General features: G+C 36.4%; 5 protein-coding genes and 1 non-coding gene across 7 annotated transcripts; 1 reads left to right on the plus strand and 5 right to left on the minus strand.

Moving 5' to 3' along the window:
- Positions 1–613: 613 nt before the first annotated feature.
- LOC112048851 (cleavage and polyadenylation specificity factor subunit 1) lies at positions 614–26,596 on the minus strand. The gene is made up of 28 exons (XM_052886651.1): positions 26,205–26,596; positions 25,612–25,832; positions 24,941–25,114; positions 24,072–24,235; positions 23,390–23,529; positions 22,466–22,576; positions 21,813–21,994; positions 21,348–21,671; positions 20,264–20,468; positions 19,219–19,334; positions 18,452–18,590; positions 17,478–17,617; positions 16,507–16,626; positions 15,950–16,087; positions 14,291–14,482; positions 13,516–13,701; positions 11,922–12,075; positions 10,885–11,063; positions 9,322–9,536; positions 8,067–8,213; positions 7,201–7,273; positions 6,725–6,877; positions 5,928–6,122; positions 4,650–4,764; positions 3,519–3,638; positions 2,646–2,775; positions 2,118–2,226; positions 614–748 (listed from the first exon to the last, which is right to left on the minus strand). The coding sequence occupies exons 1-28, from the start codon at positions 26,365–26,367 to the stop codon at positions 668–670; spliced, it is 4,386 nt and encodes a 1,461-aa protein (XP_052742611.1). The 5' UTR covers positions 26,368–26,596; the 3' UTR covers positions 614–667.
- Positions 26,597–32,783: 6,187 nt separating this feature from the next.
- On the minus strand, positions 32,784–35,727 carry LOC128198004 (autophagy-related protein 13 homolog). Its single transcript, XM_052886697.1, has one exon. It carries the CDS (start codon positions 35,725–35,727, stop codon positions 34,489–34,491), a length of 1,239 nt encoding a protein of 412 aa, XP_052742657.1. The 3' UTR covers positions 32,784–34,488.
- Positions 35,728–35,742: 15 nt separating this feature from the next.
- On the minus strand, positions 35,743–39,795 carry LOC112048850 (MIP18 family protein galla-1). The gene is made up of 3 exons (XM_024086531.2): positions 39,577–39,795; positions 39,230–39,493; positions 35,743–35,882 (listed from the first exon to the last, which is right to left on the minus strand). The coding sequence occupies exons 1-3, from the start codon at positions 39,716–39,718 to the stop codon at positions 35,785–35,787; spliced, it is 504 nt and encodes a 167-aa protein (XP_023942299.2). The 5' UTR covers positions 39,719–39,795; the 3' UTR covers positions 35,743–35,784.
- A 1,977-nt stretch (positions 39,796–41,772) lies between these two features.
- On the minus strand, positions 41,773–44,460 carry LOC112048857 (40S ribosomal protein S11). Of its 2 annotated transcripts, none has more exons than XM_024086541.2 (4): positions 44,392–44,460; positions 43,539–43,655; positions 42,171–42,376; positions 41,773–41,915 (listed from the first exon to the last, which is right to left on the minus strand). In XM_024086541.2, exons 1-4 carry the CDS (start codon positions 44,401–44,403, stop codon positions 41,792–41,794), a joined length of 459 nt encoding a protein of 152 aa, XP_023942309.1. In that variant the 5' UTR covers positions 44,404–44,460; the 3' UTR covers positions 41,773–41,791. The 2 variants fall into 2 exon arrangements, with proteins under 2 accessions (XP_023942309.1, XP_023942308.1); XM_024086540.2 differs by lacking the exon at positions 43,539–43,655 and adding an exon at positions 43,702–43,830 and having other exon boundaries at positions 44,392–44,418.
- Positions 44,461–45,515: 1,055 nt separating this feature from the next.
- On the plus strand, positions 45,516–109,202 carry LOC112048863 (S phase cyclin A-associated protein in the endoplasmic reticulum). Its single transcript, XM_052885816.1, has 21 exons — positions 45,516–45,840; positions 49,470–49,624; positions 49,881–53,060; positions 53,141–53,315; positions 54,274–54,349; positions 54,893–54,995; positions 55,566–55,655; positions 57,575–57,733; positions 59,388–59,558; positions 61,364–61,525; positions 61,712–61,848; positions 62,114–62,654; positions 63,357–63,469; positions 65,073–65,193; positions 70,916–71,094; positions 93,019–93,136; positions 93,862–94,053; positions 101,405–101,513; positions 102,519–102,619; positions 104,939–105,100; positions 105,682–109,202. The coding sequence occupies exons 1-21, from the start codon at positions 45,756–45,758 to the stop codon at positions 105,778–105,780; spliced, it is 6,228 nt and encodes a 2,075-aa protein (XP_052741776.1). The 5' UTR covers positions 45,516–45,755; the 3' UTR covers positions 105,781–109,202.
- Positions 60,667–60,739, minus strand: Trnak-cuu (transfer RNA lysine (anticodon CUU)). The gene has a single exon. It is a non-coding gene; the product is annotated as a tRNA-Lys (tRNA).
- Positions 109,203–144,179: the final 34,977 nt, after the last annotated feature.

Consider the following 144,179-nt stretch of genomic DNA (forward strand, 5'->3'; position numbering starts at 1 on the left):
TTTATTTTAAACAATTCAAAATAATTTATCATGAGGTGGCTAGACACTTAGCTTCATGGCAACCCTTCGGTAGAGACCGTTAAAGTTTTATCTTTAACGGTGTATTTCAGTCCTGGGTGAGCCTATAAGCTATTTAAGCAACTGCTTAGACTTAGAGCATCCCGTCTAGGAGAACACCAGTGACGTTAAAGAAAAAAAAATAAAATCCTCCGAAAAGTCCAAAAAACGTTAAATCATGTTGAGCCGATCCCCTCTAGCATGGGCTTTCCCATGCTAGATGGGATCGGCTCAACATGGCAGGAGGAACAAAACATTCGTATTCTACGTACGATACATACCTAATGTTATTTTTTTTTATTCAAATTTTAAGGGAGGGGGGTCACAGGGGAAAATTCCTTAGGGAATCAAGTTACCGTAATCCGGCACTGGTATACTCCGAAGTGTTGCCGCGAAACAAACAGGGGGCATAATTTCAAAACCACCATAGTCCAAATTCCATAAATGGCCTATGTACTTAATATACTTAGTCTACTGTCTATGTATATTTAGATGCTTAGGTTAAGTCATGTGTTTGATGGTTTTGGTTGACATATAGTCGAGGTAATAAAAGGCATTATACAGTGGAATACTGTATTTGAAAATATTTACAAAATGATAGTCTTATAATTTAAAAATGCGCCGTCAGTCTGTCTATTTCGTAGAGATCTCCCATTATCTCCTCCACTTTGGTGCCAATCTTCTTTGCGATCTGAAACAAAAGGGGAAAAACGCGTTATTGTTCTACCTACAAGCAAAAAGTACCGCCAAGCGATTTAGCGTTCATGTACGATGTCGTGTAGAAACCGAAAGTGGTGTGGATTTACATCCTCCTCCTAACAAGATTCCATCTTAGATTGCAACATCACTTACCTTGTAAAGAATAAAAAAATATTTAAAACAAAAATAGTTTTTCGGCTATTTACATAATTTTGTTACATATTCATTAATATCATTATCGTATGCATTCTTTTTAATTGATTTTTGACTGTCAATGAAGAAAAATCCCGAAAAACGAGTACAACATTATTATTTTCTGAAAAATAAACTCTTAAAATGATACTTTGAGCAAAATAAGCCATTAAAATGATATTTTGTGCGTTTAAAACACCGTAATTTTAGCGCGCTATGCAAACTTAGATTATGACGTCACAAAAGTAAAAATACGGACCAATAGATTTCTATTATTCAATTTGATTTTACCGGGGATTTTACACACTTTCTGATAACTAAAGTTCGTAATTGAAACTGAGTAAATTAAAAAATATATTAATGTATATTGAATGAATACATACCAACTATGGAATACAAAGAAAATATTTGGCTTTAATTCGAATCACATACATATTCCGTATCGATACATTAACTTCTCCATTACCCTCAGTAACAAGCTCCGCGGGTGAAACCGCGTGGCACAGATAGTTGTCAAAGAACTAAACTACTAAATGATTTTTTTGAATTTTGAATAGATTGAAATGAAAATTTGAATACATAGCCACCTGCAGATAAATCTCGCAGTATTTTTCCTAAACCTAAGGTTGCCTGGTAGATATCGCTACTTAAAGTACTTATTACTAATTCTGTATATTTCTGTTCTGTGCATTTTTCGGCGCGAGTAAGTTATTTGATCAGTCGGCTCATGTCGTCATGAGTCGAGAAAGTAGTAAGCTAGGTGAAAAGTAGTGGGAGACCGAGTGCTGGTGATATAAGAGACCGCTCGGGCGGTCTAGCTCATCCTTGATCCGTCTACACCTTTGTTGGATAATAATCCTGGGTTGTTATGGGATAGGCGGGGAGAGTGACTTAAGTGGAAAAGGGGAGTGTTAGATATTTGTCAAAGGCGCCTTTAACCCTACACACATCGTTCACAAGTGCGTCACTCAAAGTCATTCTTTGCCACTCAGGGTTCATTGGTAACATTCTTAGTGGGAATGGTACACCTGAACTTGACTTTCATTCAATAATTGTGATTTGCAGACCACCGGTTCTGATGTTAAACCCGTTTAACTCCGACATACTATACTATTTATTGTGGTGTACAAATAAGTGTAAATAAATAAAATAAAAATTAATAAACGTACATCCTGTTGCTCAGAGATGGGCATAGACGTGTAGAGAGCCACCAAGTCGCCATCGAGGATGCCTCTCGCCGCGCCGCCCCCCGCCGCCCGCCGCGCTGACTTGTACGTCCTGATACAACAGAGTATACAATAATCATCATCATCATCATATCAGCCGATGGACGTCCACTGCAGGACATAGGCCTTTTGTAGGGACTTCCAAACATCACGATCCTGAGCCACCTGCATCCAGCGAATCCCTGCGACTCACTTAATGTCGTCAGTCCACCTGGTGGGGGGTCTATCAACACTGCGCTTACTAGTGCGGGGTCGCCATTCCAGCATTTTGGGACGCCAACGTCCATCGGCTCTTCGAACTATGTGCCCCGGCCATTGCCACTTCAGCTTCGCAACTCGTTGAGCTATGTCGGTGACTTTGGTTCTTTTGCGTATTATACAATAGTTAAGCTAAGCATTATTGATCGATTTGTCATGCATGTCAAGCCTATTGATTATGAAAAAAAAACAGTTTAATCACGAACACGTTACCTGTAAGCTCTAGGGTTCAACCCGGCGACGTGGCAGCAGTAGTTGTTCATCACGTTCTGAAGCATGAGCAGTCTTCGGTACACCTTCTCCGACACGGGCAGCACGTAGCCCAGCCCGCCGTCCAATGTTGCTGCATAATAAATGTTATTCTTTTTACCCGACTGCAAGAAGGGTAATGTTTTTCGCGCGTATCTTGTATGTATGTAATATTCTTTATTACCTCATATCTCCCACACCGCTGAACGGATTTACGTAATTAAGATATCGTTAGATTCGTCTTTATAACCCCTTAAATGTTCTTAGATAGATGAAGTTAAAAAAAACCAACAAGACGACTGTGAAACGCAATACATATACTCGAGGTGGATTTTTTTTTCTAATACTGCGATATGGGTATCAAAGTCAAGGACTCATCAAGAGAATTTCAAAATAGTATATCATAGTTATATTAAAAAGACCTACAATTAGAAAAACGTTACTTATTAATTGCTATACAAAATACGCGAGGCAATTTTGTCGATTTCTCTTCACGAGGTTATCTCGTTGTTATAAAAATACTATGATTATAATATACTACTTTTCTTTATTTACGATTATACTATTTTTATAATTAAAAATAAATACATTGGTAATTCAATCTACAATAATCTTTAACAAAAATCAGATGTTTAAAATATTAATTACAGTAGGCTACAGCCTCAAAAAACCCGTTTCAAGATTGAAAAAATTGACAATTCCAGATAAAGTGTAGCTTGGTTACCCTATAGATTTTTTCAAAACTAACCAAATGAGTTTTACATACCTAATGAGATGGTGTATATCCCACTTGCATTTTATCCATTAATTACGGAACACCCTGTATATATCACTTACTGAACATAGTGACATGTCTCCGCTGCGGCTGGGGCGAGGATGAGTTGCGCGCCGCTATGCGGAACATGGCGTGTACTTGTTGGCCCAAGTGATAGTCGCATTTGCGGATCAGTCTTTGACCTGTTATATACAAAAATTACATATTTTAACATGTAATTTATTTACATACATTACATATAGAAGAAGAAGAAGAAGAAATATACTTTATTGTACATTAAAAACAAAAATAAACAATAACTTATAATAACACTTAGAAACTAATGTACAAATGGCGGTCTTATCGCTAAAGAGCGATCTCTTCCAGACAACCACTGTGGAAGAGAAAAAAAAAAACGTAAGCACCGATTCGGGTATACGCACACAAAAAATAAGAAAAATTAAGTAATTTAAATACATAAATAATATGCAAAAATACATAATAATAATATATATATTGTTTAACATACATTATTTAGATTTTAATTGATGTACTTTGTTATTATCCCTCAACTATACAACATGGTTTTGAAAACCGTTTAATGCACAAAGAAGAAATTTAGCAGGGGGGAGGGGGGGCGGGTTTAGTTTATAATATATGCTTTATAGCTAATGTCCGGTGGGCCGGGATCGAATGGGCGATGTAACATCAAATTGGCGTAAAAGGTTGTGGTGAACTGTGCTGTTTCAAGGTTATGCCAACTGTTTGTCTTTGTAGTGATGGGACAAAAAATTGTATATTTGGCAATTGTAATTGAATATCTTTGTCCCATTCGGTCCGAAACGCAGTCTCTGAGCGGCCGCACATTAGTGGATGTTTGCTAAGAACGGAATTTGCGACAGGGCCGGAATAAAAAGGTGGAGCGGGCGTCCCCGCTTAGTTGATTAATAATATGTAGATGGCCATGTTATAGTGCATTTTCTATCCACGTATTTGTCAAATATTTGCCGAATATAGGTACGGAAATAAGTTACGGGAGGGAGAGGAGACTTGCGGGTGGGAGGGTGATGCCTTACCGACGCACCCCAACCATACCGCTGATACCTAAAATTTTTGTATTGTACAGCTTAACGCACGATGTTCCGAAACGTCATTTTGCAACTTTAAACGCCTAAACATAGTCAAGTGAAGAGGTGGCATTATATGGTGCCTACCTCCATAGCTCTCCCTCGCTTGTGGTTGGTACATAAACAGCGCGAAGTTGCCGTCCAGATCGCTCACCAGGAAGCCTAGGTTCGCGTTATCCACCATGAACTCCATCTCATATATCTGAAACAATATCATCGTGACAATATCCATACTCTTACCTAACCTAACCTAACCTACCCTAATCTATACTACAGCCTTTCTTGACAAGTACTGTTTACCAACAAAGAAATTAGAAATGAAGGTAGAAAACGCATGTCATTTCATAATTAAGTATGGATTGTTTATAAAATGTAATATAAAATATATTAACCATATCTAATTGTTCTAAGGTATTAGTATTATTCAAATTTATTTTAATTAATTTAATGAACAACTATAATTATTATGAAGTGTGAAATGACTAGTGATTTATACCCTTGTTTTTAATTTGTTTGTTGGTAAACAGTACTCATCAAGAAAGGCTGTAGTATAAACAAAAATAGATTTGTTTAGGAGTTGTCCACATTTCATTCAAAATTAATCCTAATTCTCCCGACCTGAAAAGAGCTGTCAAGTAAAAAGTTGGACGGTAAAAGGAACAGATAGAAGACGAATGCATGGGAACGAAATTCGTAAGTTGAGATGAATGTGTGGTGTGACTATGTGTTGAGTATTGGTATGGCCTACCATTCTACCTACCTACTCTATTAGGTGTTGGGTTGGAGTATGGTAGGGTATGGGTATGGGTAGGGTAGGGTAGGGTAGGGGTAGGAGTAGGGTAGGGGTAGAGTGGGAGTAGAATAGGCTAGGGGTAGGGAATGAGTCAAAGCCAAGCTTGACCGGGTCCGCAAATAATATAATAAAAGCCATGTATGTCATTGGCTACAAAAATTCAGGCTTCTTTATGAAAGATAGATTCTAGAAGACCACGCCGATACAAAATCGAGAAAACCATGCCTAACGCCAATCATTCTTTTCTTTCTTACTTTATATATTCTTTTATTAGTTAATTCTTTTATTTATTTTATCCTGGTCGTAATAAAAACATTGTATGCCACTGCACGTAATTAGCGATTGCAGCACTCGTGCTGTCTATTGCGCAATTCGGTTTATAGTCTGGCAAGGTCATTCCCATGATATGCAGGCGAAGGGGAGAAAGACTGCGCGGGTGTGAAATTGTGTGAAGAAGTGAGGTGCAGTCGTGGGTTTTTCAGTCATCGCTACACGCCCCCCGGCCCGCGCGGCCTATCGGGAGTGTTACGAACGAAGTTGCCAAGCTATACAATTTGTAGAACTTAACTAACCTGTGCAGTCCTCAAGTCTCTGGAAACCAAAGACAAGGTCCTCTGTTGGTCCTGATACCTCAACAGAGATATCGACTTGTACACATCGGCCACCAGTATGAGGTTCTTCACCGCCAACATCCGATGCACGTATATTTGCGTGTCTATGAACGCCACGCCCACTAGATCGTTGTCTTTTAGTTGCCAGATGTAGATCTGTTTAGGAATGAAATAAAATTAAATTTATAAATTTTGAAGCTTTTTTAAACGTCAAGTTTGCCTACAGGGACTCTACAGTAAGCAAAAAGTCAGCAGTTGAAACATACTTTTTGCTTTAAAAATTTCTATGCAAACTTAAACATATTAATTTTACAATGTTATTTCAAAGACATAAAAAATTACAAGGCAATTCTTTTCATTGAACAATTATTATTTTGTCAAGAAATATTTCTTGACTTATTTAAAGAAACTTTAGTTTTAAATAGGCTACTGAAAAATATTATTTTGAGATATTAAGACAGCTCCTAAAGAGAAACATACAAATATTTTTACTTTTTATTTTTACTTAAAATTTATACTACTATTAAATTTATCACTTTTATTATTATATATATCGAAATAATATGTATTACATTACAAAATCAATCAAATTGGTTTATTAAGCAAAATCGTAAAAAAAAATATCAGAAGATATCACAGATTTAAAATGGTTGTAAGCCACATAAAAAATTGATGATTTATGCAATAAAATTCAGTTTTTATGCATAGAGCTTTAGTGATATATACAAAAACAAAACTGTGAAATATAAAATGATCACCTTTTGCCCAACAGCAGATATAAGGAAGCCAAGAACTTGCGTGAGCGCAGTAACTGGACCTTTCTGTTCTTTCGCGTAGATTTCTTTGAACCTATTTTTCGTTAATGGCTGACCCGGCTCGGGTACGACGTCTATGATATCGTAAATTATTATCTGTGAAAAATCAATATCAATGAGATCTGTGTAGTAGACTTTTTCATTACACAATTTACAAACGCTTCAAGTTATTTGATTAACAAGTATAATTTGAAAGTATTGAACTTTTATTTTACGTACGTTTTGATATTATCTGTTTTTGATAATTCTGCTGCGAGAATACTAAAAATCAATTTGTATTTACAGAACGTAACTGTCTGAAAAAATATACATTCTGATATTGTATGTCTAGTATTTTACTGGTACATTTATGATAATAATAAAGTCACTAAAAATCCTAATTTGCATTTGCAAAAAAATGCATAAAAAAAAATATTTACCCTTCCTCTCGAAGTGATGTCTTCGCCATAATTATAATTAGTTCCTATTGCAATGTATCCTCGTAGACCTGATCTGGGAAGAATTTATTTATTTATTTATACACATGAAATATGCCCAGAGAAACATTACAGTTTCCCAATTCGTTTCTCGAGCAATCAGAAATAACAATTACAACAATAAATCTAAAATTACAAAATGAATATTAAACAATCAAAATAATTTAAAAATAATAAATTCAATATTGACATATATTTTTAAGTTATAATTATTAGGGCATTGCAGGACACGATGGTGGAAATGGTGAAATTCTTGGAAGCAAAAATTTCATTTAAATTTAAATTGTAGTCATCATGTCCACAAGTTTTATGCAAATAAATCGTTGATTGACTGATCAAACAAATGTGATGTAGCTAAATCCAGGCAGGAAAGGCCGTGATAGCCCAGTGGATATAACCTCTGCCTCCAATTCCGGAGGGTGTGGGTTCGAATCCGATCCGGGGCATGCAATTCCAACTTTTCAGTTGTGTGCATTTTAAGAAATTAAATATCACGTGTCTCAATTGGTGAAGGAAAACATCGTGAGGAAACCTGCATACCAGAGAATTTTCTTAATTCTCTGCGTGTGTGAAGTCTGCCAATCCGTATTGGGCCAGCGTGGTGGACTATTGGCCTAACCCCTCTCATTCTGAGAGGAGACTCGAGCTCAGCAGTGAGCCAAATATGGGTTGATAACGACGAATCCAGGCTGTAGGGCGAGCCAAAGAAATGGACGTACAGACACACATACGTCATGCATAGATACGCTATTTTATGTGGATTATTTGTGTGGATTTTAAGTAATTTCTCGCATGTTATTAACACTCACCGAGTTCCCTCGTACGACAGAGAGACGTTTTTCAAACAAGTGACGTGCTCCCATTCCTCAAACTCTATCCGCGTGTTGGGGATGATCTCCCACGACACGGGCGAGAACAGCATGACGGAGAAACGGTCTTGCAAGGGGTACGGAAATCTGCAAATAACAGTAGAATTTTAAACAGTACCCAAATTCACCAACAGAATTGTCTGTTTGTTTTTTGAGACACACGATCGACACTCACACATCGGAAATATTTAACATCATTAAATATATTGTGTTCTTACACTGCAGACAACTATAACTTAAATTCGCAATATACACACGCATAATTTTTGCACAGAGTAGCAAATACATCGCTTATACTATCCACAGAATATATACACAAAATATTCGATTACTTGATCAATTGGTTTGCTAATCCATCAAAAGAATCGATTCTTTTTAGATATTTGTTTTTATTACAAATTTGATATAATTAAGGTAAAAATAATTACGAATTAAATGTAACTTCATCTTTATTTTCATCTTTTAGCTTACAAGTTGTTACCGTATTTTTTATGTCGTGCAATTAAACGAACCGCCATATTTTAGAAAGCTCTTTACACTAACGATTACAACATTTAAACATCGATTCAATAGAAAGAGTTTGTATAAACACGTTAGATCGTGATCATATACCTTTGACAGAGGAGTAACGTCTAGCGAGGCAGGTCCTAAGGTAATTGGTCTGAGAGTGGAAAGCATTGTCCCGTGACTTGTTGTACTTTTTTCTATATTTTTTTATTTGTTTTTCTAATGTTGTGGTGTACAAATAAAGTATAAATAAATAAATAATAAACTGGTTACTACCGGCAAACCGGCAAAGTGATACCGCCAAGATATTTAGCGTTCCGGTACAGTTCTCCGTAGAATTCGTCAGGAATATTTGTAGAATTGTATATTGTACCTTTTTCAAGTAAGCCCGCATTCATCTTGGATTTCATTGTCCAGGGCTAACTTGTGAATGTGAAAATAATGTAAAATTAAGTCGTATATATGTATTAACTGTGGCAAAATAGTTATTTATGCCACTGTCATGTATAATTGTCAAGTCAAGGGTTATTGTAGCACGAGGGATTTTTGCAATAGACAGCGCGAATGGTACAATGGCTAATTACGTGCAGTGGCATACAATACTTTTTCTACGATCATGATAATAGACATAACTTGGTAAAAATATATAAAATTGGCGAAACACTCCCGAGCACCCTGTAAATATTACCTGTCTCCTTTATTCTCATTGGACTTTTCTTTGTCTTCCCCATTGAATTTGTAGTACGACTGAGTGGGCGTTGAAGTGGAGCACACTAGGCAGTAGGTCTTCGACTCCACGTGGAATGTCACCGAGTGCGGCGTCTCTCGCAATGGAACTTTGCGTACAGCCCACGCGGCTTCGTATGACAAATGGGTGGGTAGTACTGAGATTCTGAGCGATACCTAGATGAAAGATTGAAGGTATTAGTATGTAGCAGAAAAAAATTAACCATATGCATATGCAGGTATAGAAAAATCCTACGAATGGTATACGTCCATAGATATTCATCGTACGTATCGCATCAAACGGATTTTTAAATTTACGGTAGATATAAAGCGTTCAATGTAATCCGTACGATGCGGATCGCGGGCGCACTTGTAAAACTTTCCATACAAAGAATATTAAAATCCGTTTGATGCGATGCATCCTCAGACCAATTATTGTATAGGACCTGCCACGCTTGATGTTACTTTTCTGTCAAAGTATATCATCAACGATCTAATGCGATTATAAAAACTGTCTCTATATTATCGATGTTAAATAGTTGTAATCGTGTTCGTCGGTTAAAGAGCTCCGTAAAATACCTTTTTGTGTGATTGAATTGTGTAAAAAACGGGCAAAAACTTCTAGTTTAGCATAAGATATATACCAAATCTAAGCTCGTTTTCCTCAGAAAATGACAGACAATTTTGTTCGTGACTATGAGTGCGATACAGGTCCTTCTATAACTGGTCTGAGGATGCATCCGATACGTACGCTGCGCATCAGAAGACGCCTATTATATAATGTGTATATGTGTAGGAGTTTTCTATACAATTTGAATTAATTATCTTAATTTAAGCGGCCTAAGGTTATGTTTGTCGCCGATAGCTTATTAGTTGCTTGCGTAAAAGTATAGTCAATAGGGAAGAAATAAGTGCACTCATGACAAAACAAAGCTTGAACGGGTCCGCTAGTATATAAAAGACTGGATTACCGAATGATCGGTGGACTTTGAATATTATTCTGGCACATAAATGCTACTAGGGACCTACAGGCTACTAGGGAGTTTTGATTGTGGTACAGTGCTTAGTCACATCATTCATTCATCATTATCAACCCATATTCGCCGATGAACAATTTTCCATAAATGTTACTTTGTTCAGTACCTGTCGAACATTTGTTGTCCATTCTGTCAAATACTTTAATGATTGACATTTATACATGCGTTCAGAAATACTGACAATTAATTAACATTTTCGCGTGCGTTCATGAATTTATTTTGTGTAAATTAAAGTTTCTATTTCCGAAATTCCAATTTCTAAGATTTATTCTATATGTTAAGTTCAGAAGTAGGGTAGGGGTATGGTAGGGTTAGGGTATGGGTAGGATAGGGTAGGGTAGGAGCAGGGAAGTGTAGGGTAGGGGTAGGGAAGAAGTGCTGATAAATAAATAAATAAATAAGTCAAAGCGAAGCTTGACCGGGTCCGCTAGTTATATTTATAAACCAAGTTTAGTTTATGTATTTATTTGTAAAATAATCCAACATACCTTAGCATTAAAATACAAGAAGCCCTGCGGACAGTTGGTGTTGTTGAAGGAGGCGAAGGAAGACACGGGCCCCTCGTCGGGGCACAGCGGGTGCAGGCGCAGCTCGCCGCGTGCGCCCAGCAGGAGTATGTATGGTGTGTAGCCACATATGAACACGCCGTTATAACCGCCCACGTTACCTGACCACCAAACACTATTAAAGTCCGGCCGCTCAGTAATTGCGTTTCCAACAGGTCGTGCGAATGATACAAACATATTCAATAGGGTCGTCATCAACCCATATTCGGCTCATTCCTGAGCTCGAATCTCCTCTCAGAATGAGAGGGGTTAGGCCAATAGTCCAGCGTGGTGGACTACTGGCCTAACCCCTCTCATTCTGAGATGCCCAATGCGGATTGGCAGACCTCACACACGCAGAGAATTAAGATAATTCTCTGGTATGCAGGTTTCTTGTAAAGAATAAAAAAACCCTATTAATACGTTTAGAAAACCACCAGCCTATACTAATATTATAAAGAGGAAAACTTTGTTTGTATGTTTGTTTGTTTGTTTGATTGTAATGAATAGGCTCAAAAACTACTGGATCGATTTTAAAAACTCTTTCACCATTCGAAAGCTACATTATCCACAAGTAACATAGGCTAAATTTTATTTTGGAAAAAAAATAGGGTTCCGTAAGATATTTGGGGTTTTCGGACACAAGGTGTAAAAAATCAACCAGAATAGTTACTTATTTTGCTTACGCTGGCTAAACTATAAAAGATAGAGCCATAAAATGTTCTAATGAATTGTAGATCTTATAAATATCTACAAAAAATCCGTGATACACTATACCAATCTGTGTCGAGTGAGGCACAACAACCATTTTCTTATTTAAACATCTTGAATTTTTTGTACTACATTTAAACGCATTTATTTTACTCACGCTATTAATCCTTATCAAAGGGTAGGGGTAGGATAGGGTAGTTGAAAGTTTACATCGAGTTTCACGGGGACGAAGTCGCGGGCGTCGGCTAGTCTTATATAAAAGTAGTTACCGAAATATCTCATCTGCCGCACACTGTCCCTCAGCGCGGACGCCTCGTAACCATCGTCTGGACACGTCACGATACCGCTCCGGTAGCCGAACGGGAACGACACGTGCATGCGGGAAAACCGCATCTTCAGGTTCCCGCGAGGGTATCTGTACGCCTGGACCATGGTTACAGTATTTTTAGCGACAAAAGCGGGCAATGCCTTGAAGCAACTGGGGTTCATTTTAATGTGAGCCTGCCTCGTGTAAACAACGTTGTCTCTGGCTTCCTTCGCCCGAGGCGGTGGCAAAGAGTATAAATTGATACAGACATTCACAGTAGGTAAATAGTTAAATACCTAATTAAATAAAATAGAACTTACTCTACTACAAAAATAAGAAAACCGTATGTCGATTAGATAAAGACCTGCCTCGCAAGACATTATTTTTCTGTCAAAGTATATGATCAACTATCTTATGCGATTATAAACACTGTCTCTATATTATCGATGTTTTATAGTTTACAATCTTGTCCGTCTGTTAAAAACCTCCTTAAAAATACCTTTTTGTGTAGTTAAATGGTGTAAAAGACGAACAAAAACTGCTAGTCTAGTATAAGATATGTACGAAATCTAAGCTCGTTTTCCTTAGAAAATAGCAGAAAATTTTGTTCGTGAATTTGGGTGCGATACTAGTCCTTATGTATTTAGTCTGAGGCCGTTATAGATATGACCTCTGCCTCCGATTCCGGAGAGCGTAGGTTCGAATCCGGTCCGGGGCATGCACCTCCAACTTTTCAGTTGTGTGCATTTTACGAAATTAAATATCACGTGTCTCAAACGGTGAATTAAAATTATGACATAAACTAAGGGTAATTAAATTTTGAATTTTTTTTTTCATTGAATATAGATCGTGTCAGTGTAGTATATAGACATCCTAAATACTAAAAAAAAATTAAAAAAAAAAAAGAAAAAACAATGCGTGCGTACAAAGTACACATGTCAGAAGTGAAACTTCTTTGGCGAACTAATTTATAAATCTTGTTTATATTTACACAAATCTAAAACTTTAGATTTCCGAGACTAAGAGGAATGGAAAAAGGAAGATAGGTTAGGAATTTAATTGTTATTAAAATACAATAATATTGTAAATAGATGAAAAATCTGCGTTTACTGCAAATGACGCTATGTGACAGAAATGCCATCTAAAGTTCTAATAATTAACTAGTAAACGAATACACAACCAATATGGCGTGTATTATTTCTCGATATCTCGTATTCTCTCTCTCTCTCTCTCTCGTTCAATCTTTCTCACTATAGCTCTCTCCCACCTCTCACTCCCTAGCACAGTGCGTGATACGACGTTCGCTCTGTCTCACTTTTTCTCACTTGCTTGCTCTACTCTCACTCCACGGCTAGTTGCTTCATGCTACGTTCGCCCTGTCTTACTCTCTCTCAGTCGGTCTCGATCGCTCTCTCTCTCTTTTTCGACACTTCCGTTGCATACCGGATAAAATTTTACCCTCGTGCGCCTAAAGAAGTTTCACTTCAAAAATATATACGCGTCGAATTGAGAAAATCCTCCATTTTTTGAAGTCGGTTATAAATCCTAACTCTAACCTGGTATATCATCAATTGGTCACCATCGCACCGCAGCAGCATGAGCACTCGCGAGCCCTTGTTCCCCAGGCCGACGACCAATATTTCCTGTAACTTCTCCACGTTGGCGCTGTGCCCTGTGTTCATTTCTTCCTCGTCGCTTGGATTCGTGGGAACTGGAACGGACTCCAGACTGTCTGCTAATATCTGAAGACAACACATTTTTTTTTCTTATACAAGAACATTTTGTATGCAAACGAAATGGGTGCCTCAGGGCAAAAAAGCGCCTTGATGAAAAAGCGCCTCGCGGCTTGTTGAAAATAATGAAATATATCGATATCAATTAATAAAAATTAAGGATTTCTTAAAGAACTGAATTTAAATATCAAGTTTTTCAAATTCAAATGTTTCGAACGTCAAAATCGTGACGTCACTAACACATTTGGTGTACGAAACGTCAATCTAATTGTTAACTAATATTTTTGTCCAACGCTCCGTTTGTAAGAGATTTACTATAGTGACGTCATAAAACAGTTGGAATATAGACTGTCATGGCCGACAGGCGTTTTGGCTCGTATTGTCAAAAACATATTTAAAAACTAAAATTTTCATGTAATCGCGCTAGTAGAACAATAATGAACAATTTAAGACCATTTAAAAAAAGTTTCAACTAGCCTGTTCCACGTGGACGAAGTCGACGGCGTGCCGCTAGTTTTTAACCGACTTCCAAAAAGGAGGAGGTTCTACGTTCGGCTATTGTTATATGTTTTTTTTTAAGTAAATGAACAATGCTCACCCTTTCACCAGCGCACACATCGCGTACCAGGAAGCTCAGTCTCATCTCGGGCAGTGAATATATCTCGAGGTTTCCGTTGTCTCTGACCACGAATAGCCAGAAAGATGGCTTCGGGTCCTGGAGATGCCGGCGCCACCAGCGGGACACGCGTCTCGGTACGCCGGGGTTCCTGGATTGTTCCGCTAACATTATCTGTGGATATAAAGTTTACTCTTCCTCAGTGCCTGAAGACAAATGTCTTCGAACAGTGCGTGTTGCCAGTGATGACCTATGGTTCCGAGACTTGGTCGCTAACTATGGGCCTCATAAGAAAACTCAGAGTCACACAGCGGGCGATGGAACGAGCTATGCTAGGACTATCTCTGCGTGATCGAATCAGAAATGAGGAGATCCGCAGAAGAACTAAAGTCACCGACATAGCTCAACTTGTCACGAAGCTGAAGTGGCCAATGCGCGGGGCACATAGTTCGAAGAGCCGATGGCCGTCGGGCTAAGGTGCTGGAATGGCGACCTCGCACCTGAAATATTGACATCAAGCGAGTCGCAGGTATTCGCTGGATGCAGAAGGCTCAGTATCGTGATGTTAGGGAGTCCCTACAAAAGGCCTATGTCCTGCAGTGGACGTCCATCGGCTGACATGATGACGACGATGATGATGATAGTATTCTATAAAAAACACGGGTGTGCTAACTAAGCGACTGAAGTAAAGTTTTTTCAAAAATAAAATAATACATAAAAGAGAAACTTGAAAAATAGTAGCGGTTAGCAGCGCCATCTCTCGTGTCGGACTAGCTTCACTTCACAATTCTACTAATATTATAAACGCGAAAGTTTGTATGGATGTTTGGCTGTTTGTTACTCTTTAACGCCGCAAATACTGAAACGATTTGACTGAAATATAAAACGAAAAGATAAGACCCTGGGTTAACACATAGGCTACTTTATGTCCCGAAAAAGTCCATGGTTTTGCGAAATTTGCGAAAAACTGATTTACCTGTTATGATGGTATGAATGTTTGTTATCCTTTCACGTCCCGACTGCTGAACTTTACGCGGACAAGGTCGCGGGTATCGCTAGTCACACTAATATAAAGGCGAAAGTTTGTGTTTAAGTGTGTGTGTAAATTTGTATGTTTGTTCTTCCTTTGTGCTGCAGCTACTAAAGCGATTTGGCTGAAATTTGGAATGAAAATAGATTTTACTCTGGATTAATACTTTCTGGATTCATTCATCCCGGAAAAATCCCACGGACGAAGTCGCGTGTGCCCGCTAGTAACACATACAAGTGAAACTTAAAAAATAGTAGCGGTTAGCAGCGCCATCTCTCGTGACGGACTTCTTTACTTCACAATTTGCAATATCTGCAGATGGGCGGGCATAGCTGAGACAATTGAGGTTTTCTTAATTGGTCCAGGTCTGGCTGGTGGGAGGCTTCGGCCGTGGCTAGTTACCACCCTACCGACAAAGACGTACCGCCAAGCGATTTAGCGTTCTGGTACAATGTCGTGTAGAAACCGATAGGGGTGTGGATTTTCATCCTCCTCCTAACAAGTTAGCCCACTTCCTTCTTAGATTGCATCATCACTTACCATCAGGTGAGATTGTAATCAAGGGCTAACTTGTAAAAAATAAAAAAAAAAATTTAGGATGTGACACTTACGCTCGCCATTGAAGCGGGTGTTTGGTCGCCGCCGTACAGCAACTCGTCTTCATCGTTGAGCTCGTACACAGCGCCGGGCTTGAAGCCTTCCGCCTTTATGTTCTTGCCCTTCATTTTTCCCGTAAATTCGCCTTTCACCTTTAAATTATTTTCATTGTATCACTTTTTATATCGGTAAGGAAAGGGAATATTGGATTTTGAACTATTATCAATTTATCGTTTACAAGCAGACCTATACTACGGGTATTACGGGTATTCCGTAATTATTTAATGGACACCCTATATATCTCAGATCAGTTACTATAGGACCGTGTCTTTAGACGCTACCCCTCTGTCAAAGTAAATGATCACGATCTATCGTGTCTATACAAACTGTGTCTATAGCATCGATGTTTTATTATGTTAAAATGAAGTGAAACGTGTGTAGAGTGTGAAAATGAGACATTTTTGTTGGTTAATTTGACTGGTATACAAGTCCAAAGGTCTGAACTTTTTTTGATGAAAAGGTTCACTTTACCCACTGTAATATTAAAAAGTAAAATATATTAAATTAGTACCTGCACATTTTCCATAACCTCCGTACTAGTGAAGAGTCCACTCAAGTCCCGGTAAGGCACAGCTTTCAGTAATGGCGGACGGTGAGGCACGGCCTGCCTTGTGGGCGCTAGACGGGCCGACTGAAATTAAAAAGGAAAACATACTAAAAACGGCAATCTAAACAAATGCTATTATCTGTGGAAACTTAACAATATGGTCTTTGGGTCCGGGATCAATAAAATGTATTCCATACTGCTTAAACTGTCCATATGTAATATTCATGGTGAGTGTAGTAGCGAACGATAGTGGTTAGGCGTTTTCCTTACAAGCCATATCCCTTATTGGACAACCTAACTTGGTTTTAAATATCTTTCTTTATCGATTCTGCAAAAATATTTTTTTGATGAATAGGAAAAAAAAGAATTTTTACCTATCCACGTTTTATATTTTATCGTTTCATGACGTCACGTTTGGTGTTTGTCATAATTATTAGTTATTATTTAGTTTGACGTTTATTCCTTTAGTACATCAAGTAATATTGTGACGTCACAAAATGGACGACATCGTTTTGACGTTTGGACAAATTAATAAAACACATGATTTTTAAATTAAGTTTTCTATGAAATATATTATTATCGATATATTCCATGTGCTATGCGAAATTAATATCGTTTATACTAAATTTGATGTGGGTCAACTATCCTGTTAGCCCCTTCACGACCGGACGTGATCGTGGCCGCAAATCTGGCTGGCTTTCTATCCAATCGAAGCTATTGGTCTGGGCCGTGTATTGCCTGAAGTGCTAACGGTCAGTTGCTACCATGCCAACTTAAGACATAGACAAAAGTGTTCCCGTGTTATACGCTGAAAGGTACACGGCTAACAGAGTGGCAGGAGGGATTTTAGCCGGTAAGAGTCTGGCACTACCCTTAAGTGTCCATGAAGATTTCTCCTCCTGAAGGAAAAAAAAGTAGCTACCATATTAACTTACCGCGGCGTCTCTAGCCCGCAGCTCTCTGAGGGCCAACACTAGAGCTCTGCCACACGTGGACACCACGCACAGATAAGGGTCGGCGGTTGATGCACTCTTGGCCGTCCACTCAAGTGTTATCGATTGTACCAGTACACCATCTGGAAACATCACATTTACTCTGTCCAGTAAATCTATTTTGACTCGAATCTATACCAAAACTAGCGGACGCTCGCGACTTAGTTCGCGTGAAATTAAGTTTCTCACAAATCCCGCGGGAACCATGGATTTTTCTGGGATGAAAAGTAGCCTATGTCTTAATCCAGAGTAAAATCTATTTTGATTCCAAATCGCCGCAAAATTGACAGTTTCATACAAACTTTCATCTCCTATGTTATCCTCTTGGAGGTGGAATTGATCAAAATCCTTCCTTAGCGGACGCCTACGTCATAACATCTACCTGCATGCCAAATTTCAGCCCGATCAGTGGTTTGGGCTGTGTGTTGATAGATCACTATGTCAGTCAGTCACCTTTGAGTTTTATATATTTAGATTACAAAGCTGAAGAGTTGCGCGCGCTAATAAAACGCGCTAATCTCAGGAACTACTGGTCCTACTTGAAAAATTCTTTCAGTGTTAGATAGAACATTTATCGAGGAAGGCTATATATTATCCCCGTATTCCTACGGGAACGGGAACCACGCGGGTGATACCGAGCGGCGTCAGCTAGTTGAGCATGAAACTTTTTCCTTTTTTGAAGTTGGTCAAAAATGCTGTGTAAGTGTATTTTTATTAGTAGTTAGTAGTGTAGTATTATGACCACCACACGAAGAGTCGTTTAATTGAGCGATCTGTAACTTGACAGATCCTCTGCTATGAAAAAATCAGTATATAATAATCAAGCGACTGATCACTGATAGAGTAACTGAACACAAAAAAAAATATTTTTTGTGTTTAGTTATTTACTAGAAAGTTAGATAAAGGTATTCGCTCACTTCTCACAAGTCGTATGGCGGTGGTGGTGACCTGCACCATGAACTTGTTGTTGCCGAGGTTGCCCGCGAACACGGTCGGCGCGCTCGTCATGAAGCCGGAGTTGTCCACCTCATTGATCTCCTGGCCCGTTTGTAGGACCTATAGCAATAAAACTGTTTCAACACCTTCAGCCAAGTGACGGATTCGGATGATTTAAGCGTAAGTTTTATCTATTACATATACGAGTATTATAGCTTACTTTATGGCAAGTAACAAAGACTTTGGAAAATAAGCTATTTGACACTTATTAGAAGAAGGTAAAACCGGCCTTAAGACTGTATTAATAAACATAACTCAAAAGCACATACCATTCAGGTATGTGCTCTTGAGTTATGTTTATGCAGTGTGGTTTTCTTCATTACCAATATTTCTTTACATGAGAACTTCAAGTTCGATATTCGTCGACGTCTATTAAGAAGCCTAATATTGTACAGCCATCTCAACTTTAGCTCAATGCAAACTTAACGTTTTGTATCTCGGACGACAAAGTTTGGAAATAACGTTTCATACAATATACACATGGAAGTTTATACGTCAATTGTCACGGGGACAAAGACAGAACGACGTCATGGTGTATACATAAAATAATGATAAGAAGGGAAGAAAAGCAAAAAGAGAAAAAGAAATGGGAAATACCCTAGAGGCAGTTAGCGCGATGTAATGCCATGCAGTTCCGTGTTAACTCTGACGATAAAAAAAAGACATAATGTAGAAAAAGTAGACTCACCATACTGGAGTCTTCCTGTGTCAGTATGAGGTACGCGTGAGTCCCCTCCATGTCGCGATGCGCGTCGCGATTGACTTCAGACGCCTCGCCAATTACCGTCCACATGTCTATGCAACCTGTGACATACCAAAACTAGAGCACAAATTCTTGTAACACAACCTCCTAAAAGATTAGATCATAATGTTCAAACGGAATGTGACCGAATTTTAAATACAGGTTTTCTGACAGGCCTGCAAGGGCCTGGGGGAACCATATTAGAGGCTTTTGCCTCCTGCATGCGATAATCACTCTCGACCAGTGAATAGAGTACAGACATAGGATAAGCACATTTTTGGGGGATTTAGCTGTCACAGACTATGGTGTGACTGACGATTTCGGGTCAACAAATCTCTCTGATTCCTCATCTAGCCCCTTGACTGCAGAATTATAGGCCCAAATGCAACTAACTAAAAATGTCCGCAAATATTTAGTCACTGGCACCAGTTCCAGGCTTCCTCTTTAAATTGTATATCGAATGGAAGAGAACATACGTCGCACCGCACCTCATTCCTGGGACTCAATAGCCACGCACAAAAGCAGCTAAGGATACGACCAGTCGTAACGCAGGTGTGTCATACAACACAGGTGTGTCATACAACGCTGACCATCGATATATATCGTTAGATGGGCCCCTCCTTAATAAAGAACGCACAATTTTATGTCATTACCCAAAGACGTGCACGCACATCTTATCTTAGTACGTAACAAGCGCATGCTGTGAGTAGATGTGGACTTAAAAAATATTTACTGTTTTTTCTCATTTTAATCCCTTAATTATACCTTCGTGTGCATTTTGGAAGTGTAAACACACAAGCCACAACAATGAATGAAGAGAAATGTGTTACGAATGATGACGTACACAATGTGCGAAAGCAATGACAATTCTGCAGCTGCGATGCTTTGAGGCCCATCTAACGATCTACAATCGATGACGCTGACGTGGTATACAACGTTGATTCGTTGCGACGACGCAACGGAACCAAACTCTACGTGGCATCGCCCTTACCCGGCAACTTGAACGCAGTAACCAACTGCGGTCTGACGGAGCGCTGCAGCACGGTGAGCGCGCCGTTCTTGCCGCGCCCGCTGCAGCAGACCAGCTCGAGAGCCAGCCCCTCCGCGCGCTTGGACTCCTCGCTGTCAGTCAGCAGTTGCAGCTCCCCCATCGTCACATCCCCGATTGGACAGATGTTGAGGAGGGAGTCACACACCTATTCAGATTTGAGGAATAAAAATTAAGCTATATACAATGGAAATTCGCATACTAAGTAAGTATGATAAATTCGACGTTAGAGCAGAGACAGAGACGAATATCTTAGCAATCCATGGATTCACCGAGCGGGTGCCGAGTCCATCGCGTGGTAGAGAGAAAAACTCCGAGCAAAGTCTAGGATTTGTGATCTCGATGTAGGGTTAAAGAATTCCTTGACAATCGATTAACACTCCCCTTCTCCGCTCGTGTTGTTCTCCCTGCCTAGCCAAATTTGGTAAGATCCTATTAGAGCAGCTTTGGATACCCATTCTAATATAGAATTAGCTTCTGTTCTATAGAGGCCAAGGTCTTTAAGCAAGTTATAGAGAGATTTTGCTGGTGATTCTCTCGCAACTACTTCTACAGCGTACAGACCAACGACATAGCCATTTTTAGTTAGTTAATTTGTTAGGTCATAATGTTTATTCACTTTTATACTGTGGTCCTTCGGAATGTTAGTCTCCTACAGCACAGTCAATAAGTACAACTCGCTTAGTTTGTCTGGAAAAAAAATTAAATATAGACTACAATTCATCCCGTAAAAATCCATAGTTCCCACGGCATTTAAAAAAGAGGAATTTCACGCGAACGAAGTCGCGGACGTCTTCTATAGGGAATAATAGGGAAACGGCTGAATCTCATGTGATTTTCGTCGGTATATACCAGACTAATTTTGAATCTAACGACTAACGGCAGCGTCGCATAAAGTACTATAACTAGCAGATTTTTATTGAAGTTCCGTACAGTATAAAGAACGAAACTATAACAAAAATCACATACGCATTAACTCTTATCTTATTTAGTAAATAGACATTTTTTTTAATCATTTAAAACGTACCTCAAAAACGTAACTGGTAAGCTGCGTAGACGTCCTTATATCCGATCCATACACCTCCAGTTCGTCCTTATCGCATATCTCGATAACGTTGCTAGCGACACAGTCACTGAGGTTCTCCAATCGTCGTTTTTTAGCAGCCGAATCAGACGTTTCCCTTTCCCTCTCTTTTTCCCTCTCGCCCTCAGGTACTGTGAGGTCTACTGTCGCCTCTAAAGGTTTGTCCACTGAAAACAGCATCCTATTTTCTCGTTCCGTCACTCTCAATAACAAGGAATTTCCGAGACGTGATCCGAGGAACAAGAAATCTTCTTCTATAACGCACATCTGCAAAAACAAACTTATTTATTGAAATTTCATCAGATCTCGACTAGATCGGCCATTACGTACAGTTGTCCACCGCGCAGCGCTAGAGCAAAATGACTCTCGCGTAGAGCAGCCACTAGCGCTATCTAGTGTAATACTTACACAAGATGTGAGCACGGATGCTGCGGCGCGGTCCAGGTGAAAGCTCCGTACACTGCGCACGGAGTCCGAGAGAAGTGTCAACACGTACAGCTGTCCGCCGCGCAGCGCTAGAGCGAGGCGAGTCTCGCCTAGAGCGGCCACTCTAGCGCCATCTAGTGTTATGCACACTCCTTCTTGGATACCTATTACAAACTTAATTATGTATTTTTTTTTATAAAATGTTATTAAAAACATATTAACTATATCTGATTGTTCTGAGCTAATTTATCAAATTTATTTCCATTAGTTGAAGGTGGTGGTAGTGGTGGTTATAATTATTATTGGGTATAAAATGACTAACGATTTATAACCTTATTATTTTTTTAACTTGCTTGTTGGTAAACAGTGCACATCAAGTGAGGCTTAAGTATAAGTCAATAATTTAAGTTAATGAGAAAAAAAAATCTTTGAACAACCAATTATCAATTGCTGACACACTCAAACTGATAAAGTCGGCTTTCTATTATGAAATCCGTATCCAAATTAGTCTATCCATTATGGAAAATACGAGGCCCCAGGCAAACAGACACACAGACACACAAGGCAAGCTTAACACATATTACTTCAGGATATAAAAAGTTTATAAAATTAGTCTTGAAAAACTCATAACTTACGTAAAGGAAAATTGGTGGTATGTGTAGCCACACTGTTCAGTGACACGCCGAACGGTGGCACCGACTGGTTCAGGTATATTAGCGAATTCACCGCCATAATTAGACATCCCCCTAAAACAGAAGGTAACTTTAACCCCTTGACAGCAATATAGGTCCAAACCAAACTAACATTTTACTCCGCAACTATTTAGTCACTGGCACCAGTTCCAGGCTTCTCCTTAAATTGTAAATCGATTGGAAGAACCGAATATAATGAACTCGGTAAAGAGACAAATTGAAACTTGGAGCAGAGGACAAAATCACTTTTTGTCACGAAATTAAATAAAATAAAATTTTATTTATAATTTCGTGACAAAAAGTTTTAAGTCCATGTGTCACCCACACATGGATTGAAATTTTTTTTAAAAAGATATTTTTTTTTTTCAAGTTACAAATATGACAATAAATAAGATAAATCATGAGTTAAATATAAAATAAAACAACACAAGATTTTTAATCCTTTAATAGTTAAAAAGGGTTGAAAATTTTATAAATCAGCCAAAGCAAGAAGGCAACGGTTTTTCTCGCAGGCTTCTCTTCTATTTTATAAATAATTCAAGAATATAAAGAGTTGAGAAACAGTTATAGTCTACTTGATCTTTTATGGCCTCCGTGGCACAGTGGTATGTCTGGTGGATTTACAAGACGGAGGTTCTGAGTTTGATCCCCGGCTGGACCGATAAAGGTTTTCTTAATTGGTCCAGGTCTGTCTGGTGGGTGGCTGGGAGAAACCGAAAGGGGTTTGGATTTTCATCCTCCTCCTAACAAGTTAGCCCGCTTCTATCTTAGATTGCATCATCACTTACCATCAGGTGAGATTGTAGTCCAGGGCTAACTTGTAAAGAATAAAAAAAATGATCATTTAATAGATTAAAGTTATTTTACCTAATGGTTTCTGTAGAGGTATAGCTTGGATGCAGTCAAAGGGCAGGCCCGCAGTGGCCCATATAACCGGATGCACTCTAGCGCTCATGTTGAGACTGACGCCTGCCATCGCACATGTGTCACTTCTTACTGCTGTTCGGCTGACAAAAGAAAAATAAATTTATTAATAAACACTTTGTCACATATAGTTATACCCCACCCTATGTTGGTACTTGGTATATTTCTAATATATAAAATTCTCATGCAATGTTTATTCCCATTACACCTCCCAAACGGCTTGACCAATTCTTATGATTTTTTTTGTAAATAAGCCTGAGAATCGGTTACTATATGTTTTCAAAACCCCTAAGTGATAAGGGATGTCCATGCACTCGCTAGTAGTAAAATTAAGCAAACTGGAAAAATCTGTAATTAATAAGCACTAGCAAGACAATTTTTAGGGTATGCAGTACTTTAATGCATGTATGAAGTGCACGCCAATGTGTCCACCCCAAAAAAATTGTCTTTTTTTTGGATAAAATTCATTTTCTTTTTTTTATGTGGCATTAAAAATACATACAACCCTAAATTTTCACTTGTCTATCACCAACCCCTACTTTTTAACCGTCATTTTAATAATTTTGCAAACAAACAAACTCTTCAGCTTTATAATATTAATATAGATAATTGAATTACAACTTACCCAGCAAATGTTCTTACTGGTTCATATAATAATAACAATGTAGGTTCATAATAGCCATATAAAAACTGTATGTCTAAAACATTGTCAATCTTTTCATCTAATTCTTTTAGTACAATTACATAGGAGGCTAGTGTCGGCGCACGAGTCACGTTTTGTGGCACTTGCTAAAATAAATTAATTAATTAATACATAAACTTCAATTATTAAAATAAATAAAATAAACTATAGCCTGGCAAGTTCCTTGATGCCACTCTCATGATATGCGGGCGACGGGGGGAAAGACTGCGCGGCTGTGAAACAGTGCGTGCGGGTAAGTGAGGTGCATCAGTCGTGGGTTTTTCATTCATCGCTACACGCCCCCCCGGCCGTATTACTTCTTCTTCCTAACTGTATTTTTGATGTCCCAAGGACTCAAGCAAAATACTGAGCGCCTTCTTTTCTCATATGCATCGCTAGTTTGGAATAGTCTTCCCAAGTCTGGCTGAGTGGGTGAGCTTAAGCTATGTATCTTGCTAAAGATTGGAGTATATTTAAGTGTCAGTGAATATTATTGATGGCCTCCGTGGTGCAGTGATAAGCACAGATTTACAAAACAGAGGTCCTGGGTTCAATCCCCAGCTGAGCAGATTGAGATTTTCTTAATTATTCCAGGTTTGGCTGGTGGAAGCGATTTAGGGTTCTGGTACGATTTCATCCTCCTAAAAAGTTAGCCCGCATCCATCTTAGACTGCATCATCACTTACCATCAGGTGAGATTGTAGTCAGGGGCTAACTTGTAAAAAATAAAAAAAAATAAAATAAAATTTTATCAAATTAATATGCAAAAAATTTATTATTAAATTAATATGTAATAATTTAATTACACTTACATTTTTCTTTGTATCAGACAAGGGCTTGGCTTCCAAAGGATCACCCTCCTCGGAAGTAATGTCCTTCCTAAATGGTAGTACTGCCAACTTTCGTCCATATAGTAACATGACAGCACAGCGAAATTCAGGATCCACCCTGATCCATGGGATGTGTGGGTGTGTTGTCCAACCTCCCTAGAAGTTATGTTTTGTTTATAAAAAAAATTAATAAAAATCTTTTATTTTGACTCAGAAAGGTTTTGTTTATTTTATCATTTACACTAAAATGTGTCCAAATCTCAGAGAGACTCTTGCTTTTTTAAAGACCATTTAATATCAAAAAATTCTAATTTGTCCTACTTGGAATTTAGTTATTCAGTACTCACACTTGATGCTCCTATAGTTGAGTTATGTTCAATGGAGACCACCAATAAGGTGAAAATAGTTGTTAACAACCAATAGGGTAGTTGACCCATATCAAATCTTTAATATATAAATGTGAAAGGTCATTCATCACAAAATCTCAAAAACCGGCGATAGGGCCAGATTAAGGTGGTCTGCAGTTTGTCTAAATTGAATGCAAAGTCTACATTGTGGATATAAGTCTAAATTGTGGATATAATGTTACTAAGGGTACTTATTAAAAATGTCAAATTCAATGTATATAATAAGATCTCTCTATAATACAATACCTTCATATCATCCTCCTCAAAGTAATGCATGCTTAATGTAACCAAGTTGTTGATCTGTGGATCATACTGCAGTACTGATAGTTTAGCTTCCTTGAATGATACCAGCAGGAGATCACGCCCTGCGCTAGGACATTTGACTGAGGCTATTGACATCACATTACCCCATAAAGTGTATGTTGCTAGACATTCCAGTTTCATTTTAGGTGGAATTGGTTGTCCAGCTGAAACAATAACAAACCATTGAATTTATTTAAGAAAAAAATTAAGGACAAAGATAAACCATGTCTTTTAAACATACTCAATGTTCTTATTTTCTTCTTCAGTAACAACAAATAGCAATTAAAAAGCTAAATAAAGTTTATCTAAAGACTATTCTATACAGTAAAAGCGCCTTATTTGCACTTCCTTTATTCATGTTTACAGTATTTGGGGATTTGTGGTGGGTCTAAGCCATATTCCCTCTCATTTATGGGCTGACCCAGTAGTAGGCTGTAAATTAGGTTGATGATGATGATAAATAAGGCCTGGTCCTATAGTAGGCAGTTGAAAATAGGATGATAATGATGATCTTTCAATGAATAGCCAGAACTTACCGGCGTTCACCTCTTTGGTGTGTCCCTCGGGTAAAAGTCTAAACACTTTCACTATATTAGCGCCGGCGGTGATAAGGCACACCTCTTCATTGTTGAAGAAACAGCAGCTAATAGCATGCTCAATCCCCGTAGCAGGATGCGTTTGCCGAGATACGGCAAACATTTTCGTTTATTTTAATAACAATGTTTAGAGGTTATGTAGGACGAGGATGCAACTTTAAATTTGTTATTCCTATCAGATACCTGCAGTTATAATTTATTTAGAAGATTATGGAGGTTCATGTTTATGAATAAAATGTTACACGGATACACATTAAATACGTTTTATTGTACCGCAAACGCAAAAATTAGCTTTGTTGACAAACGGTTGACAACACAAACACAGAGCATAAATTCATTTTTTTTTTTTTTTTTTTTTTTTTTTTTTATTTGTCCCCAACTTTGGGACAGGCAAAGATCGTTGACCATACAGCCTGTTCAGACGTCAATGAAGTTCTTTCTTGAGTTTGTATTTTATTAGGCATAGCCTTGTCTATCGTGTGTTATCTTATAGATTTTCTTCTATAAATATTAATCTTTGAAGATTCATCTGATTGTATTAATAAGTATAAACTTTCCGATTTCCGATTGGTCCAATCCAATCTTGTAATGTCATATTTTTATCTTTAGAGTCTTATCTGTGATGTATTGTATCTTTGGGATTGGCCCATTATTTTCTCATATTTGGTAGGTATTTCCGTGATGTCAATGTCAAAGTCTAAATAGTAAATCGTAAATCCGTGATCAAAATTAAATTCAAATTTCTTGAACTGTGTTATTAATAAAGTGATATAAGTATTTATAATTTAGAGGATTTTTTAACAAATCTTGCAATGAGCGCGGCAAGTCTTCTATCTTTTTGTAAATACTGATTAAGTGATCAATCAGCATTAGGCGCTGTATGCCGAATGATGCACAAGAAAAGAATATGTGATCTAGTGTCTGAGATTCATTGCAATTGCAGAAGTTACATGATGATGAGTCAATTAATTTTAATCGATATAAGTGTGAATTAATGCGGCAATGTCCAAATCTTAACCTGCAAATTATTGTATAGTATTTTCTGTTCTTATAAATTGTATCTTTACAAAACCACGACTTTTTATTTATATTATCTTTGAAGTTATACCACAATCCTTTATTTACATGTTCAGGGGAGTTCCTTATCTCTTGCCATTCATTTACAAATCTATTTTTTAAATTGTTATGAATATCTGTATATGGGACGGCAGCGCAACTTTTGTTAGTTTGACAGTTTTGTATGTTGTAATTTGATATGGTTTTTGCTAAGAAATCAGCATTTTCATTGCCTCTCACTCCTGTGTGTCCAGGAACCCAAACCAAAATTATACCAATTCCATTTAAATAAAGCTGATGAATTTTATTCCTAATTTCATATAATATATAATTACTTTTAGCATAAAGCCTGCAGCTGACTAGAGCCTTGAGAACACTCATACTATCGCTTGCAATCGTCCAATATGAAGTGTAGTCTTTATGATTTCCAATGTATTGTAATGCTGACAGAATTGCAAGTGCTTCAGCTGAAAAAATGCTTGTACTGTGATCAATTTGCTCACCAGAGCCAATCTTTGACTTGCTATCATAAATTGCTATTGAAGTATTGTTATCATTCTTTGATGCATCTGTATATATAATTCTGTGATTTGGCCAATTTGAAATCTTATCATAGAATGTCTCTCTTGAAGTAACAGAACTATCTATTTCTATATTAATATTAAAAAATTTGGAATCATAAGTTCCATCAAAGCATGGCCAGTTAGTTTCTGTTCTGTGAATATTAAAGGTTTCGAGGAACTGTAAATACTCAGATAAACCATGGAGCAAGAATGAGGAATTTGTGTTCAATATTATTGATTCGGCCCTTTTAAGATTCTTTAACAAATTATTGGATTTTAATGAGTATATTTTTAACAAAAATTTATTTTTTAAATAATTAAATCTAGCACATAGAGGAGGAATATTGCATTCTATTTGCAAAATATTAATAGGAGTTGTTTTGAAGGCTCCTGTAATAAGGCGTAAACTTGAGTTTTGAATGACTTCAAGCTTTTTTAATAAGTTTTTATTGAAAGCATAACATAAATAACCATATTCAAAGTGACTACGGATTAATGACTTATAAAGTAAAAGTAAAATTTTAGGATCAGCTCCCCAATATGTTTTGGTCAGTGATTTCAAAATGTTCAAAGCTCTAGAAGCCTTGACTACTATGCAATCAACATATTTGTTCCATGACATATTACTAGTTAGTAATATACCCAGGAACTTCACTTCCAATGCTGCCATTATGCAAGTATTATTGTAATAAATGTGTGCTAAAGGGAGGGTTCTTTTTCCAAAAGTAACTACTTTGGATTTTTCTGAATTGATATTTATATCTAAGTAGTTAAAATATTTTTGCAATTTGAGTAAACTCAGATTGATTCTGTTTGTTATTTGGTCTATGGAATTTCCAGTAGAATAAATTACTAAGTCGTCTGCAAACTGTAGATTGTTGATGTAAGGATCTAAATTTACATTTATTCTATGTATGTAAAGTATAAATAACAAAGGACTCAATATTCCTCCTTGACATACGCCTTTAGAAGAATATTGAGGACCATACAAACTGTTATTCCATTTAACAAATACTTTCCTCTCATACAAGAAGCTAAATATCCAATTAATCAATTTTTTAGGTAATCCAATGCTGGAAAGTTCATTACACAGTATTTCCAAATTTACATTATTAAATGCTCCCTCTATATCAAGAAATATAGAGACCATAAGTTTTTTTTGGGCTATTGATTTCTGAATATCAAGTTGTAATAAGCTGATACTTTCTTGAGCAGATTTTCCTTTTCTAAAACCAAATTGGTTTTCAGGCAAGATAGAGTTTGTTTCGATGTAGTATTCAAGACGTTGTTTTAAAAGCTGTTCAAATATTTTACCAACACAAGACGTTAAAGTTATTGGACGGTAAGAGTCTTCATGAAATTCTTTTTTGTGAGGTTTTAATATTGGTATCAAACAGTCAACTTTCCAATCTTCAGGAATGAGATTGTTTGTCCATAAGTTATTAAAAATGTGACACAAGATTCTCAATACATTATCATCCAATTTTTTTAATAAAATATATGGAATACCATCTAAACCAAATGCTGTGTCTCTTCTGTAATGTATTGCTGTTTTTAACTCTGTAACTGTGAATGGGTTTAAGAGAAAGCTGTTGGTAGGATTAATAGAATTGTCAACAAAGTTTAATCTATTTATATTTACATAGTCAGGAGTATATTTATTTAAAAAATTTAAAACCCACTCTCTGTCATTGTTGTTAAATTTTTTTTTATAAGAATATGTTTTATTAAATTTTTTTATAAATGTCCAAATTGTTGTTAAAGGAGTGGTGCGATTAAAAGATTGACATAACTCATGCCAACTAGCTTCTCTTTCCCTCTTTAAAGTTAGTTTTTTTAAAGCTTGTAATTTTTTAAAACTTAAGTAATTTTCTTGTGTTGGATCATGTTTAAATTGTATGTATGCCTGCTTACAGTTTTGAACAGCATTGGTACATTTGTTATTCCACCATGGAAGACACAACTTTTTTTTAAAATTATTTGGGTATTTTTTATGTATTTTTTTTTTGGGGTAGATTTTTGCACAACTTTATGAATTAAGTTAATAAATTTCATATATGTATCCAATGGCGAATTTTCCTCCAAAATAAAACCTGAAATCATGTCTTGCATTTCTTTATTAAAAATATCCCAATTTATAGTTTTATAGTTGGGGAATTTTGGTAAATTGTGACCTCCTCTTATATCTTCAATATCATTCTGTCGTACTAGTACATTTAAAATTACAGGCAAATGATATGATCCAAGAGGGTCATCATGAACAGACCAATTACAATTCAAAGCAAGAGATGGAGAAACAAGAGATATATCTAAAACATTAGGGCGCCAAGATAGCGAGCCAATAGTTGTCAGCTCCCCGTTATTTAATAAGACTAAATTGTTACCATCAATGACCTCAAGAAGATTTCTACCTCTACTGTTAATATCATAACTTCCCCAAACTGTGTGATTAGCATTAAAATCGCCACCAAGTATGAGAGGCTTTGGAATATTTTTAATTAATGAATCTAAAATACTTCTGTTAAAATTAGCACTAGGTGGGCTATAAAAACTAATAATACTTATTTCTTTATCATAAATCTTAATTCCTATGCATATATTTTGATGATCATTGTCACAATAAGTGTTTATATTTGTGTATGATATACTTTTGTGTATAATGATTGCGACACCATTATGTTTGCTGCCTATATCTTTTCTTTCAATATTGTAGCCCCTGATATTCAATTTTTTTTCTGGCTTAAGCCATGTTTCACATATTAAGGCAATGTGAATGTCATGTTCATATAAAAATTGTGTTAAAATATGTTGATTACATAGCAAACTCTGAGCATTCCACTGAACTATGTTAATATAATCCATTATTTTTTGGAAGATGGCTTTTTACTGAATGTTTCAAGGAGAATGTTTTTTATATTATTTGTACTAATTGGATTATTATCTGTTTTTGTTGCTATGATTATATAATAAATTTAAAAAGGTGTCAGACTTGAAAGCATTTTGTAATTGCTTATTTGGATCATTATGTAAGGGTGGAAATGACTTTTCATTGAGTAAATCTGAGTACTTAACAGCTCTCGCCTTTATTTTATTTTCGTTAATTTTATTCTTTTTAATGGGACACTCTGCGGAGACTGCTATGTGGTTGCCTCCACAATTGCTACATTTAGCATTGGTTTTATCGATAGTACAGTCCTTGAAATTGTGATTTTCTGTGCAAATACTGCATTTTACTGCATTTTTACAATACTTTGCAATATGGTCAAATCTTAGACATTTAAGGCATTGCTTAACAGGAGGTATATAAGGACTTACCTCGTGCCTCCAAGAATCCAAATGAACGTAATCTGGTAGCTGGGTGGCCGCAAAAGTGATTGCTACCGTCCCTGTAGGCTGAAATGTATATTGTTCTGATGACTTAACTCTTGACATTAATCTTCTTACTTGAATTATGTTGCATGTACTAGCTAGTAAATTAAATATTTCCTTATTAGAAAGTGTAAGAGGAACTCCCCTTAGTACACCTGTGACCTCGGTAGCAGATGCCGGGATACTAGGATTTAAATTCAGATGTTTGTGGAATTTTTCATTTTGTATAAATACATTGGCATTATTTGCAATATCAAATACTATACCTACTTTAAATTTATTTATTGTTTTTAGATATTTCACACCGTTAACACAATACTGTCTGATTCCAGACGAAATATTTAGTTTTTCTTTTTCTCCTATGGGATTTTCGGAATTATTGCTGGTTAAAAATACAATATATTCATTGTTGCGTGTATTTTCGAAGTATTTACGTATATAATTGCTGGATTTGAAGGGAGTAAATTTTTCCTGCTCCATTTCACAGTTACTTGAACCGCCACTTGGAGAAGGCGAAGCCTCTTTTTTCCTCTTAAACCTGGAGCCCCCCATGATAAGGGGCTCCCGAAACTTAAAATTTGGTCTAATAAATACTTTAAAACAATTTATCAGAAAATTATTTAAAAAGATGCGCCCACTTAGTTCAAACGTTCCCGCGCTTTTTTCGAGCATAAATTCAAAATTGACTTGACGACTGACGTTAGAACTTGGACGTTCAAAAATATTAAATAATTTTAAAGGTGTCCCGTAATTAATACAATACAATCAGATTTTAAAAATCTTAATTACCCAAGCTACAGCATTAAAAAACCTGATTCAAAGTACGTGTGGTCGTTGACAGATTTAGTTCTTGCTCGCTATAATTAGGTACTCGCTGTCGCTCCCCATTCATGGGCGAACGACAGGCGAATCACAAATTAATATGATACAAACACGCCAAAAGACGCCCATTCAATACAATACAGTGTAAAGCAAACTAAAAAATTTACGAGTATCTCAGGTGAATCAGTTTATTATTCCATCTTGTACCGAATCGTAAATCTAACCAATGGCGTTGGCCGGTGAAAGTTAAACGCAGATGGCGCCATTAGCGCTGGTGCTTTTATTACTTTTGTTAGTGACGTTTTATAGCGGGAGATTTAAAAGAAGTAGCGTGATAAAACGAATTAAATCTTTGTTTGATAATAATTTGAAAAAAAAAAGTTGTAAGTATAAATAATGACAAAAAAATATATATTATATAAATAAAATAATTTATTAAAACACAGAAGGTACTATATCTTCTAAAATATAGAAGATAGATATATTAAGAGTAGGTATTAGCGTCGCGAGTGTTTAAAGGTACCTAAAGGGTCCATACAAAACTATCTGTATTAGAAAACTCACTTTGTTTTACCAAAGGAACTCGAGTTTTAACAGTCCCTATTTTCAACCGTTTCAAAACCTGCTTTTAGGTAGGTACCGGTTACCACCAACTTGTTTTTCATTTGTGACCAACAATGGCCCAAGTCTTAAAGAAATACAACAAAGGTTTTCTTTCATAAAAGTTTAATTTCATTCAAGTATAGGTAGGTAGGTCCTTACATTCATAGTTAATATTTGCAAAAGAATCTTAATCCTTTATTTACAAAATAAACTTTAAACAGCAATTCACAAAATACAGAAAAAGACTTGACTAAAACAACAAAGTTCAGTAGGTATTATATTATCGCACAAGGGAAGGTCAAAGCAATGTGGATAACAACCTACAACGAGAATCAGATTCTTGAAATGTCCTATCGGTATTATAAAACAAGGCAATAGAAATGGTGTCTATAAGTACGTTTACGTGATTGATCTAGTCGCGGCACAAATGATGTAGACAGCTTCAAAATTTAAGAGAAATTAAAAATAGAAAAAACGTAATAAAAATAAAATTGACGCGTAATTCCTGTAAACGACTACGAGTATACTAAATCCAAACACGATGTGGAATGTTTATCAAATACATCAACATATAAATTAGAAAAAAATGGGGGTATAAATCACTAGTCCTTTTAGTTTTAAACCTAAATTGATTAAACCAGTTCTTAAATTAATGACAATTCTGATGAGCTTAGAACAATTTGATATGGTTTATCTTTTGAATAACATTGTATAAAAAAATCAATGAGTAGGTATTAAGTAAGTACATAAGTTTGTTTGTTAATAAACATTCCACATCGAGTATGGATTTAGTATATAGGTACTCGTAGGTATAATAACTTTCAACTAGGTCGAGTCGTTTAATCGATAACATCTGAAAAACTCATTACATCTGTTGGTGACACTGGACTATAAAATTAGGAGAACCTAGAACACGCCATTTCAATTGCTTTGTTTTTAAGATTTCCGGTTCCAGCCCTAGTCAGTAAATAACCTGAATTTTCTAGAGACCCCACTTTTAGAATCAGCTGTTTTGTTATGAGAAAGTTAATCATCTATATCTATATACATTATACATATATAAAAGAAAGTCCTTGCTGGACCGATTTTCATGGATTTTGATTCGTTGGATTTGTCTCCGCCCCGAATAGCAGAATACATCTTAAAAACAATGGAAGATGATTTCAGGGGTAGGGTATTGTAGGGGTAGGGAAGGGGTAGGGTAGGAATAGAGAAGAAGTGCACATAAGTCAAAGCGAAGCTTGACGGGGTCCGCTAGTTTAACAATAAATACATTATCAATAGTTTTACCAGTTAGTAGGGAATATTATATTACCTTCAATAATAAAATTTTAAATCAAAGGAATGCGTTTGAACAGCATAAAGAATATTTTGCTTTTGGCGTGTAAGTTGTTAAACATACTAAACTATATTTCTATTTGGACAAACACATTTAAGTATAATTCTACCTCAGGAAGTCAGTTTGGCTTGTACAATTAGCTTTGCTGGATTTAGTAGTAAGCCTGACTTTGTCAACTTGATACAACCTTTTCATTTTAAGTTTAGCTTGTCACAACTCTCCGTTGTCACAAATTTTACAACGAACCAGTCTCCCTTCTCTTATGACACAGATCACAAGTGATTTTTTTAGTTTAATAGTCAGGTACTCCTCATAACGGAAATTATAATATAATTATATACTATAATTATTTCTATTTAAAGTGTAAAAAATCAAGCAATACGCATATTTAATACTAGAACTGAATTAATAAATATTTATTAAAACAAATAACATTTCAGTCTTCCAACACCATACTAATCCCTTGATCCCTTTAGTTTCCACTCCACTCGGCTGATCGACACATATCGGCGAGCAACTCTTCGAATTCAACAAGTGAGCTTTCGTGTATAGCAAGATCTTTGGAAAGGTCGTCATTAGCCGTATCCACGTTTTGATTTTCAGTTTTAGTTTCGGGTATTTCATCTGCCAGCTTCAAATGTGGAGCATTAAAGAAATCTTTATAAAACTCGGCTAATTCACGTATTGGATGATTATCAGCAAACGGAAAGTGTAACAGTTTTAATGGTGGTTCATTTTCGCTGCGAAACCCAGGAAACTTTTTCGGCGGCATCTCCAAAGATGTAGGACTTTTTGACATGACATTCATATCTAAATCCTGGGTACTTTTGCAATCTGTAACTTTTTCTTCAGGCGTTTTTGGTCTTGGGGGTGCTCTGCAAATTGGAATGGGCATATTTTCAAGAAATTCTTTTATGACTTTCTGAACAACGATTTCATCCACAAATGCCGCTAATCGAAGTGGCTTGTTCAAATCTACTGGCGAAACTGGTCGAGGATCTCTTTCCTTTTTCTTTTTGGATTCGAAAATTACATGTTTAGGGCTGAGTTCAAAATGATCACTCTTGAGTAGTAAAGTTTTATATGTTTGAGAACGATTTGGAGATATGGAGAAATTAGTTCTGTAAGAAACTGTGAAACAGAGTCCACCCAATGGAGTTTTCAATATGCCAGCTTGGATTTTCTTTACAGAATCTCCAAGAGCTTTCATTTTAGGTTCTCCATTATATACTCTGTAGAATATAGTAAATGATTCTGTACGCTGCTTTCTGGACAAATGATATGCTGGCGTTATTCTTGTAATTGTTATCAAGGATTTTAGCAGTATACCCATTCTAAAGTACACAGTGTTCATAGCCTTTAGTGACGTATCAAATTGTGAATCGTCAAGTTCTAAGGTCCATAACTCGAGGACCATCTCGTCACCATCGTCTGTCTGTACAGAGATTTCTACGTGAAGTTGTGATCGAATAGTTTCGAGGATTCTATCTGAGGGTAACGCATTTTTTGTGGCTTGGTTAACTTCTGGAGAATCCGGTATTTGAAGATTAAACCAATCCGAATCTGATGAATGTGGCTTACTGTTAGGTTCTATTTTAACTCCCTTTCTCGATTCTACAATAACCTGAACTCCTTTGTATGCAAGGAATTTGGCGAACTTTGTGAATTCATTCTTGTCATTTATATTGGAAAATGCTGCGTCCGGCGCCATGTTTACCAGCTACACATAAATACTACAGCTACTAACAAAACGTTCTGATATTAGTTTCTATCCTTCATCTGCAATGCAGGTTTCCACTAGGTTCTTTAAATTGGGGTTTTCCATTGCGGCTGCAATTCTCTCCTTGTCATTAATTTGTTTATTAACTGTAACAAAAGAAAAACATTTGAATAGATTACTTTATTTTATGGGTTACTTTTAACGATTTTTGTGACGATTTGTAACTATGGTACGTACGAGACATGAGTCCATCAGAAATGTAAACAACAGTATAAGCAGTAGGTATTTGTGAAAAAATAAATTCCACGCGGACCAAGTCGCGGACGTCCGCTAGTATGTATGTAAGTAGGTAAAACATTATTGAAGGCAGAAACTTCCGACATTACTGTAAAAGTCAAGGGTACTGGGTACATAATAATAATCTACATTTCCTAGTTAGCATGTTGTGTTGTTTGTTTAAATCTTTATCATAAAATTACAGATAAACTTGTGGATAATGTGTAATGCAATGCATAATATTATAATACTATAAAGCAAGATTATAATAATATATTGTTTATATTTGAAATGTTATGGTTCATCTTAATCATGTTTTATCATCAAAAATATTATACAATAATAAACAATAATAATCATATAAAATCTACATAATAAATGAATAGCTCTTAGGACATAAGGCTAAAACTGTTAGTAGGTATTTATCACTATCAAGTATCACTACATTGTATAAAACAATCAAACATCGCTTTCTCTGTCCCTATATCCCTATGCATGCTTAAATCTTTAAAACTACACAGTGGATTTTGATATGATTATATGTAACATCAATTAAATAGTGGAGAAATACTGTTACTTTTGAGGGTTCTCATGTGATGTCGTAAATACTTAATATCATTTTTTCCGGTTCCATTGCAGGCTGAACCCTACGAGATTTATCAAAACAATGTGCTAAGTATTGTACCTACACATTGAAAAGGTTTACAGAAAACTATGGTGTAAGTCTATCTCTTAAGGATATCCCACAATACCATTTTTTCGTCATTTACTTTTTATTACAAATAATGGCTAATTTTCGAAGCGATTTTAACCCATGCAGCATTAATCCTTATCTAATGAAATACCTTAAATGCATTGTTCATTTAATATAGATCTATATGGCTCTTTACAGTATATGATTGAAATGAATATTTTCAAAGATATATTTAAAAATTGCGGAATGTACCGGCCAGCCGGGGCGGCAGAAGTTCAGTTTTTCTGTAGTGCATTGCATCCGTGCGACGCCGGGGCGGGTCGCTAGTGTATAAATAAGTATATTAAAAAATACCTTAGGAATGTATTTTTAAACATAAATATATTGTAACATAGTTCTCAATATATTAATTTATATTGAGAAGTATATCTTATCATACAGATTTATAACAAAACAACAAAAGTAATTTTCCTTTAACACAAATATGAAATTTAAAATAAATAATTTATACTCGGCAACAAAGTTCATAGCTGATCTAGGACATGTTACCTTATCAATGACACAAAAATAACATTGCAGATAATTTAGAATTATATAGCTTTACATAAGTGCAATTATACTTTGTTAGAAAGAAAGAAGAAAAGAAAGAAAAGATCTTTATTTTTAAGTAATGCCACATATCACATTAAATCTAAATTATAACATATTATGGCTTAACTGTCCACTCAAACAGTGAAGCACTTAAGAATGCCCTGTAATATGTGGCATAACCTAGAAAAAGAGTTTGTTTTAGACAATTTTTTTGAAACTTGTTGTTCTTTTAACACAAAATATTACTTTTTGATAATTTTATTTAGGTACACATATTAAAAAGAAGATAATTAACATTAACTTTAGTATAATTTCAGCAGAGTAATGATGTATACCAATGTATGGTTCAAAACATGGGCTACTGCATGAAGAGGCAGGAATTTTTCATTTTTACAATGTTTACGAATTAATTGAAATTAGAATTACTCTACAGAACACCTTAAAAATATAAATAAAAAACAAGAACAGAAAAGTTTTTAGATCAGAGTATTGTTACAACTTAGGTATCCTAAAAACTTTATAGATAAGGATAAATTTATTTAATATTTTTTTAAAGTAAAACACAAAGTATTACTCTCTTTTGCTGCAATAATATAAAATACATATTTATGATTCTCTTGCTGTTGTTCTACATTTGTCTCTCTTTTCAAGATAAGTTGTGGTGCACATCTGAGCAAGTACATTTTATTAAGTTACATCAAACATCTATTGTTCAATACAGGACTTTTATATTTTGGTATAGATTTTAATATTTGGTATCTTCAGAATATATTTGGCATAATCTTAAAATAGAGATAGATTATACTTGGATTATAAAGCTTACTTTTTATTGTGAAAAATTTCAAGGTTCCCGTGAGATTTGTAAGAAATGCAAAAAATTAAATGAAAAAAAAAGGTGAAAAATGAAAGTTTCTGTGGAAAGAATACTACTAATATTTATTTTCTTAAGTTATTATACTTCACGTTTACATTTGTCCCATTGTGATAACACTATCACACTATAATAATTGTATGGGTGGTATGGACTGATGTTTGATATTCTTTCAAGTAAAATGGATTTGGCAGAAATTTAAAATGTAGACCTCCTCCTCCTTTTTTGACGGCCTCCGTGGCGCAGTGGTATGCGCGGTGGATTTACAAGACGGAGGTCCTGGGTTCGATCCCCGGCTGGGCAGATTGAGATTTTCTTAATTTGTCCAGGTCTGGCTGGTGGGAGGCTTCGGCCGTGGCTAGTTACCACCCTACCGGCAAAGACGTACCGCCAAGCGATTTAGCGTTCCGGTACGATGCCGTGTAGAAACCGAAAGGGGTGTGGATTTTCATCCTCCTCCTAACAAGTTAGCCCGCTTCCATCTTAGACTGCATCATCACTTACCATCAGGTGAGATTGTAGTCAAGGGCTAACTTGTAAAGAATAAAAAAAAAAAAAAAAAAAAATGTAGACCCTGGACTATGAGACTGGCTACTTAAGATTCCAGAGAAATCATGGTTTACACAGAATTAACAAGAAACTGATTACATGTGAAGTTTGCGGGCATCAGATAGATATATAAATAAAACAAAGACTGTTTACAAAAGCTGTAGAGGCAAATATTATAATTGAATTATATACATAATTATTATACTTTGTTTTTGTAAAGTCAATGACCTTTTACTGTTGAAAAGGAAAAATGACTATCCTGTGTTACTTAATGCTTTATAAAACATTTTCATAATTACATTATGGTTTTTCTAACATGTAGACAATTTTTAAATAATGTGTAGATGTAGATTTTAAATACTTCATGCATGCAATCTAATTATTATTATTTCATATCTACATATTTTTAACTTTGTATTATGACCACATCACTTCCCCTAAATAGTGTCATTTGTGTACAAGCTATTACTTATGTAGATGGAAATTAAATAATAATGTAATTCGTTACTCACTTTCATCTTCAGTAGTGTGTGCTCCTTTTTTTATGTAAATATCCAATTTCACAGGGTGGTGTAAAGAACGTTGTATTTTTATCCGTATACACAGTCCAATAAGTGTAGCCAACGAGCAATGGGGCACTGTTGGGTTGTATTCAACCCTTAAAACTGGGACTTTGTCAGCGGTGGGCTCTTTCACGAATATTCCTTCTTCATACACGACCTTCAAATCTTCCAAAGTATTTGGCTTCTCCGGGTCCCGAATAGTCCGCAAAAAGTCTAGAAACACCACAACACTGATTAAAATCACGAATAGTCCAGCAAAACAGTCCAACCTTCTATAATTATAATTCAAAACAAACCATAGATTGTCTCTCTTAGGTCATTATCGTCTTTGTACCCGAGCTCTTGTAATGTTGCACTTTTATCCATATACGCTGATTGAGCGAGCTCCGGTGGTTTTCCTGTGTTCTTCAATGATAACTTCGAGAAGAAAGATATCATGTCGTTGAATAACAACTGTTGTTACGTGCGAACAAACAAGGCAGACATGTTGAGTTGAGTGTTTACAGTTTTAGTGATACGCATACAACTGTTACTGTAAGGTTATCGATATCGATTATCGAACAACGACAACGATATCTATGCTGTTTTGAAAATTTGACAAAATACTCAGTACTTCACCACTAGTCAGTTTTGGTACGATTTGATTGTCAGCTAAAATAAAGATTTTTCTCAAATAGGAACCTATGTTAACTTTAATTTTGTATTTTGGATGCTAATTTTCCAAAATTGCTTACATATTGTTTGAATTTCATTATTCATGTTATTGAAGTTGATATTTTAACTACTTACCATTTTGAAACTGCTTCTATTCATTTAATTTATATGCTATTGATACGAGTAAATGTCTGAGTTAAACGAGTTGGTCTGCACAAATTAGAAATTACTTACTAATACGATAATAAATAAATAATAAAAAATAAAATAAAAATGCCATTTATTTCTTACGAAAAATAAACTAGTTTAAAAAATTCAAGTTTGGTTTATTTATGTCAGTAAAAAATTATTTATTAGTTATTTTAATAGTTAGTGCTTTTTAGATTTATTAAAATACCTAGTTTTAGTTATCTGTTTTAATATTACAGTACAATAATTATTCTGTGTGAACCCCTATTGTACTATTTGCATCCAGTTTGGACCTGTTGTTCATTTTATTTCTAACTAATACAATAGTCCAAAGGTTAAGTGGTCGGACCATCATCACCACCGAGAGATAAATTCTATTTCGTACCCACTCCTATATATATATATTATAATACAGTTAGACTCTATTAGGAGTGGGTACGATTCACACTCCTATTCCAACTAGTTAGAGTGGAATGGGAATTTCGGTCTTATTAAAAAAACTTATTTTAGAGTTTGGCTACTGAAAGTAGAGACTGAAATCACCTGGTAAATTAAAAAAAAAAAATATCTACTAATTGCAATTATCAAACTTGAGTTATTTAAATATTTGCAATATTGTTTTGGGAACGCCCATCATTTATTTTTAAATTTACCGGTCGATTTCAGTCTACTTTCATTAGCCAAACTGTATATAAAAAGGATAGTGTTTAGTGTTTTCGTCGATAGTCGATAAAGAATAATTAATAATATAGTTAAGCCCTATAGCTATCAATATTCGATTCCTACGTGTTACGTGACAGATAGAAAAAAAGTTAAAAATTCGATTCATGCAGATCTAATTGAATGTACATGAATGCCATAATTTAAATTTTAATTACATAATTATAATTTAGGTAATTAGTAGCAAAATATAATAAAATGGTTTGTTCCTACAAACAACCATCTCATTAATTCAAATATAGCATCAGCGCCATCTACTATGTGTATGAGAAAACGGTAGTTTTTCAATGATTTTCTATTAAAGTCAATACTATCAAAATTGGACTATATTATGTGCGTTGTAGCATGGTGTGGGTGACAGTTGCCCTAAGACGTTCATGACACGTACTATTACCTATCGTGAATTACGACAAACTTTGAAGAGTGAAACGAACTGTCATGTCACCCGTACCATGCGCAAGGACTGTTTACAACTATCGACTCAGTCTGGCAAGTTTGTTGATGACACTCCCATGATATGCGGGCGACGGGAGGAAAGATTGCGCAGGTGTGAAATCGTGCGTGCGGGGAAGTCAGGTGCAACCATAGATTTAAGAGTCAGTACAAGTACGGTGCAGTGCATCAGTCTTGGGTTTCTCATTCATCGCTACACGCCCCCCGGCCCGCGCGGACTATCGGGCGTGTTACGAATGAAGTTGCCAAGCTATACATTATTATTTGCAGTTTCGGTTATAATTGACGCAGTTGATAAAAAATAGATCAACACTACAGAGCCTGCAAGAAACACTCTAAAGTGCTGCCTGTATGTTATCAAATCAATGCTTTGGTTTCAAGCCTCATTTGCCTACAATTTACAATGGCACAATGTCACATTGGTGTTGAAAAATTGGGTAGCAAAGCTAACATGGGTTATAAAAAAACTAAAAACATACTTATAAAGTAATTTTATTAGAATTTTTTGAAAGATTTCTTGGAGCCCTTGCCCTTTGAAACCTTAAGAACATTGAAGCGTACAGTTTTGGAGAGCGGCCTGCATTCACCAATCGTCACGATGTCGCCAAGTTCCACATCTCTGTAAAGAAAAATGGAATTAAGAATGTCATAATTAAATATTTGTTAATTCAAGTATAATTTACTGAAATCAGAAATTGGGTTTGTACACTGTTTATCGTCAATTGGTGATCGGAAGACCGTCGTGTGGGTATCATCATACAAAATATAAAATACATCCCAAAAATTTAATTTTTTAAAATAAAATTTTCAATCCTAGAGGGTTTAAAACTATGTAATCATCCTAATCCTAATTAAAGATTGAAATAAACCAAACCTGAAGCAAGGTGACAGATGGACAGACATATTTCTGTGGCGCTTCTCAAATCTGTTGTACTTGGGCAGGTAGTGAAGGTAATCTCGCCTGATGACAATGGTTCTTTGCATCTTCATCTTCTGCACAACCCCAGTGAGGATACGTCCACGGATGGACACATTACCAGTGAATGGGCATTTCTTGTCTATGTAGGTACCTTCAATTGCCTGTAAAATTTTAAAATGAAGTCTATTATTTAAGTTGGTGATTTGTTTATCACTGGGGTTGTATAAAAATATTGCTATAGGAAATAACAGCTATTTATAATTTTATGTAATAAAATTACTAAGCACAAATGTGTAAATTACCAAAAAGTGTATTGATTTAAGCATCAACTCTATAAAAATAATGAAAACTGATATATCATTAATTTGAATAATATACTTTAGGTGCAATAAAATAATTACTTTAACAGTTGCACTAAGTTATATTAGAAATAGCCATTATTTCAAAATAATAATCAGAATTGGGTTGAAACACTGTCTTCATCATTTAGTGTTCAGAAGACCGTCGTGTGAGTTTCATCATTCAAAAAGTCTTTGTATAAAACTTTGCCCTCAAGTTTTTATAATAAAAATAAATATTAAAGCAAACTGATATGCATGGTTAATAATCCCCATAATACACCTCCACCATGTTTACAAAACAGTAATATTTTACAGAAGTAGGTATAATAGCACTTAGCAGAAACTAATAAATCTTAGCATTACAATGATAAATAATACTTATACTTAGCATAACATGCATATCCAGACATGCAATCTTATTTCCAAAAATAATTACATAGAATACAAAATCATAATGTTTTATTACTGTTTAGTAATATTACATTTGATATTTTTTTTTTGTATTCCATTAAATTATCATATGTGTAATTTACTTTAACTATTATAATAATAATAATAATATAACCCAGATTTTAGCCTTATTTACATGGACCAGCACCTATACACAGAGAGAACATTTAACTATAATAAAATGAAAATAGTTTTAAAATGTATTAAAATTTGTTTAGTGGAATTCAAGATCAAATTATTTTGAGTATTTATTCAATTCACACAAGAGCACACAAATTCAATTTCTGATTGCAAATGGGACAAATAACAAGTCTTCATTGTATACTATCTAAAACAATATTAGTTAATTGATTGGATGAGAGACAAATGTGTACAGTACTTGTATTGTGAACACATTTGTTATGTATTTAATTTAATAATATTAAAACATTAAAAATTGTAACAAGTTAATTGTTCTACTCTGCAAGAACCACTGTTAGCGACGAAGAAGCCACCGTTGCCACCGATGCCAGATAAAATTATAAACTCAGACCTCTCTTGGAGTCTTGAAACCTAGACCAACATTCTTATGGTGTCTCATATCTTTCTTCTTCATTACCCCCTTCCGGTTGAGGAACACCGTCGCCTGTTTCTGAAACGCTTTCTCTGTCTACAGAGAAAAAAACACACAGATTAAATTCACTCCCATGCGTTACCTCTCTTGGCGTCTTGAAACCAAGACCCACGTCTTTGTGGTATCTCAGTGGTTTCCTGCTTCGTTTAACACCAATGCCTTTTTTACGGTTCAAGAAGACAGTTGGTTGCTTTTGAAAAGAACGCTCAGTCTGGAATTTGATTGACAATAAATATTAGTTAGGCAACCTAATTTCTAAAAGATATGTCATTGGTTATTCTTTTTCTTCCAACATTATTTGTTAGTGCCACAAATTCCAGACAATTAATTTGAACAAGAATATATATTATTTTAATATAAATAAACCACATATTGTACGTAATTTCTCCATTTGTTTTTTAGATAAATTGGTACCTACCCATTAAAATTTCGTTTCTATTTTGTTACAGGAGTAAAATATAACCCTACTATGTTTACAACTTTTTACTTTGCGGTCATGTAAAAATAATGGTACTCATTTATACCAGTAATTTTAAAAAGTATTTTAATACTGTGAAATCTAGATTAATGAATTTTATGTAAAATTTACAAAAATAAATCATGACCAAACCCCACGTGGATAGGATACTACTAAATTACGAGTATTTTGGTTGCACTTTCACAAAGTTAATATTTTCACATATAAGGTATGATAGGTTATCACTTATTTTGTCAATTATTAACAGAAATTCTTTGAAAAAACACATTTTACATCAACAAATTCGGCACCTACCTGATCCGCCATTTTGCTTGACAATTAAAAGAAATGAACAAAGTTGCCACTTGCAAACTTGTGCTGACTGCCACAGATTAATAGATGCTGTTGTGTGTCGTAGGGCACAGAACACTAATACTCTCCTAAAGGTGACCACTCATTGACAATTTTTAGTTGGCCGATAGTTGGACGACTATTAAATTGTGCGTGATTTAGTTGGACAGATGTGCGGGCTGCTTAGACCATTAAAAAGTATGGACCTGTTTCGCACCCAAATTCACCAACAACAAAGTGTAACAGAAGGTGGGAGAAGTAAAATAATATTTTCACTGTAAACAAATTTATTCAATAACAATTTCAGCATAGCTTCCGCTATAATGTTAATAATACACGCTGACGGTAGTATATGAATAAATCTGCCAAACAACCCTCTATTTTATAATATTTGCAAAGTTAGTGTCTACTGTAATTGGTAACACGAAAATGTTTACAATACAAGTACGTTTTAATAATAGTTCCGGAATATTATTATACAAACCAAACGTTATAATTCTATCTAAAACACATTAATTAATTAAAGGAGATTTATAACGATCGCAAAATAATATTACTTCTCTTATCTTTTACTTTATTTTTAAGTTTTTTATGCTATTCAATTACACAAACCAGCATTTTTTTTTTTATATTCTTTACTAGTTAGCCCTTGACTACTATCTCACCTGATGGTAAGTGATGATGCAGTCTAAGATGGAAGCGGGCTAACTTGTTAGGAGGAGGATGAAAATCCACACCCCTTTCGGTTTCTACACGGCATCGTACCGGAACGCTAAATCGCTTGGCGGTACGTCTTTGCCGGTAGGGTGGTAACTAGCCACGGCCGAAGCCTCCCACCATCCAAACTTTTAGGGAGCTCTTTACACGACGAAAACGATTACAACAATGAAACATTGATTCTATAGCAACAGTTTTTACAAAAGCGTTAGATCATTGATTTTTGATCTTTGCCAGAGGAGTAACGGCCAGCGAGGCAGGTCCTGTTATTAATGGTCGAAGTTGGCGAGTATCTATATTGCGTACAAATGATAAGGCTCAAAAGACTTAGAACTCAGAGCCGTAAAGTCAGTCTATACAATAAAAATAGATTCTGTCAAAACTATGTCAAATGGCGAATTGTTATGAAAATAATTCAACAAAAAATATTCTAAAATTTTGCTCAGATTGTTCATTTTAAATATTGTATTCTTTTATTTTTTTCATGAATTGGTTCTTTTTATTTTAATTTTATAAATACAAAGTGTTTAGTCCGACCGTTTGTGCTAGAGCAATGTGTTCAGTAAAACCATTTGTTTTTCGTTAGCGAATTATATTTTGGTTGATTTACTATGGAAGAAGTGAGGCAGCTAGTGCAGGAAGAAGGCAGAGAGGCGAGGAATCTTGTAGCTTTCCACGTTGCCGTAGATACTCCAGGTAAATCAATAGACATAATTGATATATATTGGTAATATTCTATACGTATCAATACGTTTTAGAAGGTACTATGACCGCATCAAATAAGTCGTCGTGGGCGTTACTATGTTTTTCATTACAAATAATCCTCATGCGACTCATACAAATCCTTGCTTTTGTATGAACCCTTAAAAACAAATGCATAGTAGGTACTTGATATCCTTTGTTGATACTAACTAACTCTGTCTATGTCTGCACATCTAAAAAATCTTTGTGATTGTTTATATACATCTTAAAACATAAATAAAATTAAATAAAAATAAACATATAAGGTAAGTAGGTATGTAATTTCTAATAAGATTTTTTTTGTTTTTCTTCTCTTCTCTTTTTTTTAATGTTTAATAAAGTACTGAGCGATTTTATCTGGCTATAGTTTAAAAACAAAATTGCTTATCTAGGCTGATATTATAAGGTTTGTGGTATTGTCTATATCTAGTGAACCAATTTTGAATATTTTTGTACCACTAGAAATAGATGTTTATATTTCTTAGCAATTATTTATTCCCATATTCTTGATTCACGAAAACAAGAACTACACAGGTGAAACCGCTAGGCGTCTGCCAGTTTTTATATAAATTCATAATAGCTATCTAACTAAAGAACCTTTTACAATATAAGTATTTTTGTTTATTTTCATAGAATGTTATTTTTTGACTAAAATATCACCATGTTAGATTTAGTTAAAATAGTAAGAACTAACTCTGTAAGGTTACAGTTTATTCAAATTTTGACTTATTTCCATGTGAAGAGTAAAATGACATCTTGTGACATATAGACATTTTGTCTACCAATAGAGATAGTTTAGAAATTGTTGCTGTCTTTTTTGTCCCATAACAATAAAAGAGAGAGCTATAGTATTCATGTATCTTCTATTGGTAAACAATATGACCAGATCATCACCAGATATCTTGTGGTATGCATACTAGGCTTAATGAATAATCATTTGACTGTACTTTATCTCGTCTCAGAGGCATGAAAAAATTAATAAAAAAATCTCTCTATTTCTAATAAGCTTAAAAATAAATATCTTGGTAAATATTTTTATTAGGAATAGACAGATAAACAAACACCACATCTGTTTATCAACTATAGCAGTGGACTTTGTATAATGTATTTGTCTGAATTAACTTGGTATAGCAACAATATTTTATACTATATATGATTATCACGATTCATAAGCGGGGTCCACGAAAATGTATCTGGGTTCATACAAAATGAGGAGTTTTCTAAATAAAATAAGTTTTGTGAATTGATTGCTTGCTTGTGCTGCGAGTGGATATCTAAAATTAAAGTTGCTTGAAATAATGCTTTTTGCCTAGACAATTTCCATAAACCTAATCACATTTTTTGTTGAGTTTTGGATAGAAATTTAGTAGGAGGTCCACCGGAACCAGTTAAATTTGAAGGTGGTCTATGAGAAAAAATGTTTGTGAACCTCTGGGCTATTATATGCAATTCGGTGCAAAAGCGTTCTGGCGCTTCAATCTCCATCCAACAAGATAGAAGTAAAACCGTTAGTTAGTTGGAAGGAGTGCAACATAATTTGCTCTATTCCCCATCTCTTCTTTTTGTTCAAGTCCTTCAACACCTGGCTGTGCATAGATAGGGCTGAAACAAAGTTTTTAGTTATTAGACAATTAAAAAAAAGGTACTTTTCACCATTAGAACAGAACTCACAATAGTCTCAGTAGTCTTACAGTAAAGAGATCAGACTCGTCACTCTGACATTGAGATTCGATACCCCAACCACTGGTCAGACTTAAGTCTTTTCCAACTAGTTGGAAGGGACCAGGAATATTGGTCATATTTAAAAGATATAACAAATATTCTTATAAAAGAAAGAAGAAGAATAATTCCTACAAAGCGTACTCATTATAGTGATCATTACTGTAACTTAAAACATCTCACGATCACTCATTTCCTGTTCTGTTCTGTTCTGTTCTGTTCCTTGTCCTGGGTTAGTTTCCCGGCTGGGCCGATTGAGATTTTCTTAATTGGTCCAGGTCTAGTTGGTTGGTAGCTTCGGCCGTAGCTTACCACCCTACCAGCAAAGACACCGCCAAGCGATTTAGCGTTCTGGTACGATGTGTAGAAACCGAAAACGGGTGTGAATTTTCATCCTCCTCCTAACCAGCCAGCTTTCATGTTAGACTGCATCATCCCTTACCATAAAGTGACAAGAGCTAACTTGTAAAGAAAAATAAAAACACTCATTCTCAACTTGCCAACCTGCAATGGAGCAGCGATTCCTCTGAGGAGGCTTTCAAATAAGCTGATTGTGACTGACTGACATAATGATCTATAAACGCACAGCTCAAACCAATGGACGGACCAGGCTGAAATTTGGCTTGCAGGTAGATTTTATGACATAGGCATCCACTAAGAAAGGATTTTGATCAATTCTACCCCCAAGGGGATAAAATAAGGGTTGAAAGTTTGTATGGAAAGTCCTACATTTTCAGAGTTACAGTTATAGAAATTTGTTCATGAATCATGAAAAAAATAGAAATATAACGTGATTCATTAATTTTTAAATTTTAATCATTAAAGTGGTGAAATAGGGGTTGAAAGTTTACATTGACTTCCACGCGGACAAAGTCGCGGTCGTCCGCTAGTCACTTAATAAACAAGAGAAGATATTTACCTATACAGTATTGAGTAATTCTAAGAAGGTGCCATATAAAATCAATAGGTGTAAATATTTAACGTGGCTTCAGCTCCATATGTCGTAACAAAGTTATCGATTGTCTGTTAGGTTTCTATTTATAAATTGTATGCTTTTAAATCGGTTTGAGAACTTCGTGACTGTGAGCCGTAAAATAGATACTTATATCTAGTCTTGGTGTTCAACTTGAGTAAAATCTATCACTGTATGGGCCATAATATCGCTGTATTGGCCATAATATCGAGGAAAAGCACGCTTATGTAATCTGGAAGTCGTGTTCGTGAATTTTAATTATTAGAGTTGAATATTTATTTTTTTACCAAGTTCAAAAAAAGGAGGAGGTACTCAATTCGACGCGTATGTTTTTTTTTTGACAGTGATGCATTAACTAAAGCTGTGTGATGCATCACCTAAAGTGATGCATTAAATCATATTTTTTTAAGATTTACGGTTCTTTCAGAAACGACTTTAATTAATACGCCACTGCTTGACACCGCCGCGCAAACACACACACACTTTCGCCGTTATAATATTAGTGTGATGTACACTTACATACATACGCCGATCGCAGACGAGATCGCCGACACCAAAAACTCGCGATCGGTTGTGTGCAAAATTTTTATGAAAATAAGAATATAAAAATATTTGCCCAAAGCAAGTTGCTAGAAATCTTCAAAACATGCTAAATCAAATAAAACTTGTAGTGGAAAACATGCCAATGATATCTCTTGTCAAGCAAAAAGCACTTTCTAACTGCTGATGTCCTTATGTTTTCTTAAAACTAAGGTTGCCTTTAAGAAATCACTCCTTAGCGTAAGGCCGCCTTTTGTATCCTGATATATTTATTACATGTTTCTATTATGTTATTATTGTGGTGTACAAGGTATAAATAAATAAATAGTTATCAAAAGTTTCTTTTCCACAGCCCGAGTATCTCGCAAACCGCCTCGTGCCTTGCCCCCCGCACGCCGCGCGCCTCCGCGGGCGACGCGGCTCCGGTCTGCCTCCGCCGGCCGCGACAAACGCTCCGAACTGCGAGCTCGTTATTGGGCTTTGTTGTTTGGAGATTTGCAACGAGCGGTAAGGCCTTTTTAGTTGTTGTAAATTATGGTATAGTGAGCTTATCGTCATAACTTGAAAAAAAAAGAAAAATCGTCAAAATTAAAGAGGACTTTTGGCCGGTGTAAATAATAAATTAATGTGTGTTGTTTTTTAAAAGCAACAGTTTAACTTACCAGCTAGAAAACACAACTAAAGTAATTCTTAATTTGGTTTTCATTACAATTATGATCTGGAATACAAATGTGTTGTTATTCATATCTGTCACATATTTCAGGTTGGTGAAATTTACAACACAGTGGAGACTCATGAAAATCTTAATGAATGCCAAGAAGTTATTCTAGTGCTTGAGAACTATACTCGTGATTTCAAGGCTTTGGGAGAATGGTTTAGATTAAAATGGGAATATGACAATACACCTCCGCCGCACAGACCTCAGAGCTTAGCGTGGGAGATAAGAAAGACTGATTTTGTAAGACCAGAATCGAGACGTACTTTTTCTGTAAAAACTTCACCATCTGTATCGGGAAAGAATAGTCCAAGTTTGTCTGGGTATAACACTCCGAGTGGCAAAAATAGCCCTAATTTAACCGGAAAGGCTAGTCCAGGTAGCGGTAAAATTAGTCCGAGGATATCATCTAACTCAAGTCCAAAGGCAGCTGTTGAGTTTTTCAGTAATAAGATTGTAACTTCTAAAATAACAGCTAAACCTGAGCCAATAATTGCTAAAGAAACTTCTCGGCTATCTGATATTAAAGAAAAAGAGTTCAAGGAACCTCTCGATGAAACTGAAATTGAAAAAAAAGTTCTGAATAACAAAGAGATTCATCATAACAAGCAGGAACTAAAAACTGTAACTATTGAAGTAGGAACAGCAAAAGAACATAAAAATGTTTGCCCAAAGAAAGTAGTTATGAAATCTTCTAAACATGCTAAATCAAATAAAACTTGTAGTGGAAAACCTGCCAACGATATCTCTAGTCAAGCAAAATCAACTACTGCTCAGTTAAATGCAATGGAGAATGAATATTTGAATAAACAGATTAATGAAAACGAATCAAAGAATAACAATACCATTAATAAAGACATCGAGAAAGAAAATTCTATATTTAACAAAAATTCTGATACTGTTAATATAAATGAAAAAATCGAGACAACAAATGGGGAAAAATATAAAATTTTGACTGAATCACCCACAAAATCCGAAGAAAATTTTGCAGACATATCAAATGAAAGCTCACCTAAATTTGATACTGAAAAAGTACAAGTAGACGTTAATAAAGTTAAATCTGAAGTTATTGAAATCTCTGCGCAGGATTATAGCACATCGAATGGTGCAGTAGATACGGTGATTGTTTGTAACACCACTAGAAAAGAAATAAAAAATATTGAAGTTAAACAAGCATCTGACACAAACGAAGCTGTATTAAATGAAAAATTACAACCTGATAATATTGTAACCGTTAATATTCAGCCGAATCAAGTAGATGAAAAACCAAATATTTGTTGTAATAATGAAACTGAAACAAAGAAAACCGTAGCTGAAGAGAAATTAAATTTCAAAAATGATGACGAGAAAGTTGTGTACGACGATCTTAACATTATAAATGATATACTCAAAGAAACACTACTAAATAATAAAACAAAATTTGAACAAAATAAAATGAAGGTTGATGATGACGTAAAAATAGATGACATTCTAAATATAATCTCCGAAATACAGAGCTCAATAAAAGACATTGATATAAACAATTGTGAAATCAATAACCATGCAATGAATGATCCCATAGAGATTCCAAAAGATGCAGTTCTTGAGGCAGGGTATCTAATAACAATTAGTACAGATGGTTCGAATGAAGTATCTATTGTAGATACAATGAAAAGAGATCATGATTTGAAAAAAAATGATATCAAATCTTGTCCAGAAATGAAAACAACTACTAAACCAGCTTATTCGCAAGCAGCTGCTAAACCTAAAATATCTACACAACCAACAAAAGTCGAAATGAAAACTCCAACAAGGTTAGCTCGAAGTTCTACAGTTGTAGAAATCCGTCCTAATATTGTTCCTAAAACACAACGTTCATTCCAAAAAAAGAATCAAGCCAGTAAATGCAGTTATCCATTTAATTTAACAACTGGTCGAAGTAGTCTTTTTGATGGCACACCTAACATACCCAATAAGGGAGCTATTCCGAAACGACCACTCAGTAGAAGTAATCAAATAGCATCGAGTGACATAAAAAGTAAGGATATAACTAAGAAATACCCCCCGAGACCAAATTCATTAAAAGTTACTGAAAAAATAGATAAAAAAGAATCATGTTCAACCCTACTGAAAAATAAGGATACTAAAGATTATAGCAGTTCTGATACAGTTGTACCACGAGGTGACATGTCTAGAATTGAATCGAGTGAGAGTATAAAAACTCTTGTACCTGAAGATCATAATACTTTGCAAGATGTTGCAAATTCCATTGAAGTACTTAATATCGACAATAGTAAGACTGATAATGAAGGTTGGCTTACAGTTAAATCCCGGCGTCTGAGTCGAGAGTCAAAAAAGAATTCTAAATCACATTGGACTAATAGATTTCATCAACCATCTGCAACAACAAGTTTACCTACTTTGAACATGTTGGAATCCCCTAAAGAAGAAACCAAAAGTATCGTTGATTCTAAAGACGTTAAAATTGATCGAGCGAAATCCGAACAACCTCAACTCGTAGAAACACAGCCACAAAAGGTAGATAAGCGTAAGTCAGAAAAACGCTTGCCAAATGAAACGTTGATTAGTAACGACACAGAGGTAAAAGATAAAAACGAGATCTCCAACTGTCAACTAGACACGAGAAATAAAAAGCTGCCTTCAAGTACTAATGTTGGAAATTTACCAAAGACCGAGAAGGTCGCAATAGTTTCTGGCAAGCCGAAATCTGAGAACAAGAGAGACCCATCAATGATTAGACAGAAATCAGATGTAACTGGTTTAAGAACTAAATCATCGAGAAATAAAGTGCTAACTAAAAGAGCAGAAAAAGTAAAAGATTGTCAGAAATGTGATGATACTTCAGAGTTGACAAAAAACCGCTTGCATTCATCTTTGGAAAGTCTAACTACTGCATTAGCCAGATCGCAAGAGAGTACGGAAGATGTTTTCGACTTCGACAAGTGGAAAGCAGAATTTAAAACTACTTTTAAATATTTAGAAGATGATGACCAAATGTCTGATCAGAATGAGATATTAAAAGCGGCAGATCCTTCAGAAATGTCTGAAATAGCAGAGATGACTTCACAAATCGAGGAGAACGAAAGAATAATAAGTTGGGCCTTAGATTTCCAATCAGAAGTTGATCAGAGGAAGTTATGTGAGGAGGAAGATTTGTTGAATAGACAGATTATGGAACTGCAACAGGTTTCTGATATTGACATAGATACAGAAACCGATGAAACAGAAGTAAGTTAATACATTTTTGTAACTAAATAAAAAAATAACAAGATCACATATCACAATTAAATTTTATTCTTTGATTACAGACTGATGCAGAAATTCTTTGTGAAGATCGTCCAGTGCAAGTGTGCCCAACAGAAAATTTAGGAACACTGACAGCGAGCCTAGAAGACCAATACGAAACTGCCCTCGCTGGTATGTCTTGGGCAGAACGAGTTGATACTTTGGTTGTATTAGAAGCATTGGTTGCTAGAGACCCTGGTAAGACATTTTTGAATTACCTTAAAAGCGTATTTATGCATCTAGTTGGTTAAAATCCTTAAACTGTCGATCGATACATTTAATTTGAATTCCTTAATACTAGTTGGCTAAAACCTTTAACTTTAAAACGATACACATGACATAGTACGAGTAATTAGTTTGTAGACTTAGTATAAAAGTTTTTCAGCTGCAAGAGTCACTGTCTGTTCATAAGTACAAAGATGTTTGCAAAAAACCGCATAATTGGAATTCAAGATAGATTTTTTCAATAAAATACATTTATTTTTTATATTTTTAGTCTTTATACTATCCCAAAGATGTTATACACTTTACTAAATAACTAAAAAAATATATACTGTTGTGAGATATATACTGGCTTTAATTTGAATCACATACATTACTGCTCTTAAACTGCCTGTAACCGGCTCTGTCACAAAATCCGTTTTTAGCGGACGTCTACTAACTATAAACTACATCCCTGTCAATTTTCATCTTTGTACATCAAGCGGTTTTCGATATTTCATGATGAGTGAGAGACCTTTCTCTTTTATATATTTAGATTCCTTGTTTGGTCTCTCTGCGTTTAGGTTTTTTTATTGTGTGTTCCTGTGGATTCTTCACTATTATTTGGCCCTTTGTGGACTTGTCCTAATTTTTGCATTGGGGTAACTTTTTAAATTATCTTATACACATATACTTCATCATGATATTATTGTTGTTGAGACGTGATAGCCTAGTGGATATGGTCTCTACCATCTATTCAAAGGGCGTTCGTTCGAATCCGGTCCGGGGTATGCACCTTCAAATTTTCAGTTATATGCATTCTAACCTGCACACCTGAGAATTTTCTTAATTCTCTAAGTGTGTGAAGTCCGCCAATCTGCATTGGCTTGAGAGGAGGCTCGCGCTCTACAGTGAGCTGAATATGGGTTGTTAGTGATGATGTTATTGTTTACAGGAAGAGCCCAACAACTTCATGCCAAGCTGTCACAAGGTATTAAACGCCGGGGTAGTTTACAAGATGCATTGAGAAGGTATATTAGTTTCGAATATTATTTCCTTGCATGCGCGAGAAATATAGATTCTATAATTGAGACTAGTTTTGGTATTCGAGGAAACAATAAGTTTTTGCTCAAATGTTAGGGACTTAACACAATACTGAGTTATGGCTGCTGTTCCCTCCTTTTGAACTATTCGTTCCTATTCTAACACAGTGGTTACGACTGATTATTATAAAGGAAGCGCAATATTGATGATATTTAAAAGGATTTTTTTTCTCATAGTAATTAATGATTTTTTGCAAAGTAAATAAAAGGTCGTGAGGTCGTGGGTCTGGTTCTCAGCTCGGGAGAGGTTCGGATTTTATAGTATTTAAATTGGCTTTGCTCTGGTTTAGTGATAGGCAGATTAGGCTTCAGTAGTGGCTCATTACCACCTTAACATCCTTTACGAAGAGGATGAAGATGATGGTGGTGATGATGGCGATTACAATAATGATGATGATGATGATGATGATGATGATGATGATGATGATGATGATGATGATGATGATGATGATGATGTATTTTTGTTTACAGACTTCAAGCTAAACAAGCTAGAGCAGAACGCCAGAGGCTTGAGTATCAAACAGAGAGAGCGAAAAGGATACATCAGCTTTTAGGACGTGTTGAAGAAGTCAAGGTGATAGCAAACTTTTTGTAAATTTATTGTGGCTAATTAAATAGAGTTCGATACTGTACTATATACTGAGTCACTATCAATACACATCTGAAATATTCCATCTTATTCACTTTATCTGTATATGTCACCGTAAGATTCTAAAATACGTTAGTTTATAATCTCACTCGTGATATTATAATCTGCCGTCTTATTGTGAACTGAAAATACTGATTACAATTTAACGTGTTATTTTTCGGTATATTATAATCTATAGGAAGTGAAACCGTCAAATTGCAATCTTAAAACTTCAACTGTCCGAACTTGCCCCTGATTGGTCGGCCTTACAGCAGCGCGTTCTGTATCCATAGAGTTAGGAATGAAACACATATGTCAGTCAAATAAAATACTTCAAGAATTGTGACATCACATATTTATTTAAAGACTAAAGACTAACCTAAGTGCCACCCGATCTGTCATGTTCTGTCATATCTTCAACTGGATTACTAAGGACTCAAAAAATATTTAAAAGAGAATGCAACCACATGGGTCCCCGTAACATGGTTTTTTAATTATTTAATGTTTTATTTGTAGGTGGCCAAAAATCAATTGATAGATGAAAAGAGAATGAGAATGGAGAGGCGTCTTCAAAAAGCTGCAGAAAATAGAGATCAACATTTAAAGGTAACTTCTGTTATACTTTTAAGGACCATCAATTCTGAAATAGCGATGACTAGAAGAACTCAATAGAATAGACTAAACATATTTATATTATAGTGTCTGTAAAAACATAAAATGTATTTGTAGTCAATATTAGTATTTACTATGTAGCGGACGCCCTGGACTTTGCACTCCCTTAGACCTCTTTAATCCGGCTTTAACGCAAAATCCATTACCTCCCTACCAAATTTCATCTTTGTACGTATTGTTCGTGCTGAATAAAAAAAAACAAATGAAAAAAAGTGTGTGTCAGCTCCGACGCACGAATGGAGTTTACTCTTTCAGATCGACTGTCTAAATAGGCGTATGTTGCCCCGCAATATACACTATGTACGTCTCAATACTACGCCTGAAAAGTGAAAGGCGCGCAACCGAGGAGCAGCAGGTCGCGGCGTGCGCGCCCGCCAACAGCGTGCACATGCGTACATGCTGCTTGCAGTGCGCCCCACGCATGTGTACGCTGTTGGCGGCAGCGCACGGTGAAAGGTGTGCAGAATAGGTTGCGCACAAAAAACGTAACGCTGTCATTTGTTCATCGAATTATACTGCCCATATTTTTTTCATACTGAGGGCTTTATATGAAAAATCGATTCTTAAGGAGTAAACTCCAACAACAAGTTTTTTCCCATAACACTTTTTTTTTATTCTTTACAAGTTAGCCCTTGACTACAATCTCACCTGATGGTAAGTGATGATGCAATCTAAGATGGAAGCGGGCTAACTTGTTAGGAGGAGGATGAAAATCCACACCACATTTCGGTTTCTACACGACATCGTACCGGAACGCTAAATCGTTTTGCGGTACGTCTTTGTCGGTAGGGTGGTAACTAGCCACGGCCAAAGCCTCCCACCAGCCAGATCTGGACCAATTAAGAAAACCTCAATCGGCCCAGCCATACCACTGCGCCACGGAGGTCGACAATCTGTACTACTTTGGTAAGAGAGTTATAGAAAATGTGACTAATATTCATCAGGCGCTTCTGCACTTTCGTGCGTGCAAGCGGCGTTCATCGATTTATAAGACGTTAATAGTACATTACTGTAGCGGCCGGCAAGAGAGGTATTGATGGATGAACATGTGAATGTGGGCCGAGGCGAAGCCGAGGATCGTTACATATTACACGACAAATATGATTTTACATAGTACCTAATTTATTTCAAACACGACAGATATGGATTTTCATACTATTGCCGGCCGCTGCTCGACCAGTACAGCAAGTTCGATTTATCTCGAAGAAGGTTGTAAAATAATTTCCCAAAATGAGCCTTTATTATTTATAATTTATAAGCAGGTCAATAATATTTTTTACGGATAGAAGATACAAATTGCTGTTGCGAAATTAATTTTCAGAACTTTTGGAAACCGCATTAATTAGATAAATATATTTTTTGTTTTGCTCCCGTGTCTACAAATTAAACATAGAAAATACAGTAAAAGTGTTCAAAACAGCCAATTAAAACACCTGGAATTTAATTCATATCCGGTGTAAGCTGTCAATGTCATGTAATATTGTCAAATGTCAATAAGACACAAGTTAAAAAGAAACATTAAATCGTAGACAGGGAATCGTTTAACAAAAAAAATTCTTACATCGCTTTAAAAACGCCAAAAACGAACGCTACTATACGAAGATCACTGACAATCTGTCAGGGTCTGAGTATCATGTTGCCATGATAAAAAATCTTAATTAATAATGAAAAAAATACATTTTATTTAAAAAAATGCGGGTTTCATTTTGAGTTATAAGCCCTATATTTTATGTTCTTTTAAGATAAAAATAATTTGTTCTGCTTAGTTGCCACTCGGAATAAAGGCCCAGCCTCCATACAAAATAAGGACATGTCCTTTCCAAGCGTGTTTGAGAAAAAACAATATTGTTTAGGACATAGTCCGCAAGGCGCACGACGAAGAGGAGAAGCTGCGCGAGATCGCGTTCATCAAGCAGCTGGAGGCGGAGAACAAGCGGCACGAGTTCCTCGAGCAGTGCCGCACGCACAACACGCGGCTGCGCCAGATGAGGAGAGATAGACTACACAAACTGGTGACTAACTCTACTCAATGTATTCTTATAGACTTACAACTGTATGTTACCAGAAGATTTTGAGTTACTTTGCTCACATAGCCCTTTGCCTTCCCGATAACCTGGATAAATATATTTGGCGCCTATTCTACTATGCCTAGGCTATGTAAATTATATAACGCACTTAGTCGGTCTATAGATATCCACATAGACTCACCTCATATTATATATAGTATATTCAAATAGTTGTTGTAAAATGTTTCCTTTTCTTGTTACTGTAAAATGTATTTTTTTTTCTTATGTAAACTGATATGTTTTTTAGATTGTATTTGTGTAAATGCTGCAACAGTCACTAGTGGACCAAATAAATAAATAAACTAATAGTGGTGGGCAAGATGGAGGGGAAACGACCACGCGGCCGATCACCTACCCGCTGGTCTGACCAGGGTGTCTAGTGGCAGTTTTCAATGTGTTCATACTGTGACTATCGCGTAAACGTAAACGCGAATTTCTAAGGAATTGAAACAGTTGTACATTAGTGTCACTAGATGGCGCTGTTTCAATTCCTTAGAAATTCGCGTAAAAAAAATAACACCTGCTACCTTCTGATCACTTTGAAGGCGGTACCAAGCCAGTGACGTATTTATTAAAGCCGTACTGTGGCATTTTCATTTTAACACAAAATTACTGAACCGATTTTCATGAAAATTAAATAGGACCAATCTGGAAGTATACCCTTTCAAACAAAAAAAGATTTTTTTAAGTTGGTTAAGAAATGCCGAAGTTATGCGGTAATAACAAACATAAAAAAACATACGTGTCAAAGTGAGAACTTCCTCCTTTTTTGAAGTCAGTTAATGAAAACCTCCTCTATTTTTTTGAAGTCGGTTAATGAGAACCTCCTCCTTTTTTTGAAGTCGGTTAAAAATTTTTGTTTTCTTAAAGAAACATGTTTTTGTTAAGCCAATTATTTAATCAGATCCTTATCCATTTCCTTATCCATCTCCATATCTCCATAAACTTTTATACGGGGGTAGGTATACATGGGTTCCCTGGGCCGACGTTGTACTGGCCGGTGGGCATTCATCTTTGAGAGTTACATCTTAATAAAAACAATCCCGTATTACTTATCTAATCTCGTGTTAGCTGCCATGCTCCTCCGAAATGGTTTGACCGATTTTGACCAATGTACTCTTATATTTGGTAGGTCTGTGAATAAATTGTTATCTATTTTCGTACAACTAAGTGATAAGAGAGGTCTACCACAAGCAATACAAAATTTTCCGGATCAGCTATTAATTTTCATAAAATTCTACATTGAATATCAATAGATTAGACAAACTTCACACTATTAATTAATTATGAAGCACGACTAAAGGTCGGAGTATGCCCGACTAGTTTCGAACCCATACGGATCAGTTTCGGTCGTGCCGTGTTGCAAGAACCAGCTCATGACTAAAGGCCCCGTAGGGGTTCGAAACTAGTCGGGTAATACTCCAACCTTATATCACGTGAGTTTTAGCCGTGCTTCCTAATCAATTAATAAGAATAACACAGTTCATTTTCATCATAATCATAATCAATTAATAAGATAGTTTACATTCTAAAACTCTAATCAGTTCAAAATAAAACTCTATTATACGAAATTGTAATTTTTCCATTAATGATGTTATAGGAACAGAAGTCGGCCCGCGAGGCGGCGGTTGGCGCCAGGCGGCAAGCTCTCGAGGCGGCACGGAAACAGCACGTGGAGAGCTTGCTGGAAAAGCGCAAGGAACGGGACGCTAGAGTCGAGGAACTCAAGGAACTGAAGAAGCAGGAAAGAGATGACGCTGCCAGGGAAAAAGTGAGTAAAGTACAATAGGGTCCGAAATATATCGATACTAATTAATAAAAGTTAAGAATTTCTTATAGAAATTAATTTTAAAATCATGTATTTTTTAAAATTTTCCAAACGCTGTCGTCCATTTTGTGACGTCACAGTGTTAAACGTTAAAATAATTGTTATCTAATATTTAAGTATCTCGAGTCGAACGCTCCGTTTGTAAGGAATTTGTTATACGTTATTTGTGACGTCATAGAACAGTTGAAATATCATCATGGTCGACAGGCTCAGACCAATTATTGTAATTGGTCTGAGCCTGTCGACTGGTCTATAATTGGTCTGAGTCGACAAGCGTTTTGGCTCATATTGTCAAAAACATATTTTATAACTAAAATTTTCATGTAAACACATCTCAAACAAATATGAAAAAACATTTTTTCAATGAAGTAGAACGATAATGAACTATTTAAAAAATCATTTTCATCATTATCATTATCAACCCATATTTTGAATACTGCTGATCACGAGTCTCCTCTCAGAATGAGAGAGGTTTAGGCCAATAGTCGACCATGCTGGGTCAATGCCGATTGGCAGACTTTACACACGCAGAGAAGTAAGAAAATGTTCAGGTATGCAGGTTTCCTCACGATGTTTTTCCTTGGGCGTTCAGGACACGTGATATTTAATTTCTTAAAGTTGCTTGCCTCGGACCGGATTCGAACCTATGCCCTCCGGAATCGGAGGCAGAGGTCATATCCACTGGACTATCACGGGCTGACCTTAGTTTAGATCCCACCAAATGTTTCTAAACGTCACACGTAATCACACAAATGACCCCATACGGTCGTAAGATTAAAGATCATAGCACACATATCAACTCGTAAAAGGATCATAACCGCATCGCCTCGCCGTCGTCAGATTCGGATACGGAGAGACGTAAGCGCGCTAACGGCGAGGTGATTTGTAAAAAAAACTAAAATTTCACATTTGTAAAATATTTAAGAATGTCCCGAGCGTTCTGTAGTTATTATAAATTAAGCAAGCTTTAGTAATTTTCAACGTATATTAAAAAATATATATATTACAAAAAATTATTTAAAAAAATGAAAAAAATATTTAAAAGAGATTTCGCCCAACGTGGGGCTCGAACCCACGACCCTGAGATTAAGAGTCTCATGCTCTACCGACTGAGCTAGCCGGGCTGTATGAATCTGTTTGAAATAGCTAAGCGTATCCTGATTATTCCCGAATAATATACGGGATTTTAATAATAACCATTTTTATTCCCAAAAGCCCAAAATGGGCCTTTATAATTTATAAGCGGCTTGATGGTATTTTTTACGGATAAAAGACAGGCAAGACAAAAATTGTTGCTTAAAAAACAATTTTCTGAATTTTTGGAACCAGCATTAATTAAATAATTATTTTTTTGTTTCGCACCCTTGTTTACAAATAAAACATAGACAATACAGTAAAAGTGTTCAAAACAGCCATTAAAAAAATTATTAGCATTTAATTCATATCCGATGTAAGCTGTCAATGTCATGTAATATTGTCAAATGTCAATATGACACAAGATAAAAAGAAACATTAAATCGTAGACAGAGAATCTGTCAGGGTGTTACGAGCATTTTACCATGATAAAAATTCTCAAGTAATGTTGTCAGCTAATGAAAAAAATACATTTTATTTAATAATTAAAAGAAAATGGGGTTGTTCTGCTTAGTTGACACTCGGAATAAAGGCCCATCCTCCATACAAAATTCGGTCATGTCCTTTGATGTAAGTCAATTATCTATTAATAAATATAACTCTTATTCCAATAGGCGGAAGGAGTAAAATCCCGTCTGTCAGCGTTAGCAGCGGCCGCGGAGTTGGAAGCAGACGCGCTGCGATCCCGTATACGAGACAAACAGGACGCGAGTCAACAGCGGCTCGAGTCGCATCTGCAGGCCATTAGAGAAAAGGCTACCGGTCCGAGGCAGCCGGTAAGATATGACTTGTATTTTTTTTTTAATTCTTTATATGTTAGCCTTTGACTACAATCTGGTAACTGGCTACGGCATCAGTAAGACCTGGACCAATTAAGATAATAACAATCAGCCCAGGGGACCGAATCCAGGGTTATTAAGGTCGATATTAAGGGTTCATAAAAATAAAAACAATTTCTCTAGACGACATCCGAGAGTCACGACAAAGAAACAGAAGAGACTGAAGAGTCCGTCAAACTAGAGATGGAGAAGAAAGAACGAGAGAAACAGAAGACGATCAAAAAGAAGGCGAGAAAGATGAAACATAAACTGTTGATTAGGTAAGTTAAACATTTATCTACAGTAGATTGTTAGTTAATATTGTATCGAACGACTTTATGTTCAATAATATATTATCTAACAAAAGTTAAAAGGAAGAGATATAAACTCCGTCGGTATTCACGTTAAATACTAATAAGGTTTTTGAGGGTTTTCACAGTAGATAATGCTCAGCTTCGGATGAATATTGATAGACGTCTACTAGTAATGTTATATGAGGTACGAGTATTTTTGGGCAAATTCCTTAGTATAGATTTTCATTTACAGCGGATGCACGAACCCAATATTCGACGACAACATAGCACCACTAGAAACATACTTAAACCAGGCAAGCAGCAAAGTGTACCGAGCTATAAGTTCCATACGACAAATAGTCACTCCGTATCTTCACGAAACCACATTCACCAACGGTCTCGAAGACGAAGGCGAATGTTCCACGAATCCGAATAAAAAGAAGAAAAAAACAAAAGGCGAAGTAAAAAATGAACCGGACAAAGAAAACGAAGCCAAAAACAAAGACATAAATGCTAACACAGATAGAATAGAACCGGGTACGGCGCACGCGGAAGAAGTTAACAAGGATGCGAATGTAGCAGAAGTGGCGAAAGAGTCCAAAAAGAAGAAGAAGAAAAAGAAGAACGCGGAAGACAAACCGACGTCGTGTGTGGCGAGTTCTGTTTGTAGTTCTATGAGTGATATGAGTAGAACCAGTGGCAGAAGTGAGAGGAACGCGAAAGTTGATATAGATCTGCCGTTCTTAGAGAAGCAGGTTAATGAATTGTATCGATTGATGGAGAGATATGAGAAGGTGAGTTCTAGACATTATGTTGAAAAAATGTGATTTGAATTACATGAATATTCCCTATATATTTTTCTTTGTTTTCCTTATTGGCATGTATTAATACTCACAACAATATTTTTATAATTTACTCATTTCAAATTATGAATTTTAGTTATTGAATAGAAGTTACTTCGCAGAAGTCGAAAATGATTTGTAGGTAAACTATACTACAGCCTTTCTTGATGTTTACCAACAAACAAATTAAAAATGAGGGTTTATCGCTAGTCATTTCACACTTAATAGTAATTATAATTAATAATTAATAATTGTTCTTAAATTAATGATAATAAATTTGATTATTAAGCTTAGAATAATTAGATATGGTTCATATGTTTTATATAACATTTTATTAACAAACCATACATAATTTAAAAAGTAAACAAGTCTTTACACTTTTTTTCAAAAACAATAAACAAAAATATAAAAATTAGTAGGAGGATGCATTTGTGACGTCATAGTCTATGTTCAAATGGCGGTGTTTTATACGCCCAAAATATGTCAGATTATTTGCAGAATACAATAATGTAACGGGATTTACGTATATTATAGTAGTGTTATGTCAAAAATAGATTAAAAACAAACACATGCATATTGTATTTATTTATTTTATTATACCTCGCAAGTAATTTATGTGAACAATAAGAATAATAATAATAATTTTCCGTTTAGAATAACATGTTGGATAAGGTCGCAGTCCAGAGGCTCCAAGTGTTGAAGGCGATGGCGCAGATGGTCGCTGTTGCCGCGGAGAAGGAAGATCTCAACCCACCCATGTCGGCCAAGTGAGTTGTGAGGTTTACTGTATCTTTTTTAAACATACACAAATAGTACGAGATCCGGCGTAAGGAATGTATACCCTCATCTGTTATTTATTTGGGATAAGAAATAAATGATAGAGAATATTCACTTTTTAACCGACTTCCAAAAAGGAGGAAGTTCTACGTTCGGCTGTATGTTTTTTTTTTTATACATTGCACATAGGGTTGCCTAGTTAAATTGCGGTGGAACCGTATTAAATTACTATTATTATTTTTTAATTTATTGAATCTATTTTTCTCATTGGTTAATTTAAAAACATTGTTCACTTGTTAATAGAATATACCCAAAAAAATTGAAAAAGTAAAGGTAGCCTGCTTTCACATTGCCAACATTAACAGTTATGTTATTTTATATATAAGTACCTTCATCGGTTATTTAGTCGTATATTATGTCAAGTCTAAGCTTATTTTATGCTTAATTTAACTGTGTTAGGGTGCATTTGATCTAGTTCATGGTTTCCTAGGTTTTGTATAAAAAATGTGTCTGGTCGCAATTTAACAAGGTCATGTCATTATATGTGAATGTGTCAATGTTAATATTTTCTATCGTTTATTATGCCAAATAAATAACAGATGGGGGTATATATTCCTTATGCCATATCTTAGATCATTAAGTTTCTCTTTCATGTATTATTTTCGAACGAAGTTCCTTATCGCGCGTAACGAAAGGAAGCTTGACGGAAAAAATTATGACCAAAACTTGTCCCGACACTTTTTACCCGACTGCGTAAGAAGGAGGGTAATGATTTTGCTATAGTTGTAAGCCGTGACTTGAAGACAGCTGGTGAGCTCCAGCATGATGATAGCTATATCGTTTGCGATAGCGATAGCGATTGCGATATCAATTGCGATTGAAACTGCGATAGCGATTGCAATTGCAATTGCGATAGCGATTTCGATAGCGATTGCGATTTCGATAGCGATTGCGATAGCGATAGCGATTGAGATAGCGATAGCGATTGAGATAGCGATGTCAATTGCAATAGTGACTGCGATAGTGATTGCGATAGCGATAGCGATAGCTACAGCGACAGCGACAGCGACAGCGACAGCGACAGCGACAGCGACAGCGATAGCGACAGCGATAGCGACAGCGATTGCGATTGCGATTGCGATAGCGAACTTCGTTCCATCTGGGTGTCCTTCACTTCACACCTCTCAAGTTTTTTATTATTTAAAGAAGTATTACTTCAGTCGTGCTTGTTGTTTGACGTCCTCCGTGGCGCAGTGGTATTTGCGGTGGATTTACAAAACGGAGGTCCTGGGTTCGATCCCCAGCTGGGCAGATTGAGATTTTCTTAATTGGTCCAGGTCTGGCTGGTGGGAGGCTTCGGCCGTGGCTAGTTACCACCCTACCGGCAAAGACGTACCGCCAAGCGATTTAGTGTTCCGGTACGATGTCGTGTAGAAACCGAAAGGAGTGTGGAGTTTCATCCTCCTCCTAACAAGTTAGCCCGTCCATTCTTTCACTGCATCATCACTTACCATCAGGTGAGATTGTAGTCAAGGGCTAACTTGTAAAGAATAATAAAAATAATCTAAAGCACACTCGTTTTTTTGTCAATAGATGTCTGACAACGGGCGTGATGCTCGTGTCGCGAGTGATAGTATCCTGCACTGCGACGGCGGCGCAGATTCTCTCGTCCAACGCGTGCGTGCATTTGACCACTCTGCTGGCGAGGCAAATGGTAAGTCTTCATCGTGATCACTGACACCGCCACCACCACCGCACCAATCACCACCAATACCACAACCACATACCACCTTTATAATCTCACCTGATGGTAAGTGATGATGCAATCTAAGATGGAAGCGGGCTAACTTGTTAAAAGGCGGATGAGAAACGACATCGTACCGGAACGCTAATTCGCTTGGCGGTACGTCTTTGCCGGCACTGCAGAAGCCTCCCACCTGCCAGACCTGGAGCAATTAAGAAAAACCTCAATCGACCCAGCCAGGGATCGAACCCAGGACCTCCGTCTTAACGATAAAAAACGATAAATTGTATTTGTAAAATAAATATGGTTTTAAATTTCAAAATTAATACAACAAAATAAAAACGATTTTGACCATCATGGTCGACAACGTTTTGGCTCGTATTGTCAAAAAAATAATTATAAATTGAAATTGTCAGTAAGACAATTTCAATTTATAAATATTTTCACGTCTCAAAAAAAAATACGATAATGAACAATTTAAGACCATTTAAAAAAAGTGTCAACTAGCCTATCGTACGAGTATCTACCTATTAAGTTTATACCACATACCAGGTAAGGTACACGACTGCTTCTTCATTATGCAATGCTATATGTGTTCCATCTTGGCATATAATATCGTTTTTATTGTTATTTAAAACATACCTTTTACCTAACTGCAAGAAGGGTTATGTTTTTCGTAATTTTTCAGCAAACTTTGAAAAGTGACGTCATAAATTATGCACGTTCTCCCTGACCATAAACAACAGACTAATCAGAAGTTTTACCAATCTGTTAAAAGGGCGAAAAGGTAAAGAGTAAGGGGTAAAGAACATTTTTACGCGCTGTTGGGTTTGATGTCCTTCAATCAGTTGTAGCGAACCTTTTGGATTTTTCTACTTTGATTAATTTTATGAGTTCGGAAACTTTTTTCGGAAGGGTTTGGGATAGTTTATAATGTCGTGTAAGTATTTTTTACGCTTCGACGATTTTGACTGCGTACAGTATAAAATTATTACTTTTCTTTTTCCGCAACAATAATCCTACCTAAATGTTATTAATATATGCGTGATAGCCTAGTGGATATGACCGATTCGGAGGGCGTAGGTCCGAATCTAGTCCAGAGCATGTAACTATAATATAATAAATATAATATCACGTGTCTCAAACGGTGAAAGAATAACACGGTGAGGAAACCTGCATACCTGAGAATTTATTGGAGTTTACTCCTTAAGAATCGATTTTTTATATATAAGGCGCCCGGTATGAGAAAAATCCGAGGGGTAAAACCAACTGAACTAACGAAAAAGTGTCACGTTTTTGGTGCGCACCTGTAGTGCGCAACTTTCTAATTTAGCTGTGAGTGTATTGAGACGTACATAGGGTATGCTGTATAGGCGACTATACCTATATACTATATGTTATTGGGCTTGTTTGTTTAATGATTATATCATTGTAAGAGTAAAATATATAATGTGAAGTATATTATAAAGTCTATTAGTTATTTTACATTCTATACATTTAGTCTTCTTTAACATAAGTATTACTAAAGCCCCACTCGATGTGCACTGTTTACCAACAAAAAAAAGTGTGTATGTTAAAAAAAACAAAAAGTTAGCTCGAAGCACGTCTCAATACTCGCGCCTTATAAGTGAAAGGTGCGCAACCGAGGTGCAGCAGGCCGCGGCGTGCGCACCCGCCTACAGCGTGCACATGGGTGCGATGTGCAAGTTGTTGGCGGCACAGCGCACGGTGAAAGGTGCGCAGAATAGGTTGCGCACAAAAAACGTAACGCATGTCATTTCATAACTTATTGGAGTTTACTCCTTAACAATCGATTTTTCATTTATACCCCTCGGTACGTTTTTTGTGCGCAACCTATTCTGCGCACCTTTCACCGTACGTAGCCGCCATAGCGTGCACATGCCTAGCGCGTCCGCACGCACGTGCACGCTGTTGGCGGGCGCGCACGCAGCGCTGCACCTCGGTTGCGCACCTTTCACTTTTAAGGCGTTGCTATTGAAAAGAGTAAACTCAATTCGTGCGTCGGAGCTGACACACTTTTTTTTTTAATTCTCTACGTGCGTGAAGTCTGTCAATCCGCATTGGGCTACTGTGGTGGACTATTGGCCTAACCCTTCTCATTCTGATAGGAGTCTTGTGTTTAACAGTGAGCCGAAAATGGGTTGTTGATGAAATGTTTGTATCCTCCCTTTTCGCGCATTACGAAAGCAATCATTATGTCCATACCGGTTGGCAAGAGTAGGTACAGAAAGATACTACTAAATTTTAGTACAGAAATAAATGGGATCTTGGGAAAATATCCCTTTTAGATTTGACTACTTTGTTTATAATCTTTTAGAAATTTTAAGGAATTGTGTATTACGCAAGGTTTAAGCACGGCATGGTGCTCAACTTGTATCAAGTGTAATATATATTTTACCCGCTACTTAGTCTTAGAAACTAAAAATAAAAATAATTATTTTATTGATCATTTGAATTATTCCCAATACATTTAACAATTTCATTGACAGTGCGTGACTAAAAACATATATGTTAATAAATCATGAACGGCCTTCGTGGCGCAGTGGTATGCGCGGTGGATTTACAAGACGGAGGTCCTGGGTTCCACCCCCGGCTGGGCCGATTGAGGTTTTCCTAATTGGTCCAGGACTGGCTAGTGGGAGGCTTCGGCTAGTTACCATCCTACCGACAAAGACCTACCGCCAAGCGATTTAGCGATTTTCCTCTTTTCCTCCTCCAAACAAGTTAGCCCGCTTCCATCTTAGATTGCATCATCGCTTACCAGCCGGTGAGATTGTAGTCAAGGGCTAACTTGTAAAGAATAAAGAAAAAAAAAGAACAATGTTTGTGATAATGTAGTCTTAGGCTCCTGTGTGTATAGTACGTTATATGTGTTTTTTTTTCTATGTGCGGTTACACCGTGTTAGGAGCGCACGAATAGGTGCGTCGTCCATATTATTCGTGCGTCAAATTAAGACTAAAAAATATTCATATTCAACCCTATTCATAGGATCAGGGTTGTCATTTTTAATCCTTCTAATGTAATTTTGATTGTATTATAGGCAAGGCAAAATTTTTCTGTTTTAAATGTTGATCCTAAAGTCGTGTTATGGCGAGATGTCCAATTTTTCATTAAAGGTTTTCTTAGTTTTAGCCCGTTTTAATTTAATGTTAACTATATTTTATTTGTGTCGCGTTAGTCTTATTGTAATATTTGAGTCTAGCGAACGCTTGCGACTTCGTACACAGCTTTTTACAATTTGCGCGGAAACCATATTTGTATTGCGGGATAAAAGTTCCTCATTTGTCCAGTTAAAGTTTCATTTTATTTTGTTCAGCCGTTCCAAAAATTAACTTGGGCATACAGGCATACTTGGATAAAAAGACAATGATATTTTGAGCCAGGCATTTGTCACACAGTTATTTTAAAATCACAAACAGCCACTTCGATCAATTCTAATAAGAAAGAAGTTATTTATAATTGCTTGGCTTTCGGGTTTTATCCGCTTGTTTACATTTTTCTTCGTTTTATTAAATAATTTTTGAGTGACAACCCTGAATGTGCCGGTAGCGGAGAGTGGGCGGGCGCCTTGAAAGCACCGCTAATGCATCCTAGGGGAGCGTTCAAATGTACCACTGTGCTCTCTACATGCTTACCGTTTGCGATCGATATTGAGTCGAGTTGAGTTGAGTTGAGTTGAACTGAGACTCAATCGATCATCACGTGCAAGGTTTTAGGAATCCAGAAAGTAATTAATTTTAGAGAACTAAAGTAAAACGTAAATAGAGCAAGTTGTGGACAATAGCTAGTAATAGTAATGAATTATTAAAAAAAATCTAATATTATTAAAAAAGTTGCGTATATAGTTCTTATGAAAGTAATTTAAGGCATCACTAAACTGGGCCTAATTGCAGATTTTGATCTCGTAAACACTAAAGTGTTAAAAATATTTAAGAAATTCCGTCCAATTATTGATTTTATAAGCAATAAACTAACGCATGTTAAAATCAAAGAAAATCATAAATAAGTAATCCGGTATAAAAATCTTGGCCCAAATTCTAAAATTACCATATCATTAGGCCTAATTAAAATAAGAAAAAAAGCTTATTAACATCGTCCGCGGCTGTGATGTTAATTGTCCTTATCATCAACGCCATCTCTATGTTTTTTATTTAATTTTTTCGTGGTGCGGTAAAACTAGTTGTTTACGAGATCCGAAGCGAAACATCGTAACGATAAAATCTCGGTATCCGCCAAATTTGTTACATTACATGTCTTTTTTATTCTCTTTCTTAGCGTAATGACGGTTATATTTTATTCCAATTTTAAATACCAATCTGTATAAGATTTTTGGAATCAATGCTATGCAAATTTACCTTATTTGGTAGTGGTTTTTAATAGTCATTCATGCATCGCAAGTTTTATATGTCATCAATTTAACCGAGACAGTTCACTTGCATGGTTAGACCATGCTATATACTAAGTCAAAGAATGCAAGAGTACTGGAAACATCAAACACTCCCGATCCTTAATGTCCGTTGACACTACATACTCGTATATCCACAACCCCTATAGTATGCGCATTATCATCTGAGTCGTCCGGTCATAAAAGTCAAAAAAGATAGGAATGTGCAGCGCGCCTACCTGCGCACCCTAATTATCGATAAACGGCTACCTGCGCACGTGCTAATGATGAGTCAATAATGATTTGGACGATTCTGATTGGTCGGTTTCTAATGTAATTGCATTGCGTATTTTTTTTGCTATAAATGTGTTTACTGCAATTAAATAAATACATTCATGTGTTACTCGTTGCGCACTATGGATACTAATATATAATAAATTTGGCAGAAGACGAAGATTCTGATGATGAAGACTCAGATGAAGATTAATTTTATTTAGTTAATAATTATATAATATGAAATATGTATTATATTAAATCAAATATTGTTAATTTTTTTAATTTTGTGAACAAGATACGATAATAAACTTTACTTATCGATAATATGTCTTTCATTGTTACACCCTTCACTAGACGGCTCCATAAGACCCATAAGTGCAAGCGAGATAGATATAGAGAAATGATTTATGGCCCTAAGACTCAGTTGTTAATGCTATTAGTATAGTTACTTTGTCTTGCATTTTTATGCTTTATTTATACATGACATACTTTAAGTCCATTGTCCATTCTATAATATAATTCAATAATATAATTCATATAATACATGTTCACCTAATCAGAGACGTGATAGTCCAGTGGATATGACCTCTGCCTCCGATTGCGGAGGGTGTGGGTTCAAATCCGGCCCGGGCAATGCACCTCCAACTTTTCAGTTGCGTACTGTGTACACTATAATGTAATTCATATATGTATAAAAATAAATTACATTATATACCTTTATATCTGTAGTTTGATTGGTAATTAATTATTTTTTTTAAACATATTTGCTGCTTTTAATTTAATTCATTTCAATTTGTTCATATTTTTTATATTAGCTGTGGCGTCCCACTGTGAAAATCAAGCCGTGTATTATTATTATGAAGTAAATTCTTGTATGTAGTGCACGGCATATGCACACCCTTTCTTTTTAAGGGTTACAGACAGACATGCTGTCTTTAGGGTAGGGTGTCTGTAACTTTTAAATATGAATAAATTCATTTTCTTTCTTCCTAATTTTGTCTTTGTCCTAGGAAAAGGACCTGCAAACCGACGTGAGGGAGATGGAGCTGGCCAAACAGTTGTGCGACTGTATATCGGTGGCTCTGGACTCCGTGCTTTGCGCCACGCAACGACACGAGGACGGCAAGCTGCCCAGAGACGACGTGGAGCTCGTGGGCATACTGAGGAATAGAGCACACCAGCTCATCAGGTTAGTGGACTTCGATTTTTTCATTACCAGTAGAAGTACGGAACTGCGGCTTAGCCTGCATAGTTCTCGTTCCAAGCCATACCTACCTATATCTTATCAGATGATAGACGTCCACTGCTGGACATAGGCCTCGCACAACGGTCTCGAGCCGCCAGCATCCAGCGGCTCCCTGCGACCCGCTTGATATCCTCGATTTTAATTTTCGAGGTTTATAAAAAATGGTCATCAAAATTTAAAAAATAATTGTCTAGTAGACATTTTTTGAGCTTTGAGCGAGTTCGTAAGTTTTCATTAATATTGAATTTTAAGCGTGAAGCAAAGTTATTTTGAAATACTCGTTTTGATATAGAGACAAAGACCAATTTTCTTTGACACTTACTTTGACATACTCCGGGATACTGAATGTAATCTAATTTGTCTAATGCACCGGCACTCACCGCCCCTCATTTTTGGAAATGAGGGGTGGGGAGGGGAGAGAGAGAGAGAGAGAGTAAAAAATATGGATGGAAGGCTTTCTTCTGTCGCGAGACGTGACACTAAATTCGTAAATAAGTCAGGAAAACATGGTAATAAGGGACATTTAATACATATAACGCTGCCTTCAGCTTATTGTTAGTTAAGTTACCACCCTACTGGCAAAGACGTACCGCCAAGCGATTTAGCGATGATGCCGTGTAGAGACAAAAAAGGGTGTGGATTTTCATACTCCTCCTAACAAGTTAGCCCGCTTCCATCTTAGACTGCATCATCACTTACCATCAGGTGAGATTGTAGTCAAGGGCTAACTTGTAAAGAATAAAAAAAAAAGAAAATAAGCACAGTTCTTTCAGTTCAGCCTCAATGCTTTGAATCATTAGGCCCTAGGCTCGTGTCTAGGTCAGGCTATGAAATATTGTCCTTTTTATGTTATCTTTGGCCAAAATTCCGTTCCACTCCAATTAATAGGAAAAACTGTTACTACGACAATAGTCAAAAATCAGAATTAATGGGGCGGGCTTGCATTTTCTTACCACATACTTCATTAACCGTTGGGCCACCGAGGCACTTTATTATATCGGTATTTTTGTGCATTAAATTAGGGTTTAAAGTGCTAGTTTAATCTACGGAACCCTACACTGCGCGTGGCCCGACACGCACTTGACCGGTTTTTTTCATTATGATGAGTAATTTCTGAAGCATAAAATGTTATTCTATTATTTTCATTAAAAAAAGATATTTTAGAAATCGCCTTTCTTTTATAGCAAATACACAATAAATGTGCCAATACAAATAAAAAATGGTGAATAAAAGCTCAACACCCTATCAAACAGTAGGTGCGCTATTCAAAGTCCCATTTAATTAAGGGCTACAACAATAACCCCCCTCTTTTGTGTCGGGTAACGCGATGCTTTCACTCTCAATGTTTTGGTACGTCACTCGATGGCCTTTGTTTTATTTTTATTCTATACAAACTGTCTCCACGGTCCAGTAGTTAGACTATGAAGTCCTATTAGGTCTTGGGATCGATCTTTGGCCAGGCTCTAAACTACCTTTCCTTTTCGCAGAAGAAAAATCACAACCCGGTGTTGGTAAATGGTGTTCGGATAGGATAGTTTCTGTATTGGGCCGTTATAATAAGTTAATTAATATGATTATTATAATAACTTATGAAACAAACTCCATATCTATTTGTAAGCCTGATAGAAGATTATTTTACATGTATCATAAGACCTTAGTTCTACTAATATTATAAACGCGAAAGTTTGTATGGGTATTTGTTTGTTTGGATGTTTGTTACTTTCTAACGCTGCTACTACTGAAGCGATTTGGCTGAAATTTGGAATAGACGTAGATTTTACTCTGGATTAACACATGGGCTACTTTTTATCCCGAAAAATCCATGGATTCCCGAGATTTGCGAAAACCTGATGATTTTGATGGTATGAATGTTTGTTACTCTTTCACGCCTCGGCTACTAAACCGAATCACCTGAAATTTGAAGTAAAGATAGATTACAGTCTGGATTAACACACAGGCTACTTTTTATCCCAGCAAAATCCATGGTTCCCGAGGGATTTGTGAGAAACTAAATTCACAAGGGACACTACGGGGAAGTGGAGCAGACTGGTGACGGAATGGTACCCTAGAGATGGCAGAAGGAATCGGGGCAAACAGTTCCTTAGATGGGAGGATGACTTGAAACTCACAGCAGGTCAAAACTGGAGAAGGGTCGCATTAGAGAGAGAGCAGTTTAAGTCGCTGGAGGAGGCCTATGCCGAAAGGCACACTATGTTAAGAGACATTCTTTAAAAAAAAAATTAAAACAAAATGTAATGTATATACATATGTATATGTATATACTTAACGAAAGAATCTATAGAAAAAAATTGCGCTTGTAGCAATTTCAATGACTAAAACACCTAAAATCAATCACTTCAAAGAAATTAAAGCCGTAAAAGGTTACTGTGTAGATGTATCGAGAACTCTCGATAGACAATGGAATCGAGTGTCGGAATCGAATTAAGTACTCGATTCGATTACCTCTCCGCCTCGATAATGCTATTATTCTCTTAGTGCGCGATTGCGCTTTATACTGACGTCTATTGACTGTAGGTTTTTCATTTATATCGGTTCACATTTGAATAATTTGTTGCTAAGGACATACTGGGAAGTGTAAAGTCATAAAATTAACAAGTGGATACGTAATTGAGGAAGACGCTTGGTTTTATGACCTTAGTGAGCTCGAATGTTTTTAGCAGACTTTCTAAAAGGAGAAAGATCTCGGCCAATTGTCGTTGCTTGAGTTTTATTTAAGTAAGTTTTGTATGTATATTGAAAGTTAGGTACTAAACCAATTTGCTACATTTTTTAACTGATTTTTAAAATTATTTGACTGTTTTTTTTTGGAAATTGTCCAACTAAACTCCACTATTCTATCCTAATAAGGAAACTCATGCTCAACTACTTATAAACCGTAGGAACGTTTACAAATACATCTGTATTTAATCTGATGGAGCGTGGTGAGTTTCAGTTCCAAATACCGCTTTCCTATCGAAAAAAAAAGGCCTGTGCCCTACAGAAAACATTTAAATGATGATATTACGATGATGATGATGACCTATAATTGATGCATTGGATTTCGGCTTAGGTGCATGTTTTTATTTACATCCAACATCAAAACTAACAGGTTGTTATAAAGTGTAACTTCTTTAAAGTTAGCGGCACGAACTATTGGCAAAGTCGAGGGTCGTATGGTAATAGACAAACGGAGTCACAGGGTAAATATACCTATTTTCAATATACCCTCGTTCTGTTTGTTTAAATATCAAAAAGCCAATGAGCTGCTTTGTAATTAGTCAGGATGTCGTCCGATTGCGACACCACGCCTACCAATTGCGAAATTAAAATGTTGAGCTCTTAATACGAGATTGGGACCGTCCTGCGGCGCCCGTACAGCCCAGTGTTGTGGTGTCAGTGAGAGCGGGGAATGGAATGATGAATGGATGAATTTAAAAAACGGTTTGCGAAAAACTAGACCTTCTGACACTGAATTTTGTGCCTCTGCTGACGATCCATAATTTGTTTAATTTATTTGTTCTACCCGCCCGCTTGTCAATCACACTGGTGGATCTAAGTACAAATGCAAAACCTTTTACTATAAGAAGAGAGGCCTGGTCTTGTTGTTTGTAGAAACCTTTCAGGTTAGCTGTATAATATAATCCGGCTACTCAGTAGATAACGCGCTGACTAAAAGAACTGGGCTTGCTATGTAATGCGACTAAAAAAAAAATATTTTTTGAGAACGATATTTCGTTAAGAGACGCTCGTGTCACCATCCAATAGTGTTTATTTAAATATTCTTAAAATAATGTAGTCAGTTTTAACATTTACTGATGACATGTGGATAAGGTGGACAATATGTTTACGCATCATTTTGCCTTAAATTTCGCCAATTTAAATCTGGCTGGCTCTGTTGTGTTTGCTTTTCCTTATCGCTTACGTCATGGTGTAGACTCAATTGATGAAAATCGTTGGCGTAAGATTAAACAATTTAATTCTTACTTTTATGCTTTTGAATACTTCTACAATTTTTAATTTCAGAGCAAAATGCGAATAGGTATGAGAACTTAAATACACTCTCAAAATTCAACAAAACATTTTGTATATTCAAACTTTAACCTATTCATCTTGCCCGCTGATAATGACGACCCACAACATTTTGGGCAGCAATTATAACGAGGACATTTTTAATTTATTAAACGCCGTTGTGCGTTGGTTCGATGATTATTTGATATACCAATATTTATTTTTTATTACCGCTGCTAACTTTCCCGTTAATTCGTTAGGGGAGGCAAATGATTAAAAATCTTTAATATTCGTAATATACCTAGCTAGTATACTTTACACCATGATATCTACCTAGTTACCCCTACCTACCTAGGTCTACCTTCATAATTACTCACGTATACATAACTGGTATATAACTACCACCTAAGTTGTAAGGATCAGGAAAATCATACCTCGGATTTATTGCCCTTGCAATAAATCCTCCCAGTATGAAAAAAAATAACATCTAAAATGCATACAGACATGACAGATAGACTTATTCTCTATATCGATGCTTGTATCTATACTAATATTATAAAGCTGATGAGTTCGTTTGATTGAACTAATCTCAGGCAATACTGGTCCGATTCGAAAAATTCTTTCATTGTTAGATAGCCCATTTATCAATGTAGGCTATAGGCTATATATTATCCCCGAATTCCCACGGGAACGGGAACCACGCGGGTGAAACCACGCAGCGTCAGCTAGTGTAAAGAATAATCTGCTAAGATTAGTCTCAGATGTGTTATCGCCAAAAGAACATGCCGATTGCTCCATCTTTATATTTAAGTCGTTTGCAAACACGTCCACCGTACGATCTCGTTGCCAACACAAAACTTGAGCCTACTTTATTGCACTCAGCGTGTTCCCAACACAACTTAATTCAATCCGTCGAAGAAACAATATTTATTCAATAGCGCACGGACGGAGGGGTGAGCCCCCTCTTGCATTCAATTTGTGTTTTGTCAATGATGCGCGCTCGATTTAATGGCAGGTGACGGCTATTGGACCTCTGCCTTACTTTGCTAGTAATGACTGATGGTGTTACATTATGCTGTGTATGTACCGTGACAACCCAGTGGATATGACCTCTGCCTTCGATTCGGAAGCCGTAGGTTCGAATCTGATCCGGGGCATGCACCTCCAACTTTTAAATATCACGTGTCTCAAACGGTGAAAGAAAAACATCGTGAGGAAACCTGAGAATTTTCTCAATTCTCTAGATGTGTGTGTGATGTAGTTTGCTAATCCTCATTGGGCCAGCGTGGTGGACTATTAGCCTAACCCCTCTAATTCTGAGAGGAGACCCGTGCTCTCCAGTGAGGAAAATATATGGTTTTTTGAAATAGATTATTTTAGATTTATCATAGAAATAGAAATAGATCTCTCACGGACATTTGTTTCGGGTGGAGCCAGTCTCTTACCCGTTGAAAAATACCCTGTTAGTCTGAACGTTAGTTTTCCTCCCAGATATAGTAGCCAAGTATGACAGATTATTATTTTGACCCATTGGGATTTTCTTTAATTGTAGGTAGGTACATATTCCATAATTAAATATTTATCTAAATCTTTAAGCAATACGTAAAAAAGTTTTCAAAACTCAAAACCACTGCAGTACCCCACTTACAAATTCGTGAAAAACTAAAGAAAGCCACAGAGACCTGGATAGCTTTATTGTCACAAAAAGCATGTCTTTGTTTTCTAACTTAGACAGTGAATGCTGAAAGTAGGCCGTAGTTTGGAGTGATAATAGGCCTTTTAAAAGACACTTTTGCGTATTACTAATGTTTTATTTCAGAAAGTATAATTTAAAATTTACGATTTTTTTGTTATGTTTAGGTTCATTAGAATAGTTTCAATTAGTTTTATACGTTACTGTAAATATGTGCCTACTGATTAGTTAGTAGGTTCTATATTATCACGTATTTTGTAAAATAATAACATGAATAGTTTAAAAAACTAAAAAAACACGCTTGATACCCATATCATGGAGGTGCTTTTCAAACAGCCAGTCTGCCATCTCGGGGAGGCCGCCATATTGGGTTTGTCATGACGTTTCTTAGCTAGTCATGTATTGTCATCAGAACTCAGAGCGTGTGCAAAATTTAATTCTAATCGAAGACCGGGAAGTGGGTCAAATTAAGATTCCAAGATTTTCTTACATACATAGTTACAAGTGAAGCGAAATAAGCTTGTTAATAACTCAATCTGGCATCACTTTTGGCTGTCACAAAAAATGCAACGCTGCACCATAATGCATTGACCAATTCTCTCACTTCATTGCCCGATGCAAAACACGCCATATGCGCGCGACGACTGTGAAATGAAATCAAAATATAGTAGAAATAAAAAATATGGCACTGATTCGTGTTAATTGTACTTGCTCCACTGCCTCCCACCCTAACCAGTTTAACTATATTTTATTTATGTTAACGCCCGAGAAGCTACTGCCGTTTTTGAGACCTCTAATGCTTGCTTTTACTGTCTCGTTAGTCCATGTCTCTAGACTATTATCTACTAGCGGACGCCCGAGACTTCGTCCTCGTGGAATTCAGTTTTTCATAAATTCCGTGGGAACCATTGTTTTTCCGGGATGAAAAGTAGCCTATTTGTTAATCCACGGTATTCAAATTTCAGCCAAATCGGTTCAGTAGTTGCGGCGTTAAAGAGTAACAAATATCCAAATAAAAATTCAAACAAACAATCAAACTTTCGCGTTTATAATATTATTAGGATACTAATATTATGTGAGGTTGTAGGGGGTAATCTCTGGATCTACTAAACCGATTTTGAACTAATGAAGCGACTCGCGAAGCTGAAGAGGCAATGGGCAGGTCACATAGTTCGAAGAGCCGATGGATGTTGGGATCCCAAGATGCTGGAATGGCTACCCCCCCCCCACTATGTGGACCGAGGATATCAAGGGAGTTGCCCATTTCCAGCAGTGGACGTCCATCGGCTGAAAATGATGATGATGATGAATGAAAGGCAATTTATTTGTGAGTGTCATAGGCTATATTTTATTCCTGTATTGCCTCGGGGATGGGAACTACGCGTGTGAAACCGCGGGGCGTTGGCTATTTAATAATTTAATATTTTATCGCCTAGCGAAATAGGTATGTTCTGAGAGAGATCAGATGTAGCATTGCTATCCAATATTTTGTGTTTAGAAACCCGATATGTTTATTGGATCAACCACCAGGGATTTGAATTTTCATAGTGGATGCTATTTGCGATGCCAGAGCAAAGAGATACCTCGTAGACATCCATACCGTATCGTAGTCCATACGCTGTATCATCGCTTACAATGAAGCGTGAGTCAGTCAAGGGCTTATACTCGTAGTCTTAAACTACAGATCCGATTATGATAAAAAGAAAAATTCGACCTTTGCGGCTACCTTTAGTCACACCAGTAAAATTTGATTACCTTTTGTTCATCATCATCAATCAATAACAACCCATATTCGGCTCACTGTTGATCACGAGTCTCCTTTCAGAATGAGAGGGGTTAGGGTAATAGTCCTCCACGCTGGCACAATGCAAAATACTATTACTACTACTCCTACTAGCACTACTATACTATTTTTTTTGACGGCCGTGTGGCGCAGTGTGTAGTGACCCTGCTTTCTGCTTCCACGGCCGTGGGTTCGATTCCCACAACTGGAAAATATTTGTGTGATGAGCATGGGTGTTTTCCAGTGTCTGTGTGTATCTATATTTATACATTATATAAGTATTTATATGTAGTATATAATTGTATATTAATATTATAATATCAACTATCATAGTACCCATAACACAAGCTACCCTGTATGCTTACTTTGGGGCTAGATAGTGATGTGTATTGTTTAAGTATATTTTTAACCGACTTCCAAAAAGGAGGAGGTTCTACGTTCGGCTGTATGTATGTTTTTTTTTTTTTTTATGTATGTCCAGCGATAATTCCGTCAATTATGGACCGATTTTGAAAATTCTTTTTTTGTTTTGAAGGGTTTACTTCCAGGGTGGTCCCATTTTTTTCATGTCAGGATCGAAGGCGGTGCCAAGCCAATGTCGTGTTTTAATTAAAGCTGTTTCTGAAAGAACCACATAAATTTTGTAGTTTAAACGTATTTAATTAAAACATCACTGGCTTGGCACTGCCTACAAACTGATCAGAAGGTAGCACATAGTTAGGATGTTATTTTTTGCTTTTTAGTTAAAGTTATTTTTTGAGTTGGAAGTCGGTTGAATTTTTTTTATTAAAATTTTTATTTATTATTTATTTTATTTTACACTCAACTTTATTTCTACTATACCTAAGGATAAATAATAGCGGTTTGTAGTTCACACAAACCGCATCGTAGTACATAAATTGAATAGTTGTAATTTTTCGATCAAATGAAATTATTTAACCGTTATTCACACATGTGACAGGTCGCGTGCCGGCGTGTCGATGTATCCTCAAGGGTACCGGGTTCGGTTACCATCCCCTGTGTCGTCCTGTCTGTCTGTCATATGCAACCGATATTTATGATGCGGGTAAAAATTCGCTATAGTACAAAAATTGATTTAAAGTTTGGAGTTTCGATTTTACGATTGCAGATTCCTATTTTGGTGGTTATAATCTAGTCAATTTGCGAAACTTCGTATGACCTGACTTACCTAATAATTTGAATAATCTGGTTGTTCCTTTTTATTACACGCTTTATGTATGTAAGAAAATCTTGGAATCTTAATTTGACCCATTTCCCGGTTTTCTATTAGGATTAAATTTTGCTCACGCTCTGAGTTCTGATGACAATACATGACTAGCTAAGAAACGTCATTACAAATCCAATATGGCGGCCTCTCCAATCACTTTAACTATGTAGGAAAGACAAATCTTGGAATCTTAATTTGACCCACTTCGCGGTCTTCGTGTAGGATTAAATTTTGTACACGCTCTGCGTTTTGATGACAATACTTGATTAGCTAAGAAACGTCATTACAAATGAAATATGGTGGCCTCCCCAAGATGGCGGACTGTCTATTTGAAATCCACTCCAATGATAAGGATATCAAATGAAAGGGTTTGCTGTGGGTTGCTGTTAGGAATACAAAAAAAATTGTCACGTGGCGTGGTTTTCTTTTTGTATGTATCTTGATTTTCACAATGATGATTTCGTATTTTCTTAGTAGGCACCACTAGTGTTTATCAAGCTGTAAAAAACCCTATGATCTACTCATAAGGTTCATTTTCATTCGCAGTGTTGATACAAAATTCAACACAAACACACGATAAGCGCCCACCGTATAAGTAATTAACATACGCGTGCCGGGTAATTATAATAATTGTTTGCGTTCCTCTAATTGGATTAGCGTTATATTTATTATCTGTGAAAATTACTTAGATATTGTCTTGTTACAATGCTTAGTTACCACCTTGAACAAATCTTCTTTGTAGATAAACATCACTGTATATTAAAAGTGACTTTTGTAGACCTATTCGAGAAATTGTGTTGAGTCTTGAATTTGTTGTTTCGTTTCTTTTTACAAAAATACATTATAAAATAAATTTCGTGAAATTTATTTTATAATGTATTTTTTTAACTCATTACTCAGAAAGACAGAAATGGTACGTCGTACTTTATTATCTGTGAAAATTACTTAGATATAATTGTCTTGTTACAATGCTTAGTTACCACCTTGAACAAATCTTCTTTGTAGATAAACATCACTGTGTATTAATAGTGACTTTTGTAGGCCTATTCGAGCAATGCTGTTGAGTCTTGAATTTGTTGTTTCGTTACTTTTTATTGTATTTCCGTTAAAAAAGATACATTAAAAAATAAATTTCACGCAGAACATTTAAAAACAATTTTAAGCGTGAATTTAAGTATAGATAATTATTAATTTTGTAGGTATAAGTTTATGTATGTTTTTTTTTACTTGGCACTATACACATTTTCACACTGTTTGGTTTTGAAAGATGTGACGTCAAACAGAAAAGTGCTAGTCAAGGACGTGATTTTGAATGTGGTAGAATGCCAGGTAAAAAAGTAATTAAATCAGTGAGGTATAAATAATATGAAAATATTTAATTGCGAAAATTTTAAAAACATAGTGTTTTAATGTAGGTGCTTTGTGATGTAGTTAAATCTTTGAGAATCTTTTTTCAGACCTGAGTATCCTCCCTAATTTTTCATCCAATTAAATAATACGGGTCAGTATGCAAATTGTTGACTAAAAGCCACATAAATGAGAAAAATGATACTTAATATTTCGTATACTCTATAGAGACGCTTTCAGTACTTAATATAGTTAAGCAGAAGGGCCATTAGGCGTATTCCGCAAATGGGGGTTTGCTGTATTCACCAGGGACGCGGTTCGGTTACCGGTTCGTTACTATCCCGTGTCGTGATTATGAGTATACGAGTACTTTGAGAACCTTGGTTGCGCAATACGTGTTCTACTTTTATGTTGATTTAAGAATTAAAAAAAAGTGAGTAAACTGTTGTGTTTCTCGTCGGCTCTTCTCAGCAGAAACTGCTTTCCGAATCCGGTGGTCGATTCTCTACAAATAGTCAAACTTGATATTAAATAAGTGTATGTAGAGTACCTATTCTTCAGGTACACCTCAAGCTTCTTTCTATTTTCTTTTCTTCTTATCTTTAAAAATAATTTTCTGTTAGTACAAACTATAACAAAAACAAATATAAGGTACTACCTTATATTTGTTTTTGTTATACTTTGTACAGGGTGCAAAAAGAGTTCATGGGATCAGTAACTATAATAATCATTGTCAACCCATATTCGGCTCGCTGCTGAGCTCGAGTCTACTCTCAGAATGAGAAGGGTTAGGCCAACACCACCACGCTGGCCCAATACGGATTGGCAGACTTGACACACGCAGAGAATTAAGAAAATTCTCTGGTATGCAGATTTCCTCACGATGTTTTCCTTCACCGTTTGAGACACGTGAATTTAATTTCTTAAAATGCACACAACTGCAAAGTTGGAGGTGCATGCCCCAGACCGCATTCGAACCCACACCCTGCGGAATCGGAGGCAAAGGTCATATCCACTGGGCTATCACGGCTCAATACCATTATATGTAGGTATATTATTTTTGTATATAACAATTTATTTACTACATTATAGCTTTCTTATAGGTAGAGTGCGCACACGATAAGTTTTCGCGTGGTCAAAATCGGAGTAATCAAAAGTGCCGCCACCTTGTCGTCTAGCTCTATCTACGAGTATCTCTTGGCGGGTAAAAGAGATCACTAAAGCTGGCAACATAACTGCGTCGCCAGTCGCGCGCAGACTTATTTTGCTCGCACTCTACAAAGAGTTTCCTTTAGTACACAGAGCGTGAGTAAGAGTGGTCAGCTGTACTTATACTGTGAGTAGTGCTGCCGGAACTTTTGGTTATGCCATGATAGGTATGGTTTGGGTTACCTTTGGAACATGATATCTATGTATTTTGCCTTTAATAGGTATTCTACAGGTTCTTGTCATCTATTTTTTTCTCTGCTAAAGGATGCTCTAAAGCTTAATTATATTTTTTAATAGATACTCCATGGTATTTGTCGCTTGTCTTTTTCCACTCATTCTCCTCCTCATGTGATGTCGGAACATGTCTTCCTATTCCATTAATTACTATCATTATCTTTTTAATATAAAAAATGGAACTGACTTCAGAGACGTATACCAGTTATTTTGATTTTAACAATTTTCAAAATTGATTAATAAATGACGAAGTTATGGGTAACAAATATAAAAAAAAAACATACCTACGCGTCGAATGGAGATCCTCCACCTTTTTTGAAGTCGGTTAATAATGTCTTTTACCTCCTATATATTATATTCCAGCTATATTCTTCTTATTTTGTCCTTTATTGTCGTTGTTTGACAGTTGGTTGTTTACTCTTATTGCTAAAGTAGACTAGAATGTAGGTAATTCGTACATTATATGTTACCCCGATTTATATATACAATATAGTTCAAAAGCCCCATTAGTTGCCGACAAATGCGGTTTCCCTGTATTCTCATGAGGCCCGGGAGTAGGTTCGGCTCGTGACTGCCCTCACTGTGCTCGGCCATACCTAACTACACTTAAAAAGCTTTTATGTTTTTGTATTATTTTTGTTGTTTATTTTGGATTATCGATTGAAGGATATATTTTTTATTCAACAGTAAATTATTATTGGTTCACTATGATTTCATCTAATAGTCCTCGGGCCCAAACATTTATTAACTAGCGGACGCCGTGACTTGACTAAATTATAGCTTAGTGGATCCTGTGTGCTTTGCAAACACGAATTCAAGAAGGATAGAGATAGCGTTAGGTTATTTATATCGGACCCAGTCAAGTTTCGCTCTTATAGTTACGCTAGCAACCAATCGCAAGAAAGAAAGCGACAAACAGAGCTTTGCTCGTTATATATTATAAAATGTAGGCAGTGGCGTGCACAAGGTTTTTCACTAGGGTATGCACTATAAGTACAAATTGTAAAAAAAATGATAATTCCTCTAATATAGGTCCGTAATGAATCCTTAGGGTATGCACTGCGTTTATGCATCTATAAAGTGCGCGCCACTGGATGTAGGTATACTTTGCATTCTTTCTATTAATGTTTATAAGTAAGGGCGTAAATGCGTGTTATTCGGTGAAAATATTTTGTATAAATACAAACACTCCCCCGTTTCGCAAACATCTTAATCGACGTCCCGTGGTGCCCGCTGTGCTGTAGTGACCACTTACCCAGACCTCCTCTGCGCTTTATTTGTGGCACTACTATAAAAGGATTCGGTGGGGTCAATTGTTTAGGTAAACCCCTTTATTATTAAAGTCATGCTAACCATGACTTTGAGAGCTATAACTTTATTGGTCAATTTTTATATGTCAAATAAGTAGTAAGATTAACGTTGTGTTAAAAGATGTATATATTTTTGAGATCTCTACATATAGTAATAAATTGAAATCGTATAAATCTTATTGTAAATTATTTTTGAAAAAATTAAAAGAAATTGTTAAACATCTTGTTTCTACTAGAGTTTTAGTTTATTAATTAGATGCCAGATAGATAGATAGATAGATAGAATATAGCTTATAGCACTCTGGGATAGAGTAGCTTTCCAACATTGAAATAATTTTTCAAATCGGTTCAGTAGCTTCGGAGCCTATTCTATGCAAACAAACAAACAAGCATTCAAATATTGGTACTTATTAGATAAGTAGGCTTTTAGCTTCTGAACCCATTAGAAGAGTACCCTCAAATAGATGTTTGAAATTTGAAAGTAAGTCAATAGGAAATGTATAATTTAAGTTTGACATTTTGTTTAACATATTTTTATTTCGCGTGATTAGTTTCATCTATGACGCAGACTAGAACTAACTAACACAGTAAATTAATCAAAGAATCACGATAACACGTTCCGCGTTACAACATTTCATCCCCAATTTATCGCAAGGTGTCGTTTTTCCCACCACCTGGTGGGTCGCACGACACTTATCGCAGACTTACACCTCCCCCCCTAGATTGACAAGTTCGCTGACGGTATTAAAGATGCTGGGAATAAAATTATTCGGCGGTAATCCGCGAAATAAATGTGTAAAAGCATGCCTACCTAACTTTTATTCTAGAATACTAAGAACCTGTCTCCCTGTTTAGGGTACATTTTCATAACGTAAAAAATAGCAGATTGTTATACAAGGGGCTAAAAAAACCCATTTTAAACGAGGTATTTTTCCGCCGCTAAATAGAAACCGAGTTTATAATGGGTTTAGCCCCACGTGTTACACTCTGCTTTTCACTACGATTGCGAGAAAATAAAATAGTTTAGTACAATATTCAATGATTTATTTTAATTGAAAATTAAATGTACAAAGTCTACAATTTTGGATATTAAGAGAATGCTTTTGCCCGGTAACATAATTTCCGACTACTGTGAAGATGAATAATGAGTATGTGAGGTAAACGTGGGAGATAAACGTTGAAAAACTCCTTTCGTAAGTGAATCCATTCGTTGTTATTTTCTTTTTCTCCACTTTACCTAGGATGGTAACAGATTGTAAATTTCATCCATCTCCAATTTAGGATTACCATTCTCACTAGATGAAGACAACAATAACAATTATTGTTGAAAAATATGTAAGTTACGGTCACAAATTTACAATGAATTTCTGAAAAAAATCAAGTGTATATTATTCACGCCAATTGTTTTTTAAATTCGCTGTCACCGTAAAGGATGTCCTTAGACCATAAATAACGTTATTAATGGTCTAAGAGGATGTCCCATGTCTTCAAATCTCGCTCTATTCACAACTCAATAAAAATTAAATAAAAAAATAAACGCATTCCACAGACAATAACGCTGCATTTCATTCCAATTTAAAGCTTTTTATTTACTTTTCAAAACAATCAGGGCCTTACCTATAATGATTCTATGTTCGAATAAAACCTCCTCCGTTTTATAGTAGGCTAGTACTTGGCTAGTACTCGTAACAGACAAGAATAAAAAAAACAAAATTACTTTAGCCCCTAGAGGCTGAAATTCTTGTCATATTACCACTTCACAGCGGGGCTACCGCTGTGGAGTGGTAATATGACAGTGTTTTTGAGCAAGAGTAGTGAAAAAGTTATTTTGAATCCATTTTCCTTTAGTGTCTACTTGAATACTTTTGTAATTCCACCATACGGTATATAACTATTTTCGAGGCACACTGCAGGTTCCATTGAATTACTATGAAATACAAGGTAGACCATTGAAGTACATAGTAATTCAATAGCAGGGACCGACGTTATAATAAAATTTACTTACTCATTAATTTTAATGTAAAACTAAGCATAACTTTTTATTGAGTAGTCCGATTTTGCTAACTCTTTTTAGTGTAAAGGGTAGGTATATTCCGAAGATGGTTTTATATACATATGAAAAACCAATTCGAACGCTGAAAAGCTAGGAAAACTGTGGACGATTGATTGTCTACCCATTATCTTACCTTTTAAAAAAAAAACATCGAAATCGGAGCTGTTTCTGAGGACTTCCAGCATAATATACTTGTTTTATGTATTCTTTTACTCCAATACTGTGTTACCCAAGTACCTAAATGAAATTTCTCATTTTTTTAGCAATTTATTCAAAAGCTCTCAATAGGTCTTTTATGTTTCTGGTGCCTCCACATGTGTTTCATGTGACATATGACATGGAATCGAATGAAAACAATCGACTTTTTTGACCCTCGTAATCGAATCGGACAATCGAAAACAATCCACTATGACGATTATCGCCGCGTCGCTAAGTAGTCGCGACATTGAAGAGTATGGGGCACATAGAACTAGGGAGTGTGAAAGAGACGCTGCGATAGCTTATAGTGTGTTAGAAAGGGATGTGTGCTACTCGAGTGGAGAAGTAGCGACAGATTGGCGTGCACATGTCGAGATGCGATGTGCTTTTTGCTAACTTTACGCTAGTGTTGTATTACATCAGGTTGAGTAGCTTGTCGATATTTTTCTTGTTGAATTTCAATGCTAAACTATCTTATATTATAGTAATAATAGCTTGGTTTATAATAATTCGTAAACTGTTAAAGTTAGTCTAATGGGGCACCAGATACAAAAATGTAACCCACAAAAGTAAAGTAATAAAAATGTTGACGTCCCCTTAGCAATATTGGATTTCAATTTTAGTTGTCCAATGCTTACTTACATTTTAATTTTCGGTATGGTGCTCAGTAATCTCGATAACTTGAAATTTAAGAACGTCACTAGGATCATACACGCGGTCTCATGAAAGGGGAGCCGCGGGCCGAATGGCGGCACTTGTTTGTGCGATTTAATTTCATTTATCAACGCATTACTTACTCAGAGAGAATTACTTATCCGGATTACTCGACTTTCCCCGCCCCGTTTTCATATGTAAATATGGCACGTATTTGGAATTTTAGAGTTCCGTTATTTAGGGTATGAATAGAATTTTATCATGCTTACATTTATCTTTAAAGTTGTTTTACGTTCACTTGAGTCTACCAAATAAAAATTCTTGTACTTTTCTAAAACAAAATTTTTAAATCGTTGAATTAGAATAGTACCTAAATAAATTATATCAAAATTATATCAATTAGTACATTTGCATTTGAATTCAATCATTATACTATAATATATCACTAATATTAGTTTGTAATATTCGTTCCTTGATTCGATTCGATAAAAATTCTTATAATACAATAATAGCCTTTCTTTTAAAAAATTGATTTTCTTATATACGTCAACTTTTATTAAGACTTCCCAAGCCCCAGACAACACTTCAGAATTTATTAAAATGTAACAGAACCCCTTTCGAAATTGAATAAATATATTCAGAAAGGGGCATGCAATGAATTTGTTTGGACTTAATTTGCATTTATATTTGCGTGAATTAAAACGAAATAAATTTGATGTCTCAATGTACGGTCACAATCACGCCTCGCAATAGTCGTTTCGTTATAAATTTATACGTATCATTGATTTTATGGGAATTTATGATTTAAACACCTGTTGCGTTTCGTTTTGCATTTGTAATGCATGTTTTGTGATATTTATTGAAGTTAAATTATTGAACTTATTTATTATATTGTTTAATGTGGACTATTTTTATTTTTTTCATGTATTTAACGCATTTTCATCGTAATGTGCTTTGTATAGCCTATACAATGCTTTATAAAATCCTACTTTGCCTATAGTTTGCTTCTTAGCCGCTTCATAGTCGGTCAATATAGGCACTTTAAAGTAGCAATAATATCTTGACAAAATATATATTTAACTATTATGTTGCACTAAAAACCAAATCAAATTCAACGTCATTCTGATAAATGGGAAAATGAAAACGTATTCAGTTTCCTGCATGAAAATAAATCGTGTCGTGGAATTAACATAGCGCGCGCACTTAAGATGCCAGAGCAATCTAAGTATGTCCATTTTACCTTGACCTCCCATGCTATTTTCAGAACAAATTAATTTCACTAGACACAGTTTCCATATATAAAATTTTTATACGCATAGCTATGTTTTACAAATATTTATATATATAATATTATAATATTCTTTTGTATTGTTTGTGTTGTTAATTTTTTTTTTGGCTTTCCTTAAACTTAATTGACTTTGTAAGCTTTCTATGTAATTTTTGAGGTTATCTATCTACTTCGATGTTAGTAGAGGGTGTGGTACATGATGTCTTTTGTTCGTTCCTACCCCGTTGTACTATTGCTGTATTTTTTCATTTTTTATTCTTTACAAGTTAGCCCTTGACTACAAGCTCACCTGATGGTAAGTGATGACGCAGTCTAAGATGGAAGCGGGCTAACTTGTTGGGAGGAGGATGAAAATCCACACCCCTTTTCGGTTTCTACACGGCTTCGTACCGGAACGCTAAATCGCTTGGCGGTAGGTCTTTGTCGGTAAGGTGGTAACTAGCCACGGCCGAAGCCTCCCACCACCTAGACCTGGACCAATTAAGAAAATCTCAATCGGCCCAGCCGGGGATCGAACCCAGGACCTCCGTTTTGTAAATTCACCGCGAATACCACTGCGCCACGGAGGCCGTCAAAAATAAGTTTTTCCTTAATTGGAATAAAATGGTTAGTGTGTCTTTTCTAAAAAAATAGAATCAAACATACTATGTACTACAATGTAAATTGTACATATATTATATTTTGTTAGGCAACGGCCAGTTTCTTTCTTCATATGATGGGGACTTAGCCAACTACGCTGCCCCAGTGCAGTTTTCTAGGTCTGGAATTAAAATAAAACATTACATTAGTATAATATAAAACCAAAATTAACAATACTGTGTCTTTAATAGGTAAGACACAGACCATCACCAAATGGCCGGGTAGAGTAAAAACGTATCGAAAGAAGACACGAAGCCGGTAATGGAGGTGCATATTTCACGGCGTAAAGGCGCCGAAACGCGGTCGGCTCGTTTATCTAACTGAAATTAAGAACGAAAACATTTTAAACGCACTATAAATTTTTGTACGCGAACGCGTTTGATGGTGTTGCCAGATAGATGATAAATATTTCCCTATAATAGATTTTTTAAAATCTAACCAATCATAAGTTTACAATATTTTTTAAATAGGTATATTTAACTGGTTTATTTTGAATCTTGTGGTAATGTAGATTTACTATAGGCAATAGGGATGATGACAGTTTTTCAAATTAGTATATAAATTAAGAGTACGCTAATAGTAAAGCAATTTTGTAAAAAGAACAGGGTATCTGCGATCATTACTTTCGGAGCTACAGGGATTTAAAGGGTCAGATTTGCGGCGCTGACGCGGATCCCTGAAAAACGTCCCATACAAAATGGCACGAACTAATGACGTCGTAGGCAATGTAATGATCGTTATATTTGTATGTGCGTTCAAACAAAACTACTAATATCTTTATGAATTTTCATCTAATTACGATAAAATTTTTTTAATAGATTTTGAAATTTTAAAATCTCATTTATTTTGCAAATATCCAGACGATCTTTGCTTTTTATATATAAATTAGTTAACATTGACCCTATTTATCCGAATGTATCATAAAAATCAATATATTCAAACCTAGTCATCATCCCCATTATTTTATGCTGGTCCGTGAATTTTTCTATTTTAATAAAGTATTATTTTCTACACAAATGGCAGGTATACTAGCTCCTTTCTACGGACAACTGGTAGATATGCAAAATTTCAGTACAACTTGTTGAGTAGTAATCGATGACAAATGTAAAAAAATAAGTTGAAAAAATTTAATAAAAATATTTTTCAAACCTAAATCAATTACATCACGAAAATGCCAAAATTTACTATCTACTTTATATGGTTACATTTTTTTGAAAGACAATAAAAAAGTATTAATTCTTAGAAGTTCTTCGTTCAAGGAATCAGACTCGATTTAACAGGTCTAAGTGTTCGATGCCCAGGCGTTAGGTCGCCCAGCGATAAGCTTTTCGCTAAGATGGAAGAAAAGGACATATATATTGGTCATAAAAAAAAACTGAAAAAGACACTTAAATTATTAAAAAAAAGAAAAGATTCGGTTTGACTTTTAAGTAAGTAACTTTATGAACTGAATAATTGGTAATTTAATTTACATTTATATAACGAAATATATTTGTTATTGTTTGAGTTTCCCTAAATTCGAGCAGATTTTATTATCTGTTAACACTGAATGAGCAGGCGCCGCCTGTTAGCTCGTCTTCCATTAGCGCGTTTGAATTTAGAACGTGCCCCGATTGGGCGACGTCGGCCATTAATCATTGGCGCCTGCTGCTTTGAAACGTTTTACTTTATCTTTGTTTTGTACAGATTTAATGCAACGTTCGGATTGTGGTCATGAAAATATGCCAATCAAAATGTTTTAGATGACCCCCGAATATATCAAACACCTTTAAATTTTAACCACCAACTCTTTTTTGTTTTCTTTTTCTTTATATCAATTACGTTCTTGTATTATAATGGTTATTATCAAGAGACTAATAAAATACGATACAATCGAAAGTTCGAAGTATAAAGCTCTATTAAGCGTTTAAAAAAACAAAATACCAACATGGCGCGTTTTTAAAACGGAGATTTATAAAATCGGAATTACTAAAGCCGTTCCACGATTGGTCTCTTGGGCATAAATGTGATCTCATACACAATATATGATGTGCAATTGAAAATGATTATTTTCGCTTTTATCACGTTGCACTAAAGGTTAGTTTGAGTGTTTTTGTATACTTGTCGGTATGTAAAGACACGATAATATTGGACCTCCTTGTCGAGTGACGGGTTAAGATAGTGTTATCTTAAATATTTGTTGCCTGGACTGGATCGGTTTAGGCGCCATTTCGGATAGGTATGCGCGGAATTAAAAAAGTCTTGTGGAACATTCCTTAGTTATATAAATGCGTACTTCTTATATATAAGCGGCTATAAACTCTGTTTGACACCGAAAGCTTTCTTGCGATTGGTTGCTTGCGTAACTGTCAAAGCAAAGTTTGACTGGGTCCGCTATTATATTCATTAAAGAAGAAATAACATTCAGAAAATTTCAAGACAGACTGTTACTTTTTTAGTAGATACAGATCGGATGTACCACCACTCTAATCTGATATGTACGAAGGTCGGAAACTGACAGTCTGGAATTAGTTCAATCGTTCATTTCATGCCCCTAATAGTGATGGAGATTTGTATAGAAAACCTGTCATATCTCAAATATGTTTACTAAATCTCTGAAGACAAAGTTCATAAAATTTGTCCCAACTGCACAATTATTTATTTACTTAGTTACCTACTTGTAACATGGATTAAAATCAGTACCTAATCCAAATATAAATATTCATTTTGAGGTTGATTTAATCCACCATAATTATAAATTTAATTTGACGGCCTCCGTGGCGCAGTGGTATGCACAGTGGACTTACATGACGGAGGTCCTGAGTTCGATCCCCGGCTGGGCAGATAGAGATTTTCTTAATTAGTCCAGGTCTGGCTGGTGGGAGGCTTCGGCCGTGGCTAGTTACTACCCTACCGGCAAAGACGTACCGCCAAGCGATTTAGCGTTCCGGTGCGATGCCGTGTAAAAACCGAAAGGGGTGTGGATTTTCATTCTCCTCCTGACAAGTTAGCCCGCTTCCATCTTACACTGCATCATCACTTTCCATCAGTTGAGATTGTAGTCAAGGGCTAACTTGTAAAAAATAAAAAAAAAAAGATAAAAAAAGAATAAAAAAAAAAGATTTATCAAAAAAAAACCACAAAAAGAATGTACATTAACAAAATGAATGATTTTGTTTAATTTTTTAAAAATTTGTGAAATTTTTATTATCAAGCATAAAATCACTCTTTTAGAAATGTAATTGTTATCTATGTTATATATTTAAACTAACCAGCACCCCTTTAACTGGAGCGAGCAAATCCGAATGAAAAACAAACATGGTTGTGTTGACGCATCCGCAAACACAACAGCGCGGTTAAAAGCCATAATATTTTGATATTGAATGTACGCACGGCGATTTTAAGTGAAATTGTGAAGCAGGTATTTAATTACACAAAAATAAGACTGTTGTGTGTCTAAGCTTATCAAGAGTAATAGTGAAGTTATACACCTGTTGTGTGAATGTGAGTCCTCCTTTAGCTGGATTACTAAGGGTGTATCTGTAATAGATATATCAGATCCTGAAGCCTTGTGGCACGTCGTTTCTCTTTCTACAAACGCAAACGATTCGAAAATTAAAAAATGTATGGGGATGACATTCATGAACGACAGGTCACGTGATCAAGTTGTCGATCGGATCTGTCGTTCCCATACATTAATGCCGTGATAGCCCAGTGGATAAGCCCTCTACCTCCGATTCCGGAGAGTGTGGGTTCGAATCCGGTCCGGGGCATGCACCTCCAACTTTTCAGTTGTGTGCATTTTAAGAAATTAAATATCACGTGTCTCAATCGGTGAAGGAAAACATCGTGAGGAAATCTGCATACCAGAGAATTATCTTAATTCTCTGCGTGTGTGAAGTCTGCCAAATCCGCATTGGGCCAGCGTGGTGGACTATTGGCCTAACCCCGAGACTCGAGCTCAGCAGTGAGCCGAATATGGGTTGATGATGATTAAATTCTCGGCAGGTAGTAAGCAGGAGTTGTAGACCAAGAGTCTGTTGTGTTTTTTTTATTTAATGACAAGTCAGCCCTTGACTGCGATCTCACCTGATGTTAAGTGACGATGCAATATTAGATGGAAGCGGGCTAATTTTGAAAAGGTAGTTTATTCTAGCCATACCTCTAATCCGCCAATCGTACCGGAACGGTAATACACTTGGCCGTACGTCTATGCCGGTAACTAATATCGTCCATTTTTTCAGCTACCTGTGTCTAAGTGGGGTCGTGACCAACTCAGCATCTGCCGGAGAGGTGCGAGAGAATATCCAGACTCTTCTGACTCTGTGTGTAGACCTGTGCCATCCATTCGAAAGCGATTTCGTAAGTATTTTTTTTATTTTTGTAAATAAACTTTATACCAAAAATTTTAAATTAAAATTTTAGCTATCCCGGCCACACTTACTTCCAACTGGACTAAAGTCCTACTACTGATCGATTTTAAATGTGGGAAATGTGGGATCAAATCCATCCTCGAGAATTGATCCCACAGTTCACGTGGACGAAGTCGCGATAATCCATGATGTCTTTGCGGGTTTCGAAAAAATAAATTGTCGCACCTGGACAAAGTCGCAGGCATCCGCTGTTACTAAATATTAATCTCATATGAATGGGCAATCCTATCCTACTATCCTTCTAATATTATAAACGCGAAAGTTTGTATGGATGTTTGGATGTTTGTTACTCTATAACGCCGCTACTACTAAAGCGATTTAGCTGAAATTTGGAATGGAAATAGATTTTACTCTGAATTAACACATAGGTTACTTTTTATCCTGAAAAAATCCATAGTTTCCCGACATTTGCGAAAACTGATGATTTTGATGATATGAATGTTTGTTACTCTTTCACGCCTCGACTACTTAATTAATTAGCAGAAATTTGGTACTATAGCATGGAATAACACATAGGCTACTTTTAATTCCGGAAAAATCCATGGTTCCCGTGGGATTTGCGAAAAACTGAATTCCACGCGGACAAAGTCGCGGGCGTCCGCTAGTTTAAAACATATGGCAAATATTCTTTTAAAAATAAACCAATAATAACAGGGTTCAGATCGAGACAACGCAAAGCAAGCGCTCCGGCTGGCGTTCGGCAAAGGCATATGTGGAGCCCGAGCGGAATTTTGCATGTTGTTCGCCAAGGGAGCGTCTTTGGGCCATTGCGGGGACTTCGTCAAAGCCGCCAGGACCTCGCATTTGCTGAGAGCTATAGCGGAAATGGATCATCACATTGTGCAGGTAAGTTGGAAACTCTTTGCAATGTATTTTAGTATTATCAAGCTAATTTTTCGTGTGTAGCTTCATCTCAATGAATTCATCTTTTTTGTTTACAAATAATTTCGATTATAGTAAGTAGCTAACAGGTGTAGCAGTGAAGTAGTGAATAAAATTTTTTGAACGTAAGACCAGGATGGCGTATTATATAATTTGTAGGACAATATGGAGTATTAATACTTATACGAGTATAATTTAATTAATAAGTACTTATATAATTTTACATCCTTAAGTAAGTGTGTGTATATTTTGATGACCTCTCCCCTATCCTATATTAGCTTTTATTTAACTTTCTGTAGCTAGTTATTAGACTTTGAAAAAGTTCAAAATAGGTTGAAGAAACTGTAGTTCTTAGGCAACGTGGTTATAATTTTAATGCATAAAGTTACATATCATAAGCTCCCATGATATGCGGGCGACGGGGGAAAGGACTGCGCAGGTATGAAATCGAGCGCGCGGGGCAGAGGGAAAGACTGCGCGGGTACGAAGTCGTGCGCGCGGTGCATCGCTAACCCCCTTGAGGAGTGTTACGAACGAATTTGCCAAGTTATAGCTTATACCCACTACGCTGCTCCAATGCGGGTTGGCGATAAAGTGTTTGGCTCGTTAAAGCTTACTACCAGTTTTTAATGATAATATTTTTTTATAGCTTAACCCAGGGCTCGAACCCAGGATCCTGTGATCCTAAGACACAAAGGCTCATCGTTGGACCAAAGAGGCCTTTAAGTCTCATACCAATAATATGCCTGAAAAATGAGCATTTAGATAAAACGAAAACCCAATTATTTGGGTAGTTAAGTATCTTTTGACAAAGTGCCGAACATACAAGCATTAGGTACATTAATACGGGTGTACTACAGAACCTTCTTTGTCGAACTCGGTTAATGAAGTCGGTTTATAAAAAAAAAACTACCCGCTCGAAAACTACTTACCCGCAGTTTATTCATCGCATCTCGTTAGTCGTATTTGTGGAGACTTCTTAATTAACTGCAGTATCATTACAGTCTGTTTGTTATACGCAAACAGGGGTACTGTTGTACTGTAATTGGGTTTTATCCTACTACGAAAAGGAGGATATCAACCGACTTACTTTAAGAGGACATATCACATACATTACGGACTTTTAGTAACTAATGATTCCTTGTTTGGTTCTCATAAGTTCAAAAAAATCTGTGATTACAGAAATTACCATTTGGGGTATATTATGTAACATCCTGAAGATAATAGTAAAGGAAAACAAGCCTTTTATGGCAATTTTAATGACATATAAATATATATATTTTTATAAATAGTACCAAAACTAATAATCATAGCGCTTTAAAATTATCATTTGGCGTTGTATACTTCTTGAAGAATCTTCAAATAATCTGGGTATCGTTTCTGGGACTATATCTTTCAGCGGGACAGAAGTATAAACGAATAGATATACGAATACTATCCAATAAGAAGAACAACTAGAAAGCTATTTTTCGAAACACATGATTTTTTTTTATTTCAATTGCACGAACATATAGAAATTTAATGAGTTAAAAAGTAAAAGTAACTAGTAAAAGGTAATAAGAAGAAATCTGGGAAAGAACTATGTCGCCCACGACTGAATTTAATCTTATGGCACGATTATTTTGAAATACTTCAAACTATTTATGCTGTGGATCGTGCTAAAAAAGATTGTAAGTGTTAATTAGACGTAATAAACGTACTACGCTTTCATATTCTTTACAAACGTAACCTTTGGCAATTGGGTTAAAATAACAAGGTTTTTCTGTAAAAATCATGGGAAATGGTAAAGTGAGTTTTGATTTATAATAAAGTTACTCGGGCCAATCAATTTGAAACCGCTACGAATATAGTCAAGAAGCCAATTTATCATCTGCTCACCGTACCGTAGAAAAGGGATGTTACCGGCATTGCGGACATATCGATGAATCGAATGTTATCGAACCAAGACAAGTGTCTTGAGTGATAAGTACTATAATGTTATGTATGTAGCCAGAGTCACGCATGTGTTTCTATATACGACAACATCTATTTTAATAATAGTAGTGAAGTAGGCAGAATAGTCTTGAATACAAAGAAATAAATGAAGCTTTGCAAGTTAAAATCATAAATGCTCTTTGGCATCTTAAATTAATTGAATTACTTCTGCGATGCAATTACAGATATTGATTTACTTGCAGTGTACACTAATTTTCTTATGTAAGGTATATTGGTGTTGACAAGACAATTATTAAAGACTCGCCGAATAAAATAAATAATGCTGTTTCTAATGTATTGGTGGATTTTATGGTGAAGTTGTTGTAGAGTTAAATTATATTGGAGTATACAATGAAGATGGTAGGGTGGCCTAGTAAATTTGATGTAGAATTGACTGATCCGATGATTCACCCAAATAAGCTAAATTATGCTCTACTGTGGGTAGGGACGGCGGCAGAAAAAGATTGTATACCTTTTTACTAATAAAAAATTTAGGAAACCAATGCAAGAACATATTTTTGTGTACATAAGTAGATTTTTAATAGGTATTTATAAGAAAACTATATTAATTTAAGTCTATCGACTATTAGTTTCCGCCCGCACTAACGAGTGTACGTACTGTCAGTGTTTGCGGAGCGCATCGCAAATATATTACGGCGGCTCGGCGATTCTGTTTGCACATCTAACCGGGATCGCTCCTCGCTGCGTAACTGATTCTATTCTATTAGCTTTTATACGAGTATTACTGAAATTGCACACTTTGGTTTTGGTTAAATATTTTTTGTTCTTAATTATGTGTGCCTAACTGCTGACTTCTCAATAGAGTCGCAAGCAGCATTCGGGAACATCATAAGCGACTCTTTTGTCTATTTTCTCATGGGACTTACAACATACGAAAAATCTCGTTAAGAGAAATAAGCAAATTGTGTATCAATGGCGGCGTAGTAGTCCCAGTCCCATCTCTTTCGTCCAGGCGCAACAGAGATAAGATATTTCTGGTTGCCCTGCTATTGGTTGACATTTGTCCATTTCCCTTCACGGCATACGTCGTTTGGTCGCATAGTAGGCCAACTGAAGATATAAGTGTGTGTTGCTAATGATGACCTATAGATCTGAGACTTGGTTGCTAACTATGGGCTTCATAAGAAGGCTCAGAGTCACTAAGAAGCCGTGGAGCGAGCTATGATCAACCTCAGTATCTCTGCGTGATCAATTCATGAATGAGAAGATCCGCAGAAAAACCAAAGTTACCGACATGCTCAATGTGTCGGAAAGCTGTCATGGATCTGATCTGGATCTGTAGCCAAATTACATAACAATTCTGTTTTTATAAAAACGCTAACGCTTCAAAAAATAAAATATGTACGGGAACAACATATCGGATTGACATTTTTTGATTGATTGTTGCTCAAGACCTAGCGATAACGAATGTCATCCCCATCCATTTATTAGTTTTCAAAGCGTTAGCGTTTGTAGAAAGAGAGTTGATGTGCAGCTTGGTTACAGGTCCAGATTCAGACTAAACTCGTAATTGACCAGCGTACTTACAAGTACCTATTATTTGGAGCACAAACTTTAAGCTTTTATAAAAAGGCGAGGATGTGGTCATCACAGGCTCTTATGCCATTAGAACAGCAATATCGATTTCGGGTCGCCTCTCTGTGTCACGTGTCACAATAACCTTGATGTTCAAGTGACATCTGTCACAATAGACGCAGGGGAGCGAATATTTTGTGCGGCGTCGAGTTACGAGCACTTTGCAATGTAAAAGTTCCAATGCAAACCCAACGAGTGTGGATTATCGTGTAAAAATGGTGTAGGTTTCAAAGACTAGCGTTAGAAGTAAAGTACACTGAGAAAAAAAAGCGTTTTATAAAAGAGCTTGCAAATAACTACAATCTCACTTGATGGTAAGTGATGATGCAATCTGAAGAAGCGGGCTAAATTGTTTGGAGTAGGATGAAAATCCACATCCCTTTCGGTTTCTACACGACATCGTACCGGAACGCTATATCGCTTGGCAGTACGTCATTGTCGGTAGGGTAGTGACGAGCTACCAGCCAGGCCTGGATCAATTAAGAAAACCTCAATTGGCCCAGCCGGGAATCGAACCCAAGACGTCCGTTTTGTAAATCCATTGTGCGCCAGAGAGGCCGTCGAAACTTGCACTTGGTATTTTTCATTTCACCTGGGGCAATTTTGGGACATAACCTCGTCACCTTATCATTTCTTTTCCTTATCAACTAAAAGTTTTCCTAGGATATCAAGATCCGAAGTTGCGAAATTACTAGACCGGTGAGGCAGTTTACCAGTATTATACCTATTCTGTTTGTAAAGGAATAAATGTGTATTATATTTTAATGACAATGCGGTGATGTTTGGTGAAGCGGAAAGTATGAAGCGACACGTGATAGATGAATGTAAAATGATGAGAACGACAGTTCCAATAATTGAAAAATATTCGAAAGGGTTGTCTAATAATGCGCTGTATTTTGAGAAATGTGCGATTACGAATTATCTTTGTGGCACTGCTCTCAGCTCTGAAACTGAAGCCTTTTGAAAAATTCTTCCACTGTTGAGATGCTACATTATCTCCGAGTGTTATAGGCTATATTTTATCCCCGTATTCGGAACGAGTACCACGCGGGTGATACCCTGTGGCGTCTGCTAGTGTGTTATGAAAAAACTACGATAAAAAAGTGAAATTCGTAACCCTAAAAATTGTAGAAAAGTGAATATTTTTACCATTACTTTATTTATCTGCTGTAAATTTTAAAATACTATTTTCGGTATTTTCTGGCTTACAATGAAATTAAGTTTACTTGAATATGCATAGACCTATCATCATAATCATTAACAACCTATCTTCGGCTCACTGTTGAGCACTAGTCTCCTCTCAGAATAGGAGGGGTTAGGCCTTAGTTCATCACGCTGGCCCAATGCGGTTTGGCAAACTTCATACACGTAGAAAATTAAGAAAATTTGCAGGTATGCGCAGGTTTCCTCACGATGTTTTCCCTTTACCGCTTGAGTCACGTGATATTATTTAATTAATTTAAAAACTCGCTTGAAAAGTTGAGAGGTCCCGGATCAGATTCGAACCTACGCGCACTGAATCGAAGGCAGAGATTATCAACAAGGCTATGTAATGTATCAATATAATAAATCATATTATTTGAAAATCTAAATAAATACAATCACCTAAAGTAAATGAAAATAAAAAATATATGTACCAAATAACGTTACAGACATTGATGCGGGATAATAAATTTGCTTTTCACTCATAACTTCAAAGTAAACGAGAAATATAAATATTAAAACGTCTCAACTGAAATAATAATAAAAATCAAACAATCTAACTCTCCAGGGTGCGGGGGCCAAACTTTTGATGTCTGTATACGGACCCCACAGGGCCCCATAATGGCATGAATAATTGCGGGCCCATGGGGCCTCCTGTTTGTTTAGTTGTCTGTGGGCTGTAATAGATAATAAACACGATTATAAGTTTATTAGCTGCGGTCGCAGATGCGATGCTTTTGCGTTTATAATGCCTTTTTTTTTCGAGGGGCACAATTCGGACTGATTGATCGTTGCGTGTAATTAACGTAAATATACATCGAATTATAATCGAATGCATATAACCAGTACGAGTAGCTTTGAACTCATTTCCGAAAATCGGGATAACAAGTAGCCTATGTGCTAGACCTATAAGACAATCGAGCTATTTAGACTAGACTACATAACTATATATTCTATAACTTGCTTAGACCTTGGCCTCTCTAGAAGTACAGCTAGTTCTGTATTAGAACGAGTATCCAAAGCTGCTCTAATAGGATCTTACCAAATTTGGCTAGGCAGGGAGAACAACACGAGCAGAGAACTCAACATTTGATATAAGATTATTCATAGTCATAAACATTCATCCATTCAATTTCATTCGCTTTTCTCACATTATACATGTAAAATTATTGTTTGTCAAGGTATAGAAACGACAAAATTTGTCATCTACAGGTAAATACAAACATTATAAAGAGGTAAAGTTTGTTCGATTGTCCGGATAATCTCTGGATCTACTAAATCTTTTTTAAAAAATCTTTTATCAATAGAAAGCCACATTGTTTAAGAGTGTCATGGGCAATTTTTTATTCCTGTATTATCCTGTAGGAAAAGGTACTACGAGGGTAAAACCGTGGGGCGTCTGATAGTCTATAATAATGGAATTAAAACACTGATAAATGTTTTTCTATTACACTATTCCACACTCACGTGTTTATATTTCATTATTATTGATAATACTTACGATAGTTTAAATTCTTAATAAGTATTCTCATATATAATTCATTTTCATCATGGCGACGAAATCCGAACCTCCACTAAAATCAATGCCACTCTATTCTCGTGGCACGAATCTGAAACTCCTACGTTGCGTGACCTGCAATCGTAAGCGTTCCAGATTTGTTGCATCCACGCTCGACCGCTTGCGGGAATTTTACTTCAGACCCCAGTAAATGGATAAAAGGAAAAATCTCCACTCGGGAAATGTATCCGTATTAACCTCTCGTAATGGAGATGCAGTATTAATCGAATACGTTTGTTTCTAACCTGCTTTTAACGTTGTCTAGCGTACGCCTGCAACTTCGTTCCTCTTTCAGTTGTCCCGTGATGATTATTTATTCTAAAATTCTAAAATATACTACCCACGAAATTGTGACAGGAAAGTGTTTTAAGAAAATGTTACAATTTGGTGGGTAGGTTTTTATGTATTCCTAAATTATTATAGTCAATCTAAACATTGAGTCAAAATCACACGTCCTTCATTTCTATACTAATATTTTAGAGAAAAAAGCTTGGTCATTAACTATGGGCCTTATAAGAAGGCTCAGAGACACGCAACGGGCGATGGAACGAGCTATGTTAGGAGTATCTCTGCGTGATCGAATCAGAAATGAGTAGATCCGCAGAAGAACCAAAGTCACCGACATAGCTCAACGAGTTGCGAAGCTGAAGTGGCAATGGACGGGGCACATAGTTCGAAGAGCCGTTGGGGTCCCAAAGTGCTAGAATGGCGACCCCGCACTAGTAAGCGTAATGTTGGTCGCGAAGTAAGTAAGAAGTAAGAAGTCGCGGGCGTCTTATATTATCGTATTTATAATATATATATTTGTATATTGCACCTTCTCGCTCTTTCTTCGTAAATCCTCTCGTGAGGGGTTGCTTGGTAGAGATAAGGACGCCGCTGCATGCTAATTCTTAGTTTGAATTATTCAATTATTTTTGTGTACAATTAAGTATTTCTTCTTCATCTTCTTCTTCTTTTTATTTGTTATATATTTTTCATCAGGAGGCGTTTGCCGAAGGTGGCTGGTCACTGGAATTCAGGGCCGCAGTCGCTCGCCTTCTATCACAACATGCACCCAACGAGAAGGAGGCGCCAAGAACTTCTCTCTTACGTAAGTGACTCTCCAATAAGCGTTTAATTTGTAAAAATATTTCTAGATGTAGATCTTGGTTTACCTTAACTAATATTATAAAGAAGTACAATTTGATTTTTTGTGTTACAATTTACCTACTAACTGACAAAACTAAGTAGGTAACCTAGGCTATATTTTATCCCCGCATTCCCACGCGAACGTCTAATAAATTGGATTATTAAGTTATAATGATGAAATTTTTAATAAGTGTGGATAACTTACTCGTAAAATACTTTTTTATTTATATTTTATTTTCTAATAATATTATTTATATTATTATTTTTTCTTAACTTAAAACTATGCTACTGATCCTTAATACCGTAGGATACTTAAATTTAAAATCAATGTAAAAATCCGAGGACGCTCGCTGTAGACCGGATTTCAAATCAGGTTTTACGTTTGTCCAAAATATTTATAGGACGTTTGTCCAAAATATTTATAGGATGATCATCGCGGGAAAATTTGGCCGATGGATAGGTTAAGGTTAATTTTTTGCTTTTAAATACGTCTACTGGTTCGAATTACTTGGTAATTTGCAGATCACCTTACCTACGTCAGTAATCCTGTTTTTCAGTTTTTTTCTGTTCTTTTAGTTTTTCCTCCAATTTGGCGTTTTAAGAAAAATGCCTATAGTACCGATTGTGGGAAATTTTATTTGCACAAAAAGAAAACCAATAAAAAAGAAATGAATGAGGAACTTAATAAACAAGCATTAGCAATATCTGCCACCTTTGTATAAAGCAAGAGTTTTTGATTAATGTTACGATGTAGTTTTCTCTCACACCCATGATATGCGTGCGACGGGGGGAAAGACTGCGCGGGTGTGAAATCAAGCTTGCGGGGAAGTGAGGTGCATCGGTCGTGGGTTTTTCATTCAACGCTACACGCCCCCCGGCCCGCACGGACCATCGGGGGTGTTATGAACGAAGTTACCAAGCTATAATAACAATAACTATAATAGATTATATTTATTTATTTGTGCAGGATTAAGCAGTCAAAGGCTGGATCAATCGCTGTCCGAGACGATGGTGTTAGATCTGATAGTACTAGTCGGGTTCGTGATTGTGAACAACGCACAGCTTCAGGTAAGTTATTTATTAATTAATATTATTCGTTCAAAGTTCAATACAATTAATTTACAATATTTTTAGGTTCCGTGGGAAAATAAGCCCTTATAAGATCGTTTTCTTGTCCTTCCATCAGTCTGTTTGTCTGTGCTTCTTTTCAAAAATACGTGGAGGTGTCAAGTAAAAATTAATGAAAAATATTTAGATCTGCAATCCTACTAAGTAAGTCTTTAATAGCTAAAATTCTGTTTACACCTACCGTATATTTTAAGACGCAAGAGAATTAAAACTTGTTTCGCATTGACTTAGAATCATGAAATTGGGCGCCTACATATGTCACAAGTTAAAAATCAAATTTTTAAATTTATAGTTGCTTCACAAAAAAATCCAAAAATCTTGAAGTTTTAGGCCAAATTGAAAATTTTAAAATCAAAGATTTATTGTCGTTAATATTATAGCTAACTTTTTTATAAGACGATAACATTAATTCATGATAATTTTAGTTATACCATTATAAAAATATTTTTTTTTGTACGGAATCCTTGTGCCAGTCGGAAAACTCGCACTTGCACCACTTATACATTGTCGTAGCCACATAATTGGAGCGAATAAACTCGCAACAGACTGAATATAAACGACCGTCATATCATGCCAACTATCCACAAAAACAAATGTTAATTATAAGAAACACGTGTAGCCTGCAGGTGGAACCCGCATGAGAACTGAGGAAATTAAACGTCGTTGGTCGTTGCAGTGGTCAAATGAGTTCGTTCGCATAGGAAAGAGCAGATCAATTTGTTTTATAATTTATACTGTTTATTACTAGCTATTTTGCCCGCATAGTTTATTTAAAAAAGAACTTATGAAACTTTGTTTATTATAATTATTGTAGGCGTAAAAATGGAAAACTTTCATATTGGTGATTATAGTATGAAAACCCGTTCAGTAGTTTCTAGTTTATCGAAAAGACAGACCGACAGACGCTGCGGACTTTTATAATATTATGTATAGAAATTTAAAAAAAAATATCTTTAATTTTCTCAAACAAAATATGGATGATGAATGTGCGACTTTTTAGCAATTTGATTGAACTTTCTTTTCTCGGTTATTATCTATCGATACGATAGATTGAATTTTATTTTTACAGAACATGAAAATAAAATTAATCTTTGAATATACTATAAACTATAATGAATCAGAAATGAGGAGATCCGCAGAAGAACCAAAGTCACCGACATAGCTCAACGAAGCTGAAGTGGCAATGGGCGGGGCACATAGTGCGAAGAGCCGATGGACGTTGGGGTCCCAAAGTGCTGGAATGGCGACCCCGCACTAGTAAGCGCAGTGTTGGCCGACCCCCCACCAGGTGGACTGACGACATCAAGCGAGTCGCAGGGATTCGCTGGATGCAGTTGGCTCAGTATCGTGATGTTTGGAAGTCCCTACAAAAGGCCTATGTCCTGCAGTGGACGTCCATCGGCTGATATGATGATGATGATGATGATACTATAAACTTCAATAGAAAGTTTACACTCAGCCAAAACTTTTAAACTTTTACGACGCCTTTACGGTTCTCATAAATAAGAGCGAATGTATTTTAAGACTGCTTTTTTGTATCGCTTTTAGAATAAGATTTCCCCATACAGAGACAGTCGGAGAAAACACTACACACTACGTAACACGTAAATTACTATGCCTATTAACAAATTGACGTAAGTTCCCACGGACACAGGTGTTTCAACGCAAAGTGCCTCAAGGAAGCACTCTGGGGCCGGCATTGTACCTCTTGTACTAGACAGGGGAGTGACCATTTAGATGAATAATTTATGTGGGCTTCTACTACTATGTTAATAATGAGTTTCTTCAAACACATGGGATCGTGGATAATGGGCTCTGTAAAGTTCTGGGTGACGTTATTTTGTTATTTAACATAGCAGCAGCAGTTTTGGAATATTTACTTAAACTCATTTGTTTGTTTTACATAAGCTATATTTCTACTACAAAAATAGATTAGATTATTAGATTAATCTGTGATCGCTGTTTTATATCCAAAGTATGTTAATTTAAGATACCTACTATAATTATTCCACGCAAATTTAGATTGTAACAGACAGTTATGTATTTATTATTTTCAAAGTTCCATAATTGACTTATTCCATTTCTTTTTTTCAATTTACCTGGTTGACTTTGTCGTGTGTTTCTTCTCAGACTGGACGAGTATGAAACTCTCATCTATTAAATTTCAAGTTTACTATAACTAAAAATTAATTTATTTAAAAACCTTTTTTGGATTTTGTTGAATAAATTATTTTTGATTTGGATTTTGGTGAAATATAGGAAACAATATGCGAGGGTTGGAGCGTAATAAAGATGCTCTGCACTCTGCCGGCGAACTGGCTCGTGTCGGCGTCCCGGAGTCACGCGCTGCTGCCGACGCTCATCGCGCTCGCGGACCGGCCGCAGTCCGCCGCTGCGATCGCTTCCGAGATGAACATGAGTGTAAGTTACATGTACCATAGCTGAGATGGCATACGTTTGTCTTTCATACAAAAGGAGATGGTCCAAAATTGTATGGAGCCCAGGATCAGTCATTGTACCCTGGCGGAAATGAAAAATTATACAAATCTACGAATTTACTTTAATTCTTTCGATATTCATTCTCTCCCAGGAAATACAACACTAATATGGGTAATAATGGCGGATCGGTGACGTTTTCAATGCAGTAGTCGATTTGACGTTTGCTGTCAATTGTCATGTTGCTTTAAGGGCCATCTTGACTCAAAAACTTGGGTTTTAATTCTAATGATTTCTTTTTTTTAGTTAGATTTAATCATTTATTTATATTTTAATAAAATCCTTGTATTTTTAAATTTTAATGATATGGGGTACAAGAGTGGACCTGAAATGGACCATTCTTCTCAAATGGTCCTTTCATACTAAAATTGCGTGTAAAAATGGGGAGTGTGTTTGCGTTTTTTTAAACTTCTTAGCCTTTAATTTCAAGTTGAGTTTTTAATAATTTTGTCATTATAGCTACAGAGAAATCTAAAATGAAAACAGGTTTTTTTGTAATCCTATAGATACTAGAAGAATTCTTGGAGAATCCGGAGTACCAGAAAATTAAACTAATAAAAGTGATCAAGCAGTCGAGAATGAAGAAGAATACCGGCAAAAAGTAATGAGGAACTACGATATATTGGAAACATGATACATGAAACATTATCACTGTTTATATAGTGTTGAAAATTTAAAATCGAATTTAAGACTAACAATAAATAACCCAGGCTTAAGTATGAATGAGACTCAATTCTATAACACAGCTGAGTTAATATTAGAAAATTTCAAAATATTGCAATACGCGATTGATCCACCCTACGTAAACTATAACAAAATTGATAGGCAATAGTTTAATTCTTCAAAACATCTGAAGTATAAAACGACCAATATCAGTATATGTTTATATATGCAGATGTTTAATCAATGAAAAATATATATATTATTAATTTTAATTGATACTGGTATGACACTTTTATTTGAATTTGTATTTTTTTAGAAAATTTTGTTTTCAATGAGAACACTACGTAATTTATTGTAAAAGCTTCGTGAATCAACTGAATGCCAAATATTTATATAGTAGGGGGGCCAAAGAGGAGAAAATCTGACGATTTGAGATAACCTAAAGCTATAATAAAGTTCTTATTTGCAAAAAAAACTTTGCCTGTCTCTAGCCACGAGCGTGTTTTTTTTTTTATCGTGAAGAAAATAATCCCATTAATTAAAATAAAATATAATCTACCGATTTCCGCAAACCAAATCAATTAAAATTGTCTACAAAAAATCTGTAGACTCTCGCCCCACCACTGAAACCGGAATTTATTATTTCTTTAATCTTAGGTAATATACCAAATCTAAGTAACATTTAACCATTTAGCATACTAGGCTCCCCTATCTACCGGCTAAAGTTGAATTTTCTGTTTGTTGTTCTCTATAAATTCACGTTTATACTGAAGATACGAGTACAATACGGTACGGTATATGAATTAAAATATTTTGCTAGTCCTGATGTATGTCGTTGTGACCCTAAAATGCTTTCTTATAAATTGTATGTAGTGTTTGGAATAATATAATATATTAGGGATATGCTTATTTGTATCCAAGTATACAATTTATATATCCTGTGTACATGTACTTACAGTTAGTTTTATTGTTTAAATAGGTGATTGCTGTTATTGATGTGGTAAGTAGATTCCATATTGATATGAAAGCTTAATCTATTTTCAAGTAGATCCAAGGATTTTTTTAAATATTACTCCAAACGAGTATTTCGATAGGATCGGTGTCATTCGTGATTAATATTATCTAATGTTTAACACTTTGAAAAAATGGGAAAAATTGTATTTAGTTTGATTTAATAATCATTTTAAAGTTAAAAAAGAAAACTAAAATAACTAAAACTAAAACTAAAATTTTATTGATGAGAATTATTTTCATGATATTGAATAATATTTAAATGCAAATTGATTGTATTTATTTTGTTATAACAACAGTCAACGTTGAGGAAATTGTGCTTACGCATACTTACTAGCCTTAGAACTCTGTTTAGATCATTATGTTCTAGATTGCTTTCAATACATAAAACCATTAGCTAGATATAATAGATGTCGTGTTGCGAGTGTATACCTAGCTACAAATCGTCTTATCAATGTTACGTGTTGTATCACTAATCACTAATGTGAAATATTTACGCAAAAATGGTCAACATACATACATGCTAGGGTTGTCAACCGTACTTATTGTATTACCGTATTGCACTTTGAGTCTGTGTAGGTACTATATTATGGTAATGAAGAAATATATAGTCAGCAAAAATATTATATGTTGAACACTGAAATCTGAAAAACAATTATTTAATTTAAAAAATTTATGGACGTGCCTTTTCGTATCCGAATTAATCATATTGCTATCCGAATTTTAAACAGTTCGTAAATATATAAGCTTTTGATTTTTTACCCATTAATTACAAAATTTAAAGTAATTATTTTAGACAAAAAATAAATAAATGTTGCAAGAAGTGCAAATAAATATAGTATTTTTGTAAAAAAAATGAGTAACAAATATAATATATCCGTATTATTTGCATTTTAAATGAAATAGTAATATTTTTTGTTGCTTAGTCTGAAAAATACTATAATTTGAAGTATAGTTGACAACCCTAATACATGCCTACATCTCATTCAAGTATGTTATATATCTCGGTGTAGTGTCTTAACTTTTTGATGTCTCTATACATATTTTTCTATGGATGTAACAAAAACTGTGTATCTTTGAAACTTGTGCAAACATCATTGAAATTTTGTAACGTAGGATGTTGGTTATTGTCAATCACAACATAATTCATTTCGAACTGTCCAGTTACTACATTTTATAATCGCACAAATGTATTGACTATCAGGAAAGTATATTATTCTTCTATAACATTTTCATGGATTTTAGAAAAATGCCGACTTAGTCTTTTGAAAGAATGTTGTGAGCTTAATTTAGTGAAAATTATTCTTTGAAAATATTATCAGCAGTTTGCAATATTTTCTTTTTATTTTCTGGATGAATAATATTGGTTAAGTATTTATTTGAGTATTAATTTATATTAAGCTGGTGTGTAAAATGGATGAAATATATAGAAAATACGTGCTCGGAGTGTGCCTTGCCAATCAGCTGATGTTTATTCGAGGAAATGGAAAACTAAATTAGTTATTAAATTATAGGACTGCTGTGATAAATGGAAAATAGGCAATTAATTGTTGGAAATCAATTTGTATTTGGTAATGATGATGCACACTAATGACAGTCAAGGGCGAGGTCAAGGGGGGGTGGGTAGAGAGGGGCAGCTGCCCTGGAAGAATAGACTTGCATTAAAAATACAAATGGTGATTGTAATTTCTAGACATGAGATACACTAAGGCTGCCAGTCCACCAAAGCTGAGCGAGGCAGCGTAGACGAGAAACGGAGAAATATTAACCAATAGAATTCCACAAAATCTCCGCTCCTCTTAAGTGGACAGGGACTTGCGAGCTAGTTTCAAAATTCATATAAAATCGATAAGCGGAGCGGAGTTAATTTAATTAAATTTAACATATTTTATTTATTTAACATAGTCTGCAACTCCGCTCGGCATTACTCCGTTTCTCCGCTACGCTCCCTCGCTTTGGTGGACAAGCAGCCTAAAGCTTGAGTTTACCAACAATTCATATTCTTTTTCATACTTCATAATATATTCAACCTGTCTCCTCCCTTACCCCTGGGCTATGCTGGCCACGCCCTTGTAGAAAGCTTTAGTCACGGACGGTGAAGTATGTTTCTTTCCAATTTCGTATAATTTTTGTGATAATTATATATTTTTTTCTTTACAAACTGTGATTTAATTACGTTATTTAATTTTCGTTGCTTATAATGTTACACCTAGATGTTTTAGGTTTAGCAACTTTGAGTCGAGTTAAATGTATTGGATCTGTGATTTCTTTCTTTTAGCGTTTAATAACTTTCGCATGTAACTTTCATTGTCTATTTTGTGTAAGCGATAAATAAACGTTTGTGTAACAATTATATTTTGTTTTTTCTTTATTATAATTTTATCATTCTTTACCTTCTCATTACATAGGTATATTACTTCAGTAGGTATCGTTATCAACCCATATATGGCTCACTGCTGAGCTCGAGTCTCGTCTCAGAATGAGAAGGGTTAGGCGAATAGTCCACCACGCTGGCCCAATACGGATTGGCAGACTTCACACACGCAGAGAATTAAGAAATTCTCTGGCGTGCAGGTTTCCTTGCGAGGTTTTCCTTCACCGTTTGAGACACGTGATATTTAATTTCTTAAAATGCACACAACTGAAAAGTTGGAGGTGCATGCCCCGGACCGGATTCGAACCCACACCCTCCGGAATTGGAGGCAGAGGTCATATCCACTGGGCTATCACGTCTCTCAGTAGTTATAGGTATTAATTACCTATGTAAAGAGTTGTACCAACAGAAAGGGTTACACATCAGAAATGATTACACAAATCGTCCTTTACTAGTATTATGACTGTAAAAGATTAAATAGTTACTACTTGATCACGCAAAACGAGTGCACGGATTTGAACGAAATTCGACACAGTTTCTTATCAAAATTAACATCCGTACACTTACATGTAACACTTTTATTCATTCATTGGTTACACTAATCTTCGAAACTACACATTTCAGTGGGGTCATTATGTAACTCGGTACCATTCAAATAATAAGTCATTACATCGTTTTTCATCGTATTTTCGGAATTGTGATCATCTATGATGACGGCCTCATTGGCGCAGTGGTATGCGCGGTGGATTTACAAAACGGAGGTCCTGGGTTCGATCCCCGGCTGGGCAGATTGAGATTTTCTTAATTAGTCCAGGTCTGGCTGGTGGGAGGCTTCGGCCGTGTCTAGTTAACACCCTACCGGCAAAGACGTACCGCCAAGCGATTTAGCGTTTCGGTACGATGCCGTGTAGAAACCAAAAGGCGTGTGGATTTTCATCCTCCTCCTAACAAGTTAGCCCGCTTCCATCTTACACTGCATCATCACTTACCATCAGGTGAGATTGTAGTCAAGGGCTAACTTGTAAAGAATAAAAAAAAATCATCAAATGACAATGATTTTTTTTGTTTTACGATCATCTATCATGGATATTTCAACGAAATTACGTACCTAAATAACGGGATTTTGTTGAAATAATCTTACTTTCTACTACCACTTCTATATTACTGGCACTTTACGTAAAATGATGATACCTACTTATGTAATTTCACTGAAAATACGATGTTAGACGATTGCATAAACGAAAATAGTTGAAAAACGTTGTAGTGACTCATTTTTTCAATGGTACAGAACCCTTATTAACCCTGCAAGTACAGAAGCTTATATTGAAATCCACACAGAGAAAATCGCGTTTTCGGTAAGCATAGGTACCTACTTACTACTGTAACTGGAATCGCAAAATAAATATTATTCTTATTTTCGTTTTTTCGCAATTAATTATACTCGTGAATGAAAAACATCGCAATAAAATAAAGCGAATTACAAACGTATCTAAATAAATTCAACCACAGAAATCAAAACATTAAGACTAAGTTGAGATGAAAGACAAGGAATAAAGGATGTCATTGGGTCATTGATACAATTTAAATGTAATTTGTACAGTGTTACTTACATGAAACGTACACGACACGGTTACGATACGACCTCCGATATCCACACGATCATGATAAATGAACCTAAATACAATCTAAAATCTGGGATCAGTGTGAGAAAGTTTGTGCTGCATGGTGCTGCCTTTATAAGCAATTCTCTGTAGTTAACTCGTTGATAGTGAGTTTCAAATTCGTCTCTATCTCTTTCTCTATCTCTTTCTCTTTCTCTTTCTCTATCTCTTTCTCTATATCTTTCTCTATCTCTTTCTCTATCTAACACGATACTACAGATAGAGATAAATAGACAAATTCTAAGCACTGTAGAGTTACGAAAACGTCGTATAGAATAGGTACCTATGCTTAAAATTAAGCAATCAATCAATATGTAATTTTTTTTTTAATAAATAAATATACTTAAACAATACACATCACTATATAGCCTCAAAGTAAGCATACAGAGTAGCTTGTGTTATGGGTGCTAAGATAGTTGATATTATAATATAAATTATATACTACATATAAATACTTATATAATGTATAAATACACTCAATTGGTAGGTAATTTCATACAAACTGATCAACCAACACTGCGTTTTCCGGTGTGGGGTCGCTATTCTAGCAACGTGGAACCTCAACGTCCACCGGCTCTTCAAACTACCCATGTGCCCCGTCCACAGCTTCGCGACTCGTTGAGCTACGTCAGCGACTTTGGTTCTGCTGTTCTCGTAATTTATGATTCGATCACTCCCAGCATAGCTCGCTGCATCGTCCGCCGAGTGACTCTGAAGCTTCTTATGAGTGAGCGAGCTGTTGGCGACTTCAGTAGTAGACCTATAATGGGTAGGTCCTATAGTACCTATATACCATTGAAATAACTAAATACCCGATGATGATAATGATGATTCTCTCAACAGCATATCCCAACGTTACATCGGAATCTTTAACATCGAAGAAGAACCTTCGTTCTCCCTAAACATTAATTCAGTCGGTTAATGTAAAGGCGTAGTGAGACAAGAGTTCAATTATCAAACTCAGTCACAAGTAGAGTGGCGGTGGCGCTTTGCGCTTTGATCAGACAAATTTACGCTCCACGCTTAAGTGCCGTTAGAAATATGGCGACGCCATGCGATATACAGAGTGATGGGAAAGCAAACACATATTTTTTATTCTGGCAAACTGTCTGCACAGTCAAAACTTTTGGAGATAGATAGATATTACGTAGCATAAATGACAGTTTTTTTTTTCTTTTAAAATATGACCAGTGTTCTCGTTCCCGTCCAAATAGTTTTTTTCTGATTCAAAAGACTGTTTGAAATGGGTACGCCAAAACTCCAGCGGGTGGGGTCTAAAAGTAAACATGTGGGTATAAAATTATCTAAATGTCTACAGATTATCCTAAAAACCGTACGCATGACGCAAAATTTTTTCAATTAATAAACACTAAAATAGTTCACTATTGTTTGGCGTAATCTACTGGTACGTGTTCCATTATTTTATATTTTTATAGCAGTTTTAAAATGTACTTTTAGAAAAACATGATATTTTTGTCAAGTAGGTAGGTACTTAGACTTAATATTTATCTTGTATGTACTTAGCGCTGAAAATGTGTATGGTAAGTAAAAAGTGAAATTTTATGGTAAGTAAATTTATGTAGCTAAATAGTCAGTGCGCGTTCGGAACACCCTGTATGTAAACCGCTACGGAAGCAGAAGCTAAGAGCGAGCGGAACTTAATGCTCGACACTCCAATATTGTATTTATACGACACTTAGTTTATAATTTATCTGTTCGACTGTCCGCCGTCATGTGAACACATTCATTTTTACTATTCTATAAAATTAATGCTGTGTATAATGTGCATTTAGCATTATTTATGGTCTTGGTTATTATTATTCACTTTTATCTTAGTATTTGTTTTATTGAGAAAGAATACAAGAAGAAACGTGAGCTAACTTATCCTAATGGAATAAGCCCTAGGTACTATAGGTACCTATGCTATGTACCTACCTATCTAGGTCTTATCTAAACATCGTCAAGACAACGCGTGACTGCGATCTCATCTGTGGCGTTAAAATGCGACCAACGAGATAATCTTATGCAGAGAAATAGACAAAGTTCAACCAGTGGCGGTACAACGGGAAATACTTACCTATGTCTTTAATTGAGTTGGGAAAACAGATGGGTCTGGGATTCTGCCGCCATTGGACGTTATTTGTCTATTTTTATCCGACTTCAAAAAGGAGGAGGTACTCAATTAGGTCGGTATTTTTTTTTCTTCACTTGATCGCATGTTTACTCTAGCAAATCATTACTTGTGTGCTTTCTGAAGCGATATCAACTTTCTTCTAGGATGCTACTAAGAAATTCCTGGAAGAAAGAAAACTTCATATTCAAAACTCGACATCGAACCTAGAACTTCATAATAATAACGCAGCTGACGCCGCGCGGTTTCATCCGCGTGATACCCGTTCCCGTATAGGAATACGGGGATAATATATATATAGCCTTCCTCGATAAATAAGCTATCTAACACTGAAAGAATTTTTTAAATCGTGCCAGTAGTTCCTGAGATTAACGCGTTCAATCCAACAAACAAACAAACTCTTCAGCTTTATAATATTAAAATAAATATAGATAAGTAGACAAACAAGGTGAGTAGTCAAGTTATTTATATAGATTTCAAACAATACTTTCTCTTAAATACGTAAGTAGTAGACAATGCTGTTCTTTAAAAATCCCTACAAAAAATGTTTCCATTAAAGCCGTAAAACGTTTTGAAACACCATTAATACCACATAAATCGTTCGCCCGACAGCCATCGGAAGCGTTTTTCCATGCCATTGCTCCGAGCGCGATTATTCTGAATTTTCCCATTTTTCTTTCTTTAAAATGTTTTGTCATCGAGTTATTGCGGGGAAGTGATGTGTGCGTAATTTCTTAATGTCGGACGTATTCATGATTTCAAAAGACGTTGATTTTATTATTATCTTGGATATAAAATATCTATATAAAAAGTTAATGGTTCTTTACTGAAAAAATAGGTAGATCGGTCCACCAAACCAAAACCAAAAAATAAGGGTAAAGCTACATAAAGTCCCACCAAGCTGAAAATCAGTAAGATTGCTTAAAATATGATAAAAAATAAAATTTGAAAGTTCCCCATATTTCCCCTGTAAGGAAAATTTTTTATTCAAGGTCAAAGGTTAAATAATGAGTTTTTCACGATTTTTAGCAAAACGGTATGTTTAATCATAAATATAACTATGGTAAAATTGTAGACCACAAAATTGTCTACAAAAATGTACCAATATTTATTTCCCTACGACGTTTTTGAAATATAACGATTGAAAAAGTTGTAATATACACATTTTCACGCCACCTATGAGGTAGTGCACTTAGCGCATTCTTTTATAATAATAATAATAATAATAATTTATTTATTCATCAGAAAGCAGGTTTACAAAGATTACTTAAATATAATAAGACCCTGATACTCTCTACCATAATAATTTGGTGTATGAAAAATTTAAATAGACTATGTATAAACCTAATTTAAAAGCAAACAAATAAAAAAGAAAACATATGTAATAGCTTATACAATTTAACATTTTAAGATTCAATGATTATGACAAATGTAACTCAAAACTACTGTGACAGATAAAATAAAATAATAGTCATAATATATACTGTCAAAATTATTAAACCTTGTTAAATTTAGTGCAAAGTCAAGTAATTATTACCAGTGAAATGTTAAAATGTCAATTAAAATTATGTCAAACACACATGTCAATTAAAATTATGTCAAAATATTAAAAAAAAAAAAAAGAATATCATTAAAATTTGTAATTTAAATACTCATTTAAGTTATAGAAACATTTATCCATAAGCATTTTAGAAACCTTACTCTTGAAACTATTTACATTGTCAATCTTATAGATATCTGGTAGTTTGTTATATATTGAAATTGCACTACAATGTACACTCTTAGCGAACATGTCAAGCCTTTTTGGTGGCATTATTAGCTTATCTTTTCTTCTTCGCCTGACATCACTTAACTCATTGTAACTTTTAAAATATTTAGGATATCTTTTAACTAGTAATAATATTTCTAATATATACAAACAAGGCAGAGGGAGAACATTAAACCTTTTAAACAAAGGTCTACATGAGTCAAGCGTGTGCAAGCCACATAAGGCCCTCAAACAAGCCTTTTGCTTAACGAACACAGTGTTTATAAGTACAGAGTTTCCCCATAAGATGATTCCATACCTTAGCAGTGAAGAAACATATCCATTATATGCCAACAAAGCTGTTTTGTAACTGTTGGTTTGATATAATCTTCTAAGAACAAATACAAATCTATCCAACTTGGCGCATAATTGTTCGATGTGGGATTTCCAATTGCAATATTTATCAGTTATTATCCCCAAGAAAGTTGTAGTTTCTACTTCATTTATAGACGACCCTTTATAACTAATTTTGAAATTTGAGGATATGTTGTTATATGGCATATATTGAATAAATTTTGTTTTCTGCATGTTGACTGACAAATTATTTCTGTCTAACCATTGGATAACTTTTGATAAAGCATCGTTACATTCAAACTCAATAATTGATCTATCCTTGCCAGTAACGACAATAGTTGTATCATCAGCATACATAATGCATTTGTGTTTGATGACATTCGGGAGGTCATTTATATACAAAATAAATAATAAAGGACCTAGGATACTGCCTTGAGGAACACCATATGGATTTTGAATTTTAAAATTTGATCGGTATGTATTACATCGAAAATTATTTGTATTTAAAATTTCAACACATTGCATTCTATTGCTAAGGTAACTTTCCAACCACTGTAAACATTTTCCTCTAATACCATACTTTTCCAATTTATCTAGAAGCGTTTTATGACAAACTAGATCAAATGCTCTGGTCATATCTAGAAAGATACATACAACCGACTCCTTCGCATTAAGGTTCTCTGTGATAACTTTGTTAAGATTATAGCAGGCTAGTGTAGTACTGCAATTCTTTCTAAAGCCATATTGCTCATCTTTTAGTATGTTGCAGTGTGATATAAAACTAAATAGTTTATTGTGCATAATTTTTTCTAAAACTTTTGAGAGTACAGGTATTAGAGTTATAGGACGGTAGTTTTTTATATCACTTTTATCGTCTTTTTTGTATACTGGCTTTACAATTGACAACTTGAGTTTTTCTGGAAACACACCTTCCACAAAAGATAGATTTATAATATGCATAAGTGGCGGTGCCAAATAAGCAGCACAGCGTTTTAGAAGTCTAGTATTTAAGTTGTCATATCCCGTTGAGTTCGTCATATTTAGTCCTAAAATTGTTTTATATACATCGTCTATGTTTGTTGGCGTCAGATACAGTGTTTTATGATTACTATTTATGTCACAAGTCAAATTTTGTTTATAATCAACATCATTAGATTTATTGCTAATGTCCACAAAGAAGTTATTAAATACTTCTGTAATTATACTTGGGGTGGAATAAGTAATGCCCTGATATTTAACATTACTTATTTCTCTATTCGATATTTTAGATTCAAAACTGTTATTAATAATATCCCAAGACGCTTTGGACTTATTCTTAGATCTCGCTATAAACTTTTTATTAGTAATTGCTTGTGATTTTTCAATACAACTTTTAAGTAGTCGCGAATATTTCTTATATTTTGTTTGATTTATATGTTTATTGTCTGGTGATTGTAAAAATTTCAAATATAGACGACGCTTATTTATACAGCACCTTTTTATACCCTTAGATAGCCATCTGTTTTTAATTTCTTTATTTACAATTTTAACATTAATTTCGGGAAAGCACAGTGCATGAAAAAGAGTCAAAAGTTCGTGTAGTTGGCTAAAAGCTTTGTTTGTCTCATCCTGCTCGTACACTTCCTGAAATGATAACGCTGATATGCATTGCACAAATTTATTAATATTATCTTTTGAAAAATCTCGTTTAGTCTCAAACCAAGTCATTTTGTTACGAGGAGGATGAGAAGTTACCTTACTACATTTGAAAGTTATTGACTGTGCCGTTTCATGGTCTGACAATGCAAGATAATGAATAACTGACTTTATATCCACAATGTTAGATACTATCAGATCAATACAGGACAGTTTTCTAGTGGGCTTTAGAATGTGGTTAGTGAGATTATGGCTAGTCAATATTGATTGTAACCTATCAGAACACTTGTTTTTGACCAACATATTTATATTCCAGTCACCACAAAGGACAAGTGGTTTTTTTGAGTTTGGATTTAGTCTATGTAACAATAGTTCCATTTTTTCATAAAATAAGTTAATATCGGATGTAGGTGTCCTGTATATGCAAACAACAGTGAGATTTATTGATATAATTTTAACAGCACAGTATTCAAAATGAATTTCTATCGGTTTTATAATTTTGTATAGGTCAGAGAGAGTTTTATATTCTAAATGTTTTTTTAACAATATACATGTCCCACCTCGTTTCTGTGTAGATCTAGTAAAATGTGAAGCAACAACATAGTTATTTATTTTCAAGTTTGACTCAGAACCTCGTTTGATAAAAGTTTCGGTTAGGCATATAATGTCAATGCTATTGAGAATTTTGTTCGTGATGAGATATTCTAACGTTATATCAAAATAGTCTATCTTAGCCAATATACCTGCTATGTTTTGGTGAAGTAGTGTGTATACGTTATTCTCGAAAAAACATTGAATTAGTACATTCAGGCTTCGAGATTTTTGGAAAATAATAGGGAATAGTTCCTCTGTCCATATGTTTAATTTGACATACCGATGGGTTCTGAACTGGGAAACGTTTTTGTGTAGCTAATGAAGATGCATGTTTTTGTTGTCTATTGAAATAATATGGAATAGTACCCTTGTATGACAGTATGTTGGATTGGGGTTTAGCTTTTACCGATTTTAAGCCAGTAATGTAATGTTTACTATAACTTATATAGTCAATTTCGATATTTAACTTATAACTTAGTTGTTTTATATAGTTTTTATTGTAGCAGTCGAAATTTAAAGATATAAATGAGCAATTTGAATAGTTTCTACAGAGCAATTTTATCATATTATTTAGCATGTAGGTATTTAAGTAGGGATTGTGGAAAACGTTTACAATATATACTTTATTATTTCTTAATGTATGCAATATGTTACTTAACTCTGAATACATCTTATACGGACTATTTTCATTGGCACCAATTCCTAAAATTACAATATCCTTGTCATTTAATGTTTTACATAGGTTTTCACAGTCAATTAATGTCTGGGTACATGTAGCATTTGGCTTAATTAATCCTTGAATTGAATAGCCGTCATTTTCTGTATGCAATCTCGAATAATACATTTCTGATGATAGTTTACTTAGTTGCTGATCACCAATAATATATATTCCTATTTTTTCTGTACTCGAAGGCAGCTTTGAATTTAGTTCCGTACGACTTGCCGTCGGCGCATGAGAGCTGCGTGCGGTTGGCAAATAATTTAGCTGTTTTTGAGAGTTCAACTGCGCTGATGGCACCGACGAATTTTTCGGTTTCGACTTCGACGATTCACGACCTTGTTTATCTTTGGACATCGGTGATACATTAACTTGGGTCCTGTGATTCAAGTTAGAAGACGTTGAGGGAGAAGGACTTGTTTTATTCTTTCTTTTCGTTGCACTGATTGGCGTGGAGCAATTTAAATCCTTGTTCACCGTGGATCTGTTTATGTTCAGCCTAATTTCATAACTTTTTATAGTTTTTTCAAGGTCATTGTTTTTAAAATTAAGATTCTGTATTTCGGCGTTTGCAGATATCAATTGAGCTCTTAAATTTTCAATATCAACGCGCATTTCCTCTATTGTGCTATGATAACTATTATTTAACTCATCTGGTAAACTTAATAAACTCATATCATTTATATTCGAGTCATTAGATGGCAGGTGATCACAGTCCGATTTATGTCTGATATTCCGGCGTTCGTTCTTCCTTCTCATTGTAATGTATTCCGAAACACTCGTATTGTTCGTCGATGTACGAGGTTGCTCCAAAATCGAGGTATTTGTACCTGACAAATTCATAATGGATATCTCGCTGTGGTCTCGAACTAATAAATTAAGTATTTGTAAGCAGAAAATGAATTATTAGGAAAGGAAAAAAACTCCTGTGAAATACCCGGGTTCGATCTCGTGTCCACACTTATAAGGTCGGCTGTTTGCCGACTGAGCTGTGAGAGACTTAATGTACTTCATGAAAATAATCTCCCGTTTATGTAACGATCCTGTGATATAGTAACATAACTTCAAACTCATCCAGTAGATGGTGCTGCTCGTAAATAATAATTTATAAACGATACGTCACAATCACGACTTGTCAGTTCGCTAAGCACATGCAATCAAGCAATATGAATACGAGCTCAACCAGTAGATGCCGCTGCGCGTAGTAAAACATTAGATCATGTCACATAGTAGTCACTGTTTTTAAATAAATAACGATTTTATTGAACGTGAATTATTGTAATTAAACTTCTTTTGCACAAAATTTGAAATGAACACTGTCTATTTGCATTCACTTTTAAAAGTTTTCACGTTTTAATTAGATCTATAGCAGTATTTCCTTAATAAATTAGAGCTTTAAACACTTTATACTGTCACTATTTACTATCATCGTCAAGTCTTATATAGCAGTTTCACATATACTTTTTACTATCACTTCACTAATTATATACTTAAGAATAATTTTAAACAGTCTTAACACAAATTTAGTAATATTTATTATTTTTAATTAGTTAAAAATACGGAGCTCTTTTAACTATGTCTTGACAGGGCAACGGTAGCGCCCTCTCATTTTTTGAAGTGGTTTCCCCAGTGGTTATCAGCTAGACCCAACTGACTAGGGTTGAATGTTTGTCAACGATTCATTAGAACCAATCTAAACTTTACCTCCTTCCACCTGCGCCGGAAAAACTGCTGTACACAATTTTATGCAATTGCAAAAAGTGGTGCAGTGCTAAATGTGGTTGCAACAAGATCGGACTGCGTGTGATATGCTTTCTGGCATGTACACAATGAAAAGGCCAGGCTTGCTTTAATATTGAAATACCAATAGTGGTAAATCCGTTTGATTCCAACTAGGCGACATGCGATACATCGCTATTAACGCAGTTTACATGCACTCAGGATAAAAATGAAGAAGAACAATAACAAGAAGAACAAGAAACAAGAAGATCAAGAAAAAAAATTTGAAAGACTCGTACGATTAAATTTCATTAAATTTTTCAACTTAAACTCCCACCAGCCAGACCTGTATCAATTAAGAAAACCTCAATCGGCCCAGCCGGAGTTCGATCCCAGGACCTCCGTCTTGTAAATCCACCGCGCGTCGCGCGCCACGCAGACCGTCATTGTTTAGAAATAATTTTAGGGAACTTTAGGTACATCTTACGACAGGGTGGGTGTTTCACGTAAAATGTAATATAGAAAAGTTTAAAAAAAAGTTATCGGGATTTACAAAAAAAAAATTGTAGGTATACGGATAAACGGGCGTGAGCTATACCTACCTTCCCTACCTAAGCATATTGCAAATTCATTCACCTACAACCCAAAAGATTACATATCTTTTGTAAAAGATGAAAGATAACGTTCCCTCTATGACGCAGCAATGATTTTATTACTGCATCATCTAATTATGGTAGTTGATTCCTATCCGTGACACATATGGTGTGATTGAAGGGTAGATAAGAAACCACTCAACAAGACCCTTTTAATACTTATTCGGGTGTATGATTGTGGCTCAGCGTGTACTGGTCTACAATCTGGTTAATCAGCGTTGGCTTCTATTTAGACAATGGAAATTATAGATGTATGTACAGATATAATTCGATGTTCCTAAAAATCTTTTCTGGTTATATGTGGGATTCAATTAGTTCGGATACGGCAAATCACACTAATATTATATAGATACGCAAAAAGTGCGTGTACCTATATGTTTGCGCCTACAATCGGATGAAGCTAAGTACATGAAACAGCTTTCTCAAAACTATTTTGACAGAGCTGCCATCCATCCCAACCAACTAGTGGTTGAGGCCTGCAATTACACTCCCAACCTAAACGCTAACTGCAAGCAGAGGCGTCCCAAGAACGTCCTTTACGATCCAGACGATGACATAACAACCGACAATGCTTCCCAGGTAACACAATTACAAGCTACACAGCGTCTTCGCCGGCGAAGACGAGGTCCCCGATATCTAACGTCACGCGGACGTGGGTTTTCTAACTCACGATCTTGGGGGCGTCCGGACTGATTCACTCAGGTCACGGTTACCTCCTCCAGAATGGCCCCCTAAGCCGAGGTCCGAGTCTCATAGGAGACGCCCTTAGAGAGCCGTTCCGTCCTCTATCTTTCTTTCAGCCTTCGGGTCACAACAGGCGATGCTTCTGCGCTCGCCCAACCCCCCCGGTGACGCCGTAGTGGTTCCGCAGGGAGCTATCGGCACCTACTCAGACAGAAAAAAAAAAAAAAATCGGATGAAAGTGGGAGTAGATTAACACAGAGACTACTTTCTATCCCGAAAAAATCTATGGTTTCTGCGGGGTTTATGATAAACTGAATTTCATAGACGAAGTCGCGGGCGTACCTATACTTATATATAAAAAAAATACGTGTGGCACTCGAGGACTGCCGCGGTAAAGCTCTTGCACACCATTTACTTATTTTAGAAAAGAATAAAAAAAATATAGAATATATAAATAAAAAAAAAATTAAAAATGTCTTTTCATTGAGCTGGAATCGAACTCTGGTTTAATAGTTTCACACCACTTGTCCAGTTGAGTCGATATGTGTTAACTTGATGCGCGGCTTGGGTGTTAGGTTTATTTTCGTTACGGAATTTCTTGATTCGGTCCCCGCGCCCGCGTCCCCGATAAAAGCAATAGCTTAAAAACTTCTGCCGTCAAATTCATGGCTGTATTAGGTATAATGAGAATATATTAAATAAGTAGGTAGGTACGTGCCCAATAGTAATTTTAGTATGACGAAAGTTTGTTTGTAAATTGAATAATAACAACATGTGCGGTCGATTACTGACTATCCGACATTGTAATGGTCAACGCATGATGCGTAGCGTCACTACCCTCCGTAATTAACCAGACAGACTCACCCTCTGTAGATATCATAGGGAGGAATAATCACGTAGATACATCTATACTGGTTAAAAATGGAATTTTGGAAATTATTGAAATAATGGTTAATCAGCTTATCTAGCTGATGCCGCGCGATTTCACCCGCGTGGTTCCCGTTCCTGTAACAATACGGGGATAATATATAGCCTTCCTCGATTAAAGGGCTATCTAACACTGAAAGAATTTTTCAAATCGGACTAGTAGTTCTTGAGATTAGCGCGTTCATGCGAACAAACTCTTCAGCTTTATAATATTGGTATAGATATCGGAAAAGCGTTTGACTATAGACAGTTGTCAGATAACGATAGTATAAAACCTGAAACGATGTTCAATGAACAAAGAAACGTTCTTTAATGATACGAAATCTTTAAAGATCTGGGAATTTACCACTACATTCAAAGTAAACGGACTTCCCGAACGAAATAGCATGACTGCACAACATCCCGCTACGACGAATAAGAGCGGAGCACCAATGAAAAGTGTGGCAAAGTGAGCTTTCGTAATCCTGCGTAAGATTTTTATACCTACTAAAAATCTCTTGGAAGATAAAAAGCTCAAAAGTTAACCGAAGCCCGACTCAGAACCATTATAGGACTCAATAGTGATTACAAATATAAGAAAACTAATGTCAAACAAGGGTTATGATTCACAACACTTGTCAGTACAACTTAATTAACAAATCAAACTGTAACCAAAATAAGATCCTAGAATGGCAGAGAATGACCTTGAGTGGAGTCACGCACTTGTGAACGATCCGGGTTAAAGGATCCTTTGACTGATATCAAACACTCCCCTTTTCCACTCAAGTCACTCTGCCCGCCTATCCCAAGTAACCCATAAAGAATTACACAACAAGAGATGTGGACGGCTCGAACGCCACGAGCACACTGAAGTCAACACGAGATCGAGCGACGTCATATCCGTCACAGACTACTATTTCCTATACTATTAAAAACATGTAAATTTAAAAGATGAAGAAGATGTGATACAAAGCCTGTAGGCTTACCACTAGACAAACGAGACAGTTGAAATTTTGAAAGGAAGTTGAAAGAGAGTGCTTAAATGTGATTGTTAGATATCGAGGGTAGGTAGCAGTTTTATGTTAGTATGGGGTGCACTTCCCAATACACATTAACGCTAGAGTAACTCTAGTAGGATCTACAGTCTACACAATAGGAGCGCAGAATGTTTGCCGGCGCATCATCTGCGCAAACACGCTGTAACAAGATCGTCATTCGCAGAACGCAAACACCCTGTGGCTGGCGCACCCTCGATGCATGAGACACACTGCTACGAGGGATGTAACTTATCAGATATTTTATTTAATATCAACAGTTATAGTATGCGCATTATCATCTGAGTCGTCCGGTCATAAAAGTCAAAAAAGATAGGAATGTGCAGCGCGCCTACCTGCGCACCCTAATTATCGATAAACGGCTACCTGCGCACGTGCTAATGATGAGTCAATAATGATTTGGACGATTCTGATTGGTCGGTTTCTAATGTAATTGCATTGCGTATTTTTTTTGCTATAAATGTGTTTACTGCAATTAAGTAAATACATTCATGTGTTACTCGTTGCGCACTATGGATACTAATATATAATAAATTTGGCAGAAGACGAAGATTCTGATGATGAAGACTCAGATGAAGATTAATTTTATTTAGTTAATAATTATATAATATGAAATATGTATTATATTAAATCAAATATTGTTAATTTTTTTAATTTTGTGAACAAGATACGATAATAAACTTTACTTATCGATAATATGTCTTTCATTGTTACACCCTTCACTAGACGGCTCCATAAGACCCATAAGTGCAAGCGAGATAGATATAGAGAAATGATTTATGGCCCTAAGACTCAGTTGTTAATGCTATTAGTATAGTATCACTTATGTATTATGTGGTACCACTATTCAGTGACACGAAAGTCTCAATAAATGGTTATTGAACTTGGCGTAATTTACAAATACATTTTTTTTGTATTCTATTTTTTTAATTCGTATTTTTTTAACTTCAGAAATCAATCCAAAGCCTTTTATTAAATTACTAGCAGGTGCCCGCGACTTCGTCCGCGTGAAAATCTATGTACATTTTCGACGCCGTCGCCCCTTCTATTTATATTTTCGTATGTTTTATATATAAAAATTATAAAATCACAGCCCCGGCCGAAGGCCGGTGTACAATAATGTGCGCGTTTTTTGTGCTTGGGTAAAATGCAAAGTCGTAGCCATCGTCGGAGGCCCTATCCAGCCCCCGGCCGACGGCCGGCATGCAATTAATTGTGTCTGCGTTAAGTGCTCAGCCGTAGCCACGGTCGAAGACCCTATCACAAACTCCCGGACGAAAGAGGGTGCACAACAAAGTACGTACTTTTTTGTGTCTGGGTAAAATGCCCAGCCGTAGCCACGGTCGGAGGCTGCATAACAAACTCCCGGCCGAAGGCCGGGCCACAATACAGTGCGCGGCCGAAGACCGCGCGTCCCGTATTTTGTGCTTGGGCAAAATGCCCAGCCGAAGTCACGGTCGGAGGCTGTATTACAAACTCCCGGCCGAAGGCTGGGTTACAATACAGTGCGCGGCCGAAGGCTACGCGTTCCGTTTTTCGTGCTTGGGTCTACGCGTTCCGTTTTTCGTGCTTGGGTAAAATGCCCAGCCGTAATCATGGTCGAAGGCTGTATCATTAACTCCCGGCCGAAGGCCGGGCCACAATACAGTGCGCGGCCGAAGGCTACGCGTTCCGTTTTTCGTGCTTAGGTAAAATTCCCAGCCGTAGCCACGATCAGAGGCCATATTACAACCCCCCGACCGAAGGCCGCGCTTTTTTTTGTTTGGGTAAAATACCCAGCCGTAGTCACGGTCAAAGACTCTATCACAAACTCCCGGCCAAATGCCGGTCTATAATAAAGTTTACGTACAAACTTTCAACCCCGATTTCACCCCCTTCTGATTTTATTTTAGCTATAAAAAGTATTCTATAACCTGCCCCGTATTATGTTCTCAAACCGTGCTAAGTTTCATTTGAATTCATTCAGTAGTTTCAGTGTGATGCCCGGTCAACAAAAAATAGGGACAGACAGACAAATAATCGAAAAAAAATGTTTTTGAATTCAGTATCGATTGTATAATGCCCTATGATAATTTTATTTAAATTAATCAAAAAGTTCTGTAATTTGACCTGTTACAGTTTTATTATAAGTATATAGATAAGTATTTAATAGCTATTGCGCCAAATTCGTGCTCTTTTTATAGTAATAAATCTTGCATAACATTATACGATAAAAAAGTAGACAATGTGACTATTTATATCACAAAAAGGATTATTCAGTTTGAACCTGAACTTTTAAGTAGTTCCTGAGATTAGTTTCGCGCGTTCAACCAAATAAACAAACAAATTGGTCAGTTGAGTATAGAATATGTGCCTCAATATCGATATTACACAGTTTTAGTGGAAATCTCGTTTCTCCAAATAACGCCTGCGAATCAATTTGAGCAATCCGGTTTTTTCAAGATAACTTTTTTCTATCTGTCCGATTTTAATGAAACAAAGCCTATATGTTGCCCTGAACTTTGCTTAATCTATTTGTGAAATCCGCGTCAAAATCCGTTCAGCAGAACCAGAGAATAGCACGAACATACAGACAGAAGGACAGACAGACAGACAGGCAAAAAAATAAAAAAATATATTTTTTGTATTCTATTGCTCATTTCTAATCGCCCTAACTTGATTTTAGTTAAATTTGGTCAAAGTACAGACACTCGATTTCTACTATTTTATTATAGTATAGATAGATAGATAGATATATGCTGTCGCGACATTTTTTTTAGAAAATGATGTGTGCTGCGAGTGAATGACGCTGCTGTATTTGCAACCCCTTGGCCTTTTGAATAGCAATGACAATGCTTGAGGGAATTTGCAGACTGTTGGGAAGGCGCCATGTACACCTTGGGTTACATTATTGGAGTTTTAGGAAGGATCCCTAATTTTTTTTAAAATAAAATATAGCCTATAGCCTTCCTCGATAAATGGGCTATCTATCACTGAAAGTATTTTTCAAATCGGACCAGTAGATCCTGAGATTAGCGCGTTCAATCAAACAAACAAACAAACAAACAAACTCTTCCGCTTTATAATATTAGTATAGATGTACCAACGAGAAAAATGCTTAATATTTTTCTCGTTGGTACATAACTAACAAGAACATATATTACGTAAAATAGGTTAAAAAAACTCAAATCAGTCCAACCGTTTGGGAAGTTTGTGTGTTTAATTACCACAAACACAGAAACTAGTTTTACAAGCATATGAACTAGCAAATAAGAAAATATATAGGTACGATTTAATTGAACCTCCTCCTTTTTTGAAGTCGGTTAAAAAAGACAAAGCAAACTTAACTTAAATAATGATAATATTAGGATGCATGTATGCAAAAGAAAATATCACGCCTTGGCGTTGGCACTGCCGTGCCTCCAGATCCTAACTATGTGTCCGTGTGTCCCCCACTTAGCAGAGGACACCTGGTGCTGACGTCACTCCACCCCCACACCACAGTACGGCACAATTATAAAAAGATTAACTTCTGAACTCGCGTGACGGACCGGCTAGGTGTGGCGAGTCAATGACTTTCAAATGATTCACCGTGTCTTCATTCGTTTATAGGTGTTTAAAAGCCTTTTAGCTATAAACACCTAATCTATGCTAAATACATCATAATAAATCTTAGGCATTGAGCTTTTTGTGACAGATTTAGCGAGACTTACGGACGAGTTGTTAATTTTAGATACCTAGGTTAGTAGGTATAACTAAATAAATATTTTTACTTATTATTTATCTACTTGATTTTGACGGCCTCCGTGGCGCAGTGGTATGCGCGGTGGATTTACAAAACGGAGGTCCTGGGTTCGATCCCCGGCTGGGCAGATTTCTTAATTGGTCCAGGTCTGGCTGGTGGGAGGCTTCGGCCGTGGCTAGTTACCACCCTACCGACAAAGACATACCGCCAAGTGATTTAGCGTTCCGGTACGATGTCGTGTAGAAACCGAAAAGGGGTGTGGATTTTCATCCTCCTATTAACAAGTTAGCCAGCTTCCATCTTAGACCGCATTATCACTTACCTACATCAGGTGAGATTGTAGTCAAGGGCTTATAAAGAATTAAAAAAAAAAAAATTAGAATGGCGTCTGTAGTTGCTATTAGTCGAACATTTTGACTACATTTTTCTACATTAAGTTCATATCACAGTGGTCATTTTGGGTTCGAATCCCGGGTCGGGTCATAAAGTACTGAGCTTTACATTTTGCCTCGGAGTAAGTTAGGTCATCAGCCCCGGTCATCATCATTAACACAGAGGGCATTGACCTCTTATAATAAAATAGGAGATCGATGTCAAAGCAGCATCAAAATAGACTTTATAATCCAAACTGGGAATTTTTATTAAAGAATTGCTCAGTATAGACCCTGACCCATAGGGATCGATTAGTTTTTCGAACTACATTTATTATGCGTCTCGATCATTGTCACTACAAGGTTATATCAATCAATCAATCAATCAATCAATCAATCAATCGTTTATATATTTATTATAATCGTTGTATTTGCTTTGTATACTTACTTAAATTCTACATACAGGTATTCTTACTTGTAAATCTGCATGAATCTGCAACATTATCACAAGATCCGCAGCCGAGAGGTGTACTACATATTATGCATACCTATATCTGTATACAATGTAGCCAAGTACTCAGAGCTGCTGGGACCTCGTAATGTCCCCGCTCCAACTGAGCGCTAAGTGCGTAGCGTGCCGTTCTATTACGACGAATTTTAGATATTTTATTAAAAATGTCAACTTCACACATTTCTTCACAAATTCAAACGCGTATCCAAAGCAGCTCAATTAGGATCTTACCTTTGACAAGGCATGAAGAACAACAAGCGGAGAAGGAGAGTGTTAAAAGAATTCTTTAATCTTACACCAGTGATTACAAGTTCCGGGCTCTGCTTGGAGTTTTTCTCCCTGTCACACAATAGACCCGACAAAGAAAAGTATTGCTAGTTAATCGTTGAAATCTGATAAAAGAAGAGTTTATGTCGCCTACTTAACGACAACTTATTTGTTGTATTGGTTGTTGCCCCCGCAGAGTTGCTCTTGTCGGCTCTGCACGACGTAATATTTTATCGACTTTAATAAAGGACATAATATTGTATTCGACCTGTATGCACGAGTAAGTTCGATTATCTGTACCATTTTCTCAACAATTACATTTAAATGAAATTAAATTTATGAAATTAAAACATTTGAATTGTGTACCTATTCGTCACTCCTCTGAAATTTACCTCCTGAAATGTACCAACTATATTTTCAGTAAATCACACCAATATTATGTAGGCGAAATTTGTGTGTAAGTGTTTACGTTTGTTCCTTCTTTGCGCTACGGCTACGGTAGCGATTTGGCTGAAATTTGAAATGGATATAGATTTTACTCTGGATTAACTTATACGCTATTTTTCATCCCCAAAATATCCATGGTTCTCGCGGAATTCGTGAAAAACTGAATTCCAAGCGGACGAAGTCGCAGGCGTCCGCTATTGTTTTAATATATTTAAAGACGGTTCTTAGGTATATCTTTAAAATTATTTGAATTCCTTTGCTTTATTAGTAGACGGGTTGTGAATTGACTTGCGCTCTGGATGTTATTTATCTACGCTTACTACATAGATGGAGAAAATGGGCCTAACAAGCCCGCACGCTCTCCAACCAAGGGGAAGCCATCATCGTCAATCAGAACTAACATAAATATGCTTTTACCTCTCCCTCACGAGTGTAGGGCGCAAATGTACCCAAATGTATATACCAGAGCCGAGGCATGAGGGCGCATACGATTTTTAGCCTCGCACAACATCTCGGAGGATTAGGGGCTGTGCGCTTGAATTATTTAATTATTTCCTACGTTTTAGAGGATTTAAATGTTTTTTTGCCAGCATTAAAAACAAAGCTTGGTTTTATTAAAATGGATTTCTTGTAGTGGCAGAGATTTTTGTGATGTGTGTTTGGGTGTAGTTGCTACCAACATGCTTATTTTTGCCGCCAAGGTGTACCGAACCAAAGGGTATGGTTGCTGCAATAATTACAGGCCTCAGACTAATTACAGAAGGACCCGCTTAGACGTTACTTTTCTGTCAAAGTAAGTATACCTAAGATCTACGTTCTTATGCGATTTTAAAATCTGTCATCGATGTAATTTATGGTTGTAATTGTAGCTCTGGTAGGTCGCCATTGACTAGTATAGATTACTGATCTACACATTGTTGAAATATTATAATTACTTTATGGAGTGCGTTTTTTTTAATTCTTTACAAGTTATCCCTTGACTACAATCTCACCTGATGGTAAGTGATGATGCAATCTAAGATGGATGCGGGCTAACTTGTTAGGAGTAGGATGAAAATCCGCAACCCTTTCGGTTTCTACACGACATCATACCGGAGCGCTAAATCACTTGGCTGCACGTCTTTGTCGGTATGGTGGTAATTAACCACGGCCGAAACCTCCCACTAGCCAGACCTGGTGCAATTAAAAAAATCTCAATCGGCCCAGCTGGGGATCCTTCGTCTTGTTAATCCACCGCGCATACCACTGCGATACAGAGGCTGTCAAATCAACAACAGATCTAAAATCTTCGAGATTCTGCTTAATTATACTCCATTTACCCTTCAGCCTTTTCATCGTTTCAACGCGTAGACATGATCCCCCTGTGTTTGTATAGATAACGGCTAAGCGTCGCGTCACAACATTAATTACAATAAAAAGCACACCGACGGACAGACGCGCCACATAAAGGGTTAAGCGGCAATCAACTAATTGCTCGTAGTAATCCACAAACGGTTACAATATTTGTATATATATATCTGTACGTCTACTTAATTAAGTTATATCCGTAAACAAGTAGATACGAGTAAAACCATTACCTGATTTTTGTAATTTTTGGGATAAAAAGTAAGTACCTAGGTACATAGGTGCATACTTATTAATAATAACCGCCACAAGAATGCAATCTAAGTGGCAGAGAGATTTTTTTTTTTGTAAGTGACATTTAAATCTATTTTCAATTTCGTCAAAATATAGCGGAAATAGGTTTCGACAAAACTACCATTTTCTCATTTATAGTATGTATTACGATGAGAAAATAATATATAGGTAAGTAGGTATAATTATTGGTTTACTTCTTCCTGTGACTTCGTTACTGTAACAAAATATATGGTCATTCAAATACTATACACAAGAACAATGTTTATATGTTAGGCTCAAAGATCAAAAACGGTCAAGGAGAGGAAAATGGCTTACAACGCGTTTTGGTCACATTAAAACATCCACATGGTGAAATTGAAACGTGTGTAATGAAAACGCGCAAGACGCGTTGTGGCAATCATATAATATTTTGGAAACAAAATTGAATTCAAATTTGGAAACAAAATTCCGAAAAAGGATAGAACAACTTCATAAGGTAGGCTACCTACACCCCGCATGATCCTACAAAGTATTCTTTACTCTGGTAGGTATTACCTACAGGGTTATTAAATATGAATGACATTTATTGCAGGCCGTAATGACGGGTACTGACTGACATCGGTCATTAGAGTCAAACGAAACTGTCATTTGTTACAGTCCATCGAAGTTATTAATGATACGTCAGTGTACAGTTTGGGCAATTGATCTTTGATCTAGTTATGCTTCTAAGTTATTGCGATTAAAGTAAACACTAAGAATTGCTTTAGATATTATGATTAGAAAATAGTTAATTATTTAATTCCAAACTGCTAGTTTCTACATTAAAATATGAATATCAGTTTCTTCCTTCAGCAAGTGAAGGTAAAATAAATTGTAATGATTCGCTATCAACCCATATTCGGCTTACTGCTGAGCTCGAGTCTCCTTTCAGAATGAGAGGGATAAGGCCAATAGTCCACCACGCTGGCCCAATGCGGATTGGCAGACTTCACACACGCAGACAAATTAAGAAAATTCTCTGGTATGAAGGTTACCTCACGATATTTTTCCTTCACCGTTTGAGACACGTGATATTTAAAACAAATTGTAATGATTAAGCCACTGTTTAGTTTATTGCCGGCTCCCAGCAGATCCTGCCTTCCAAACCGGTGGTAGACTTATTAATCATTGCAAACGGATTAGCCTGATGATACATATAAACTAAGCCTACTTGAAAACATGTTTTTTTTTAATTTTTTTAGTTGGCTAAAAGCTTAAAACATCAATAACCAGGTCCACGCCCCCCCACGGTCCATTACTCGTACAATCTGACCGCGGCTCGTCCATATGGCGCTATGATCGCGTGCTCACACCTCATTGACTGCAACTGTTCTGATCATCCTAATTGTGCGTATTAGGGTGCGTATAGTGATTGCACGCAATGATACGTGCGTGAAGATTGCGATACGCCTAGGTTAGGACCCTGTCCTTTTTTTAACACCCGATGCAAAAAAAGGTGTGTTATAAGTTTGACGTGTCTATCAGTAGCGAAGGATGGAATTTTGACGAAGGCAAGCCGCGTCCCAAAGAAAAGACAATTTTCAAGGTTTCTCATACATCCATACATTAATATTCATAACAATAATGGATATGGATTTTTAAAAGGTAGCCCGGTGGGAATCGGCCAGTATGGACTCTTCGCCGCTGCTGTCTATCTGTCTGTGGCACCATAGATCCCGAACGGATGAAGCGATTTAAATTAGTTTTTTTTTGCTTTAAAGGTGATTTATCTGCGGAGTATTCTTAGATATGTTTGATGAAAATCGGTTGAGCCGTTTAAAGTTGTGGGAAGTGAAAGTGGGGAAGAATAACCGAATGACTGCAAATATTCTCGAGTAGGGTCTCAAATGAAAGCGCACTGTAAGAAAATATTGATGTCTTGATCGAGAGTGTTTCATGACATTCGGGGGTTTTTCAAAATTTTCAATTTTAATATTTGTAAAGAGGTAAAGTAAAGTGTGGCAATCCGCATTGGGCCAGCGTGGTGGACTATTGGCCTGACCCATCTCATTCTGAGAGGAGAGTCGAGCTCAGCAGTGAGCCTAATATGGGTTGACAATGAAAGAGGTAAAGTTTGTGGCATTGTAGGGGATATTTGCTGGACTGAACCGATTTTAAAAATCATTTTATTTATTTTATTCAATGACAAATTAACTCTGTGACTGTGATCTCACCTGGTGTTAAGTGACGATGCAGTCTAAGATAGTGGGTTTACTTGAAAGAGGTATAAATTTATTCTACCTCTGACGGTTTCTAAATCGCTTGGCGGTACGTCTTTGCTCATAGGGTGGTAACTAGCCACGGCTGAAGCCTACTACCAGACCAGACCAATTTAGAAATTACAAAATTCTGACCCGAGCTGAAAATCAAACCCATGGCACCTCTGTTGAGAACCACAACACTACCAACTTCGCCAGAGCGGTAAAAATTTATCTAAATAACATATCCTATGCATTTCCAGCGTACTTTTAGGGTTCCGTAGTCAACAAGGGACCATCATCACTATCAGTAGATAGATGTCTACCGCTGGACGTAGACCTTTTGTGACTTTCAACACAACTATGTCTGTATCCAGGTGTTCCGTGTCAGGTGTTCAGGAGGTACAAATGTTTTCTACTTATTCCAATAGCCGATTACTTTTTACCGTTGTGTGTATTATTAAAAATCCAAAAGTCACGCAGCAATACATTAAAGTGGCAAGCGAGTTCACGGCTCACCGGCGCGCTAGTAATATCGGCGAGTGGACTCGCTCCAGTGCGCTCCCCGCGCGCCGAGCGACGAATTGATCTTCCTCATCGGACCATTTTGTGGGATTCTTCGCGTTTTCGCATTTAATTTGGACATTCTTGTTTACTTATTTTAATGTATTACTAGCTGTGATGCAAGGCTTCTCTTGTAAAGATCCTATTTAGTAGCCTATTTAGTATCCAATTGTGGTACCTAAGTAGGTACCTATTTCAGTCTTTAATGTAAAATTTCTGTGCCTTGACCAGATCAGTCTTTGGATGTTTTGTAGGACTCTCCACGATTTCGCATTACTTTTGGCCATTCATATTTACTTGCTTTAATATACACTACTTTCGTTTCACTACTTTACTTTTGTTCCGCGGCTTTGGGTGCGTAGATTCTATATTACGTGAGATTATTGTGATGGATAGTTGACTATGAGGTGTTGCAGACTTTAATTTATCTCTGTGCCTTAACCAGATTCGTCGATTTTATAGATTTAGTATATATTTTGGTCAAATATATATTTGCAAACTTTAATGCATTACTAGCTGTTTCTAGCTGATTTACCCACCTATAGTCGAAGACAGCGATGAAACGCGGGCAAGATATACCTGACTTACTTTATTCGATAAGTAAATCAGTCTCTGACATTCGGCATTTCTTGTTCATTATGGTCTAATTTAAACGGTTACAATTTAGCGATCTATGTTAGAGTATATCCCTTCTAAGATGATGAATACTACTCAACACCAACATCGCCCCAGAAGTCACCCTCGCTAACAAATATAAAAATGTCACAACACTTCAATTTCAATATCTTCTGCAACACTGTGTCCCTGTTGGAAACAATATGGCGGAAGAGAATCGTGATTGCGAACTTGGAACAATGGATTGTCAACTGTCATTAGGGGTTTGGTTAATCATTGATTGAACAATCAATATTAGACTTGCGTCGATTAGTCACTAAGCTCAAATTGTAAACTCATGGTAATTTATTCCTCGAACGATTTTCATTATCTATTAAAGGTCCACAGATCCGCAACGTACGCATCGGAAGAGTCGTATCAAACGGATTTTATTTTAGTATTCTTTGTATAGAAAGTCAGTTTCAAATTAGTTGGGAGGCCCTAATAATGTCAGCCACTGATGCTCAAGTGAGCTCACATATCTGCAGAACTAACGGCTTGACAGCTGATAAAACTGATCGTGTCTTTGTCGCGATCGGCATGATGTCATGCATATCGCCACCAATATACCTACAACTAGTTTTATTACTTGATCGTCACTGGATGAGATAAAGGGTAAAAATTTCACAAGAGAAACAAAAATGCTCGCTTAAAATAAATATGACAGTGACTTAACCTATGTACGAATAGGATGTTTCCAACAACTTCTGGAAAAAATAAATTGCTTTTTTGACTTAATAGTCATAGTTTTAATTTAAAATTTGCCATTTTGGATTTTTGACAGGAAATTGCCAGCTGAAGGACACGCCGCCGGTTTCAAATGCATTCAATACATTTGGAGTGTCAAACACTCGGCGCTCCAATAATATTCAAATGTGTTTCATATCCGGCGCCTGTACTGGCGTTCGGCAAACTTGGCTCTACGTAATCATTGGAAATTTAACCGCTCTAGAGCTTTATTGACTTTATACTATCAAACTCCCTGTACTATAGAATAAATTGATAGTACCTACTATGGTAGATACTGGTGTTATGATGAGGTTGGGATTTTGGATGTAAATGAGGTTATTCTGTAAATTGCAAATAACATGTAGGCATTAATATTTCTAAATTTTTTGCTGTGGTATCATTTAACATGTTGTTTTACTGATTATTCTAACTTCAGACGTTTGGAGTTTTAGTAACTCCAAACGTCTGACATGTATACCTAATTACCTAGGTATATAAATTTTGATCTTACCCCAAAAGCTGCTCAGCTTGATAATAATTATGATGCATTCTGAAGTCTCAATAGCTCAATGTTAAAGAGGTCTGGACTATTGTCGTACCCACTCCTAACACAGTTCTTCCCGACAAGTTGGAGGGGACTGGGAATATAGATCATATTTCAAAGATATGGTAATTATTTTTTTTAAAGTACCGAAAAATAGCTATAGTTGGTCTGAATATAATATTTTTGCAGGGTATCTAAGCTTTACACATCTTCCAATTCCCTACATGGTTTCTACTGATAAAAGGTTAATCGTAGTGTGGTATGTCTATTCCATCGCTTTTCTATTCCAATGAGCTTGCAATCTATGAATTACATCATCATCATCATCATTATCAACCTATATTCGGCTCACTGCTGAGCTTGAGTCGCCTCTCAGAATGAGAGGGGTTAGGCCAATAGTCCACCACGCTGGCCTAATGCGGATTGGCAGACCTCACACTCGCAGAGATTTAAGAGAATTCTCTGGTATGCAGGTTTCCTCACGATGTTTTCCTTCACCGTTTGAGACACGTGATATTTAATTTCTTAAAATGCACACAACTGAAAAGTTGGAGGTACATGCCCTGGACTGGATTCGAACCTACACCCTCCGGAATGGGAGACAGACATCGACTCGTAAGACATGTTCCAGTATGCCCTGTAAAGTTTGCTCTATATCTATCCGATGGATTCACACTTACCACCAGGGGGACCACAAGTCTGTCAATTAGTTAGTACCTACTATAAAAAATCCCAGGACTACATGATCCGTAGCAAATCAACTTAACCTCTGAACCCGTCGGCACAGTTGTTCGGGGCAATTTTTGTTTCTGAATAATTCTTTTTTTTTTATTCTTTTACAAGTTATCCCTTGACCACAATCTCATCTGATGGTAAGTGATGATGCAATCTAAGATGAAGAAGATAAACATCCCTTTCTGTTTGTACACGACATCGTACCGGAACGCTAAATTGCTTAGCGATACGTCTTCGTCGGTAGGGTGGTAACTAGCCACGGCCGAAGCCTCCCACTAGCCAGACCTGGACCAATTAAGAAAATCTCAATCTGCCCAGCCGGGGAACGAACCCAGGATCTCCGTCTTGTAAGTCCACTGCGCTACGGAGGCCGTCAATTTCAATCTATCATATATACGGTACTAGCGGACGCCCGCGACTTCGTCCGCGTAAAAATTGATGTAAACTTCTCTACCTCTACCTTATCCTGCTCGTAAACCTACCCAACCCTACCCTACCCTACCCCTACCTTACTCCTACCCTACCGCTAACGCTAACCCTTCCTTCCCCCCACCTTACCCTACCCTAACCCTACCCGTAACCTATCCATACCCTATCCTACCCTACCCCTAATCTACCCCTACCCTACCCCTACCTTATTCCTACCCTACCGCTAACCCTTCCCTACCCCTACCTTATCTCTACCCTAACCCTATCCTACCCGTACCCTACCCCTACCCTACCCTACCCCTATCCTACTCCTCCCCTACCCTATACGTTCCATATCCTTCCCCTACCTCTACCTTTCCCCTACCCTACACTACCCCTACCTTATCCGTACCCTACCCTACCCTACCCTACACTTCCCTAAATTACCCCTACCCTACCTCTATCCTACCCCTTCCCTACCTCTATCCTATCCCTACCCTCAGCAAAATTGGTCCAGCCTTTTGTGCGTGGTGCAATGACAAAAAGACTATAATTTCCCAAGCGACTTCTATGCTAATACTATAAAGAGGTAAAGTTTGTGTGGTTGTCGGGGGTAATCTCTGGATCTACTGGACCGATTTGGAAAATTCTTTTACCAATAGAAAGCTACATTATTTGCGAGTGTTATAGGCTATGTTTGGTCCTCATATTCATACGGGAACGGGAACCACGTAATTGAAACCGCGGGGCGTCAAATAGCGGCATTTCTGCGACTTTCAGAAATTTTGTATTATCTCCGAAACTATATAACTAATTAACATACTGTAAAGGGCAAATCTTATCTCTATAATATACTTGTGATTATTAAATAATTTATTTTGATAAGGATTTAAGTCTAGTTGTGTAAATAATGACGTAAACCTTAGTTTAAAATTTAAATAATTTATTAAAGTACTAAAGGTACTATATCTGCTAAAATATAAAAGATAGATATATGGTGTCGCGGACTTTTTTGTAGAACTTTTAAAGGTTCAAAAAGCCTCCATACATTTATTTCAGTTATACGCAATGGTTGAGGCAGCGCATGCGAATAAGTAAGTTTTTCGGTCTGACCTGTAAGAGAAAACCCGCGATATCTCAGTAGTTATATATGATATAAATATAAAATATAGCCTATAGCACTCCCAGATAACGTAGCATTCTATTGGTGAATTTTTAGAATCGGTCCAGTAGTTCCGAAGATTACCCCATTTCAAAAAATTGTTACAAACTTACAAACTTACAAACTTACAAACTTACAAACTTTACCTCTTTATAATATTAGTATAGATATACCTATAGTCAATTCTATTCATAGTTGGATGTTTCACCATAACTCATATCAAAGCGGCGCCGGCGCCTTGTTTCCAGAGTTCCGTCGAGATAAGGCCACACTTAGACGCTGAGTGCTCTTCAAATAGATGAGTATTTTTAGCTTCCGCGCTTTGACTGCGTGCCGACTGTACCATGCTTCACGGTGGGACATGGCTTCAAGACTTTAAAAGTAGGTAATCCTACTTCAAAAAGTAGGTAATGTGCAAGTGTGTAAGTATGTTTGTTCCTCTTTTACGCTGCGGCTACTGAAGCGATTTGGCTGAAATTTGGAATGGAAATAGATTTTACTCTGGATTAACTCATAGGCTACTTTTCATACCGGAAAAATCCATGGTTCCCGCGGGATTTGAGAAAAACTGAATCCCACGCGGACGAAGTCGCGGGCGTCCGTTAGTCTATTATATACTTTATGGAACTTAAGCTAACTTATCCTAATAACTATATAACTCATGTCCACGTGGAATGGTAGCGAGAATACTGGTTGCATTTCCGCGCTGGACAGCCAGGCTGATCCTTTGCGCAAAAAATGAATCAGCCCTTGTATATAATACATAATATAAGCCCCTGCCAAGACATGATATAGGTACTTGTAGTTCTTCATGGTTTTATACACTTAGATCCACCAACTTCCCAACTCTACTGAAAATTTCTTAGAAGAAAGAAATGTTCAATAGATATGTATTAAAAACGCTGACCCACGATTTTAATCCGAAACCACATTGGCTAAACACTGGACCCACAAGACGGTAAAGTATGAAGATGACGATCATGATCTTATTATAATCGTGGGCGTCCGCTAGCCCATGATTTCGTCTGGCCTTAGACGTCCTTATGCCGGTACTGTCGCAAAATCCGTTCTTAGCGATCGTATAATAAACTACCTCCCTGCCAAATATCTTCTTTGTACTTATAGAGGCTTTCGATATTTCGTGATATTTGTGTGTACTAATGAGGTGACCTTTTGCGTAGATAATATAGTAGGTGGAAATATTTAATTTAATAAACAACATCTGTTATAACTAAATAAAAATTTTAATAAAAAAAATTCAACCGACTTCCAACTCAAAAAATAACTTTAACTAAAAAGCAAAAAATAACATCCTACCTATGTGCTACCTTCTGATCAGTTTGAAGGCGGTGCCAAGCCAGTGATGTTTTAATTAAATACGTTTGAACTACAAAATTTCTGTGGTTATTACAGAAACAGCTTTAATTAAAACACGACACTGGCTTGGCACCGCCTTTAAACTGATCAGAAGGTAGCACATAGGTAGGATGTTATTTTTTGCTTTTTAGTTAAAGTTATTTTTTGAGTTGGAAGTCGGTTGAATTTTTTTTATTAAAATTTTTATTTTTTTATTTTTAGTGTTAGCATACCTACTGCGTGTGTACAGTCACAACCTATCTAGGTGGAAAGTTCTCATCAATACAAATTTATCAAGTCCAAACACAAGGTAGCTACTGTGAACCGTCGAGGAGTTCTCTTCACTGTCCCTCGTCTTCATCATCAGACCCTTAATAAAGTCACAATCCATCTAGGTGGAAAGTTCTCATCAATACAAATTTATCAAGTCCAAACACAAGGTAGCTACTGTGAACCGTCGAGGAGTTCTCTTCACTGTCCCTCGTCTTCATCATCAGACCCTTAATACAGTCACAATCCATCTAGGTGGTAAGTTCTCATCAATACAAATGTATCAAGTCCAAACACAAAGTAGCTACTGTGAACCGTCGAGGAGTTCTCTTCACTGTCCCTCGTCTTCATCACCAGACCCTTAATACAGTCACAACCCATATAGGTGGAAAGTACTCATCAATACAAATTAATCAAGCCCAAACAAAAGGTGACTGCTGTAAATCCTTGACGAGTTCCATCGTCTGTGTTTCGGCTCCATCATCAGACCAACTCCAAACCTTCATAAAGTTGTAGTGGTTTAAAATACCTTATGGAAATACTAACAAAAGTACTAGCCGTCTCTACAACTTTCGAAAGTTCCCCTCAATTGACGGAATTATCGCTGGACATACATAAAAAAAAAAAAAAAAAAAAAAAAAAAAAAAAAAACATACATACAGCCGAACGTAGAACCAGGAACGTAGAACCAGGCATCGCAAGGAACATCTGGTACGATTTCATATTATATCGTGTATGGAAATAAAATTATGTGCTGGCTTGGGTCCAATATAACTCTGACTGTATCTGGTATGTTGGTATGCCCCCTGACCACCTTTACAAAAAAAAATGTTTGAAAAAGTGGGAATATTAGTCTTCTGCAGCACAATTTGCCTTGTTTCTTTTTATTTAAAAATCTTTAACGCTTAATATGAATCTATACTAATATTATAAAGCGGAAGAGTTTGTTTGTTTGTTTGTTTGTTTGTTTGTTTGATTGAACGCGCTAATCTCAGGATCTACTGGTCCGATTTGAAAAATACTTTCAGTGATAGATAGCCCATTTATCGAGGAAGGCTATAGGCTATATTTTATTTAAAAAAAATTAGGGATCCTTCCTAAAACTCCAATAATGTAACCCAAGGTGTACATGGCGCCTTCCCAACAGTCTGCTAATTCCCTCAAGCATTGTCATTGCTATTCAAAAGGCCAAGGGGTTGCAAATACAGCAGCGTCATTCACTCGCAGCACACATCATTTTCTACAAAAAATGTCGCGACAGCATATATCTATCTATCTATCTAACTATACTATAATAAAAGAGTTGAAATCGAGTGTCTGTACTTTGACCAAATTTAACTAAAATCAAGTTAGGGCGATTAGAAATGAGCAATAGAATACAAAAATATATTTTTTTATTTTTTTGCCTGTCTGTCTGTCTATCTGTCTGTCTGTCTGTCCTTCTGTCTGTATGTTCGTGCTATTCTCTGGTTCTGCTGAACGGATTTTGACGCGGATTTCACAAATAGATTAAGCAAAGTTCAGGGCAACATATAGGCTTTGTTTCATTAAAATCGGACAGATAGAAAAAAGTTATCTTGAAAAAACCGGATTGCTCAAATTGATTCGTAGGCGTTATTTGGAGAAACGAGAGAGAAACTGTGTAATATCGATATTGAGGCACATATTCTATACTCAACTGACCAATTTGTTTGTTTATTTGGTTGAACGCGCGAAACTAATCTCAGGAACTACTTAAAAGTTCAGGTTCAAACTGATTAATCCTTTTTGTGTTTAAATAGTCACATTGTCTACTTTTTTATCGTATAATGTTATGCAAGATTTATTACTATAAAAAGAGCACGAATTTGGCGCAATAGCTATTAAATACTTATCTGTATACTTATAATAAAACTGTAACAGGTCAAATTACAGAACTTTTTGATCAATTTAAAAAAAAAAATTATCTTAGGGCATTATACAATCGATACTGAATTCAAAAACATTTTTTTTCGATTATTTGTCTGTCTGTCCCTATTTTTTGTTGACCGGGCATCACACTGAAACTACTGAATGAATTCAAATGAAACTTAGCACGGTTTGAGAACATAATACGGGGCAGGTTATAGAATACTTTTTATAGCGAAAATAAAATCAGAAGAGGATGAAATAGGGGATGAAAGTTTGTACGTAAACTTTATTATAGACCGGCATTTGGCCGGGAGTTTGTGATAGGGTCTTTGACCGTGACAACGGCTGGGTATTTTACCCAAACAAAAAAAAGCGCGGCCTTCGGTCGGGGGGTTGTAATATGGCCTCTGATCGTGGCTACGGCTGGGCATTTTTCCGATGCACAAAAAACGGAACGCGTGGCCTTCGGCCGCGCACCGTATTGTAGCCCAGCCTTCGGCCGGGAGTTTGTGATACAGCCTTCGACCGTAACTACGGCTGGGCATTTTACCCAAACACAAAAAATGGAACGCGTGTCCTTCGGCCGGGAGTGTATGATACAGCCTTCGACCTTGACTACGGCTGGGTATTTTACCCAAGCAAAAAAAAAAACGCGGCCTTCGGCCGGGGTTTGTAATATGGCCTCTGATCGTGGCTACAGCTGGGCATTTTTCCGATGCACAGAAAACGGAACGCGCGGCCTTCGGCCGCTCACCGTATTATAGCCCGGCCTTCGGCCGGGAGTTTGTGATAGAACCTTTGCGCACTGTATTGTAGCCCGGCCTTAGGCCGGGAGTTTATGATACAGCCTTCGACCGTGACTACGGCTGGGCATTTTACCCAAGCACGAAAAACGGAACGCGTAGCCTTCGGCCGGGAGTTTGTGATCAGCCCTTCGACCGTGACTACGGCTGGGCATTTTACCCAAGCACAAAAAATGGAACGCGCGGCCTTCGGCCGCGGATTTGTAATATGGCCTCTGATCGTAGATACGGCTGGGCATTTTTCCGATGCACAGAAAACGGAACGCGGAACCGTACTGTAGCCCAGCCTTCGGCCAGGAGTTTGTGATAGAGCCTTCGCGCACTACATTGTAGCCCGGCCTTCGGCCGGGAGTTTATGATACCGCCTTCGACCGTGACTACGGCTGGGTATTTTACCCAAACAAAAAAAAGCGCGGCCTTCGGTCGGGGGTTTGTAATATGGCCTCTGATCGTGGCTACGGCTGGGCATTTTTCCGATGCACAAAAAACGGAACGCGTGGCCTTCGGCCGCGCACCGTATTGTAGCCCGGCCTTCAGCCGGGAGTTTGTGATACAGCCTTCGACCGTACGGGCTACGGCTGGGCATTTTACCCAAACACAAAAAACGGAACGCGTGGCCTTCGGCCGGGAGTGTATGATACAGCCTTCGACCTTGACTACGGCTGGGTATTTTACCCAAGCAAAAAAAAGTGGGGGTTTGTAATATGGCCTCTGATCGTGGCTACGGCTGGGCATTTTTCCGGTGCACAGAAAACGGAACGCGCGGCCTTCGGCCGCTCACCGTATTGTAGCCGTATTGTAGTTTATGATACAGCCTTCGACCGTGACTACGGCTGGGCATTTTACCCAAGCACGAAAAACGGAACGCGTAGCCTTCGGCCGCGCACTGTATTGTGGCCCGGTCTTCGGCCGGGAGTTTATGATAGGGTCTTTGACCGTGTCTACGGCTGGGTATTTTACCCAAACAAAAAAAAGCGTGGCCTTCGGTCGGGGGGTTGTAATATGGCCTCTGATCGTGGCTACGGCTGGGCATTTTTCCGATGCACAGAAAACGGAACGCGCGGCCTTCGGCCGCTCACCGTATTGTAGCCCGGCTTTCGGCTGGGAGTTTGTGATAGAACCCTCGCGCACTGTATTGTAGCCCGGCCTTCGGTCGGGAGTTTATGATACAGCCTTCGACCGTGACTACGGCTGGGCATTTTACCTAAGCACGAAAAACGGAACGCGTAGCCTTCGGCCGCGCACTGTATTGTGGCCCGGCCTTCGGCCGGGAGTTAATGATACAGCCTTCGACCGTGACTACGGCTGGGCATTTTACCCAAGCACGAAAAACGGAACGCGTAGACCCAAGCACGAAAAACGGAACGCGTAGCCTTCGGCCGCGCACTGTATTGTAACCCAGCCTTCGGCCGGGAGTTTGTGATAGACCCTTCGACCGTGACTACGGCTGGGCATTTTACCGATGCACAAAAAACGGAACGCGCGGTATTCAGCCGCGCACTGTATTTTGACCCGGCCTTCGGCCGGGAGTTTGTAATACAGCCTCCGACCGTGACTTCGGCTGGGCATTTTGCCCAAGCACAAAATACGGGACGCGCGGTCTTCGGCCGCGCACTGTATTGTGGCCCGGCCTTCGGCCGGGAGTTTGTGATGCAGCCTCCGACCGTGGCTACGGCTGGGCATTTTACCCAAGCACAAAAAAGTACGAATTTTGTTGTGCACCCTCTTTCGTCCGGGAGTTTGTGATAGGGTCTTCGACTGGGCACTTAACGCAGACACAATTAATTGCACGCCGGCCGTCGGCCGGGGGCTGGACAGGGCCTCCGACGATGGCTACGACTTTGCATTTTACCCAAGCACAAAAAACGCGCACATTATTGTACACCGTCCTTCGGCCGGGGCTGTGATTTTATAATTTTTATATATAAAACATACGAAAATATAAATAGAAGGGGTGACGGCGTCGAAAATGTACATTGATTTTCACGCGGACGAAGTCGCGGGCACCTGCTAGTTACTTATACGATGATTCTAATGAAGTCATTAATTTTGATATTTCACATAATTTATTTTAATTTTAAAGATTTTTCCTAAACACACTTATACCTACTTGTACGCGTAATATAAGAAAACTCTACTGCGATGCTCCGAACTATGTAAAATAAATAATTATTTTTATTTCACAACTCATCATCATACAGTATATTTTTAATCCAGACATTTACTTTCGGCCTCACTTTTTAAACTTAAATAAAACATATTTATTACACTGAATAAAATATTTATATTGAACTAACTTAAAATGGCTATGGCTAATGGTCGTTAGTTTGAACGCCGTAGGTGCAAGAGGATTTCCAGCAAAATCCTCTTTATAACTTGCTAAAGACCATAGCCTGACTAGCCTGAACTGAACAGCAGCAAGTTATTAGAACGGGCATCCAAAGTTGCTCTAGTAGGATCTTATCAAATTTGACTAGGCAGGGAACAACACGAGCGGAGAAAGGGAGTGTTAGTTAACACGTTCGCTGTGGTACGAGGTCAATCGACCTCGTACGTCTAGTATCGTCAAGAGATACGAGGTTGATGGACCTCGAACCGCACCTCATAAAGTTTTAGTATGAGGTCAATAAAACCGCGTACCGCAACAGAGGAAAGTAAAGAAAAATCAGTGCCGCAGCGAACGTGTTAACTATCAAGGATGTCCTTAACCCTACACTGGACAGGTACAAGTCCGGGGATCTGCCCGGAGATTTTCTCTCTGTCACACGAAAGACCTGGCACCCGCACGGTGAATCCATGGAATGCTAAGA

Source organism: Bicyclus anynana, chromosome 2 (genome assembly GCF_947172395.1).
Source record: "Bicyclus anynana chromosome 2, ilBicAnyn1.1, whole genome shotgun sequence".
In the NCBI taxonomy this organism is placed as follows: Eukaryota; Metazoa; Arthropoda; class Insecta; order Lepidoptera; family Nymphalidae; genus Bicyclus; species Bicyclus anynana.

Coding starts and splice junctions, on each gene's coding strand:
- LOC128198004 (XM_052886697.1), bottom strand. CDS start 35,727: ATGGCGCCGGACGCAGCATTTTCCAATATAAATGACAAGAATGAATTC.
- LOC112048851 (XM_052886651.1), bottom strand. CDS start 26,367: ATGTTTGCCGTATCTCGGCAAACGCATCCTGCTACGGGGATTGAGCAT. Junction 21,672..21,812: donor CATCCGTGCTCACATCTTGT/GTAAGTATTACA, acceptor TTGTTTTTGCAG/ATGTGCGTTATAGAAGAAGA. Junction 20,469..21,347: donor TTACCAGTTACGTTTTTGAG/GTACGTTTTAAA, acceptor AAATCTGAATAG/GTGTGTGACTCCCTCCTCAA.
- LOC112048850 (XM_024086531.2), bottom strand. CDS start 39,718: ATGATATCTTTCTTCTCGAAGTTATCATTGAAGAACACAGGAAAACCA. Junction 39,494..39,576: donor CCTAAGAGAGACAATCTATG/GTTTGTTTTGAA, acceptor TGGTGTTTCTAG/ACTTTTTGCGGACTATTCGG. Junction 35,883..39,229: donor ACACACTACTGAAGATGAAA/GTGAGTAACGAA, acceptor CTTTTGTTACAG/TTAATAAACAAATTAATGAC.
- LOC112048863 (XM_052885816.1), top strand. CDS start 45,756: ATGGAAGAAGTGAGGCAGCTAGTGCAGGAAGAAGGCAGAGAGGCGAGG. Junction 57,734..59,387: donor GAGATAGACTACACAAACTG/GTGACTAACTCT, acceptor ATGATGTTATAG/GAACAGAAGTCGGCCCGCGA. Junction 71,095..93,018: donor AGAGCACACCAGCTCATCAG/GTTAGTGGACTT, acceptor CCATTTTTTCAG/CTACCTGTGTCTAAGTGGGG.
- LOC112048857 (XM_024086540.2), bottom strand. Junction 42,377..43,701: donor GTTTCAAGACGCCAAGAGAG/GTAACGCATGGG, acceptor AAAATTTTACAG/GCAATTGAAGGTACCTACAT. Junction 41,916..42,170: donor CATCTGTCACCTTGCTTCAG/GTTTGGTTTATT, acceptor TTTTCTTTACAG/AGATGTGGAACTTGGCGACA.